Source organism: Diadema antillarum, unplaced genomic scaffold, assembly GCF_040938485.1.
Source record: "Diadema antillarum isolate AM-2024a unplaced genomic scaffold, OU_Dant_1.0 seq00000599_RagTag, whole genome shotgun sequence".
Classification (NCBI taxonomy): Eukaryota; Metazoa; Echinodermata; class Echinoidea; order Diadematoida; family Diadematidae; genus Diadema; species Diadema antillarum.
This window is the reverse complement of record NW_027271529.1, coordinates 412,141-530,047: the sequence shown is the minus strand read 5'-3', so window position 1 is coordinate 530,047 and position 117,907 is coordinate 412,141. Positions and strand designations below refer to the sequence as shown.

Below are 117,907 nucleotides of genomic sequence, written 5' to 3'. Positions count from 1 at the left end.
CAAAGAAGAAGAAAGAAAGAAAAAAAAAAGCATAAATTCTACCCAGGTGGGACTAGCTGCTATTGCATTGCTATTGATACTGGAATTTGTGAGCCGCCTATCATCCTGTGTCATCATCCTTGTTCAGTTTACTTTGTTTTGGGTTTTTAGAGTATGGGTTCATTCTGCTCAGGGACCATCCATACAGTAAATTCTACTAATCTACAAATGGTACTATCGATTTATGTACTCCATATACTGGTAAATCGTCTGGAATAGCTCTGTAAACGCGGTATAAAAGTCTGTAATAGGCTATAACCATTGTACCTCCATCCACTTTCTCTGACTATAAGAGTTACCGGTATCATTATGTATACATACTGCACTGTATACTAAGTTCAAATGGAAAGACTAAGATTCTCTTTGTGTTGATGACAATTGGTTTTGAAATGGCTGAGATATGGCAAAAACAAAAAGGTCCTAATAAAAGGTGTGACCCACCTTTAATTAGGACCACTCTGTTTTACTTTAGTTTTTTTTTTTTTTTCAAAACCGATTTTCATCAAAACTTTGAATACCTCTCAGGATTGTATGTTCTTTAGTATTTGATAAGTGGTTTCTAATTATCTCGCCAAAAGTTAAAATCTGAATCCTTCATCTCAACCAAAACTATGCCATGCCTTTTATGAAGTACTCACGATTATTATTTTCCCCATTTTCAATGAAAAAAAAAATCATATTCCGATTGCAAGATTATAAGTGGTTAAAACATGACTTAAGGCAGATTTCCACATGCGCAAGCGTGGTTCGATATTAAATGACTCTTGCAGTCATTATACTCTTGTGAAAATGATTTTAGCCATATTTTATCATCATTTTTATCTTATATTTTCACTTTTTAATCTCAATTTCCTTTCAGTGTGACATGCTACCTCTATACTGTTGTGGATTCTTAAAATTGACTCAATCAATTGAGTCAACTAAAGCATGGTATAAAGGAGGTGTGTAGCATTGTGTAATTGATTACTCTACCTTTCATTCACTATCCTTCAGGCTATAACTGTCAAACACTTTTCTTGATGATGTCTGCACCCGTTGGTGGTTTGATGTGTCGCAAAGCAGGAATAAATCCATGCACATTCTCCATACAGAGGTTCGTGATTTGCCTTGTAGTCTGTGGTTACTTTCGTTATCTGCGGTCGTCCAGGGCACCTTTTTATGAAAGTAATCGTCAGCCCTGACAAGTTGTCAGTCTCTGACAAGTTCAGTCAAATCCTTCGTTTTGATTGGCTGAGAAGCTCTGGCTACCGACTGTTACTATGGTAATCGTCAGAGACTGAAAACTTGTCAGGGCTGACAACTTTCAATATATGCAGTGTAAATAATTTTTAAGACATATAAGTATGTGTATGAATGAACGAAAGAATACAAAAATGAATATATACATATATATATATATATATATATATATATATATATATATATACATATAGTGAAAACTTTGAGCAAAGAAAATGGGTTTTCATCGGGATGAAAACCCATTTTCTTTGCTCGAAGTTTTAACTATTTATTATTTGTTTCTGGTAAGTTTTCCCTTTCTTGTTTATATATATATATATATATATTATATGAGATATGAGAAAGGGGGAGAAATCAGTGCGTAGCTTTGACATCGTTATTCCTCTTACTGTATATATATATATATATATATATATATATATATTACATATATATATATATATATATATACATATATATTATATTTTATATACATGCATACATTCATAAATCGAGGTTTGACACTAACATTTTCTTTTGGTGGCCAACCAAATGTATTTTTTCTTTTCTTTCTGGGCAGATGCCCGACAATTTTGGTGGCCCGAAAATAGAGCAAAACGAAAGAACTATTTCCATGATATGAAAATAGTAAAATAACACAATGATAATCGTTAAAATTGGCAAGTTCCTGTAAGATAAAGTGTTCAAATACCATGGACTGTGACTATTATGAGAAGTTAAAAAAAGAAAAATCATTAGAATTGAAAGAGAATACAATGTATTACAATAATTATAATTACGGGAACATTGGTCGGTATAGGGCCTATCATCAGACTGCACAGGGCTTCAATTACCAATAATGTGACTCAGTTCTCCTATACTGTATTACATATTCAATACACGTGTATTGAATTGAGGCATTAACATGATTTCCCATGACACTATATTCATGAAAATGATTATTTAACATAATTATAGGAGTGAGTATACTTAGTCTTTTACTGGATTGACATGATTTGGCAGTGGAGTTTGGCCGTGAGAGAAAAAATGATTTGTTCATATTAAGGCTAGCGGCGATATGATGGCATCCCTGGTCGCGGCAGGCAAGACACCGCTGATCTACTGATGACAATTACGAAACACTGAGCGGCGAGTTATTTACCCCTGTAATATTCTGGATGAGAAAAAACATACATTTTACAACACGCACACTACACACTAAAAAATAGTTGAAATTCTAATGTTTTTTCCTTTTTTTTTACTTCTCATGATAGTCAAAATCCATTGCATTTGAAGCACTTTATTTTACAGAAACTTGCCAATTTTAACACGATTTATCATGGTTTTATTTTACTTTTTTTATATCATGGAAATAGTTCTTTCGTTTCGCTCTATTTTCGGGCCACCAAAATTATTTTTCGGGCATCCAAATATAATTTCTAAAAACGTTGTGCCCCCCCCCCCCCTTCACGACTCCCTCTTTCTCCTCCTATTATTCCCCTCCCCCTTCTTCTTCTTCTTCTTCTTCTTCTTCTTCTTGTTAATCTTCTCTCTTCTCTCCCTCTCTCTCCCCATCTCTCTCCCTCTCTCTCTCCCATCGCTCGGGTCCCTCGATCCCCCCCCCCCCCCTAATTTTTAGGCAACGTGTACACCAGCTGGCTACGCTGTGACCAGAGACAAGCTAGCTGAGTGCCGCTGTGCAGTATTCAACGTCAGACGAGCTAGACGTGTACGTACGTACGTACGTGGACGTGTACGAATAGCTGGGACCGGCGCGTTGTTGGCATTAAACTAAAACTGTGTTGCATTGGTCGAACATCAGGTAGCGTATCACTACCTCATTGACGAAGGAAAGAAATATGGAGAAATTGTACCACGAGACAAATTGGTAAGTAAATCCGGCTTTACATAGAACTGCTGCTGCTTTAAGATAAGCAAGATATAATTTGCCGTATGTTTGCAAGCAGGGAGCCGGCAGAATAGTATGCAGTCCCATGCATTTATTTACATGTTTGCTATTTTGTTCTACAGGTCCTAGCATTTATAGGGACAGGGTGTTGATTTGACAATTTTGGCCTTCTCTAGATAATAATGATGATAGTTTTCTGTTCCTCGTTGTTTAAAAAAATAAACACTCGCATGAATGTTTGTCCGCCTGTCAAGGCTGTACCCAGAACCTCAGCCTCAAGTCAGAGGGTCATTAATAACAACGCTAACAGTCACACTTCATTAAAATGCTAGAGACCCTATTCACTAAATCATAAATCAGATAAATGGCACACTGCCACTGTTAAATTAATTGTTTATTTTGATTATGATATACCAGTAATTATTTATATCCTGCACTAAATTGTCACATTCCATTTGCGACTCTGCAAGCTCTCTGTTTTGCCAACAATCATTTAGAACTACATCTAGACTCTACTACTACTAGTACTAGATCTAGTTGCTTTGTGTTATAATAAATTGTAAGAAGATGTCTGCTAAATTTTTCCACCTCTGCCTGTCCGGCAATCCTGGCAGGATTCCTGGGTTTTAACGTTAGTTTAGGGGCTATAAAATGATATTATTTTAGGCTTCTAACTTAGCACAGCCATATGTAAATTTAACCCTTGCTAAAAAAAAAAAAAAAAAAAAAAAATAAGGGATGTGTATCAAAGTAAATTAATAATATGATATGATTAAATTTAGGTGGCTTTAGTGGTTAATAGGGTTAGGTTGCTTGGGTGCTGTGCTGAAGTTAGAAGCCTAAAATAATTTAGCCCCCCAAAACCCAGGATCTGCCTGTCCACCAGTAAAGCAAGCTCAAGCCACCCATAATTCGACCATAACGCTGTCGAAAATGTAAAACCTATGCTTTTGCGCACAGTCGAATTTGGCACGGAAAGTGCTGGTTTTAATTAGGCCTACACTGTACCTCATTCAAATTCATGAAATTCTTCCGTCGAGATGTTTTCATTGCAACTGATTGACAAATTGCCCTACATCGACATAAATATTTAAAGCACTGAATTGATCAGTGTTTTAGTAGTAGCCATGATAAAAGAGTACCCGCTGCATGCTATACTGACTAAGGATTAGAACCAATACTTGCTGTCGGGCAGAAGCTAGGTCACAGTAGGTGGTGTATTGGAGATGACGCCTGTCCGGAGATCAGGAGGTTGTTGGTTTGAATCCTGCTCGAGTATGTACGCCCATGATTTCTTTTATCATGGCTACCACTGAAATAATCAGTGCTTATTTATGTCGATGTAGGGCAAGTTGTCAATCAGTTGCAATAGGCCTACATTTTTTTTTTGTCTTATGGAGTTCAGTGCTTTGATAGAGTGTTTATGGAGGATATCTGTGTATCACGCGTTACCAGTTACCCATTTCTACACCTCTGTCAAGAGGACATTGTCAGCAAAACATCTTGTCCAAGGATACATGCCCCAGGCAGGATTCAAACCCCAAACCTTGAATGTTTACAAATGAAGCACTTCATCCACTATTCCATGGTGCTACCACCACAAACTAACCTTTTGTTTTTCTTGTTGTTTTTTTTTACCCTAGTGCATTTATGAAATCATTGCATATTGAGCAGAATGCTGCAGTAAACCAGTCCAGCTCAGAGTGTATAATGCATCTGTAGAGACTATCTTATGGTATTATGCATTTCTAAGAACTGACTATTATTATTATTATTATTATTATTATTATTATTATTATTATGTGGAACTTACTGTAAACATTCTGCTTCCAGAATACTATGTGAATTACATGTTTCGCCTCTTCTTTCTACAATTTGTGTTATTGGCTTTTGCTTCATGCAGGCTTGTTCTGGATGTTCAAAATGGACTGAGTCGAGTGGAGCAGGCAAAAAGAGAAGATGCACATTGTATGTAAATATTGTACAACTTCCTACGCAGTGTCGATACTTTTGACTCTCTGGTATATTCCGTACCGGTGATACAAATGTAGATCATGCAACATGACTGAAAATCACACTTTATACAAAGTGGCATACATTTTTCCTAAGATGATGATGATGTTGGCAATGAAGGTGTTAATTTTTGCCTCCGTAGTGTTAAAGTCAGGTGACCAAGGTCGCTATTTCAAGATCTCCACAGGATGTCCAAATGACATTGCTAACTATCACTCACATTGCCACAACATTTATAACACATTGTGTTTGCTTTGACTGAAACTTTCATCGAAAGAATGTTGTTGTTTTCTTTTATTCCTTTGATATGAATTGTTCTTTAGTCCCCCTGAAGTTCACTCCTTCAAAGTACATGTGACATTTGGATTATCACAGGGGTGTTAGTGGTACTGATGGAGTTCACAAACCCTACTTTTTCCTGCTTGGTGTGATTTCCCTCAACAGTGGTAGAAAATGAAATCAGGGCCAGACTGGACAAGGTGGCAAGCAATTGTGACACCCTGGACATCATGGTGAACAAGGAGCCCCCTGCCAGACGACAAAATGCAAAGCTGTGAGTGTGACTCGTGTTTGCTGCTTCCCCCATCCCTGCCCCACTGCCCATATATACAATGGTGTAAGGTAATCATAGTTAGGGGTCATCTGCCCCAATTTCTTATGTCCACACATGTTAAGATTTGTCCAATGATACAAATGTGTTTGAAAACATTTTTATTCACATGTGGCTCAGAGGGGTTAAAATAAGATGCAATCATTATAATAATAATAGTAATACATACAATTTCTATAGCGCCGTTCTCCACTTTGATTAAATGCTCAAGGCGCTTACAATTGTACATCAAAGCAAACAGACTGAAGATACAAGTACATCACCGTAATAGAAGAAGATGAAGAAGCGGAAAAAAAAAAGACATGAAAGTCTGTCTTCAAAAGACACTGGTCGTCAAAATGCACTGCTAAACAAATAGGATTTTAAATTACTCCTGAAAGATGTTAGAGAGCTTGAGTCTTTCAGCTCACGAGGAAGTGAATTCCACAGTGTTGGTCCAGCGTGAGCGAAAGCTCGTTCCCCCCAAGATTTCCTAGAAAACGGAATATGGAAGAGACCTGAAGTTGAGGATCGAAGAGTTCGTGAAGGTTGGTATTGACGAAACAAACAAACATTGTAATCAGGAGCTGTTCCCTCAATAACGTGATAAACCAAAAGAAGTATCTTAAACCGAATACGCTCCTGTACAGGCAACCAATGGAGAAGATTCCCCACACAAGGATGTGAAAAATGACTAAAACTGATGAAATGCGAGCACTAAAGCAAAGTATCTATTCTGGTAGTAATTTGATAAGGCTTGTAATGTACAGTGGACTCCCGTTATAACGATGTCCTCGGGACCGGCAGTTTTCTTTCGTTATATCGAAATTTCGTTACAACCGAACAAGTACAGTAAATAATAAAAGATAGAGCCGATAATTTGGGACCTGGTTTTTTATTTCGTTGTAACCAAAGTTTCGTTTTAACCGTGTTTGTTATAACAGGAGTGCACTGTATTGTATAAGGCATTTTAGCAAGTCTAATTTTTTGCAAATCGGGACTTCCTAACAATTTCGCGAAATGCTGCTAAAGAGTCGAGGAACTAAGGTGTCTCGATATTGAGCTTTGATTATGGCACCACTGATCATTATCTTTATCCCGATCTTCATGCGTAAAATGCTATTACTCAGGGCTTGACATTCATCTTTTTCTCAGGTGGCCCATTTGGGCCACTAAAATCTTTGAATACAAAATTTTGGTGTCCTGAAGAAGCCGTGTAGTTGCCCGAAATAAATGGAATATAAAAATTCATTTTGAATTATAGCTGCGCGATTAGGCTACCCAAAGATCTGGTGGCAGGAGATCAATTTATTGTGGCTCTGGGCCAGTCTGCCACTGCTATTATATCAAGCCCTGCTACTTTCCATTCTTTGAGGAAAAAAGATATTTCATGACTCTGCCCAAAGTAGATCAAACATATTTCGTCTCACCCGTCATAGATTACAATATTCCAATACCTACAGAGCATGAAATAAAAAAATAACAATTAGTGTATGAACAGCATGTATCAAACTGTAACAAAAAAACAATAGAGGACACATGTGAAAACCGGGCCAAATTTCATAAGCAAGTTGCTATGATAACAACTCTTTAGTTAATAATGCAGTAGTAAGTGTCATAGTGATGACAAGAATCCTGCTTCATGATTGGCTGTTGCTTCAGGAAGTTGTTATTCTACACAGAGTTGCTTTCCCGACATATTTTATGAAATGTTAATGTTACCCTGGTCCATTCATTGTGTTTGTTTCACTGAAGGGATCAATGAAAATGTTTGTGAATTCACAAAGAAAGAAGATATTGCACCGATTCAGTGTTTTGTTTTGTTTTTCTTTTGACATCCAGAAAGGTAGACCAGCTGAAGTACGACTGCCAGCATCTAAACGCCGCCCTGAGAAACATCCAGCACAGACGGCAGCTGAGAGAGCAGGAGGAGAGAGACAGGGAGGAGCTCCTCACGAGACGATTCACAGCCAACGTGAGCTTTCTTCCAAGCAGGAACCCCCATCCCCTCCTCACCTCTACCTCCACCCACCTCCACTTCTCCCTATCGCATATAGCCGATATCAAGCGATGTCACCTTGCGATACCGACATCTGATCGATCGCTCTTGGGACGTACACTTCTGGTTTTGCGGTTTACCCACGCCACGTCCTTCATCTATAGATATTTTCCATAATTTCGTTGTTTTGCATCATCGGCCCAGCATTCATGGGCCGCTTTGCAGAAGAATCCCATTCATCAAAAAGTTACAGATTAGAAGATAACTCTATTATTCGACAGATTATAAGACAGAATTTAATACAAACTGTGAATACTAGTACTTCGGCGTTCGATGTGCATAAAAGCGTACATTTACACATCGCACGTTCATAACCGGAAGTTTATATCCCAAGAATTAAAGGTTAAAAAATTAGAGCGCCACACGCGTTCAGATTCGGAGAGCTATATGCGATAGGGAGAATTCTCTACTTCGCCAATGCACAAAAAGCTTCTGCGCACGTTGTGCAGAGCCCTGTGTCACAGATGCACTATGAGATTCCTTGGGAGCATTATTGTCGCTTCTGGCTGTCTTGCACGTGTCTCAGATCCCATGTGATTCAATGCAATTTTTATGCCTCCGCCATGAAGTGTCGCCAGAGGAATTATGCTCCATACCTTGAAAATTACTCGATGCATAAACTTATAAAAGGGTCAAAAGTCAAGTAAAAATCCTCAAATCCCCAAATACTTGCACTCGTAGACAGTATAGCCATTCATCCAATTAAATCTAGTTCAAGAAAGTGAACATTTAGCACATTTGTGACAAGCCTGTCACTTTGATATTTTACCAATTATGTTCGACTGTCATCACACATTGTCAAGTCGTATTATAGACTTATTAGGAGAACCATGCATTATGGCGGAGGCATACCAGTCACCATAGCGACATTTCTAGTTGTCTGCTTTTTGTGGTTACTGCTCTTTTCTTCTGTTAGAATTAAGCTAAAAAAGAGTTCAAAACTTCTAAATTTTACTGATTTCTGGTCACTGGAGTCATGGTTCACTACTGCATGGCTTCATGGTGCTGGTTACATGATGGAAAGCAAAGAAGTCTTCAACAAAAATACCCCTGGATTAAAACGAAACATGACCTTAGAACAGTGCATATGCAGCCAAAACCAGTTGCAAGTTTGTCCCCTGAGCTATCCCATAATGCATCTAAAGCGATGCTGGCTGCATGGCACCCAGGTATTGGAGATACCGAGAATTAAAATTAAAATTAATTTGGATAGGGAAGCACTACATGGCCTTCTACGCCTCTGCCCAATGTTCCTCATTTTCTTCAACAAAAAAGAAAAAAAGGTTGCTTTTGTAATTGAGAACACCTGCTTTTTCTGTCTCATGTTGACTACTAATCTACAATAAGAGGGAGAAATGTAGGAAGAAACTGAGATATATCTTTTGTATGCATTTGCAATGTTTTCACTTCTTGTTTTTCAGGATGATAACACCTCAGTAATGATTGACCATGAACTTCAGCACAACACGTCATTGCACAACAGCCATCGAGAAATGGACAACCTGCTTTCATCAGGGGCAGCAACGATAGGAAACCTGAGAGATCAGAGAGGAATCTTGAAGGTGAGCTCTGGAATTTGCCTAAACAAGCTGAAATAATATACTTCAAAACAATAGAAATGTCATAAAAATCAGAGGGGAAAAACATTAGAGATAGATGGATTAGAAGCAGTTCATTAGATTTCATTGAAAAAATTATACACATGCTGTATTAAGATTAATGCATGAGTCAAACATGGACTGATTTCACACACTGTAAAAGTGGAAATTTTTGTGATGTCGAAATTTTTGTGCATTTCACACAACCAGAAACAAGCGCAAGAATAAAGTACACTGATAGTAATGCTTGCTACACTGAATGAGCTGTTATTTTCGTGTACAGATATTTTCGTGAATGAGCAGGTAATGGGCATTTTCGCTAGATGCTGTTTTCGTGAATTGACACCGAGGCTCTATGTAAGTTAAGTAGCAGCTTAGCCCATGGCGATTTCTTCATGTGTTGTTAAATTCGTGGTCAAACAGTGATTCACAAAATTCACGAAAATTAAACCCTCGCGAAAATAACAGCTTACCGGTATACAGTATGCACTACTTATGAATTTCTTTATTATGGGGAATTAAAAACATGTGAAATTCATCTTACCCAGCCCACCACAAAAAAAAAAAATTACTTGTGCAAAACTGACCATATTTACAGTACATTCTTATGTGCTACGGTATGCACACAGTCAGTTGCATGCAATAGTGCAATATATACGAGTTGATCAAGAGCTTAGATAACGGGAGTCAATACATATTGTTGATGTCAGCAGTATGATATCCAAAATTTCTCAACAAAAATTGCATGGCTAAACAAGACAGCATGCAGTAGTTCTTTCACCACATGTTGGGTGATGAGCAATTGACCAATCAGATACCTAGAATCTTTTCAGGTGTTGTATAATTTAATTTGTTGCAAGTAACATTGTCATTGAGTTTCATACAGGCACCTTAACTCATTGAGCCCTGGAGAAATTTTGCTACAGTAATCATTAAAGTGACACCTCAGAATTTCACTGCGTATTTGATGTGGGACACAGATCAGATTAAAATCAGCAGAAATTCATCAAGTCTGCACAAATCAGAAAAAGGAATTTACATTTTGTGAGCTTGTAAAGAGAAATGGGAATTTCAGTCCTCCAAAATTTGTTGTAAAGTTAAGAATCATGTAAAAAGTGAGGAAGCCATAAAGAAAGGCTTTTGAAAGTTCTGCAAGCGAACAGAATAATGAACAAGAATGGGCTCAAATGAAGTAAGCTGTTTACTCTATCTTATTAAACACTGACAGCGAATTGCCAGAAAATGTAAGAAAAAGATAAAGCACTAAACAAAAGGAAGATATCCACACATAGACTGGTTTTGATCACATGTTACTGCAAGACAAGGCATGTTCCTGTCCATTTTAATTGTGCAAATTTAGCGCAAGCCAAGATTTGTGAAATTAAAGTGCACGCAAAAGTTCTTGTCTACATCATATGTGTTGGATGCCCGTGACAATTCACGAAAATTTCATGCCGCGAAAAAAGCTTGCTTTGCAGTATCACGTGTTGCTCTGTTTTACCGTTCAGGGAGCGCAGCGAAAGATGCTGGATGTGACGAACATGCTCGGCCTGAGCAACACCGTGATGCGGCTGATCGAGAAGCGAACATTCCAGGACAAGATCATTCTCTTTGGCGGTATGATTGTGACACTCGTCATCATGTACCTCATCTACAAGTACTTTGGTTGATACCTCACCCGACGCCAGTGAAGTGATCACGGTAAACTCTCTTTGAAAGTGCTCTCCACGCAAAGGCGTCTCTTTCACGTGGTCAACGTTGGTTTCAGCCTTCGAGTGCGTTCGCGTGCCTTCGCGTGCCTTTCATTAACCCCCAGATGCGCTCACTGTAACAGCAGGAAGAATGGTCATCTGCAAGTACAGGCTGCGCTTGAAAAATTCTAAACAAATTATGAATATCTCACTCTAAGTCAACAATTGTATTTCATCTGAGAGGCATGTATTCCAACCATGAGCTTGCTCCATCTGCTGCAGTAAGGTGCAGTTACTCAAGGAGGTTCTAGAGAATGGAGTCACAACCGTCTTAATTCCTTTGCTAGATGTTCGAAGCCGCCACTCAAAAATATTTGAAGCATGTGCCAAACAGGATCTGCCGCGCAGATAGGAAGACAATTGACTTGTGTCTCATTGCATAATCACTAGCCACTTTCAAAGGAAGATATTTCTTTGTGATGGTAATTACTTTTCGCTATCCCTTCTTATAAAGGTAGGTGGTGCAGACACGAGGATGCGAGAATAGAAATTGAGCAAATAATGCTGAAATAAAGATGAAAAATACTCCACTGGTCATACCCGGTCACTAATCTGATATATCTATCAATAAAGAATTGTACTTGAAGATTATTCCATATTAGTTTCATTTGTGGAAACTAAGCAGAAAAGTGATAAAACCGGCTTTCCAGGATGATACAGTTTTAAACATTTTCACATGATACAGCTCTGATTTACACTTTTGCGCAAATTTCTGCACGGGATTGATTTTTGTTTTACATGCTTAATCATTAATTGAAATTTCATTTCATTTGATAAATAGATAAGCAAAATATGGCCAACATTATGATAACGTTCAAAATTAATCTTCAGAATGCTCAGCAAGACGGCGGCAAGGAACATTGATTATCAAAGGCACAAGTGCACCTGTGGAATTCCTTTGAACATCAATAGAAATCGAACAACTGTTTGAATAATTACAGCCAGTTGAAACTCCATGTGTAAAACCTCCTTGAGTTACTGTATGTTGATAGTTCTGTGTATTGTGCCAGGTTAGTGATACCAAATTTGCATCAGCTCTTGTCTAAATCATATCTTATGTCACGAAATGATGCAAATATCATGATTAGATTAACCTGTCACATAAAAAATCATAGTGATGTTAAACACAGATATTTTACCATGTGCCTGTAAATGACAATCAGCTAGCAAGAGTAGTATCATGCTTTGAGGTGACCAAGACACAAATAGTCAGATATAGTAAAAATACATTTTTTAATGCACTTCTACATAGCCACATGCACTCGTACATACACACACAAACACACTAAAAAAGGGTCCACATACATATAATGCTAGTACATTGACATGTACACGTATGTACGTATTTATACATCTCTATTGTATGTAGAGATGTACACTCTGTATACATACATAAGTATAAAAATAATCACAAAAAGAGCAAATGGTTAGGTAAAGGACCTGTGCAAAGATCCAATCTCCTGCACTCTCATCTCTAAATTCATATGAATGGGACCTCTTTAGATTAATGTACAAGCAGCCTGTATTTTACAGTGCAAAAATCTCGGATCAAATATTTCAAATACTGCTCAAAATAGTGAAGGGCCACTCTGATTGGATGTATCTGGTTAACTCTGTTCTTTGAGTGTCAATTTACGTAGAAACCCCCGTAGCATTGTACACAATGTCCAAATTTTGTGGCACAACAGGGATTAAAGGAGAATGTTCTGGAATGTTAAGTGTTTGCCAAACATGTTGGATTCAAGGTATTTTGCATTAACTTAGAATAAATATTACAATTACAGCTGTATTAACATTTTCCAAAAGTTGTAGAAAGTGTATTTTGGGATCAGCCCTGTACTTGAGAATTCCATTAATGCAGTATCATCAAAATGAAAGTTAGAATTGGCAGTGACTGTTGCCTGTTTTATTGTCTAGGGTAGATAGGACATCATGCAATTTATGTGTTGGCTCAACGGAAGAAGTGAAAAAAAAAAAGAATTTATAATATTTGGATTGCTTATAGCTCCCCGTTATTGGACACAGGCACTCGCAAGTTGATTCCACCTCCGTGTGAGAGAGAGAACTTTTGGACCTGCCGCAGCACGAAATGAGTTTGGATGACCAAATTTTTTCCTGGAGTAGACAGATAGATCTTCAAACATTGCCATTCCATTGGAGACAGGAGTGGGGTTGTGATGGCCGGAAGTGAAGATGCCTCCAGCGTGCAATGTTCGTCTTCGTAACCATGATCAAAAGGAGTGTTTGTAGCGGTGTTAAAGTGACGGTATAGTATTGGTGGAGATGAGGATTGGGCTTTTAACTCTTTGTGAGATACCAAGAAACCACTTATGAAATAGTACAGAGCATACCGTTTTAAGAGGAATTCAAAGTTTATTTGATGAAAATCGGTTTTGGAATGGCTGAGACATCCAGAAAGAAAGTAAAACAAAGCTATCGTAATAAAAGCTGGGTCCCGCCTTTTATTAAGATAGCTCTGTTTTGGATATCTCAACCATTGCAAATCCGATTTTCATCGAATAAACATTGAATTCCTCTTTATAGAATTCCATGCTCTTTCATATTTTGTAAGAGGTTTCTCATTACCTGACCCCCCCCCCCCCAAAAAAAAAAAAAAAAAAAAAAAAATGTTACAAACTTTACAAAATTGTATGACTACCACTCCATGCAAAAGACAAGAAGAGCTATTCTGTGTCAATTTAAATCTAACTTTAGGGTATTGCATGTACACAAGGATTCCCTACTCAAATCATGGTATAATGTACTCAAATATACAGTGTGCAGGTAATTCACGTTTAAGATTATTTTTATCAACACATGATTCAAGCTACCATAATTTGTGCAGCAAATGAATATTTTAAATACTGCTATGCTGGCATGCAACCTTGTTATTTGCATGAATGTTTATGAAAATAAACATTATTAAAATAAAAATAAAAAAGTGTATAAGTTATTTTGATTATGGTTTACAATTTGGTAATCTAGGGCCATCTCTCATCATATTATGATGGTAACATCAGGCCCAAAAGACCAAATAAAAAAAAAAACAGAAAAAACAAAGAAAGAGTTTTACTGTCATGTTGAGCTCTTCATTCTGGCAGAAATACATATTCATTTGCGTAATTATGATTTATATTTCACATCGTCCTTACAATTTGATGAGACATACTTTATGAAGTAGCAGTCAGTCACCTTCTTGGGTATGCACAGTAAGTATTAACCCCACAAGGTACTTTGGCAAGAGTGTGGACTGTTTTCAAGGTACCGATTGCAGGTAATTATACTAATGCCCAAACAAAAATAGATGTGTATTATTTGTTTTATAAAATGATGAAGCAGATCCTTGTCATTGAAAGAATTTCAAATGTAGGCATTTTAAATTTCGCGGCAGCCATTTTCACGAGTAGTAAGACGATAGAATCTCACCCGTTCACTATCTCGACTTGAAAGTGCTAATGACCAGTCATTGTACATGTACTTCACGTTGTTATTAACCGGTCATAAGCAAAATTATGTGTAAGGCAAAAGAAATACCTCGTCACATGCACGCTCCCAATTAATCATAAGATAAGTTTCTTCACTTTATAACACTTGGCGAAAAATGGAGTGATCAAAATTATTTGTTGGCTGTACACCTGCATAATAGTATGTATGTGCTATGGTACTGTTAGATGTGCATTTTATTTTCCTCAGTCCATATAAAGTAATTACGGTGTGAAATGAAAGGTATGAATTTTCTCGTCATTCTACTCACCATGATCTGTTCCTGGCATTTCCTCAGTTTTGAAACAAGTTTGGGGTATTTCTTTGCCATCAGAATATTTTTTTTTTTCTGTCAGTCTGTGTGCACCAGTATACATGTTTGGATTTATTGTTTTCTGCAGACGTACATAACCTTACCACGAATGTAGGATGAATGCAGGATGACAATTCCATTTTGTTTGCTGGATTCCATCATATTAAGTCTTGAGGAGTTCATTGACATCATTTTAAGTCTTGAGGGGTTCATTGATTAAGACTCTTTGACCTTTAAAAATTGAGATTTTGATCATAGCTGAATATGAAAGCTTTACTGTTCTCACCCAGTTATCATGCTTTACTTTTTGAAACTACACTTTGGACTCAGTACTATCATCACATTCAAAATTCCACATTACTCCGTATATATTTCAAAATCATACCTTCGAACTGATTGCTGACGCAGGTTACACTTTCTGCAATTCAACTCTTTTTTTTTCCATCTTGGAAGTTCAATAGGCCATTGATATATAAAATATGCGTCATGTTCAAACATGTATTTCTTGTAAGCTTCTGCTATTTTCTTTTTATTTTCCCTTCCAAAACTCTTTTATATACAATTTATACAATTATACAATTGTATGTGTGTGCTCCGAGTCTAAATAATTGTGCATATATCAAATATGTTTTAAATCGGAAAGCAAACACACGTCTCCGTTTTAAATAAATGTGTTGTTGGTGGGGTGCTGTTAACATTGGTTGTTAGTGTGAAGGTAATACGTGTATCAGAGTAAAGACTACATGTATTAGTACATGAATGAATGAAGGTGACACGACGAGAGAATACATTTGTATGAATTAAATCGCATATAAGTATGTAAATACATGGACAGATGGATGAATAAAATGAATGAATGAATGGATGAATACATTATCGAAAATGTCATACATGTTTTGTTCTTAGACGACAGTCCCAGTTATTGACGAAGGGACGAATGATGTAGACGCATTTCCACAGTTAAGAGTGCAGAATGCAACGACGCACCGCACGACGGCACAGTGGAGATGACTACTTTCATTGTATCACTTTGGGTACCCTGTTAGATTTTTCGATCGTTTGTACCTTTGCAAAAGTAACAAAGATGCAGTGTCTCAGGTAATGACAAGTTATGTATGTGAGTGATCAAAATAAAATGTAATTGATTCATGGAATACCAGGGAATATTGCACTCGTTAGGGTCAATATTGCACTCATCTTCGATTCGTGCAATATTGGCCCTAACTCGTGCAATATTCCCTGGTATCCCATTCATAGCCATCCAATATAATATAAATATTCTTAGCTCCTCCTTCCTCTTCTCTTTCTCTTCCTCCTCCCTCTTCTGCTTTTTTCTTTTTTCCTTCCTCCTCGTCTTCTTCTTCTTCATCGTCGTCGTCCTCCCTGCCTCCATCTTCTCTCCCTCATCAATCATATCTCGATCGTTGACAACTCTCCTCATCATTTCTCATCTTTCATCGGTTTTGTATTTCGTCGATGTCATCAACCTGTATTATGAGAATAATAAGTGTGTGTAAAGTGACCGGGAGACGGACAGAGCACAAATAATCTTGTCTATCGTATTCCCCATGCCTCCACGGCACTTTGGACAAACTGCAAAGTGTTTTTGTTTTGTTTTGTTTTTTCCTTTCCACAGCTATTGTTACATGTTTCGAAAGACTTGCCTACAACACGAGCCAACTTGTTAAGGGCTGACTGGACGATTAGTGAGGAACGTAGTAACTCGGGTGAGCGTTGAACCAACTCGGTAATAAAAGGGCGTGTACCGGCCAAATTTCCGGGTGACGCCGCCCTCTTTCGATGCCGAACGGAAACGCGGTTTAACCATCGGAGGTTGTCCGCACAGTAAAACTGCCGGTTACTCGGCAGAAAATGCCCCGAGAGAGGAGCCGGACAAAGAATAGACCACGATGATTGGAATCAGACGTTGAGGAAGTTCACTAGAAGAGTACATCGTGTAACCTGGGAGTTTCCAGTCAGATTTCACTGGCCTATATTTAAAGCGGAATCATCTAAAGGCTCAGATATATGCCTTGGTTTAAAAAAGAACAAAAAAACAAAACAGATTGGGGGGAAATGATCTCACCAGTGATGAGTTCACGTTACCGGTGTCTTCGGTCGACTTCTCGGAAAAAAGAAATACACACCACAAAATGCCGAAAGAAATCCTTTAAACTACAAGATGTTCTGACTCAAAACTATGGCTCGTCCTACACATGTGCTGTAGTAGACATATTTAGACGATTTATGTGTAATGCGTGCAGGCCCTATACTGCATTTACCAATGTGAGTGTGAGAAGAAAATGGAATGGTGTTTTATGGGGGTATTCGGGGGTGCTTCGTCACCCCTTTATGTTAGATGCTAGTACTATGATGTTCTTGCAAACTCCAATCGTCAGAGGAAATGAGATTTCGATTGTACACTGCAAAAAGTCCGGTGTTAGATATGAAACACCGAGCTGGTGTTAATTTTCGGTGCTCATTTATGGATGTTAGATTAACCCCTCCGGGTGTCATTTCAAAATACAAAATTGTTTTTTGAAGAGTAACTGCACTCCTTGTTGATTTTGAACTTCAACAAGACGATCAAGAATTTTCCGATAAAGTACTTGATTTCTGAAAAAATATGTAAACACATTTACACCACAGTAACACCAGTTGGTGTGGTCTCCTATTGAAGCTGGACGGGTGTTACACCATTGACATTAACACCAGCAATATCAAATCAACACCATGCGGTGTTATTATTGAATTAACACCAGCACAGTGTCAAATTAACACCACGAAGTGCCAGGTGAACATTTCTCAACACCATCACAATGCATTTTCTACACCCGTGGGTGTGGTCCTCTATTAACACTCGATCGGTGTTAGATTTAACACCCATGGTGTTAAATCTAACACCGATGTTTTTACAGTGTATGTTGTAGACTATATAAAACATCTAGGAATAACCTATCAGAATCTCTCGTCATTGCACCGAAATTCAGCTCCAGGGTACGAGTACGATGTATCACACTCTTCTCGAGTCATTGCACAACAACAACAACAACAACAACAACAGCAACAACGATAACGACAACAACAACAACAACAACAACAACAACACTCGTATTATGACAGTAACCTTTGACGGTTAACTTCATGAATTGGAAAAGGAACCTGAAACAGATTTTGATATTGTATCTCATATCATGTTGATATCTTCCGGAACACCACGAAGTTATAATTTTATCTAGACGCATTGTCGTCTTATAAACATGAGATAAGCGACTTTAAAACAAAACAAAACAAAACAAAACCAATTTAACCTTTGCTCCATTCGAAGACTCCCAGACGTGATCGTCTGCAACTTCTTTTGAAATGAATCTTGAGCTGAAAACTCAATACGGAAATGAGATTGAAGGAAACGAAAATGCCAACCAAAGTCTGACGAGGGATTGAGCCTGTACGTAGCAGTAAATTCTGACATATTCCCGTCGCGTCTTTTGTCTGCTGCAAATTACCATGTATATCGCAGGATATTTCGTCCCAACAAATAAACACAGCTCTCTGAGCTTCAGCTCCATAATCACTAAATCAAAACGCTGATATAAAAATGTCTTGCGGCGTAATTTACGGGCGGATGCAATTTATATATTTTCGTTTCTGTGCAGAGCGCGGAGATTAGAAGTAAGAACATCGTCATTAAACAGTTTTCCTCCGATCCCCAAGAGGTTAGTATATTTGGCACAGTGGATTGCCTTGCACTATTGGTTTACCAAGCTGCACCGGAACAAAAGTTGAATGTAAGAGATGTATACATATATAGGTCTAAATTATAAGTACGCTGTAATATCCTTCCAGCTGGATACTGCCTTACATGCCTTAGATATGCTCAGAAGGTAAGCCATAGGCCTATACAGTGTACATGTATTACAATCGCTCTTTTTTTTTTAACACGATGGCCATCGAGACGCTGGAAATATATGTATTTCGCAAGTTACGGAAATGAATAGTACAGTCAGACCTCTCCTATCCGGACATGTCGGGACCGGCGCTCATCCGGATATAAGGGATTTGGCCGGATATGGGAGACTCAATGTTGCAGACACGCAGCTGCAAATGTACATGTAACCTAATGCAGGTAGCGTGCACTGAAACTCTTTCCTTGCTATCAGCGCAAAATTTGGCTGTATTCCATGTCTGAATGCATGCTATTTTAGATGACATTTTGATGTGAATGTATATATGTGAATTATGTTGGAAATATTATGTAATTCATGTGACTTTGTACAGAAATTTTGTTTGAGTTTGAAATCCCCTTTCCACCGTAATTATTAGATTTAAAAAAAAAAAAATCACAGCGAGATTGCGTCCGGATAATAGAGAGATCCGGATAAAGGGAGGCTGGATAGGAGAGGTCGGACTGTAAATGGATAGATGACTGATAGTAATATAGATAGGTAGATCGATACCTATATAGTTATATGAAGAGATATAATGTAAACTGATGGATGGCTGTCTGTGTATAGATCGAAAAATGAATAGATGATTTTTTTCATTTTTTTTTAACAATTTGATGGAATTCTTGCGTCGAGTTATTTTCATTGCAACTGATTGACAAACTGCCCTAGCAGTATTTTGTTGAGATATGTTTCGCAGTCTAAAGCCTGAATTTCACAAGAAATCGCAGTATATAGATCCATAACGGGCGGCATGAATGCGCAAAACTATATTTTGTTTTGTATACTAATCCAGAGTTTCCGGTAAATCACATCTTTGAACTCCACTCTGGCTTGATTAACTGAAAAAATATATATATACACATTGTGTATAGTATATTTATGATACAGAAAAACTTCCTCATGATTTTTTTTTTTTTTTTTTTTGGGGGGGGGGGGGGAGGAAAAGCGTATCCTCGGCTCAAATTAAGTGTCCATAGGCAGATTTTTAGCACCTCGATCATGCCAAAGCAAGTGACAGTGACCCCAATCTCCACTGGAAAACAACCAAAAAAAAGTTTTTAAATGAGAAAATTATTTTTCTGCCGCGGTCAGTTTTGTCTCTGTACTCGACCACAGCTATAGTCTCAAATATCATCACATGATTTAGAACCGTAATAACCGCATGTCTCATAAAAGCGAGCCTGATTTAAGGACCACACGGCCCGAGCAGTTCTCCCCGTCGACAGGCAGGCGACATTTAGCCCAGTATACGGGAATTATCACTTCGTTGTCGTCTACTTCGTGTAACTCCGTATAAACCCTTGGAACATGAACAGTTTGTGCTTCCTTTGTTTTCAAGTCTCTTCTTGGGACCTTGTTCTGGATTTCCGGTCTTTCCTATTTTGCGTTCTCCGCTGCCAATATCAACAGTGTCGGTAGGATTTTGTTGCGCAGTGAGATGTTCATAGCCTATCTAGTAAAAAGTTTTGATGACTAAACAATAAGGACTTTTAGGAGATGGTTGTAAGTTAATAAATCGACACAAGCTTTTTGGTTATAGGAGGGCGTTTCTACTGGGGTCATCCCCCGAGCCATACGGCCCATGAGTTTGACATTGGAAAAGGTTCATGAGTCAAACAGCCCAGGAGTCATACTGCCCACCTGTCGTACAGCTTATGAGCTCGACACTAGGCAAATAAGCCCATGAGTCCGGCAGTAGGCAAACAAGGCCCACGAGTCCGACACTCTAGACAAAAAATGCCTACGAGACCAACATTATATCACAGGGGTTAATGTGTCGGTCTCGTGGGCCTTTTTTTTTTTTTTTTTTTTGCCTAGTTTCGAACTCGTGGGCCCTGTTTGCCTAGTATCGAGCTCATGGGCTGTATGACTCGTGGGTTTCGAACTCTTGATGCTCCCACTTTCCAGCGTCCCTCAGAACGGAAAAGAATAGGCCTTTGTGTTTGATTTTAATAATAGCAAGTTAAGGTCAAACATGAATATCACCTGCTATCAGAGATGCATTTTGAAGGGCGAAAGACATGACGAACATTGCTTCTCCTACAACAAAGTCATCGCAATGTTAAAGGTGGAATGCGGATGGAATTATCAGTGTGGAATTTATGAAACATCAGCATGTGACTTTTTTATTTGACCGTAGTTTGCTTGATCTTTGAATGTAAACCTGATGTGTTGGTTTCAGTTTTTTATATCATTTTACATCCAATCTTACGGAAATTATTTGCTAACTTATATCATGATGGTCTATATAAACTAGCGAGGATTTTTTTTATCGTTTACGTTGACTCTATTTTTCTAATGACTTGTCCATTACCGAAAGCCGGAGTAACGCTCACTAATTTCATGTTTGCAGTACAAAAACACATCTAAGGCATTTATACGTGACCATAGATTTGTACCGCATTTGATACGAAACTAAGTAGGCCTATATTTATAATGAAATAAACTCTCAGATGTTTCAAGTGCGTGATCAAACTTTCCTTTGTGCGTACAACATGTTATCTTCACGTTTTGGCATGCTTTCAGCATGCTCTGTCATTATTCATGCACCGAAAATCTTGAGCTCACTGCGTTTACGACAGGAAACATTAATGTCACATTATAGACATATCGTTAACAATTTTTTTTCCACATGAGCTTGTTTTATCATTTTCGCTGTTTATACTGTCAGGAAGTATCAAATTTGATGCCTTTATTTGTGAGACTGAAATCGAAGTTACCAAAATATTGTGTCGCTGTAAATAGGTAACGACAGATTTTGCTATGCATCTAATTCACATTGGTTGATATGGATTGTGTGTATGATATTGTTTAACAGCGTTACCACACGTGAACCACCTTGTCTCCATGTCGTCTTCCGCACAACGATTATGTCTCCGCAATGTTTCATTTTTCTTGGCACGGACGCAACCTCAATTCCAGGGGGACGCTACGGTATACCCGAGTCGCGTTTCCAGAATTCGGCGGAAACCGAATCTTCGATGAATTCTTGGCATTTGCCGCGCTGCCGCGACTGAGTGACGAAAAATAAGGATGTTGCTGTTGAAATGTCGAGGGTGGCTGATTTTTACGAGTCAAGGAGGATTCAAATGCATTCGGGTCGAGCCACATAACGACAGTGTTGTTGCAGACCACGACAGTGAAACGGATGTTTGTTACGATTCGACCGTCTCAGACTGCATCGCCTCAAGTTTTTTCCCGCCCTTTCCGCTGTCTTCCTCTTCTTTTTCCCCCATCATCGTCTTCTTCTCGGTTAGGGTCTGTAGCTCTTTTGAACGCTGGTATCAAGTGCAACAATTGGGGAATTTAAATATTCGCTTACCAAGTCGGCCACATTCCCCATTCCGTGTTTCGTTCATTCATTGTATTCTCTGAGTTTACAGAAAGTTTAGCAATTATTGGCGAGAGCGCACGTGCACAGAGAAACTGGAGAAGGAGAAAGAACAGAAGAAAAAGGAAAGATGACGGAGCTTGAGTACAGTGCCTTGTCACTCCATTATTAAGCTAACTTTGATGATAATAAAGGCAGAAATTTTACCATCATCGAGCGGGAAGGCTATGGGATTTTAAACTTTCACATGTTTTCACAGAACGTTGGTTAGTTTTTACATATAACATCAGTTGCAATAACGTATATAATGATGTAATAATGTCCTCACCATGACTACGATCAATAAAAAAAATCATTAAACTATACTAACTCTTCAACTACAGCCCCTAACTACTTCAAGATATCCCTGCTGGGTATTGTAATACAAATGTACCACATTCACCTAACACACAAGAATATAGGAAACCACTATTGACTGAATTGACCTGAGATTTACTGGATAAATTTTACTGGATAGATTTACTGGATTTACTGGATACCAGCTTCAAAAAATACGCAAAAATGAAAACGATTGATCGCCAAACGTTAAAGTTTGGCCATAATAAGTGTCATTTGTTAACATTTCAAAGTAGGTCCATCATCAGACAGGGCAAAATATAACATTTCCAGTGATACTTCACTTGTTATACACAAGAAATAGTCTTGAAGCTGTGATTAAAAATATCCCATATCTTCCTATTATTTTCTTTGATTTTTAAGCAGCTTTAATCGCAAATATCTCAAATTCGTACGAGTGTACTTAATTCGTTTTGCCATTGAAGTCTTTACATACACACATACATGAAATTTGATTTTTTTTTTTTTTTTTTGAAGCTGGTATCTTATCCAGTAAATCTCAGGTCAATTCAGTCAATGGTAGTTTCCTATATTCTTGTGTGTTAGGTGAATGTGGTATTACAATGCGTGTTAGGTGAATGTGGTATTACAATACCCAGCAGCGATATCTTGAAGTAGGGAGGGACTATAGTTGGAAAGTTAGTATAGTTTGATAATTTTGATTGCTCGTAGTCATGGTGAGGACATTATAACATCATCACATACGTGGTTGCAACTGATATTACTGTATATATATATATAAAAAGAACTAACCAACGTACTGTGAAAACACGTGAAAGTTTAAAATCCCATAGTCTTCCCGCTCGATGATGGTAAAATTTCTGCCTTTATTATCATCAAAGTTAGCTTAATAATGGAGTGACAAGGCACTGTACTCGAGCTCCATCATCTTTCCTTTTTCTTCTGTTCTTCCTCCTTCTCCGGTTTCTCTGCACGTACGCTCTCGCCAAATTGCTAAACTTTCTGTAAACTCAGAGAATACTATGAATGATCAACTTTCTGCAGGAGTAGGAATTTCCGTTATGTGTGGGGATGGGGTTGGGTGTGTTAGTATATGAAAAAGTATGTGAGATTACACAGATTATTAGAATTAAGTAAAGATGTTGGTACCCCCTTTATATTACACTTATTAGATAAAGTTGAGTGAGTGTTTTTAAAAGTTACTTTCTGAACGAAATACGAATATTCTAATCTTATCGTGTACGAAGAAGAACATTTTTACGGGAAAAGAAAACAAGACACCTTACAAAGAGTAGTACCTTTGACATAAACTGAAGATCATTTCAAAATGGTAGCTTTTGATGACGATAATAAGATTATGCGTGAAGATTATTTCTAGATGGTAACTTATTTTGATGGCGAATATATTATGCAAAGCGTCGAAGGAAGGGGAGGGGAAGGGGAGAGAAAAAGTTAACTGTATCAGGATAGCTAAAAACTGACGCACATTCCACAATGCAATTCTTCGCCATGATGAAATACCTACTACATTGTACTTTCAATTAATGGATAATAATCGATACGCATGCGCAGCAGAGCTGTGGTTAAACGTGAGCAACGAAGGCAGATGGAAGTATAGTTAAAGGACAAGTTCACCTTCATAAACATAAGGATTGAGAGAATGTAGCAATATTAGTAGAACACATCATTGAAAGTTTGAGGAAAATCAGACAATCCGTTCAAAAGTTATGAATTTTTGAAGTTTTTGTGCAGTACCCGCTGGATAAGAAGACTACTGCAGTGTATGAATAACTTAGATGTCACATGCGTACAACAATATAAGGAAAATATAAAGAGAATTTCACAAAATTCCATCTTTTGAAAAAAGTACACATTCCCCTGACTCGTTACCGATAAATGTTATGGGTAATATTATTCCCCCTGCCTTTAGAAAGAGGCAAGTCAATTGCTCTTATATTATGCGAAAAAAGTGAAAATATGTTGAATTTTCTTTTATATTTTCTTTATACTTTTGTACGCATATGACTCACAAGCTGTAGTAGTCTCCTCATCCAGCGGTTCCAACACAAAAATTTAAAAAATTCATAACTTTTGCATCGATTGTCCAATTTTCCTCAAACTTTCACTGATGTGTTCTACTAATATTGCTACATTTTCTCAATCCTTATGTTTATGAAGGTGAACTTGTCCTTTAAAGTCATGGCAGGTTGTGTATAATTATGCTCACATCTTTCTTACTTTTCTACCTACAACGGACATTCAGAGTAGAAGGTATTAGAATGTGTGAAGACTTGAACATGATTGATGCAGGTTTTCTTTCTTGTTCATAATTCTTCTTTTTATGCTACCCTTGCTGACGTTTACAACTTTACCATTTTTTGACCGCAGCGTCTTTCAAAGAATCATGTATTTACAACCGTTTTTTCCACCGGGCTGTTAACTGTTTGTTGGCTTGATTTTTTTTTTCGCCTTCTTGCGACTTGGCTAAACTGTTACTCATCCTTACCTTTACCAGAATATTTTTATCATTTTTGCTATCACTGTTAGATTTATCATTATCATCAGTACTGTTTTCATCGTTGTTAATGTTTTTTTTTTTCTGTTTCTTTTTTTCACCTCTCCTTATAGGCCGATAAGTTCATGGGTCGATTATATGAGTTGTCCACGGTATATAAGTTTTGCTTTTTAGTGGACTTTTCTTTCTTTTTTCATTTTTGCTCAGAGCATGGAAAATGGGACATATTACAGAACATAAATGGTGGGAAACTATTAATATATGTTTTTAGTTCGTTAATACATCTCATTTTCATCGTACAATCAACTATTGTGTATTTAAGATCATTTGTAATGTTGTAATCTATTGTAAATTATGTTACGTCTGTGGACTTAGAAAAAGGAAATACACCAAATTGAAAGTATTCAGGATTACGTAATTATTATTACTATCATTATTACCATCTTTCCCCCAGCAGCAGTATTGATAGTAGCATTGTCATGAATGTCATTATCATTTCTATGACTTGAAAAGTGACAGCAGGGATATGCAACCTTCTTTAAAACATGACAATATCGAGATAAGATTGGAGGAAAAAGGTACTGTCCCTCCTCTTTTTTTTTCTTCTGTCAGCAACGCTTGATTTGTCTTTAATCCTCTGAGTGCCAGAGTAACTTTCTGTCCATCAGAATGTGTGCAAAATTTGTGCACATTTAACTCATTGGCATAGGAAGGGTTAATTCAGGCCCGGGATGAGGGGGCTGAGCAGTTGTTGTGTCATGCTCGTCTATATAACTGTTTGGCAACATTCCACTTGCTCGTCGCTCTTTCCATGGTAACCATGTGGCGCGTCAGGTGGATGGCAGTTGACTCGATCGGTACATTCTGCTTGCTCAACATTTTGCAAATGTTTCTGTTCTGTTTCCTCGGGTTACTGTTTTTTTTTTTCTTAGAAAGGTAGAAAGAAGCACAGAAAAAAAAGATAAAGAGATAGATAGATAGATAGATAGATAGATAGATAGATAGATAGATATAAAGATAGATATAAGAAATAGATTCAATCGCATTCAGCCTAATTCAGTAAATGCATTAGACCACAGACTTGAAATTCTCATCTGATTTGTTTTGTCACTTGATGTGTATGAATTCATCATTTTTTCGACATAAATTTATTTGCGATAAGTTTCATCAGCCTCAAGACTTGCGTGATATTTTATGGAAATATCCTGCGAATGCTACGCCAACGTCGTGAGGGTTTTTTTTTTAAATGTATTTTAGGAGAGAATCCGATGAATAGCACTGGTTGCATGACGTCACAAACATAGTAAAAAAAAAACAAACAAACGACGCTTCCTGAATGCCCTTACCTTCCAATCTCTGTCTAGGTGATAGTAATATGCTCGAAATGGCAGACGGTTGTAACTTTCTTTTCATTTCATTTTTCCATATCTGATAACTCTAGCAGTATTCTTTCATTCAATCGTTTGTTGCATGGAAAAGAATATCCGATTGCTCTAGTCAAGCAAGGTCGATTTGACATTACAACCTGGTTAGTCACACTACTATAGTATCGCACTTGATATTCTTCATCGGTTGTCATTGTTGTTTTGATGGAGGATGTCGTTATGTTTCTCTGGTAACAACGGTATGTATTAGGCCACCTGAATCAGTTTTGATTACCGTCAAAACACGTCTATTTGAGGTTCTGCTTTCTTAGAACTTATAACCGCTCTCCGATACATGGTGGTCGTTGTCATATTATCTTCTGGGATGGACTAAATGGGCAATTTCGTTATGCTGAAAATTATTATGATCGTGAAATTTTACGATAAATACCCATCTTTTTAAAGACTGCGGCTCGATGTACCTACCCTCTCATTGGCGAATGATTTTTAAAGGAAGAGTTTGCGCGAGTTGCGATTACGCGAGAGAAAGTACCCCCAAATGCGGACTGTTGTTGTCAAGCTAATCACGGATTTCAGCGTCTTTCGTTTACTACTTTCTTCTGCTTCTTCTTCTTCCTCTACTACTACTACTACTACTAATGTATACTACTACTACTACTACTACTACCACTATCACTTTAACTTTGACTTCAACTACCACTTCTATACTAATATACCACCGTGCACTGCTATTACTCCAGTCACTATACCATTGATAATTGTGATTGACTTTATGATAATTTTGTGTATTACATACAATAAACATGGAAATGATAAGTATTACAGGGTTAGGATGTATATATAGGGGCTTCCTTGAAGCTTATCAATGTAACAATGAATAGGCCGTGTCATTGTCACCCCTCCAAATATCATGTGACAGCGGCAACAAGATTATCGAAATTATATGCAAATATGAGTTCTTTTCAAAACTTTTAAGGTATATATTTCCTTAACTGATTATTTGAGTCACGTTGCAAATAAACCATCATGCACGTTGATGTCTTGACAGCGATTTATATACTTTGTGCGTCCATGCACATATTGGTATGTATTATTAAGAAATTGATTAAGAATTGTGCTCCTAATTTTATGTCCTTTTCTTTCATTCTGCGCATGCGAGTCTGTTTTGTTTCCTCGCATATGTTTGCAAATCCATAAATGATAACACAGTTTCTCGTTTACGCGAAATCTTGTTTCCCCCAAGTTTGAAGATAATAATAAGAGTCGAGCAACGCATGGCGCATACGACAGTAGACCATTGTAACATAAGTTGCATGAAATTCGTTACATTCCTACACATACAATCTTGGCAGGTGCGTACACTGAGTAATCCACTGGTGTCCCGTAGAGAACCAGACGTGGGTTATAAAGACGCGAAATTTTTCTTTAAATCGATTAAGTCGTGGATACATTAAACAGTTGCGAATAGCACCCTGTAGATTTAAGAGACATTGAACGTGCGAGACAGTTACGACGAAGAAGCCATAATCAAGTTACATGTTATTACGGCGAGTCATTTTAGACGTTAACACAAAGGAATTTCAATGACAATTTAATAGAAGGATCGTCTAGGTATAACCCACTGAGATGACAGACGAGAGATGATGAAAATGTTCATCCTTAAGGTATCATTGGAAATTTAAAAAAATATCTTAGAGTCCATTATGACATAGTTTGTATGTTTTCTTGGGTCTTTTTTTTTACCCATTCACATTCACATATTCCAATGCACCTGAATTTGAACATTGTCTGAAGTGGGATATTGTATCTTCTTTATGCTCTCGCATGCTTTCGCTTTATCCTTTTGTTAAATATTATATTTTTCTGCCGGAAAAGGGGATAAAAAATATGAATAAATGATGATGAGTGAATGCTCTGTACTGATACTTTTTTCTCCATGTATAATCTCTCCTTTTTCTTTCTCAGTGATTATTTCTTCAATGTTCTTATGTCTTACCCCTCCGTCCTCTCTCTCTCTCTCTCTCTCTCTCTCTCTCTCTATATATATATATATATATATATATATATATATATATATATATATATACGTGTATGCATTAAGTAGATTGTAGTCCACGTGATGGCACAATAATATCGAAAATAGAACAGAACTCAAGCCCACGCTGTCAATACCAACAGTTTATTTTCCCTTATGTTTTATTTCATATATATTATGTGTATATATATATATATATATATATGCATGTATATGTACACACATGTATGACAATCATCTTGTACGTCCTTTGCAGCAACAGTTTGTGGTGAGGAGATTGTGATAAATGAGTAAAGGATGAGAATACTTTGAATACACGGCCGTTTTCTTATTGCTCAAGATGAAAATGTTAACTTCATCAGGTACATGTCAATTTGACATCATGCACCGAATGTTGAGGTAAGTTATAGACGTTAGCGTCCAATTGAGCTTCAATTAACCCCCTCCCCGGTTTGTCCGAAGGAAAATGTACGTTGACTTCGTAAACCTGCACCCTACGTAGCAAGCAGTTAATCTAAACCACCCTTTGGACTCTATTTCTATTAATGAGCCGCATACATAATCTTAATCGAGAATCGTTGCCAATCGGTACCTTAGTTTGTACCCTTCAATAACTATATGAATACAAACATGATCTGTTAAACTTTCTGGACACTTTTAGGACTTATTAATTCAAATCCCAAACATGATTGATGAAACCTAAATGAGGAACAGTTCATTATTGGCTAATCGAGAAAGTACAAAGGAAACATTGATGGTGATGCAAGCAGAATGATAAGTTTATGGTAATAATGTCGAAAGAAATGATTATTGACTTTGTTATGGTTGAAATAATCGATTAATAAAGGTATGAATATTCATAAGTCAGTGAAGTACACGCTTTTCGATGACATCCTTGTCAATTTGATAAGCTCCGCCCACAGCCGAACTATCGACCAATGCAGGTCACTGCAGCTGTCGGCGTTGAATGACGTCACCTTGAGCTAGTGTACCCACATGTGGAGTTACCTGCCCTAGTGCCGTCGGCTTGAATTGCGTCGCGTCACCGTGCGCGCCAACAGCTGGAGCAGACGACACTGAGACGAAAAGTGTGTAACTTTCCCTGTCATGCCGCCATGATTTAAATCTTCCTCCGTGCGTAAATTATATCATACCATTGGATTCTTACGTTGAAATTCCCGTAAATCAACGAATGGAATACTGACATGATGGTATAAAAACTCCTCCCCAGTTCTGCTTTCGCCTCGATTTTGCGTGTCGTCTGAGGGATTGCCTTGCTCAGTAATTAGTCATTTGTTTGGATTTTTACGCTCTGCCTTTTCTGTGGGCTGAGAATGCCCCGCGTTCGGGGGCTACCATGCCACGGAGTTACCGCTGGTTGCTCGCAGTTTCAGCTGTTTCGAGCCTGCTACACACGATTGTTTTCTTGTTGCTGATTAATGCCCCAGTAACACACGGATACTTCGGGTAAGTTTTTGTTATTTTTTCTTTGAAGCAGTTTTGTTTTTGTTTTATCCGCGTATGAATTGATAATCATCTTGCTCATGGTCATAGATATTTTATGTTGTGATCACAGAGTAAAATAGATGATTGTCATTTTGATGGACCATTTTATATTCACCAAGACATGAAACTGTTAAGTGCGAAACCAGAGCAGTTGGTCGGTCACCAACTCAGTTGTATTACTGTTCTATTACTGTACTGTATAATCTGTCTGTTTTCTTTTTTCACTGTGTGCACAATCACTGCATGGGAAAAATGTTATACTGAGAGTTATGCGGAGGCAAAAACAGATGTTTGTAGGGTCTTGTATAATAAATAAATATTCCTGATCCGAATCCGCCGCTTTTTAATGTAGCATACATTGCTAGCAATTTAGTTTATTCTTCAGGATGCCTGAAGTGAGACTGACTGTAAATATACAGCTATATTCATAAATTCACTTTTAAGAGCGACATGTATGGTCTTGATGGACACAACTCCGTGTATCTTGCCACACTAGTCTTATCAAACACTGTATGCATGGTATGGCAGCGATCGTGAAGACATGTGTGTGAACTTGTGTGTGTGTGTGTTTGTTAGTTTGATTGTTTGTTTGTTTGTTCTTGTGTGTGCGCTAGCGTGTGTGTGCGTGTTGTAGATTAGAGTGATACCCAAACCAAATCGTCGGTTTCTCTTGTGATCGAATCGTATAGACAGTTGAAAACAGTCACCTGCCAAGGTAGTCGTATGTCACGTCGGGTCAAGTGCTTTTATGATACAAATTGCCCAACAGATGGAACTTGTTTGACGATTTTTTTTTTTTTTACTGTTTTGGTGACTACCGATCAAAATTTTATGTTCCTATTAGGTCTACTCGCATATAACAGCGTCACTGAGCTCCTTGTCTTGTAGTTCATTGCAATGGTCTCTGGTTATTTATAGGCCTATAGGCCTACAATTTACGTACTCGCCCCCCCCCCCCATTTCTCTCTATCCACACAGCTTAAGAAATGTGAACAAATATGCAACAAAACAGCGTACAAGGTGTCAGTTTACACGAGTAATAATTATATTACTTTTATATGTCAATATTGCCGTAACTGACATGAATGCAAAACATAAAACGCTATCCAGGACGTCTGGTACAAGCGATTTCAGACACATTATTGCAGAACAATATCTGACAAACAGTCGTTCGGGGTTAATGGAATACCAGATTCATGAGGGTGATTTGATGATCACCCCCATCGAAGCTTTCCGTCTCGACTTTCAAATGACACGACATTTTTAGAGGTGAACTTCATGCATCATGCGACTTCTCTCCTTTTTTTATTGTTGCATGAAACAATGGCCACCCATAAATCCTGCCTGTCAGAACTACTTATAAACTGTGAACTAGATCGACCCGTGCATGCCGGCACTTTATATTTACATGATTCATACTGCCAACCTGCAGGAGACTGGACTTAAAGACCGTATAGATTTGCACGTCTGACAGTATGCACAGCACCGTGGAGGCTAAAATAAAAACCAGCTTCCATTATTTTGCAAGGACCAATGTGATTTTTTTTTTCGCGTCTTCTCACCTCGTAAAACAAAACAAAACTTTCTTTTGTGATCTGAACGTTTTATTACGCTATTGTTATTGTCGTGAATACCATAGTGACAAGGAGTAAATTACGACGGAAGTGTAATTCGTTTATTTTCACCCAAATACATAAAATAGGGAGGAAATAAAGCCAGGACTGCAGCCCACTCTCACGTCTCATTTTTCTTCTATATCAAAGAATAAAAAATAATTCTCCTTGGCAGAAAGGGCCTGTCTTGACTTGTTTTTTTTTTTCGATTGCATCATCGATTTTATCGATTTTCCTGATAGGGAAACCAATCGCTTGTCATTTCACAGGAATATTACTTCATGGTTATTACTCATGATGATCCTCAATATCTAGGACATCTCCAGTTTTGTCTTCTTGCGTTCTCTCGATTTCTTCTCTATCACCTTAATTTGACACTCAAATAGAATATAAAAGAGAATCAGACTCTAATATGAAAAGAATAAAGTGTAATGTATCTACCGCTCTTCCCCCTAACATAAACATATATAATTATGTACGGACACAGGTGTTCATTACACAGAAACTACGGGAGGTATTATGACGTCATGGGTGCACCTATTGTCATTAAACATGTTGTCTGAAAAGATAGTGAGAGCCAGAGAGTTATAGAGAATGTGTAGACATGCAAGCATTATTCATGGCACTCATAGAAGCCATCATGAGCGGGTTTGGCTGATTAACCACCGAAATCATAGCTAAAGAGAATCCCAAAACTGCAATCGTTCACACTTCACGTCAGCGAGAGTACTATCTCAGTCCACTTGAAATACACAGTCGGCATAGCGTTGATAATTATGTTTGCATATCACTCATTCAATAGGGCTAACCATCTGGTATAAACTTAATCCAGCAAGATTACTTTACCCTTGTGCCTCCTATTCCCCCCCCCCCCTTCGCCATGTTTGTTTCATTTGAAGTCTTTCATCTTTTACTGTAGACGACACATCACTCTCGCATTTTCCCCTGTTGTTGTTTTATGTTGCTGTTCCTTTGTCACTATAATCATGTGCAAGGTAATAATATGGGAGTGAAATAAAGAGACCTCGTCGATTTCCACGGTTTATGACTTAATCACGTCCCATGGTCGCGCGCGGACCGACCGGCCTTCCTGCGATGTTGGTCAAAGTGCACAGGTGGTGACAAAATTCGTTAGGGGGATACCGAACAAGAAGATGACTGTGGACATGATGGTGGACGTGGTGGATATCGCTTATTTTGATCCTGGCGCCCTCAATAAGAAATAGAATAGAATGCGAATAATGGTGAAATGAGAGCAGACGCCGGATGCAAATTCGCGCGAATCCAGACAGCACGATTGATTTGTTAAAGAGCCCTGACCTTCCATGTATACAATATGTGTCTAACGTCAACTACTATTGGTTTCCATGTGCTTCTCAAGATAGCTATGAAATAATTGTATTTTGATACACACATGCATCTTCCCGCGAAAGACGCCCTTTTGTGAATTAATCCTAGTCACCGTCTTAACCGTGTTTTCGTTTTATGATATTCCGATAATTGTCTTTCGAAGAGTTCATTTAACAATCCCAACAATTTTCCCCAATTATTGACACTCCGAAAACACGAAACGAAGACATCCATTTTCACACAGTGTTTAAGACGTCATGTTCGCTGACATTCTAACCGTTTTTCTTCAAAATTTCTTTTCACTGTGAATCACTGAGATTGCTTTCATGTACAGCGTCATGTACAAATTTGAAGACAACTTCATAAATGTATTTACATTTAAGCAAGCCATTTTTTTTTTAGGGTGCACGTCACGAGACCGACACCCACGAGTCATACAGCCTATGAGCTATGAATCATACAGCCCATGAGTTCGACATTAAGCAAACAAGGCCCACGAGACCGACACATTAAACCCCGTGTTGTATCTGTCGAACTCATTGGTCACATGGGCTTTATTTGCCTAGTGTCGAACTCGTGGGCTGTAGGACTCGTGGGCTGTAGGACTCATGGGTGTCGGTCTTGTGGGATGACCCCCGTTTTTCCCCTGAAGGTCCAATGTGTCATCCAAAACAGAAATGGAATTGCTCAAACCTCTATGGACCAAGAAATATTTATTTCTAGTGAATTTTGCATTTACATGTCAGGAGAGGTATAGATGATGAGTTAACATGTATAAATAGTAGGTGAAATGAGAGGCAAGCTGAAGTGATGCTTCATTACTTGCAGCAGTTTTTTCACTGTTTTAGCATTTTATTTTAAAAGTGTTCTGAATTTTGTCGAGATACATAAAAAAGCGATATCCACCAATATGCAGACACCACTGATACCAATGAAGAAAGAATAACATTAAAGGCACCAGATGATTCTAGAGTGTTATTCAAATAATCTTTTTCTTCTTATCTTCTTCTGTTATTATGAAACTACTTCTACTATACTGCTGCTACAACAACTACTACTACTACTACTACTACTACTACTACTACTACGATACTACTACTACTACTACTATACTACTACTACTACTACTATAATAATAATAATAATACTAGTATGTTACTTCTACAATTTAGTGTACTCCCTCGTAATGCATTTTACAGTCTGCCTGGTTGATACCGTTTGCTGAGTATTTGATTGCTAGTCACCTAGTTATAAGGTGAACCACGAAGGGTTGGTATCATTCGCCCGTTTCTCTTGTGTAGGTTTATGATGGGTGGACCTCTTTATCGGTTTAGCACCCTACTCTTTGCGACGGATGGATGAATGAAATGGGATCTCTTACAAGTACGTGACTCTTGGCTTCCTCATACAAGGGACCTCCACCATTTAATGTCTTATCCAAGGGACAGGTGCAAGTAATCGTTTACGTATAGTTATCCCCTGTTTCCTTCAAACTATTCGAAATAATAGAAAAGACTGCCCTTTAAAAGTTCAGGTGTCTTATCTAAATCTGGAATTTCACACATACCACAACATCCTGGCTTTATTAATTTCTTCTCACCTCCTCAGGGTGGGGAGGGCAAATGGCGTGAATCATGTCCAATGTCATTGTGCACCTGTTTCCCTTAAAAACAGAAACTATCTTCATAGATAAGAAAATAATCCCAAAGTCAGAACAAATGCCTTGCAAGTTTTCCTTTGTCCTACTTTAATATCTTTCAGATATTTTTGTGTTTCTTTCAATCTCTTTTTCAAAATACCGTCATGCTTATCACAAAGACTTTCACCATTCTATGCAGCACATAACCATATTAACTACACGAAGATTAAACAATTACTATAGTGATAGCAATGATGATGATAATGATGATCATGATAATAGTGATAATAATAATAATAGTAATAGTAATAATAATAATAATAATAATAGTAATAGTAATAATAATAATAATAATAACAATAATAATAATAGCACTTTTAATGCGAAGGTATGCATCATGAATAGATGCTATGAGAATATGAAGAAATAAGAAAACGGAAGAAGAAAAGATTTGCACAAATTCTTGTCTAAAGCATTGGGACCTACAGTTTTACAAACTAGCTTTTATAATTATTTCTCTTACTTCTTTGAGACCCCTTTATACCATTATGACCATTAACATTAAAGTGTTCAGTATGTTCTTTGTTTGCTGCAATGAAAAGACATGGTTGTATGCATTTTATATTCTTATTTGATGTATCAATGTCAATAAAGTTGTTATTTCTTTGAGAAGAAAAAAAAATGAAAATATGAAAATTTGAAAAAATATCAAAAACTGGACTAGATTTGAGGGAAATCTTAAAGTGTTTACTGTCAAGAAAGGACAAATTACAAATGTCTTGTGTACCATTCATTCATTCATTTATTCATTCACTCATTTATTCATTCATTCATTCATTCATTCATTCATTCATTTTATTTCCACACGAGCACTTGCTTCAGCCAAAGGCTGTTCTTTCACAACTCCGTGCATTAAAAAAAACAAAAAGTTACCTAACATGGCACAGGAACAAACATGAACATCATATATATCATACAAAAACACTGAAATATATGATGGAAAAAACAACATTGAAAAGACAACATCGACATTTGAGTTTACAGGCTACAAAGTACAATCCCTACCCATCCTCCTTCCCCCCCCCCCCCCCAAAAAAAAAAACACCACACACAAAAAAAAAACAAAAAACACAATCATGACGTTTGATGTAGACTCTAGAACCTCCTATAATTATGATCAACCGATTATATTATTATAATCATTGAATATGTCCTCGTGAGTGTTAGCTGTTCCCTGGATATGGTGTGACCCTCATCGAAAAAAACAAAAACAAAAACAAAAACTCGCCTTTGGGATTTAGGGGAATTTAAATTGTATAGAAGCACTACGCTTTTGCAGAAGATTTGCGGAAGATTTGCAGAAGATTTGCAGAAGATTTGCGGAATTTGCAGAAGAACAGCTTTGCTGAAGCAAATTGCCGTGATTAGATAAAATAAACTGAACGCTGAAAGTTTCTTAGTCCGTTCAGAGATGCAATTAATTGATATCTGGCAACTCTAGCAAATACCTGTGTACAGATGCAATATTTCCAAAATGATACTACATTCTTACAAAGTAATCGTTAAAAAAAGAGTCTCAGAGGATTAAAGGCATGGAATGTAAGGAAAATGGTGCGTATGTTCTTGGACAAGATGTTTCACTCACAATTAAAGGGGATGGCTAGTAACCGATCAGTGGGAATGCTGAGGGATGATTGTTCCAATCCTTGTTGGATTCATTTAAGAGTACATTATATATCTACTGTTGTTTGAAAATTATTTGCTTCAGAACGGTCTCATATTCAAGTAATGTGCAGATTAATGCCGCGTCACTGACCAGGCACGCTAACCTGGAAACGTTAAACTGCACATTACTTGAATATGAGACCATTCTGAAGCAAATAATTTTCACACAACAATAGATATATAATGTACTCTTAAATGAATCCCACAAGGATTGGAGGAATCATCCTCCAGCATTCCCACTGATTCCCACTGATCAGTATAGCCACTCCCTTTAAACCCTCCTGACCAAGGTGTAATCATGGAAGGATCCATCGTGTAATACCGGCAGTATAACGGGGCCCTCCGGAAGGGCGATGTGGATAATGGCGAGACTACCCTGGGGGAAATTGGAGCCTTCTATTCATCCTAATGGTCAATCACCAGTACTGAAGACAAATGACTCGAGAAGTTACAAATCGATCACGGCATAGCCGCTAACATTTTTTTTTCCTCAACAGCCCGAGGCAAAGTGAAAAAGAGCGCTAGCAATGAGAAACAAAAATGTGACATTTCCGAATAAAATAGAGAGTCATAAAAGTTAAGGGTGATTTGAAATTTAGTTAAAATGGATAAACTACAGATAAATGTACATATTTATGAAATATTCATAAATATGGGCTATCCAGCCATTGTCTTTTATACGGAAAATAAGATCAATAAATCAATCAATCATACACATTTGTACATAGCACATATACATTGGCTATACATATACATTATACATATACATATACATATACATATATATCTAAAGTATGCATAAGAGAGGGTGAACTGTGTTAATACGAAGCTGAATTTCTGGCGGTGTATGGTTGTTTTGGCGTTGTTTACCGAGTCACGCGAGTATATGAAATACGAAGAGGTAACGTCCTCGATCGTCAGACATCGAACGATATTTCCAGCGGTCAAAGTCAAGTGGGTGAAGAGGACCCCGCTGTATATCTTCCCCTTTGTCGCATGTTGTGCTTCTTGAGTGGTTGAAGTGGAAACTGGGAGATTTATGCAGCCGTTTGCTCAGCTTTTTTGGTTCTCGTATCACCCCGTCACCACGACCCCCACCCGTGGCGACCAATTCACTTGACACTAGCCGCGTGCTTGACACAGTTACCAAGCCTGATGGAAACATTTTCGTCGAAACGAAGGATTCGGCATGGTAACCAAGGAAGCTCTCCGCGTGCCCAGGAATAGATCATCCCTTGATGATAATAGTGGTATGACAACATCGCTATGAGCACGATGAGCAAATGGAATCGCCAATCTGCGAAAGAAACCTGGTTTCTACGCATTTACTTCTCCTGCATTTCCTGGAGAGCATTCCATAGTCGTGCAGGATGACTCGTGGCATAAAAACACTCTTTACATTACGATGCCATATCCTTCATTGTTAACAGAAAAAGAATAAAATAAATGCCACATCATGGATTTGTAACATACGTGCAATTCCCACTGGCTAAGTGAACTTGTCCATCTAAAAATATAAAAAACACATAGGTCTATCTTGTAAGGTAGTGAAGAAGCTACGTGCGCACTCAGAGTTTGGATGTTCCTGTGTCGTTGGTCAAGCGTACATCGCAGATGTTAGACTACAATATAAATTCATCAACTGGAAAAAAACGGCACTAGAATTACACCGTACTTAACAACAACAACAAGAGATTATATCAACACTGTCAGTCCTCAATGTTACTGTCGCATTATTCGCTTTGCCATTTTACATTAGCCCGGCCCTTGCCCCTTAATAGGTGGTCTTCATGCATCGTCAACAGCGATGACGAACCTGGGCCCTATTAGCCCCCCAATAGTCCAAGTTTACGAACTTGACCCGGCACTCCTGCGTCTTTCCGTTGCTGAGGTTTAAAACAGCAGAAGTTTATATCCCCTCGGGGAGTGAATGAGGTAAACCCGGGTGTGGCAGTTTCTTCCTAGTATGGATCACAGGTCAAGCGCCGACTTTACCGGGACGTGGCACACACATCATGTAAGCTCGACTTCCAGTCCGCCACCATTGTATTTTGGCGAATGTTTCACAAGAAGAGCTGTAAAGCGGTCAAAACATGCTGAACCGTCAACGACTTACATAGTATCGCTTCACTGAGGATTCATCTCCGGTTGACCTTGAAGACACGACTGAAAATTGAAAGACGATACCGTTCACTCCTTATACAAGAAGCCTAACCGGAATTCATATCATTTTCATGAGTTTGACACTAGACTACGGGAAATTCCGAAATGAAGCTTAAACTTCATGGAATTACATTCACTCTGACGAATATACCTCAGTTCCAAAATTTCCATCGGAGAGGTGGAAGTGTGATCTATAGAATTAATCACTCTCGCTTAACATTAAAGCAGTCAATATCTTAAGTCAAAACAATTTTTTTTAAACGGAATACCAAATAGACCCATTTTAATTTGATTCAACTTTTCCATCTTTGAACAATGAAAACTGACAACAAAACTTCACAGGAGGTGGTCCTCGCTTTGGCGAATCAAGGAGGTCGGAGTTTCATTCAGAATAAGCTCGCAGCAGCTTGATATGGCAGCTCAAGTGGGAAACATGACATCTCGTTGTTAAATTCATATTAGCCAAGGTTACAATTCAGCGTTCTCCATCCGTTTCGTTTAAAGGCGACCGGAAGAAGCTTTCAGCAATCTAAGTACAAGAGAGTATACATTCAGGCAATTCTTTCAATTCTTACACGCGCGGGTGGTTTTTGAGATGCAATCTTAGGCTTGCTCTTCTCGTGAAAGGTGCCATTTTCGTAGGACTCTAAAGGAAATAAAACATTTTCTCTGAAGGGCAACCACCTTTAAACGACGTAATATCTAATATAATAGTCGTTAAATGTGGGTAAAAGTCACCAAAATGTAATCTTCCGAGCACGAGGTTTGATAGACTTCCATAATGAATGTGGTATTGGACTTGGAGTGACATTTACTGATGAAGCATGGTGCCCATTGTCGACATTTGGTCTTATTGCATTGTCTAGTTACAGAAGTATTTAGTGGTTGAAGCCCAGAGGAATATCTTGCCCGTTTCATTCAGGATTGTTTCAACAATTACCGCTGTTTTCGTTCTGACAGTGATAGTCCTGAACAATCAACAAGCTTCGGAGGTTTATTTTTTTCTTCTTTGTGAAATTGAAAGCAGGATTTAACAAAATTAAAAGGAAAACGACAGCAAATTGCAGATTATGAATTGGATGTCAAACAAAATCAAAATAATGAAAAAGAAACCTACTGAAAGGGAATGACTTCTGTAAAGAGATCGATGAATTCGAAGCGACAGATGAGTGTATGTGAAAACGGAACTTTGATTAAGGAGACTTCCGGATGATTTTCGGACTTTAGCATCTAACATATAAAACTGATTACACTGGGTACAAAGTTTCAGAATTTAGGAATAAGAATGTTTTCAAAATTCATTAAACAATCACAATGAACGAGGATGATGACATAGCAGCCTCACATAAGAATGTGAAAGGTGCTCAAGGAAGCAGAACAAGAGAAGAAAGCATGCATGAATAACCTACACAGGTGAAGTTGTGAAGCAAGTGGTAAGGTAATAGAATTGCATTGCTTCTTTACTGGAATGTATGAGCCTCTATGTCATCATCCTTGTTCAGTGTTATTTGTTTTGGGGTTTTCAAAGTATTGATTTATCTGCTTAAGGACCACAATAAATAAAAAAAAAATCTATACATGGCACTATTGATTTATGTACTATCCCGTATACATGATGTGACACTTTACAAATCAAAGTGGGATTTCATCCTTGTATAAAGGGCACCTCGAAATAAACAGCCTTCGTGATGTGACCCGGACGTCAAGATGAAGCCCCCACTTGTTTCATTTATTTGTTTTCTGTTTGTTTGTTTGTTTGTTGTTGTTGGTTGTTGTGTGTTTTTTGTTGCTCTTTTTTTTTGGGGGGGGGGGGGGTTAACGTAAAGCCTTCTACTAAATTTGAATTTTATTGCATGATTTTCGTGGAATTCCAAAACCTCTATCAAAGAAAATGTATGGCAATAAGATGTCCTTCATATGTCTTTAGTAAAGTTATGATGAAGACCTAAGTGCATATTGTCATAAAATGTGCTGTTTAAGTGCATTCCAGGAAATACGAAAATAGACGTCAGGTTTTCCCAGCAAAGGACACTACAGCCGCCTGCTATGGACTGATACCTAAAGCTGAAGGTATAATGATATACCGATATTATCAGAATATGTCATACAGACACTTTACAGGGTCATATATTTGATTTGACTTGATTCATATCAGCATTTTTCACTAAGTTTATATAACGCTACAATAAATCTTCCAAAAGTAAATATACATTTGAAAGAAAGTATTGTCGGTGGAGTGATAAGACCTGCATGTATCTCAAATTTTGGTGAAAATGACCTTTATGGATTAATGGTCAGATAATCGGTTAAGTGATGTCCTATCCAAATCCTAGCAATCTTACCCCCAAAATGAAGCCACTATGGCATGTCAAAGTGTGTGTGTTTTTTTTTCTTTTGTTTTGTTTTTGCTCTCCTGAGCATTTGACATTTTTGAGATAGTATTACGAGGTCTTCTCGCCCAGCAACGATATATATACCAATCATACAGTATGCGCAAATTGTGGTAATACACGAACAGTTGAAAAATCTTAAATTAGTCAGTCCAATTATTGTTATCATTTTTATTATTATTATCATTATTATTATCATTGTTATTATTATTATTATTATTATTATTATCATTATTATTATAGTGTTTTGCATTATGACACTCGGATGTCCCTGCTTCACAGATAGCTTTCGATAATGGTGTAGCTCGGGCAAATTCTTCTCAGAGTATGAAACCTTGCCAGCAACGTCAAGATAATCAATTAGTAACTGTTAATAAATTTCATGTATTCATCTTGCCTTTATGGTTTCCTTTAAAGAAGAAAAAGGATATGTCAGAGTTGACGGTGCTTACAGGAGTATAAGCGAGTTTCGACAAGGTTTCAAATAGAGGAAAAACACACGATGACACACCAAACGCCAGACAAACGTTAAGGAAAGCAAACATATTTTCGTGGTAAGTCGGTCCAATTATCCTTATTATTTGGCGGGAACCAAACAATCCATTATCCTCTTTCTTGTCGTCCACTTGCTCTCGGCTTCAACACGACCTTCGGAAAACGCAGATGACATGAATGAATTGCCTGTTAGAATTGCAAGCGACTGCAATTTGTTAACTCCTATTCGTCGCTTGTCATTTTCGACGTTGAGTTTGATTCTTTATAGGTTCCTGAAAGCAAAGAATACCACTCCGAGTATGTTCCGCGAAATACGGAGGCCCCCAGAACCTGGAACGTTTAACGAATGCAAGCAGATTGTATGTGCGTGCGCACACGGTGTGTGTATAGCAGCTCAAGGTCACAGATTCAATTCAATTCGTTCAATTCAATTCAATTCGTTTATTCATCTCATTTTCGCATAAAACAATACAACAGTATTGTATTTTACAATACACAAAAGGATAATCAATCATTTACATATAACAGTGAAAATGAAAAAAGAGAACTTGAGAAAAGCCAAAAGGCCTTGTGAAGTAAGTTCCCTTACGATTATGCACAAAATAATTGATTTTTAAGGTACAAAGTGTAGACATGGACAGAAAACCAACAAATACAACAAAACATAACATAACAAAACAAAACAAAAACATAAGACAATTAATGATATGATAAATTGACTATGACTATGTGTGATTTGCTAGAAGGTACATTTTCAAAAATTTCTTAAATGAGGACAGGCTATTGCGTGAACAAATATCTCTAGGAATTGAATACCAGATTAACGGAAATTGGTGACGTACGGAGTTTGAAACCAGATTTGTTTTTACTACCCACATATGAAATCTATTGCAATTTCGTGTATTGTATTTATGAATTTCATTATTAGTTGAAAACATACATGAAATATTATGAGGTAACATATCTTTAAAATAATAAAATCCCAAAACAGCGGTATTATAAGTATACAAATCAAATATATTCAAAGTATTAAATTTACGAAAAAGAGGAGCCGAATGAGCAAGATAATCACTACCAGAGCATATTCGTAATGCTTTTTTCTGCAATTTATGTAAAACTTCTATCTTGGTTTTATCATATTTGCCCCATACAGATACACAATAATTAAGATACGGAAGCATAAATGTATTATACAGCAAAAAAAGTGCAAACTCTGGAAGAATATTTTTCAATCTATATAATATATATTTCAATCTATATAATATACCTATATAATATACCTATATATTTAGATACCTGCATCAGTGTTATAGAGTACAACGAGTTTTACGTGCCATTATTCATCATTCTTCATTTACCATTAATAAAGTTGTGCCCTTGGAGGTACAATAACACGTAGTGAATGTTCGAGTTTATGTGCCCCCGACTGTTAATAAAACTGAACATGAAAACAATTCCTGTTCGTTTCAGTCGATCCCTTAATTCATGAAGATCTTGAACTTTGTCAGCTGGTACAAGATAACCCAACGTTGATCGATTGTCGGGAAAGATGGAACACAGTGGATCATTTATACTGGTGGCTAAAATCATTACGGTTTGATATAATGATCGAACAACAATGATGTGCCTATCCATATTGATATTGATGAACAAGTGCTTTGTTTTGTTTTGGGGTTTTGTTTTGGGGTTTTTGGTCAAAGAAGACACGAGTTTTTGCGTTTATCATCAATGTTTGAGTGCGAGATCAGGATGGAGATGTAACCACTCAATTCTAAATTAAACGAGAAAGCGGTAACAACGATTGCCTACAAACAATCCAACGACTAACTGAAAAACTGCACTGGCGGATGTTAGTACAGTGAATAAATGAATGAATGATTGAATGAAAGTTTACCTGTAATTCAGATGATGATCTTATGGTAATTAATTGAGAATTAGTGCTAAAATGAAATTGCTGATTTTGAAAAAACAAAACAAAACAAAATAAAATGTACTAACAAACAATGTATGTTAACCACATTAGCGGGAAAACAGCAAAACAGATGAACCAATGTAATTATAACAGAAACGCGCATAAGAATAGTTTAAAGATCGACAATGGACTCTAGATCATAGATTCTTGCGGGTTGTGCTTGCCGTTCAAAAAGAAAAAAAAAATGAATCACTATTGAGCAAGGTTATAACAAAATCCTAGAAGATTATATCCATCATGATTTAATTTCATTAGCCCAAAACAAACAAACAAATGCTACGAGGGGTCCATGTACTAGATGAGAAACATCCTTCCAGTGACCGCTGAAATGTATTGCTCGCTTTTCTTTGTTAGATATATCCAGGCAAACTGCAGATCGGGCCCGCCCTGCAAGTGACAGTTTATTGACTAGGCGGAAAACACCACTAATATCCGTGGCGGGTGACATGATACCGTAGGCCATACCGCTGAGGCGCTGTGACCCAAAACGACCCTCGAGAGCTCGCCATGTCCGCTCCGGTGCTCAGTCGTGTCCCGGTCCGTTGAAAATGTCGCTGGCTAAAACACTGTTAAAAAGAGGGAATTCAATTGGGAGGAACTATCAAATTAGAAACATACACTCGGGCAAATTATTCTACTCATTTCATAATGAAGGCACAAGATGCTGAGAAGACAAGAATAATTTTGCAAAATCCTACCGAGACCGTGAAGAAAGTTGTCAATATTTGTTTTTCTTTCTCGATTATATTGAGGTGCGCACGTGAAGTTCAAGTGAGAAAATCAGTTACCAAGCATGAATTTTCCTTTCAAACGTTTCAAAATAGAAAAAAATGTCTACACAAATTAAAAACTACTCTCATATCTTAACAATGAGTTTCATTGAGGGTGATGCCGAAGGTTCGTTAATCCGAAAGTGAAATATGAATCGTTATTTCGAAGTTTCTATGATCGTAAAATGAAATTATAAGTTTCGTTATTTTGAAGGTTCTTTAATCAGAAATTGAAATAAGGTTCGTTACCCGGAAATGAAACCAAGGTGTTTAAAAACGAACCTTCGAAATTACGAACCTTATCGCTTTCGGATTAACGAACTGCAACCGGCCATATGACTCATGGGCTGTATGACTGGTTACAGCTCGTAATTCCGAAGGTTTGTTATTCTGAATTTCATTTTCGGATTAACGAATCTTCGGAATAACGAACCTTCGGAATAACGCTACAAATGTTCGGATTAACGAACCCTTTTTCATTTTCGAGCCTTTAGGTATAGGGAATTTGTGTGTTTCGGATTAACGAACCTTCGGAATAACGAACCTTAGGAATAGCGAACCTTCGGAATAACGAACAGCACCCGTATGACTCGTGGGTGTGTAGCTCGTGACGTGCAGCCGTGTCATTGACACCTTGGAGTAATCAGACACTTGAGGAAATGATTTCATTTCTCTGAAGATATGGAATCGTGATTCTGTCATTCACTGTCAATATTGCGTCTATATATGCCACGTCAAAAATGGTTGCAGTTCGTTATTCCGAAAGTTCGTTAATTCGAGTTATACAGCCCATGAACTTTAAACACTAACAGGGCCCACGAACTGTAAGGACCATGAGCTGGACACCAGACCTTATTTGCCTATCGTGTCCAGCTGGTGGGCCTATTTTACTTACTCTCTAGCTCGTGGGATTGTTTCACTTGGTGTCCAGATCACGGGCTGTATGACTCGTGGTTTGTATGACACGTGGGTGTATGGCTAATGGATCCCTTTTCCGTGCCGAGCTCGTAGACCGTATGACTCGTGGGGTCTATCTCGTGGGATTATTCCGACAATACTCGTTGGTATACTCCTGTGCATTAAACATGAAGAAATGCATCTCAGGCATAACAGTGGACGACGCAAATGTATGTTTCCCTTTTTATAAAATGAAATGAGTTGTCACAATAATGTATTTTATAATGTACCGAGGAAATCACCCAACGATACTGCGAAGATGATCGAGGTCAAAGGAACTACTCTGTAACAATCCTTTGTTACAATTATATTGATAAAATTAAGTCAAATGTATCAATGAATTATCCATGCAAACAAAATACAATAATATTCCCAGATTACAACCAACAGTGTCAAAATGCTTTCTAGAATTAGCATTCCTGTATTTTCCAATTGTGTTCCAGGTTTTAGGCGTTTCCATTCCCTTTCTTAATGTTTCTTACTGTAAGATGATTCATGTTCTTGCTGGAATGTCTTGATTTTCTCCAACATAATGTCATGAAATTCTTTGTGACGTGCACGTGCGATGAGTCGACACGCATTGTTCTGTTCAAAGAAAGAGGTGGGGCATATCCTTTCAAGTAAAAGAAACAAGTTGTGCCCATGGTAACAGCATTCGAAAGTTGTTAATTTCAAAGAGGATATAGTAGACGAACACTCTGTCTCTGGACAAGTTTTCAATTTTTCCTAATACGTTACAACTGCAAGTAATAATTACGTATTCCTGCTGTGTTCCGTTTGAACTTCTATCACACGGATTACAACCAGATAATATGGTCACAGGCAACGCAAACATGCTGACAACTACTCGTTTATCATGCATCGTATTCCATGAAGTCTAATGTGTTCATTTCATGACAATGATGACCAAAAGTCCGTTTTTACGAATATCAAGAATGGAGGGTTCATAGGGATTATCATGGATTCAATAAAGAATGATATAGAATGCACAGAATAAACAAACATTGGAACGAACCATTAGAAGAAAAGTCATTGTTAAGTTCCGGTAGTTTAAAGGGAAGATCTTTATTTGCTAGGATACTTACCAGATTGTGACGTCATAATCTTATCTAATTTGCTAATCTTAATCGAATACATGTGACAGTGTGTTTAACTTGCTTTTTGTCAGACTTTGATAAACATTCTATGTAGGCCTATGTTTTTAAAAAAGTCGTTTCTTAGAGTTTACACTATATATTTAATTTGAGGACACTTGCAATGGATGTCCCCTCTGTATCAGTTAACAGTTGCTTTTAGAATGATAGGACCAGTAGGTGAGTAGCGCCCTTAGAAATAATGACTGGTGTAATATCTTCTTTTTTAAAAAAAAAAATAAAAATTATGCACCTCTACGATGAAACGCGTATTTACGTTGTGCGTTATTCGAGCTATTACGTATACTTTTCTTTCTTCTGTACGCTTATTTTTGATATTTTTACCATGGCTTACATAAAATGTATGAAATATTTCAATAAGCTGTTTTATGGTGAAAAACAAAACAAAACAAAGCAAAAGGGTATCGAATTGCTGCCTTTTAATGAACTGGGCGGAAACTTAAGGCAGTTTAGATTAAAGCGCAAACCGCAGGGAGTATAGGGTCATACGAGGGTGGCGTTCTTTGCTGGGGTCAAGTTGGAAGATTTTAAACTACGACGTTCTCGAGACGCGTCACGTTCAGAGCAAGAATTAGTAATAATATTAATAGAGAATTATACTTGTAATTCTATTACGGTCATCGGCTTCTTCCCTGGATCATGCATGGTCACATTAAAGTTTCAGATATTACACTATAACCTCTGATAAAATCAAATGCCTTGAAGGTTTTCATTAAACTGAGTGGCGAGTTAATCATGACTAGGAGTTCACTTCGTCTTCTTTTTTTCGGATTATCCCTATTGAAATTCAAGATACCGGGTAGATCCCTCTTATCAGTCTACTTGAAACATCACTGAACGACAGAATACGTTGAACTCATTCGATTGTGGTTATTGTTCTCATGCATGTGCATCCATTTGATATTTCGGTCTTCGAATACGGGCTATTACCCACCCTCTGCAATCAGGGTTAAATGGGTATTTCTCTCATTATACGTTGAGGGTGAAACCAGGCGGGTGAAGGACCATTGAGGAGATGTATATCGTGAGGATATAGGAAGGCAGGCAAACAGATGCATTAGACTCTCGGAGCAATTCGAAGTGTGAGTGCTGAGAGGAGCTTTCAAGTCTTGTAAGAAGAATGAATTTGATTCGTGGCGGAGTTTATGTAGAACACATCCAAAATAGTAACATCAGGTGATTTTTTTTTTTTTTTTTGCGCAGTCTTAACCTATCGTTTGGAAAGTTGTGGTAATGTAATACTTGGCGAGTCATCTCAAGCAACTTCCAGCGGCCCCTACTGGAGACTGTTCATCTTGGTCTCGTAAATGTTACATCATTTGAATGACATGCCACTTATTTCTTAATTTCTCCAAAGAAGTTTGTCTTTAAGCTCCTGCAAGCGACATATTAATAATTTTATATCATTTCATACCATGGACAAACAAAGGCAACGAATTTGTTCATGCACACTATAGATAAAGAAAAAAACATTATGAGTATTCTAAACGAGACTTTGTTGGCGTTTTTTTTTTCATCTCGAGCCAAACCAGCTGATGAGTCTCTTTAATGTCAAAGTACTTTCGATTCAAAACGAACTCGCCGTCTATACCGCACATACTGTAGATAAAATATTCAATATCATGTCAAGCCGGAAAGTAATTGGAGTATTGTTGATTCCGATATGCATTTCAGCTCACTTTGTGGCTTCGCCGCTCGAAATTGAAAATGTCATTTTCCTTCGGCGCGAGTGTGTCATCAGCCTAAGCTACCAGCACTCACGTAACCCGCATACGGACAACCACCCAAATGGCCTGCTTGTTCAATAATGGTTACAGTATGATACAGCGTGCTTCCCAACATATTCATTGCCTTTGTTATCCCAGTCTCCTGCGTTGAAGACCATTTCAACGCAGCGAATTCATATTTGACTGTGCTATCACGTATGTGCCTAACTTGATTATAGACTGGTGAAACAGGTTCGGAGGCAGTTCACTTGAAAAAAAAAAATGTTTCAATTGCGTTCAAGCCATTGACGACTTTTCTCGATGACGAGAGGCCATTATGTTCCCCACAAAAATACGGTGGCATAATCGCCGTTTTAATAGGGCGACAGAACCTCGAATTTCAAAAATATAAAATATTCAGGAGAATAAAAAGGCATGGCAGCCAAAGCGCTGTAACAAATGGCATCGCCTTTCCTTTGACATGCCATGATGGCTTCATTTTTTTTTTGGGGGGGGGAGGGAGGTAGGACAGCTAGGATTTGGACAGGACATCTCTTTAAGTTAATTCATATGACTTATCAAAAGAGAATGATTTTCACCAAAATTTTAGATACAGTGTTTTGTAATCCTAGCAGCGATATGTTACTCATGGACATGATTTATCTTTCAGTACAAGCTTCGAAACAGGAATGATGATACTTTGTGTTAACTATTTTGTAAGTTCATTTCCAGCAAACTAAGAATTAGAAAAAAAAAGTCTTTCTGATTGCTCAGATGAAACAAAATGTCCATGCCTAATCTAGACGGTGGCTCAGCTTGGACCGTCAAACTGTGTAGTAGACGGGTCTTTTGATCTTCAGCCTAATAGGCATCTGCTCTGACGTGGAATGCTGTGTTCTTCAGCGTCATACTAACGCGTTATAAATTTGGAAGAAATGCATAACTGCAGTACATGACGCATTTTAACATTTTTGTTTTGTTTATGTCACTAGGATCAATAAAATGAAATGGGGGTCTAGGAGAATGGGGAACATGTCCCCCCCCCCCCCCGCCCCTTCCCCCACATACACACATACTTTTGAAAGCGTATGATAGCAGGTACGTCACTGTTCATTTATCCCTCGTTCTTCTTTGTTATGGCCGATATTTTTTTTATTTTTTTTGGTGGGGGGGGGTGAGGTTGGGGTTTTGGTATTATTGCTTAAGATTGTGTCTCTGTTGGAGGGGGTAAAAATTGACAAAGTGGCTGAAAACTGTAGTGTTTATTTGGGCAGGAGAAAACAGATTGTCGTAAACTGTGCGTTCTGATGTTGTTAGGGAAAATGTAGTTTCAACGATAATCTAAAAGATAGAAATTGTCTCTGATTATCAATCATTAACACAGTTCGTCTGCATAGTGAAATGACGGATCCGCTGTTGGGGCTTAATGCAATTAAGTCATGTAAGTGCTGGTCAAACCGGTAACCCTCTGACTTCGAGAAGCTGTTTACTCATTAACATGCAGGGTTGATAAACGAGTATACATGTATATCATTTTTGCTTTTTTCTTTCTTTCTTCTGTTGTAATGCCTTTGAACCCGTACGTTGCTTTAATTTTTTCTTCTTTTTTTCTTTTTCTTTTTGTGCGTGTATTTGTGTGTGTTTGTACATAATATTTGTATCAATTGTATTCAAACTGTTTTATTGTATAAGGGCATTCCAACATACGTTGCCTGTTAGTGTAACTTCTCGGGACATGTCCTCATCAGATCTCTGTATATAGCTATCGTATTCCATATAAATGTATCCTTGCAATTGATATGATCTGAAAGAATATTTAATGTATTTTTGAACCATTTGAACCATTTGAACGATTTGAACAGGCATGAAAATAGTAGCTAGGGCAGATCACACATTAAGTTGCTATATCCAGCAAACCGAAGAAATTCCCCGCTGCTCCATCGACTTTGAACGAATCATGGACGAGGTCAAAGGTCACATCAGCGAGGAAGTACTTTGCCCGGGGCGCTGTTTTGCCGCAACTGTTGCAAAAGAGGGTTAGGGTCATTTCGCAGGAGGTTAAAGAGAAAACGAGTGTTTGGCGACCAAGTCTGATGTCAAGATTTTTAGGAAGTGGTGAAGTAGTGATATGCAGACATGTTTGCCCTTGTTAGGTAAGAGAGGAAATGGAAAAGGAAGTTCGTGTCCAAGCCAGCAAGATGAGATTTTTTTTAATCAAAGGTATTATTTACCATTTGAAAATGAAACATAAACCGAGCTTTAGTGCTTCAAAATGGTTCTAAAATGTGACTTAGGATAGAAACAACCAATGTAGAAATTTTAATTAGTACAATCAATGTGAAGTATTGTTAAATATAAAAACAATGTGAGCAGTAGTTATAATAAAATAGTTTCTCGAATAAACCGTCTACAAATATGGTTTATTGAGTTAATAGTTATATCTCCTTATATTTAAGGCTTTATTGCGATTTTTGTATGTATGATAGGATGTTTTTTGATACAACTGATCTACCCATATGAATCAAATGTAATAACTCGAACATTCTTTAAATCACAGCTCCCAATGGTAACAATACCTTTAACCCTTTCTGTGCTAGGGGACTTTCGAAAGTGTGTACAATGCTATGGGGTTTTGTGTGCCAAGCGGCACTCAAAGCCCACAAATGGTTAAACCCTGCCTGGAGCGACTTGCACTTCCCTACGTGTCCTCTTCCCCGGAGGTCTCAGCTTGGCATGGCAGGGGAGATTCGCAGACACACTGCTACAGTGTATCTGTAACAACTTAAATTTTATTATATTGCACAGATGGGTGGAGAAATTTGGGACAGACAGTCAGTGGAAATTGACAATACATGTACGCATCGACGTCGAACAGCGCGTGGTCTCACTCTCGTTCATATTGATATTAGAATGTTGCTGTTTTGTCGTGAAATTCGTGGACACAAAAGAGAAAAGAAATGTATTGTCTATGAAATTTATTGGCGGGAGATGTGAGAGGTGTCGAACATTTTTTCAATGTAATCCTAGCGAGCTCAGTAGACAGTGACTCAGCTTGTTAGCAATAGCAATTAAAGGGATAGGACAGTTTTGGTTGAGATGGGGCTTCAGGTTTCCATTGTTATGCTTTTTAATGATGATTTTTTTTTAAGATAATGAAATACCTCTTATTAAATATGACAGAACATAATTCTAAAAGAAATTCATAATTTATTTGATGAAAATTTGTTTTGGATTAGCTGACATATCCAAAACAAAGCCGTCCTAAGAAAAGGTGGGACCCTCCTTCTATTAGGATCACTTTGTTTTATTTTGCTTTTTATATCTAAGCCATTTCAAAACTGATTTTCATCAAATAAACTTTGAATTCCTCTTAGAATTGTATGCTTTTTAACATTTCATTAAGATATTTCTAAGTATCTCACAAAAAGTTAAAAGCTGAATCCTCACCTCAGCAAATACTATACTATCCCTTTAAGTCTTAGCAGTATGATGGTCTTAGCAGTATGATAATGCCACCTCACCCCCCCCCCCATTTTTCTGTCTGATTTACACAAGTGGAAGGGTTTTTCATTAGAGATCTTACACAATATTATTTCTAATCCCATTCCGGTAGAAAGGTCGTGTGTGTAGGGACCGGGAATAAACTGCAGCTGCCTTTAGGAAACAAAACTTTGATCTTATCAGCCGAAGTCGAATGGATAAAGTGCCGCCAGAAGAAAGCAAGATTTGTGTAGATTATTATTGGGCTCAATGGTAAAGTAAATGTCGTATGTGAGTGTGTGTGTGTGTGTGTGTGTGTGTGTGTGTTTGCGTGTTTTTTTTTTGTTAGTTTGTGTGTTTGTTTGTGAGTTAGTTAGTTAGTAAGTTAGTAAGTTAGTTAGTTAGTTAGTAATTAGTTGGTTAGTTAGTTTCTTTCTTTCTTTCTTTCTTTCTTTCTTTCTTTCTTTCTTTCTTTCTTTCTTTCTTTCTTTCTCTCTTTCTTTCTTTCTTTCTTTCTTTTTCATACTTGCAATTGTTCCTGATGTTCCTGATCTAAGTTCTTAGGAGAAGGGGAAGTCTTCGTCTGGATTCAGATCAGAGACATAGGAATGGATGAGATGAAGGGAGGAGGAGGGGAGGAGGTGAGGTGAAAAGGGAGTGAGGGGAGGGGGGAAGAGAGTGGATGAGAGGGGAACGGAGGGGAGCGGAATGGATCGGGGAGCGGAGTGGTGTGAAGGAGGTGCGAGGAACAGAAAAAGGGGAAGCGGAGAGGGAGGGGGAGGGGGAAGGGAGGGGGAGGGGGAAGGAAGGGGGAATACGTGGGGGGTCTCATATAGAAATATGTTGTTGAAACTCCTTTGGAGGAGAAGTCTATTTCTTTCTGTGTAGTTGCACATTTTGGTATTTAGGGAATTTTCAACGAAAGTGGTATATTCATCTCAAGTGACCGAGATGGGTTCTTTGACAGGTGTTTGAGCGTGATCATTTTCACCATGCCATAGATGATTATTTAACTGTCTATTCATAATGACTTTCTTTAATCTTTCTATTTTGATATTAATGACATATCCTGTCTTCAAATTGTCACTAGTAGCTCGTCACTTCAATTCTTTTTGATTTATTCAAATTATTGACTTCTGGGTAGATTATTCTTAAAAATCTGGGATATATTAAACAATGAAAGGAGATATTGATTTGGACTGGAAACAAATTAGATTCAGGCAACTGATTCTCATCTGATATGAGATGATAGGTGATAGTATGCAATAAGCATGATAAGTGATCAAGGAGAGAGGGGAAAAGAAAAAGTTAACATTTTGGAGGAATAACGTTGGCTTTTTTCAATGAAATAACGGGTGCAACGAATAAGGTTAAGAGTGTTTGTATATCGTGATGTGGATTTGACTTGGGGTTCAGATTTCTAAAGGGAATAAAGAACGAAAGAGTAGATGTGGAGATTAACTATAGTGATCTGAAGAGTAACGGACTATAATTGATCAAGTGAAGGCGTACTGAGGAAGCAAGATTGAAGACTGCATATTTATTCCTGTCATATTATATTCAGATCACATGGAAAGCTAGGCATTCGCTTTGAATGAAGTATAGTTCATGCTCGTTGTAGTAGTTATTACTTACACAGAGCCGAACACTCTGTCCAAGCTGTCTACCTCTTTCCACGCCCCCCCCCCCTCATTCTTGTCCAAAACTAAACCGACTTCGCCTCTATATGGATGAATTACAATTTTGATCCGTTCCTGCGGCTCACCCCTGTATTCTGTGGTCGATCCCAGCCGACGCTCGCGGGGCTTAGCTCAGCACCAAGCCGTCTTGTGCACGTCGTTTCTTAAGGGCCACACACAGTATAAAGCGTCGGCACTGTTCAAAGGAATATAATTTCGCCACGGGACCTGAATTTTTTTGTTATATTCTCTTTAGCACAGAGTAGGGGGAAATAATTTCAGGCGAGGCGGAACCCGAGTGCGTTACCATTTAGACTTAATGTTATGCGCAAACAGTCTTTATCGGCAAGTGATACAATTTTGTTAGCCTCGCAAACACGTCAGCCGTGGCACCGAGGGTGGTTTTTGGCGGGAATGTAATACTTTAATAAGTTTGCGTTTAGCAATCATATCAGTGAAATGCACGGGTTTTTTTCTATAAGGAAACAAAGAGATGCTAGAGAAAAGCCTACGTTGTCTCATCTGACAGGTGAATAGATTCGACATCATTCGGCTTCCAGGTGCGATGTGGAACGTAACACCACGGAGAGAAACATATCATGGCGTATATGGCGAGAATTATCTCTTTTTTTTGTCACGTTGGTTGGAAAGCCTCTGGCAAAATGCTGAAATAAACGCTGAGATTGAATATTACCCACCCCCCCCCCCTCCCAGAAAGAGAGAGAGAGGGGGGGGGGGGGGGGTAGCCACAGAGAGGCTGAGGGAGACGGAATAGGGAGATATAATATAGAAACCCCAGGTCATAGCATAACCGCAGAATATATACCTATATCTTACCACAGACATGATAGAGCAGATCATATGACATTATGGTTTCTATTTCTGATCACGTATAAATTGATAGCATGCAGACGTGAACTGAAGTGCAAAGGGGAGTTGTCTCCCAAACAACAAGGGATTAAAACGACCATTTATGTTCTATGCTTCATTAAATCAAATATACACTCAAAGCGACTTGCAGTAAAGGAGCAAAAAAAAAAAGCAATACAGAACAATGATATCGGACACTACCACATTATGCAAATTAGATTTAAAAACACAAACACAGATGGCGTTATTGTTACGCAAGTCTTCACAGTCACTTGCCCACAAATCGTCACCAAAAAAAAAATCCTCTTTGTACAGAAACGCAGAAGAAACGATACTCTGCTAATCATGATGATGATGCATCATGATGATGATGATGATGCATCATCATACATCATCATCATCATCATCATCATATTTCACGTTACCCTTATTCGTACCTATGCGCTATACATATATAAAAAACATAATGTATTTACAGTGTTTTATATTTTGTAGTATTTCTCCATTCCGCAAACAATATAATTTTTTGTGTATTATGCAGATAGGTCCCTGGGCTGCCACGTGCTCAAGCTTTTGCTTATAGTGACAGTCCTTCTTCCACATAATTTCTCAGATAATTATTTGGAAAATTGGTAATACGATTTATAATTTGTTAATGAAATTAATTTACACATCGATTTTCCTTCTTTGAATCATGTACTTGTAATCTGCTTACTGATATTCCATGTGATATTACTGAAAATAATTTTGATTTATGTATGAAATTGTGTTGGAAGAAAAATAAATCAAACAAACAAACAAACAAATGATATTCTGCTAATCATATTGCTCTAGATTTCCAATGCTTTATCGTCGACAAATTCAAATGCTGGAATTTAAAGGAGACCTCCGGATGATTTTCAGACTCTTACATTTGAACAAATTTAAATTAGTTATACCGAGTACAGAGTTTCAGAATTTATAGTGAATTGGTTGAGGAATAAGACCGTTTTCAAAATTTACAGCAAATTGCAATGAACAAGCATGATGACATGGCAGCGTCACCAGAAGAATGCATGAGTTGGGGCTCAAGGAAGCAGAACAAAAGAAGATGGCATGCATACATTCTACACAGGTGGACTTGTTAAACAAGTGGTATTGTAATGGAATTACACTGCTACATTTCTGAAATATTTGAGGCTCCTATGTCATCAACACTGTTCAGTATAATTTGTTTAAGATTTTTCAGTCTTGTTTCTCTGCTCAAGGACCACAATAAATTCCACAAATCTATATAGAGCTGTCGATTTATGTACTACATGACTGTGAAATTATAAAAATCATCTGGAATGCCCCTTTAACACTGACAGAGAGGAATAAAATTTTTAACAGTCTTGATCCACAAACCTGCAGAAGAGTTGGATGGATATGATAATTATCATCACCTTATGCAAATAGGTATGCATATCAATTTGATATTGAACGATTTTCGGGTAAATCCTTTACGCCAAAGAAGACCACAAACAAACGACCAAACAAACAAAACCCCGAAAATGATATGATATAAACCAATAAACAGATAAATGAATCATGTTCTCATTATTAGCTGCCCTTGAAACCCTATTCTATATTTTTTTTCAACGAGATTAAAACAAGAACTCAAAGCTTGCACATGATTGAGTGTGTCTGCGTCTGTGTGTGTTGTTGTTGTTGTTGTTGTTGTTGTTGTTACAACCCAGCAGTGCTGACTTCTAGGGAAAAGGGGATATGGAATTTATCAGTTGTCAAATTGAATTAGAAATACACACTAAGTATGATTTTATAACACTTGTGTGTACAAAGAAATGAAAGTGGTATGGTGTGATGACAATAACTATTAACAAATTGCCCATATCAGGTCCCTCATCCCTTTCACTTGATAAATCCATGAAATTTTCCAGCGAAATTGGAGACGTTGGGGTGAGGTGCAGCTTTGAGAAAGTGGACGCACTGGAGAACTTTTGGATGTTACAGCGGTCTGATGGATAGACTACTCGTAGATTACTACGACCTATGCCACGTATGCTATGATGCAGTTCTGGCTGGATCTTAATAAACACGGTCATGTATGATAATCATCATGAGCGACCTTGCAAAGAGAAACAGTGGATGGCGTATTTTTGCACCTCCGCGAGTTTTCGTCGTATCGCATAGCAACCTTATTCTTAGTCATTTTGTTTCCTATCAACATGCAGTTTATAGCTCGGTGTTGTGATATGGATCATCCAGCTTTTGCCAAAACCGTCATCCAAAAGTGTGCAAATGAAGTTTGAACTCTCTCCAAAAGTGCGCACACCATCCCACCGGAAGCTGCGATATCCGGAATACGTCTGTCCATACTCGTTTACTGGAGCCCGCCGATTATACGGACTATGCAGCCTGAAAGTGGTTTGACCAGCGTACAGGGATTAAAAGTGTGAAAGCAAGGAGCTCCAAACAACAAGCTCCTTGGTGAAAGCAAACAATATGGGGTAAATGGTGTGTAGGTGAAAAATGTTGGGTGAACGCTGTGGGAGTAACCAGTGTACACGGGTGAACAATGTATAGATGAACAGTGGATATAGGATGAACAGGGTAGGGATGAACAGTGGGTACGTGTAAACAGGGTGTAAGGATGAACGATATAAGGGTGAACAGTGCAGGGATGAACAGAGTATAGGATGAACAGTGGATAAGTGTGAACAGGGTACGGATGAACAGTGGATTAGTGTGAACAGGGTATAAGGATGAACGGTAGGTAGGTAGGTATTTATTTCCGTTAAAACATATACAAAATATATACAGTTTGAAACGGCTGGAAAGCCCATATTCAGCCGTGCCGCCATGGCACCACTGTATAAGGGTGAACAGTGGATACGTGTGAACAGGGTACGGATGAACAGTGGATAAGTGTGAACAGGGTATAGGGCTGAACAGTAAAAGGGTGAACAGTGTAGGGATGAACAGTGTAAAGGGTGAACAGAGGTTAAGGGTGAACAGTGGATAAGTGTTAACAGGTTACAGGGATGAACGGTGGATGAGAGTGAACTGAGTGCACAGGCTGAACAGGGTACGGGTGAACAGTGTAAGTGTGAGCGTGGGGTGAACAGTGTAATGATGCACAGTGTATGGGGTGAGTATTTGATGAACACAGGGTGGCAATGCAGGGGTGACCAGGGTAGGAATGGACAAGGCATAGATGAACAGTTTAGGGGTGAGTGTTGGAAGCGTAAACAGTGGATAAAGGAGAACAGGGCATATAGGGATGAACAGTGTATACGGGAGAACAGTGGCTTAGGGCGACCAAGGTAGGGATGAATTACAGTATTCGGGGTGAGCATGCATTGGAGGGGTGAACAATGTTGCGGTGAAAAGTGTGAACAGTGTAATGGGTGAACAGTGGCTGATGGCGAACAGGATAGGGATGAACAGTAGGGTTACAAGAGTGAGCATTGAAGGGGTGAACAATAGGGGTGAATAGTGTGAACAGTGTGGTGGTGAACAGTGTATAGGGGTGAAATAAAGAGGATAAGGGTGAACAAGGTAGGGATGATCAGGGATGCACAGTGTAGGGGTGAACAGTGGATAAGAGTGAACAGGGTATAAAGGGATGATCAGTGTAGGGGTGACAATAGGAAGGGTGAACAATGTATAGGGATGATCCAAGCAGAGATTAACAGTGAGTGTATATAATATGTAGAGGTAAACAGTGAAGAGGTACACGGTGTACGGTAACGGTGCTCATATAGGGGTGACCAGCATACATGTGACCAGTGATTGGGTGAACAGAGATGTAAACAGTGTGGATGAATAGTGCGTGGAGGGTGACCATAATATAGGGATGGATAGGAGATGCACATCAGTGTAGGGGCGGTTGACTGTTGAAGGAAATAAGAAGGGATGAGGGGAGGGGAAAACAAGGGAAGCCGGAGGGTGCAAAGGGGAGTTAGCTAAATAGGAAGGAATTTAAGGGATAACGAAACTAGTTACTAGCATTGTCCACTAATACTGCACGAAGAGAAAGATGGATAGCGTGGGCTGTGGAAGTACGGGGTGACACTTTGAAATTTGCTGGGGGCGTGCACCTCATCATTTATAATCAGCGGGTGAACATCAATCGAGTGAGATGAATGATTGTCTCATTGCTAAATATAGACGCAGCAGAGAAGATTTAAATGTATCAAGCAATTAATGTCTGTATTGTGGTTGAAGTGCCGCATGAAATGAACGATGGCTCAATAAAGGTGTCAAAGGATGATACGAAATACGGTCTGAGCAAAATGCTAAGATGGCACAATTCTCCTTAAAAACAATTTAGTAACCGCTCGAGTGTCCCGGTGTTCACCAGAGCTTAGGCCTATATATCAATGGAATACTGCCAAATCGAGTGAACGAAGTGGCAGGGTTATTCGGGACCCCTAGATATCTACAGCTATTTGGAGTTGCGGTGTATTAAGATTGCAACGTCTCTGATATAGCGTGACATCACTCTGAATTAAAGTGACCGAGTTAATTCCACGGAAGGGTGTGCGTAAGTGGAATTGCCACAAGAGACGATCTAAGCTCCGTATCCTGGATAAAGGGTTGAGAGGAATCACGTGACCCCTTATAAATCTAAACTTGTCATAATACATTCAATATCAAGATAGCTATTTAGATATATGTACATAAATAGTTGAAGGTGGGTGAATGACCTTGGGTATTAAGATAAATACTAATTATATCTAAAGGTTACAAAATAGATATCAGCGAGCAAATTATTACTAGAATGAATTCATTATACAGACACCTAAATCAATAACTTGGTCTTATACTCAATACGCCACTAATGTAAGATCCTGCATTACTCTCAAAAATGAAAACCCAAATGATGAATTTGGCAGTTGGAATGAAACAGTCGGAGGAGTTCGTGCCACACTCATTGCTACTCCCGACACCTGTTTCACCAGGGCAGGTTGTTATTTCAGGATAAACACACAGGGTGAACGACAGTGAGTATATCGAACACCGCAGGTGACAAAGAGGTTGTACATGTCTATCAAAGCTTGTGTGCAAAAGCCATGTCACAAGAAAAAAATTGAGGAAGTTTAATAAATTGCTACGTGCCAACTATAATGTCACACTTTCGTCCTTACAATCAAGAACTATTCACCTGCATGATTCCCTTGTATGATTTTAAAGATATCCTACCAACGCCTGAAATCATTCTTGCAAGACCGAAGTTCTTTCGATTATGGTTTGGTATAGTTGTTAATGTAGGACCTATAATCTTGTTTAGATGATGCTGGATTTGTAGATATTTCATACAATGTTCAGTAAAAACACATACTTTCGAAAGGCAAGAATTTCTTGTAAAGAACTCGATTGATTCAATATCTAAATATTACTTATTACACATTAAATACTTATCCAACTACACAAATGAGTGACGTGTTTGTTTGTTTGTTTGTTTGTTTGCTTGTTTTTGGATTAGTTTTTTTGTTTGCTTGTTTTTTCTTGGGGGGGGGGGGGTGGTTGGTTGCTTTAGTTTATCTAATTGAGGGGTAAAAATGCCCCGGATGAGGAAGGTAACTATTTCATGAGAGGCCTTGAATACAATATGAAAACAAAAAGAACCCCCCAAAACAAAACAAAATACGACACATTGTTTTGTGCTGAAATGAGGGGCTTAGTGTCTTCTAATGTGAAATGACCTAGCAACATTAGACGTCTGGAAAAAGTGCACTCCAGACAGATGGTCTAGCCAAGAAGGGGGAAGGCAGGGGCCAGAGATACAAGTGAGATAGAGATATATCAACAAAAGGAGAGAGAGAGAGAGAGAGAGAGAGAGAGAGAGATGCCATGGAGAGTTAAAGGTTCTGTTACCTTTGGGAGCAGTGATTTAAAAAAAAATAAATGTTCCACATATCACATTTGATGCATATGTGTAGGTCAGTTGTATCACAAAACATCCTACCATATGAAAAATTCGCAATAAAGCCTAAAATACAAGGAGATATCACTGTTTTTCTCAATAAACCATAACTGTAGACAGTTTAGTCTGGAAACATTTTTATTATGACTATTGTTCACATTTTGTATATTTAACAATACTTAATATCAATTATAATGATTCAAATTTTTACATTGGTTGTTTATATCCCTAACTCACATGTTAGAACTATTTTGAAGCACTAATGCTGGGTTTTTGTTTCATGTGCAAGATAAATTATGCCTTTAAGTATACAGAGAGAAGAATTTGAACAATGACGCAGTCATATAGCTTAGTAATTTTGCATCAGTTGACTGTAAATGGCAGAAATTTACCTAAAAGTGAGCATCGACAGTAACACAAAATAAATAAACATTAATTTTCAAAGAAGATCATCTCAAATTAGCAGCTAATCAGAAGAAAAGGATGAACGCACAAAATAATGCAATCGCTGAAATTCTGGGAAAATGGGCAATTAAAGGGACACTTTAGATAACCTCGCTGAATAGTTTTCATGCATTCGTTCGTGCGTTCGTTCGTTCGTATATATTCGTATTCGTTAGTATACTTCTTTTGATTTGCACCAAGAACTAAAGTTCTTGTTTTTTTTTTTGCTGGAATGCACACATTTCTTCCGATCTGTGGTCTCTCTGAAGTGGTCATCAAGAAATGGTTTCTTCTCTTGAGAGAGAGATAGAGAGAAAAAAAAATAATCTCAGATTAGTTTTTCATGCCCGACACAATCTAGTAGGCACATACGATTTGAGTGACGTCACAGTGCATGTAAGACGAAGAAACCATTGTACATATTAGATGACTTACTGTGCTGGTCTCACACTCCGGGAAGTTATTGTCTACAGACACTCGTGTTGAAAACAAAAAATTCCATAAGAAACACGGAAGATTTTATGTCTTTCTTGTTTCAATTTTTTTTAAAAAATCAACTTGCTCACTTTAATCATACTACATGTATTCGCAAGGGGGTCCAGCCCGATCAGAAGTCCTTGAGAAAAGACTAGGCCTGTATGGTTTCTGTACTCTAGATTTCCAGTACATTTTGAATGTGTAACATAAAGTCCATCTAACTTTAAAGGCGCATTTTTAAGAGGATCCCCCGCTCATTAACCGCAACTGACAGTGTTTATTAAACTACTTTTGTTGTTTTTCCATCAATTTTCCGGATAAAGTATAATCCACATTATACACAAATACATTGTCTTAGACGTAATATTTAGAATACTCCATTTGTAAGGGAAAAGACTACGAGATTATTTCAAAATGTGTATTGGATTGCCTGTTATTGTGGAAATGGGGCCAAGAAAAGGACACACACACACAAAAAACGCCACAATAATGCACAAATAAGTAGGCCTACATCATAAACCCGACTTGTAAATGCGCTAAGAAATAAGCGAACGAGGCTGCTTCCAGGAATCGCTGACAAGGCTGAGAGGGGATCGATGAGTGTAAGGAGGGAGGGAATTTGAAGCACGGCTTGCATATCAATCCGAAACGCGAGGAACAACTGGTCGGAAGTGGGTCTGGACAACCACGAAGGTGATGCATTTCCGGGACCTCGTTTGTACTTAACTATCATTTAAGGAGTGGATTATACCTATATGCATGCATGAGAGATAGATTCTTCTCACTTGCATTGCTCTGATCGTCACATAATACCATAGTCTGTGGTTTTGAAGACATTGTATACTGTTCTTGGTTTGTACAATTTCAATTCAATTTCAATTCCAAATTTCAAATTGATTCATTTCTCCTCCAACATAGCACAAATAAAACCAGTTGCGCGAATGAGATGACGATATACAGTGAAATCATTTCAATGATTATGACTCTTCAAAACAAATGCTTGCCATAAAACGATGAAAGGTCAGTTTGAAACATGTTTATCAAAAGAAATGGAGGGACTCACTTCAAAACGGTGATTGTAATGTACAGGTCCTTTAAAGAAATTAAAGTGAATGGATAAGGAATAAACTTCCGTAATGAATATAGCCCACAACGCAAGATGACAAATTCAGAGCAGATGGGACAATATGATGACATATTGTGACATAAACAGTGACAAGGAAGTACAAAGACACGACAAAGAGATAGAGGGAGAGATTAAGACAATTCCTAGATAAAATATATATAAAAAAGATAAAAGATATGTAAAAAGGTTGGGGAAAGGAATCACACATATATGAAACATGTAGTGGTACAGCTTCTTCAAGTGGCATAAATACACTTGTGAGATGTACATCTGTACATGCACGAAATACTTGTACTTATGAAATGACGTACAGGTAATCAATTTGTGAGGGATTTATGGCAATTGCAGTACAAAGGCCTATCTCACAGAGGAGATGCGTACATACCTAGATGATAGATACTGTCTTTTGAAAATCAAAATAGTGATGTGAAAGTTATAAACGCAAACAATTAAGAGATGGACAAATAGATATCGTATAGGTATCGCTGGATAGATGTTCAGATGCACAGATGGAAGAACATAGAATATTATTCTAAACTGAAATGAACAAAATGAAACCTTTTCTTAATATCTTAGTTTGATATGTTGTGGACACAAAGGACACCAATTCACAAAGGTGGTATAATTTTTGTCCATGGTTTAAACCATGGACACACGTATATGGGGCGCCAAGTGTTGCATATTTCGTTACGAAATCAGTCATTTCGTAAATTACGAAATGACTGATTTCGTAACGAAATAGGCCATGCAACACTTGGCGCCCCATACAAAACTACGGTCTTTGTCCATGGTTTAAACCATGGACAAAGATTGTACCATCTTCGTGAATTCGGGCCTGTAAGGGGCACCAATTCGTCACTCGATCTCTACCTCAGTCTCCTTGTTAATGATAGAAAGAAGTCTCAGAAAGACAAACTTCTCCCTTCACTATTGCTAATTCCTCTAGCGTGTTCGAAATCTTCAGCGTCCCGCCTTGGATATAATGGCTCTCTCAGTAATGTTGACGAACCTTACACCATCATCTCCTTTTTTTACTTTTCATTGTGTCATATATGCATTCAAACATAGTTTTAATGTTTTTCTTGCTTTTAATTTGAAAATAACTGGTTCATTTCAGGCGATCTTATGCCATTTTGTTTTCTCTGCTACCTGCGCTCGACTGACGAACCAATTTCTGGCTGTCATTCGCAGGGATCTTCAAAGAACTGGCGTGCGGGGTGCGCCGAAACTCAATGCCACCAGCAGCAAAGCCACCGACCCTAATACACGCGCTATTGAAAACACGTCAAATTGCAAGAATTACCGTGATGTGATTGTGTCCGTAAGAATGCCTACCCCTCGAGCAGGTCAAAATCCACTCTTGCCAAAGTCCCCGTAATAACATTACAGGTGTCGGTATCGGTCCACCACCAATGGAAAGTGACTTAGGAGTTGTATATGAAATGGTATCTGAAATTGCGACTGAAAAGGAGATACGTAATGAATCCGTATATGACTGCGTCTACCTCTTTTGATACCAGGGGGGCTCCGATTGTTTGGCCGTGTTGCGTTCGTGTATTCTGTTACGCTCTACTTCTCCACTTTCTACCACTTTCTCTAGCTCCTTAAAATAGTCTCACTTCCCGAGACCGTCAACGACTATTTTACATGCACACAAACGTCAAAACTATTGACATTAAAAACAGAAATCTTCAAATTCATAAAATTACAACAAAATCCAAAACGATATATTATCATTACTGGCAGTGCGTGTAGCTCATGCTAGCGTTGTGCTCTTAATTACCGAGGAAAAAGATATTACAACAGGGAATAACAAAAACTTGAACTGAAACGGCAGCCATGACTTCACCAAGAGTCCTATACTAGAACATCAAATTATTAAACATTGTTAGAAGGGAAATAATCAATCAAGGACCCGGTAAATTCTCTGTTCATGATATTATTTCAGCAACAGGGCAACAGTTTGATCTCGGCTTTGGCAGACCCTAAAGTGGTAATGATTCACGAAATAATGTTCTTTCCGTCATGAAAATCACATCACGTCTGTGAAACTTCAAGTGGACTTGCTGATGTTACTGAATTGAAGTCTGAAATTCAAGACTGGCATATATATCCCTGTCAGTCGGTCTCTGAACTTGAAATTGATCTCCCGCTCAAATTTCCTTGCGCTATTTTCCCATCAAGCAAATTGACGGTCGTAAACCACGCCGGCTATAAAAGCTCCCTACAAGGGGGTATCCAATAAACCTCGTAAATCTCGGGGCCCCATCAGAAACATAGTTGACTGCGTGATTAAAATATTCCCCCAATATTGATATAAAGGTCCAATAACGCACGAATGTCCATGCGAACGATTGTTTTGAACACGGCAGCATGTAGTTTAGACATCCCTTGACTATGACAGTGGGGAAATGAGCCATTTACTTGTATCTCGCGATGGACCTTTTGTTAGTCTCAATGTTTTGAAATGAGATGCGATGTAGATTCTTAGCCATTGCTTTCAAGCATTCATTACTCACAGAATGATAATAAAAATATCATATGCATTTGATGCACCTATTCTCCGTCTAAATGAACACATCAAGAATGTACAAAATAAAATGCAATATCACATCTTTATGTTTCGCATGTATACATAGCACAATGATTTCGTTAAAAACCACTTTTCCTTTTTTCTAACCCCTCGTCAGGTCAGTTTTGTTCTGCTAATACAGTTGAGTAGAATGACATCCATAAGCAGTATCCACTATTATTTTCTTACCAGCTTACTATATTTTCAGCTGGCTGCATATTACATGACGTAGGCCTATATTTTTGAATCTTTACTGCACATAATCAGTCGTGTTTCGATTTTTGTTGCATCATAAAAAGAAAAAAAAATCCGTAAGGATATCAAAAGTGTTGACATATTCAATGACTTCGTATAATGCTAAATCATGTAGTGATCAAATGTCTTTCATTTTGTTCAACACTCCATGTATATATTTAACATATCATATACGTGTAAATTGTATGTAATGAGACATTTGCCATTGCTTGCATCAAATGGTAAATAAGTAATAAGTCAATAGAGTACGCTTATCTATCACTTACTGTCTTTCAAGAAAATTAGCTGTGTTTGTTTGTCGCATTGTGCCACTCTCATTTTGTAACTTTGTTGCTGTTCTTATTCCCTCCGTATTTGGATGCCGGTCGCTGCAGATTAGCAAGTTCGAATCGGATTTCGCTGGACAGAATGGGCAGAGATTGCAAGAGTTTATTCCTGACTAAGAGACAGCAGAAACTGTGCAATAGGGACAGCGAAATGGCGGCGGTGCTTCTGGACGCTTTCCGTCTCAGCCTGTCCGAGTGTCGGTCGCAGTTCAAGCACGAGCGGTGGAACTGCAGTATGTCGAGTGACGCACACAGATACAACATACTCAAGGAAGGTGAGTAATTGATTAACTCTTTGAATACCAGGGTAAAACATTGTGAGCTTTTAGTGGTGTGAACTCGCATCTTTGAGAAACCAAAGACTTAATTGAGGTTGATCCCTAATTGCATTCAAATTTATTTACCATTTTCAAGCATATATTGAAAGAGCACTTCACTTCCCTCTTTCAGAAAGTAGGGGGAATAATATTACCTTTAACATAATCAGGACAGTAACAAGTAATGGGAATTTTTTACTTTTCAGTTAAAAAAAAAGAAATGTTGTTGCATATTCTTATATTCTCTATATTTTGTTCTTAGTCTTCTCATCCAGCAATGGCTGCACCAAATATTAAGTATATTTATTGCTGCATTCATTCTATCCACGTGAATGTTTTGGGTTTTTATTCTCCTGTAAGATATACGTTTGTCAGTGTGACAGATAACAAATCGAACGAAACTATTAGAATTATCTCTGAGATGTTACTTTAAATTCGTTTCTTTTTCTTACATTTCCTTTTTTTCCCCTCTGCTTTCGTTTCCAGTCTAAAATGAATTTTTTGGGTCCTCATGTTGCCAAACAATTCTACATCTAACAAAGATATTAGACATCATGTACATATTTCGCTAACGCCGAACTGGCGACCATTTACAACATTGTGTATGATTTTTAATGGGTTGTGAAACAGTGATCAATACTCTTGTGACATTTTTATGTGCATGGATTTGCAAAAGGGTAGAATGACCGAGGAGTAAGAATTGGGGGGGGGGGAGGTAAGAAAATTGAGGTATATAGGCCTACACTTGTACCAATTTTACCTAGCTGGCGTCTCGAGTGTAAAGTTGCATGTACTTAATTGTCTGTGGGCCAATGTGTGAATGTTTGGGGGTTTACTTTTGAAAAGCACGAGGTATGGGCCTACCTGTCTGATGTAAGTAAACGCGACTGCAAAAGTTATGCTTTTCCTTACTAAATTCTGTTAATTTCATTCTTCATAATTATTGTGTTAATGGTTGCAGTTTACAGGTGTTATAAAATAGGTGATATACCTAAGGTATGTATAACCTAGTTCATTGCATAACTTTCCTGTAAGGTGTAAGTAGGCCACATATTTGTTCTAATGCCTAAATGAGATCACGGTTAACCCATCACGTATTTGTAGGAGACCAACCACTGGTGACTGTGCTATTTGTTTTGGATATAATAATAATTGTTTTGGATATAAACTCCAAATTTTATTGTCCGAGAATGGAAATTCTTTTTGCCCAATTGATCGTGGGCCCGGCAGCCACTGAGCAGCGCCAGATCGACGTTGCTCTAACCTTTTCAACTGTTGAACGGCAAACAGGTAGCAGCAACTCCCATCTTTTAACGTCTTTTGGTATGACGCGGCCGGGGTTTGAACCCACGACCTCCCGATTGTGAGGGTAGCCGCTCTACTCACTGAGCCAACACATCGGTTGTTGGTCCCAGTTATCAAATAGCAATGTAATAACGATACTGCATGACTCATTACTTTAATTTAATGCAAGGAGAGTGAATTCAGACTGGTATGAATAGTACCCTTCATTCAGAGAGTTGGTATTTTTTTCATTCAGTTGCTCGGATATGTATAGACCTAGAATGAAAGAGTCTGAGCTTCGCACACTATGTGATACTATCTGATTCCCCCCCCCCCCCTTACAGGTCCCCTGGCGTTAATTATGTGGTCACTTCCTCTAATGTGAAGAGGGATCTACCCATCGCATATTCTGGAACTGTTTCACCAAAATGTTTACCAGATTTATATATATATATATATATATAATTATATACATATATAATATATATATAATATATATATATATATATATATATATATATATATATATATTCAATTCTCGGCTGATGTTGTTGGGCGTTTTTTTTTTATACCCTCTAAGCTCCACCCTTGATACCAAACTCTCTTGCCTATTGTGACGTCAACAAGAAGAAATTCAGCCGTAATAAGCATCGCAATGCTTAATGGTATGCACCTTACCTTGACTGATGCACAAATTTACAATAGCAGGTGTCATAGGACATATTATATCTCAGATGATTATAGTCGTATATCATGTGGGATATGTTCCAGGAGTTTGAGTATGGCAAGAAAAGATAAGGAATTGTATTATACAAAACCGTCTTGCATTGTGAGCTGACGCACCTGGTTTTTCAAGGTGCATAATATTATTGGGTATAGAGACTGCTATGTTGATTTCAGCTGACTTTACTGATGATGTCATCTCTGATGAAAGCCAATTAATATTTATGAGGGGTGGAGCTCAGTAGTTGCAAAATAATGAAAAAAATAAATGGTGAAAAACATTTGATACATATTTCAAACAAACAGTTACTACATTTGTTACTTGAAGACCCATTCACATCAGCCACCGAAATTGGATGTCAGGGGGCCTTTAAAGCGGAATTTGTTCTCGTTGACAGCATCCTCTATAACTGTTTCCTCGCCAACATACCGGTTACATACTTCCCTCACGTTCTTCTTGGCTGTCCTTGGAAGTTCACCTTGATAAACAGTCAAGCCCAAAAGCCTGAAAGTTTTGTCATCCCACTTCAAATTTCAGCAAAAAAGTTGAGGAGTAAAAAAAAAAAAGAAAGAAAACGCACTCCGAGAAAAAGTAGAACAGCCACGCACGCACCCGCGTACATTCCGTTCTCTACCAGCTGTCCCGCACGCATTCTCGGAGTTCCATTTGTTGAATGTCACTGCCCTAAAAATGGCAGATGGATTAAGGGCTTTACCAAGGATGATCTTGTAGAACTGCCTAATCTCCACCCACAATTTAAGGATTTGGTTTTTTGAAGGCAGGCCTGGTGCTCGGGTTCCCCCCCCCCCCCCCCCGTCTAGTTCTGTCATGTGCCAACTGTGCTGTCTGTAACAAAGATGAGTTATTAAAGGTTTGATGTTCGCCTTTACAGCGCCTTCCCGCCCTATGGCGAAACTAGCAGGACCTACCCGTCATAATCAGAAGCTATCACATGATTATTGTTTGTCATGCGATGTGAATATATGTATTAGTTTGTTCTTCTTTATACTAGTGTATGCTACCTTCTGCAACAGACACAATTCAAGGTTAACAAGTGTCATCATAAGACGTCTTGATGAACCAAAACTTTGCATTTCATCAATTCAATTCAATTCAATTCAATTCAATTCAATTTATTTATTTATTTTCATTCTTCTTCTTCCAACAAAACATAATATGGAATAAATCAGGAATTAAATCATAGGCATACATTCAACTCTGCAAATGATAAATGATAGTTTACAGATAAAGATATACATGCAAACCGACAAAATACAATGTCATGTCTAGTGAAGAAAAGAATTGAAAGGTCCACTAAAAAGCAAGTTTTTATACTGTGAACCACTCAAAGGATTCTTATGAAATACTTGATTACGTAACAGATTACGTAACTAAATTGTCACCATGATCAACACAATCATTGTCGTTACTATTACAATCGACGTGAACGTCGTTGCCTCAGCATCGCAGTAGAAAGAGTACAATCATTAATGGTAGTAGGGATATCCTTGGCATGATGAAAATCACTTCAGTATTTTCCATTTCTATTCGTCTTTTCATTGGAGGTTTTGACTAGTGATGGTAAGAAAAACCGTGACTGGCAATCTCTTCCTGCTCTGTAAGAAAACGTGGATTAGAAACGATTCGCATTTAAACGTCAATCCTGTATCTCCGGCTACTTTCTTTTATTGAAATATTTATTTACCTTCAATCATTTTCTGAATTATGAAATGTCAAAATAACGAACCTTGAGATAAAACACCACAAAGTATTATGATTAAAGGGGCATTCCAGACGATTTTCATAATTTCACATTATGACAATGTAGTACATAAATCGACAGATCCATGTGTAGATTTGTGGAATTTATGTGGTCCTTGAGTAGAGAGAAAAATACTTTGAAAAACCTTAAGCCAATTACACTGAACAAGGATGATGACATAGGAGTCTCACATATTTCAGAAATGTAGCAGTGTAATTCCCATTGCAGGTTCACCTGTGTCTTTTGTTCTGCTCTCTTGAGCCCAACTCGTGCATTCTTATGGTGAGGCTGACATGTCATCATCCTTGTTCATCGCATTTTTTTACACATTTTGAAAACATTCTTATTCTTCCTCCTAATCATTATAAATCCTGAAACTCTGCAGCACTCAGTATAATTGATTTATAGTTGTTCAAATGTGAAAATCATAAAATCATCCGGAGGTCTCCTTTAATGAACATTTTTTCTTTTGGATTAACAAATATCAAGGTATACGGAATTTATGTGTTTCGAAATAACGAACCTTGGGAATAACGAACCTTATTTCATTTTCGGATAAACGAACTTTTGAAATAACGCACATCGCCCGTCTCCTTCTACTGCGTCCCTATGAAGAAAAAGCTAGTATATCACAACTTCCTCTTCTTTCCGTTCTGAAGTTGATCTGAAGTTGTCCAGGTAGGAGTGGCAGAACCATATCGACTTGATACCTCATTGACAGCTTTTGGGAATACTGACACTTCCGAACAGTTCCGAATCTGAAATCTAGATATTAGTTTCTAAAGAAGAAATCCACCCCAACATTTTATTAATCTCATAAGAAAAAAAGAAAAAAATCCCTGCAGAACAGTGCAAAAGTGATGAAAATCGCGTAGGAAATGAAGAAGTTATGACATTGTGAAATTTCACAGATTTTCGGAAGACACCTAATTTTTGACCAGTCGTCACGAATATTCAAATCAGCAAGTAGACGATGTAATGCTCTCACAATTTCTTCACAGTAAGACTAAAATCCCGTATTTCAACTGTATGAATATAAATCATGCCTTTAAACCACCCAAAACAAAAAATAAAGGTTACCTCTGATATAATGATTATCTCGGTATGGGAACATTCTTTTACTTGTATGAGCTAAAAAAATATATTTTTTCCGAATTTCACTTATAACATACATAACATACATGAAAATTGTGAGGAAACGACATCATCAACTCGCTCATTTGAATATTCATAAGGACTGGTCAAGAAATGTTTTCCAAAAAATGTGAAATTTCAAAATGTCATCTTATTTCTTCTCCGATCTTGTCATTTTTGTATCATTCTGTAGGGAATAGTTTTCTCTTTCTTTTGAAGTTTATTTCATTCGGGGGTGGATTTCCTCTTTAATTGTTGTAGGGACTCTCTACTTTATTTCAGGGTTGAAATAAGGGGCTGTGATCAAAAGAGCTGTAATCGAACAGAACAGTCAGACTGGACATTGTTGGACTCGACAGATCTGAGTATTAATAGTATAGTAAAACGGGTTAAACACCATTTTTATGTTAAACGTTTTCAAGTGAGCCCATAATCAGATTTATAAAGCAAATAAAATCTTTCCAGTGATACCTCGCCTGTTACTGTCGCTTAACAAGAAATATTCTTTAAAATCGCGAATGAAAATATCCCATGTCTTCATGTCTGATTTATTTGTGAATATCTTTTTACAAGAATGAAGTTAAAGGACAAGTTCACCTTCAAAGACATGTGGGTTGAGTGAATGCACCAATATTGGTAGAACACATCAGTGAGAGTTTGAGCAAAATCGGACAATCCGTTAAAAAGTTATGAATTTTTGAAGTTTCTGCTCAGTCACGGCTGGATGAAAAGACTATTATAGCTTGTGATGTCACATGAGTATAACGATATAAAGAAAGAATAAAGAAAATTCAACATAATATTATTTCCATTTTTCTCGCATAACAAAAGAACACTCGACTTCTCTCTTTCAGAAGGCAGGGGGAATAGTATTACCCTTAACATACGTCAAGTCGAAGAAATGTGCATTTTATTCAAAAAGTAAAGTTTTGTGAAATTCTCTTTTTATTTTCCTCATATAGTTGCACGCATGTGACATCATACACTGTAGTAGTCTTCTCTTCCAGCAGTGACTGTGCAGATACTTAAAATATTCGTAACTTTTGAACGGATTGTCCAATTTTCCTCAAACTTTCACTGATGTGTTCTACTAATATTGCTGCATTCTCTCAATCCTTATGTATATGAAGGTGGACTTGTCCTTTAAGTCGTTTTGCGACCAGACTCTTCATATTTTCAGAGATAGAGAGATATGGTGCGGGAGAGTGGATGAGAGCAATATTAGTGGTGATTAAGGGCAATCGAATTGTTCACCATACTACTCCTGTCTATTAGACCCCACCCACTTTAAGGTCGTCCCTTTAATGATGCGTGGGATCGGTAACAATTCTGCCTATTTCACTCGGATCCCGGGGTAATTGACGTAAGTATCGGGCTTAAGGGGGGATTCCCGTTCCACTTAGGCGCAGGTTCCCTGATCAGATCCCCCGCCAATGGCAGACGGAATCTGCCACAAGATGCCGGCTTGTCTTCATCTATGCTCGCACCCCTGCTCGAAGGAGGATGGGAATTATGGGAGACCGCTCCTCTTCATTTCACGTCCAAGCTCTCGGCGGTCCCTCTGTGCCGACGTCTCGGGAGTAGTCAAAATATTTACCAAAATTTAAAGGTTGTAACCTTCATTTTGAGCACACTCCCTGTTTCACATTTTTAGTCTTTATACTTGGATTATTGGTAGATGGTATTTTTGGGTTCGAACGTGGCTTTTTTTAATAATTTTGTCTGTTATTGAAGACCTAAGACCAGCTAAATATAAATAGAGACCAGGGACGTGTTAATTTGGATGTGAAAGATTAGATAATCTTTTGGTGATTTTCTCTCTCTCTCTCTTTTCCCTTTCTTTTTCAATTTTTGTGGGCTGCAGGAACGAGCTAACTATAACCTCCTGCAAAAAAAAAAATAGATAAATAGATAAGTGAATAAATGAATATTGGCTCATAATTACGAAGAACATAGCAATAGTGTATGTTTGTTTGGGATTTTTTTTCTTTTATTCCAGCAGTGATCTAAATTTCTGGTATCCAAAGTTACTCATAACGAATATATGTTTACAGTGCACTCCCGTTACAATAAACCCAGTTATGATGTATAAAAAAAAAACGCGGTTATAGCGAAATTCCGTTTACAACGAAGAAATTAAAGCTCAAACGTTATCCGCATTATTTTTTTTCTGTTTATTTGTTATAACGAAATAAAATTACTGGTTCCGAGGACTTCGTTATAACGTGAGTCGGCTGTAATACCCAAATATTCAGGAGACAGAACTAAAACGACAAAATGCAGCGTAATACAACAATCTACCTATTTTCTCCGGTTCAGGAGCAAGTAAAGAGGAACGGGATATTGTGCCTCTGGTGATATTTTTTGATATCGATGGGACGTCGTGGATTGTCTTCGAGTTGAATCCGTTACTTTGGTACCTTTATGCGAGTGATAATATCAAAATGTCCAGTCGTAAGTTCAATGACTATTCCAATATTAACGAAAACTTTGCAAACTGCATCATTTACTATTGTTACGTTTTATGTGATTTCAACGGATACCCCGCGATAAAGAAGAAGAGGCTGTAAAAGTAAATGTCGTACATGGCATGTACGTGATCTTGAGCCGGGCCAGGAGCCACATATTATTATAGGAGCTGTAAGACCCACAAAAGCGGAAAGCATCCATCAGGTCGTACCAGCGAAACACTTCAAACTTGGGTTCAAGAACCCACTTGCCGGATCAACCTTGAACGAAGACTTCTGTCGTTGACATGTGGCCAAACCATATACCTTCTCTCTTTTCCCGACGGGACGTCAGCTGCAAAAGAGAAATGTACTTTTCGATGACACACACGTCGCTCAACGCTCCTCAAAGTTACGGGGCTGGGTCATTGCAAAGCGCATTTCCGTTTGATGGTAGCCTAGGTTAGATGGACCATGTAGCTATGTGGCTCCTTGGTTAGATTCTGCATTGGTCCCAGACACATCAGGTTGAGTTCAACGTAAAGCTGTATGACTATCATTCTAATTTCTCGTATTTGCGCGCATTCCGCGGAGATAGGTCATCACTCTATTTTTACTTTTTATTGAATGATAAAAAAACGCATGCACAAAATGGTTATGTATAAACTTAAAACAAAACAAGGCAAAGCAGATAGAAAATCGGTAGAACATTTGGGTCCTTTATGAAGAGTTAATGATTTCTATCATAAGTCTATGGCAGCCTGTGTGGTAGGGAAAATTTATAATCGATTATATCTTTTGATAAAACGGGGCACAGATTTTTCCCTCGCGTGGTCTGAATATCATATTCAACTTAACACTCAGTGCCCACTCTTGGAGATTTCCCTTCGTTTATCTGGTGGTCAAGCGAAGTGGTCACTAAAGATCCACAGGAACTGGTATATGGGCAAACATGACATTTTAACGAATGGACAAGGTTCATCCTTATAGTGACAGAAAGTGTTCCCTTTTAGATAATAGCACTGCCAAAACAGTCACTTTATATTCTTCTCGTCGAAAATTTCTTAGATGCTCGAGTAAATATGGATAAATTGTACGAAGATTTTCTTGACTAATCCCCCCCCCCCCTTTGTCCTCCGTAACTTTTGATCTTCCTTCTTTGCTCATGTAGTTGAGTCAGTGAGGGGTTTCGGCTGTCCCGTCCATCAGCTTCAAATCTATGGAAACCCATAAAACGCTGAGCAACCAATTACAGGGTCCCCTCATAATGTCTTCATCAATTTCCCTTTGATGTATGCCTGTCTTCACATGAAAGAATCTCAAAAATAATCCCTTCTCACTGAATGTTCTCTATTACTCCTTGGTGTCCTGAAATTCTCAGGAAATCATCGCACGACCAAGAAGTGCAAATATACAGTGCGTAATGTTCGTGACAAAGACAAACAAAAAATAACTAAGGAAAGCTGCGGTATCCGTGGTTTTATTTATCGTTTTCCTTTCATCATTAGAGGCTTGCGCATTTGCAGGAGGGAAATTGGACAAAATTTCTGCTGGCTTTGGATGTTCATGCAACAACATTATTCCCATCACGGGCAAATCGTAGGCCTACTCACCCGAACCCGCAAAACACCACGGGTAAACAGTTCCAATCCGTTGGTTTGGTATTTTGTTTATTAGCGGTCCTCAAAGCTGGCTATAGCTGAAACACATGCTTTCACAACTGGGGTATTTTAGGGCTATCAAAATCGTAGGATCTTAGACTCACTGACATTTTCCCGAGAGAATTAAATGACGCGTTTCATCAATGGACACTTCAAGATGATTTTCAGATTATGGAATTGAACATCCATACATTGGTTATACTGGGTACAGAGTTTCAGCATTCGTTGTGTTTGGGATAAGGAATAAGAAAGTTTTCAAAATTGTTAATAAAGCAGAATACTAAAGGAAACGCATATTTTGTTGGATTATTCCCCCATTTCAAGCATAGAGCATGTTAAACACAGCGGCCTTTAATTCATCCATTTAGAAAATTGCGTTTTGGAGAACGGCTGCTTAGAAAAATTGTATCCTGAATCATGCTCAATCGGAAGATCCGTGGTTATTTTGGGGGCGTGTCCATGACGTCATGGGATGAAAGGTAAACCCGGAAGTATCATACAACAGCCTAAGCTTACCTATGTATGCTCTCGATGAGAGCGTGATGTCGAGGCTCATACCCCGAAATCCCAAGACATTTTTTATCAGAATGTCACAAAAAATGAAATAAAATTGTTTTCTACTTCAAGTCTCCTCTATGGAACGCCATTAAGGAAACAATACAAAATTCATTTCACTCCAGCCAATATTCATTTCACTTTTAACAAATACATTTCACTCACAAACATTGATTTTACTTTTTATAAAAATACATTTCACTTTTCACAATAATACATTTCACTTTTGAATTAAAATTCATTTCACTTTTCACAAAAATACATTTCACTTTTGAATTAAACTTCATCTCACTTTTCACAAAAATACATTTCACTTTTGAATTAAAATTCATTTCACTTTTCACAAAAATACATTTCACTTTTACATAAAGATTCATTTCACTTTTCACAAAAATACATTTCACTTTTACATAAAGATTCATTTCACTTTTCACAAAAATACATTTCACTTTTAAATACAAATTCATTTCACTCTTCACAAAAATACATTTCACTTTGGCGTACCATATCACTCAGACGAAACCATTTCACTGCGCTAAAACCATTTCACTCTGATAAAACCATTTCACTCTGATAAAACCATTTCACTCTGATACAAAAAAAAAATACGTTCCTCTTTTTTCCCGGCCAAAAGGTGGCGCCAGTCTGAGAGGAGTCACAGTGCCATGGCACTTTGTTAGCACTGAGCTGAGGTGAGTAGCCGGCCAGCTGGCCGGCTTGCTATGCATGCAGTACCTAGATTTGCTGAGTAGCCAGTCAGTCGGCAAGCCCGAAAAAACCCGTCTAGAATATCCAAGTCCTCGCACGCGAGTTGACCCCGCAAGTCATAGAGAGCGCGATTGGAGAATCGTTTCGAAATGCTCATATCTTGGTCACTGAATTACGTTTTCACATGATTTTTCTTTTATTTGATAGGTAAAGGTTAAAACTTGGATGCTATCTTGTTGATTTTTCCAAGAACGACATGAAAGATTATCAACTTCGTGGCTAACTAATTGCAGATGTTCCGGAAATAATGGATACAGATATTCTTCTAAAATTCTCCTAAAAGTCTTCTTTTTCATCGTAAGGCACCAACAAAAGTTATATCATGTAAAAGGAAATTTATTCAGCTTTCAGATGATACCTAAAAGTGTAATGTGATGATTTGTAGATGGGTCAGCAGCCAGCTGATATCATAGGGATGTCATTCCTTTTTTTCTCGGCACGAAATCGCGAAGTACTGTACTGTCCCACATATAGAAATTGACGTGTGCCCTCGATGCCTTTGTACGTGTGTGTTACTGTATGAGCGACCCCAGCGTAAATACACGTGGTCAGTTTCGAGCGTCTAGCTGTGATATACTGTACTTGTGTCTGTCATTAGACATTACGTACCAATAGTCTACAGCCTCTTGCTGGGCCTCCCTCTCTCTCTCTCTCTCTTTGATTATCAATGTCTTGTTCTTGTTATTCATAATACAATGTATGCTTGTTTTGTTTGCTTTTGTCCACCCTTCTGATTTCGTCAACAGGAAGTGTCTGATTCTCAGTTTCATTCTGCCATCAATCATTCACATCACTCTCTCTCAATTCAAAGTATCCAAAGCATCCACTCAAATACATTATAACCACTACTTATACCGTTCACTCCGCTAAAGTGAACACAGTTACATTATATCGAAATTCCGCTTACATTATCCACTTTTTTTTTACATGCTTGGTTATAACAACATTTTGATATAACAAAAGAAAGCTGTTGATCCCAAGGACTTCACTACATTACTTCACTCTATTACTATAGGCCTACCCAACTAGGCAGAGAAATTTACATACATTATTGCACGTGCCATTCTCATCAATTAATAAAATACCTTTTTTTTTCATTAATAACAACAGAGAAAGGAGCACAATCCACAAGTTTTTTTTTCTTTATAAATGTATATACATCTCCATATATATATATATATATATATATATATATTACATGTAAGTGTTGAAAGAACTACATTGCAGTTAAGTTTCAAGGTATCCACCAATCTTCATGACAATGTATCACACACATAACAACAAAAAAAAATAATACCTAAAGTAAGAGCTGCATAAGCAGTCTACAGTTTTATCTACTTTTTAGCAGTATAGTCAAATGCAGTTTTAGATCATTTTATTTTTTTATTTATAACTCTCATTTATTTATTCATCCATTTATTAATTATTTTTAATTTATTTTTTGGTGGTGGTATATTGGACTCAGTCTCCAGCCAAGTGGCATGTAAGAGACCTGCGAAAGGTACAACTGTCAGCGGTCTTGTGAGTACATGTAGGAACGCAAGTAGGATCAGTCTGTCTTGACTACAACAGTGATGTACAGTGAACATTTCAAAAAAAAAAAAATTCTTCTGGTGAAGCTCAGTAATAAGACAAGAGCAAATGAATGTACCAGGTAGTTTGAACAATTGCAGAGCTACATTGTATGGAGCAGATCTGTACAAATAAAATGCCGGCAAATTTTGACACTGGCAATAAACAAACTATACTGATACCGATGTTGCACAAACATGAAACAGTTGTGAATATGGCTTGAATGTTATGTAAGTGAATGAAATCAAGCAAGAATACCACAAATGTTTTGAGGCAATACTCTGTAAATTACATGCCATCTACACTTTTGGCAAGGTTTCACTCAAATGATACATGTACAGAGATAACTTCATTAATAGTTCAAACTGCATGAATGTTTGAGGGTGTACAAATGCCCTTGAGTACTCTGAAGGCAGGTACACATACGTGTATCTACTATAGTATTCACATCGCCAAGGTTTCACACACATGAATAGAGGGTGACAGTAAACTGGCAGCTTCAAGAGCAATTTGAAGGTGTACATGTATACATATGAAGTGTACTTACTGGAAACAAAATGAAACATGTACAAAATATATAAACTTCATCGACAGTCCAAACAGCAGAGAATGTTTTGAAGGTGTACATATGCCCTTAAATACTTTGAAGGCAAGTACAATGTATCTATTGGTCACACTGCCAATGTTTCAAACACATGAACTGGCAGCTGCATCAACAATTCAGAAGTGTACATACTACATGAAGCAGGGGCGGATCCAGGAATTCCGTAAAGAGGGGACGCGTTTACAAAATTAAAGGGGGGCGCATGCACCCCTCCCCCCCCCATTTTTTTCTTTTAATTTCTTTTGTTTAAACAAAAAATAAAGGGGGGCATGCGCCAGTTGCGGTCCTAACTGGATCCGCCAATGTATGAAGTACACTTACTGGAAACTAAACAGATAAAAAATTTAAAGTAACTTTAAAACATCAATATTACTGGAAATCGAAGCAGACAGATTAGATTTGGCCTTATAGCATCTTGCAAAACATCTATGTGAAGAAATCTTTCATTCCCAACTTTAGCATTGACTGTATATAATCTTATCTGAAATGTCAAAAGGCAAACTAATCATCCCAACATCTCTGTCAACTGAATACACATGTACAGGCTAGTACATGTACACAAGCAGTATCATACACATTTAAAATATCTATGTGTCACTCTCTTCATGGTTATGACTGAGTGAATGATACAAATGTGTATTCGAACCCCTTACCAGTAACAACACTCGACAACCCTGGGGTAGACTACAGGCCAACATGAAACCCCCCAGGTGTTATAAAAATCTGCTCATCTTACCTTTCACAAGGTCCACAATTTTTCTTTATAGGTATCTAATAAGAGCATGCCTGTTCAATGCGAACATGTTCAAAATTTTGGTTGATTTGGGGGAAGTACTAATGTAATGTATCATCTATCTAACTGTTGTGTCAAAATCTTCATCTTCCTTATCCCTTCTTGACTGTTCAATTCCTTTTGGTGACATACCTTGTGTATCTTCCTGATCGAACAGAATTCTTACATCTTTGAAACCTCTTCTGAAATGGGTCACAACCAAAATATTAGCAATAAAACATGCATACATGTACTAACTAAACCTCTTATAGTGCTTCAGTGATGATGTACAAATTAAATTCATACCTTCAGCAACAAGACATGCCCCTGTCGAGTAATGGCTGTACGTCCAGATACTACTTCATACTGTACAATGTACTTGCTTCCATAACATTTATCAAGAATATCATGAAGGATAATATTTAGTTTAATCAGGGCTCATAATTCTGCCATCTGTACAAACTCCAAAGTAATTTAAATGCACATAATTTAACATATACTATCTTGCATAGTTCCACACATTGATGTATCTGTAATGGTCGAACTTCACATTTACTACAACAACTGTGCTTTTCAAAGAATATACATGTACATCCTCTTTACTAAAAATGTTACCGTAAAGATGAATGAAGTTGATATACGGTAACATACAGTAATATGTTACAATTGTATATCAACTTCATTCTTCCTATTGTATCATATCACATATTTAGCACCTTTCTGAGGTAGGTTATCATGATCACATACTGCTTTAGGTTTTTCAATGAAATGAAAAAGTTGACAGGTGTATTAATCAGTTGTTTCTATTCTTGTGAGGAAGTCACTCAGCGCTTGCAAAACAGCAGTGCTCTCCTTGATAAAAATCTGTCAGAGATTGAATGGTACGTGTGCATCCAAGAAAACAAAATACACTATAGAACTGACAGTGTAGATCTTCTCGTTTATGTCATGCAGATTTTCCTGGAGGCCACAGAGAAGAGAATCACCTTAAATATGCATGTTCCATCGGTGTGATGTCAGGTACTGGGGATACCTACATATACAATGTGACACAAATAGAGAAAATTAATCATAGATGATATTATAAACCATTATTCACAATAACATGTCCGAAAACATTATGTTGGAGTAAACCCCAATTCAAGCAGAGAGAAACTACAGACATGCACTGTACTATGGTAAACATATGAAGAGTCTGTTCGCAAAAACCGATAAGTCCATTTTTGAAGATTTTCAAGTACGGTCTCTGTCATAAAGTACAAAATAACACCTTTTAAATGAGATATTGGTCACTACATATGAAAGGGCATTTTTGAAGTTATGGTCAAAAGAAGCTAAAATTTTCTTCGTATCTCTTTATTTTTCCTGACCTTTAATCGCAAATATCTCCATTTGGCAAATATGGACTTATCGGTTTTTGCGAACAAACTCTTCATATTATTCTGAGAATAATTGCATTCATTCAGACATCCTCATAAACTTTATTGTTACAAATTGTAGATGCGGAAGACTAATAATACATCTCTATATTTACTGACAACCTGTATACCAACTTGAAAAATTCAAATAGCCTGGTACTCTATTAGTGTTAACATTGCAGCCGGGTCAACTCTTAAACATGTCATGAAAATTATGTTTACATCAAATACTACAATCGCTCTTGTGCCTTCTTTCTCCATGCGAAAGAAAAAAACTAATAATAATAATAATATTGAATCTATACTGTTCTTGTTTGTATTAAGTGATGAGTAGGTGCCTAAATTATATAATAATTAACTACTAAGAGATGAAGACTAAGACCCTGTTTATTATAGACAGCATACACATTGTACACTGTACAATTTTTGTGAATAAGTTGTAAATTCAAATTTACAAATTGCCATCGCCACATACAATTGTAGGCCTACCGCCACCGGCCTACACTGACTCATTGTACACAACACACGATATCACGAAGTTCCAATTGAGCGAATGAACAACGCTAATTTCAATATATGGGACTGACCCTGCACCTCCGCAGAGATCGTTAACAACGGTGCATTTACGGTCCGAAAAAGTCCCCTTCCGCACTAGATGCGATCACGTGACCTTCCGGAGGACTAGAATACATTATTTGGCCTCTAAAAATGCAATCTTCAGGCCTAATTTTTAACAAGTTATGCTTCTAGGGCACCGTCGATCTGATCTGCGTAAAGCACGAAGTATTGCCGACCTGATGAACAAAAAGTCACATCAATCCCCTTTTTAGATGGGTCAGCAGCCAGCTATAAACACGGGAATGTTTTGAAAGAGGAAAAATACTATGTCAACTTCGAGATACTACTTAAACGGAAAAAAAAATACTCATTTTGAACCGGAAAAAATAGCATGTCGATCACAAGAAGTCTCAGACATCAAACTTACCCCACAACATCGCTGTTGAAAAGCGTTGTAAAACACACGTTAATTATTCAGCAAGTCAGGCGTAGATTCAATTCTCGATGTAGAACATTTGTATGCATGTAACGGCACGAGCGTGCATATTAGTGAGTGAGGCCGAGGCGAGGACCGTCGACTGCTAGCTCGCCTCGCGTCGCTTCTAAATCTAGAGTCTAGGTACTGACATAGCCAGCCGGCCAGCTGGCCGGCCACTCACCTCAGCTCAGTGCTAAGTGCCATGGCACTGTGACTCCTCTCAGACTGGCGCCACCTTTTGGCCGGGAAAAAAGAGGAACGTATTTTTTTTTTTTTTTTTGTATCAGAGTGAAATGGTTTTATCAGAGTGAAATGGTTTTATCAGAGTGAAATGGTTTTAGCGCAGTGAAATGGTTTCGTCTGAGTGATATGGTACGCCAAAGTGAAATGTATTTTTGTGAAGAGTGAAATGAATTTGTATTTAAAAGTGAAATGTATTTTTGTGAAAAGTGAAATGAATCTTTATGTAAAAGTGAAATGTATTTTTGTGAAAAGTGAAATGAATCTTTATGTAAAAGTGAAATGTATTTTTGTGAAAAGTGAAATGAATTTTAATTCAAAAGTGAAATGTATTTTTATGAAAAGTGAGATGAAGTTTAATTCAAAAGTGAAATGTATTTTTGTGAAAAGTGAAATGAATTTTAATTCAAAAGTGAAATCTATTATTGTGAAAAGTGAAATGTATTTTTATAAAAAGTAAAATCAATGTTTGTGAGTGAAATGTATTTGTTAAAAGTGAAATGAATATTGGCTGGAGTGAAATGAATTTTGTATTGTTTCCTTAATGGCGTTCCATACTCCTCGTTTAAATAGAGTCTGTTACGTGTTATTTAGGCCATGAATACAGAAGCTGTCAGGCCTAGTGCCTGTACGATGGTGCTTCGTAGTCGATCAGTCACATGCATGCGCCCATCACCGGCCGCGTATGTCGCAGTGCAGTAGCCTCCGTGTATCAAAGAGCGGAGAAGCCTGAGCTTCGTACCTCTTTGATACGTACAATGTATTATATCGGCAGTTCCTCGGTAGTACTACAACTGTGTACGCCATATACATATTGTACATTTATATATTTAGCGAGTCTATTTTGTCGCGAATCGGGACTTGCCAATAATTTCGCGAGTGCTTAAATTCGTGGTTGTGGAGTACACCACGGAAGAAGGAAATATATACGGAAAGAGAGTTGATATTTTCTCGTGTTTTTAAATTCGCAAAAAGCACCAGGTTCGCGAAATAGGCGAAAATAATAATAAAAAAAAAAACTCGCGAAACATTCGGCGTACGTGGATCGCTAATGCTAGATACCACGCAATCAATGCGCGGGCATCGGCTAAGTCGAAGTCTTGACTAGGCCGGCCGGGCTATCTGGTGATAGAATAAACGATACAGAGCTCTGCGATTTTCATCGATAGTGATAAAACTTTGATGGACTCGGTGAAGCAATGAATGGATCGTGCAGTACCTAGCTCTTGCTAGATAGAATGCTGATGAGCTGTGAACGGGAGTACGGAGTGAGTTAGTCCGACCAGACGCTGGAAGTACGCTGTGCGAATACCTGTCGCGACGTACCTACGTACAGCGACTGGGCTGTATTATTAGAAGTGAGTGTGATGTGATTGATAATACGTAGCCCGACCAGACGCTACGCTACTTACAGCGACTGGGCTGTGTTCAGTTAGGCCTACTGCTGCTCTGAAGTACGAGATCAAGTCAGCACTAAGCTCGGTTCATTTTCAGTTCAGGATTAAAAAAAAAACTCTTACCCATCTAAATTTTGAAGTCTACCTGGTGTTGGTCCTGCGTCACCAACATTGTCCCCTGGCCTGCCGTGTGGCAAGGGCTCGTACTGCCAATCTCCACTAAGTCCGTCCGCTTCAACCGAACCGCCCTGGGCCTTCCCCACTAGCTCGCCCGTAGCGTCTCCCTCCTGCGCCCGCCGTGCGGCTCGTCAGCAACATCTATCTCTCCAACTTAACCAGGGTCATCATCACTAGTTTCATCATCGCTATCATCACTAGTGTGTACTCAGTTCATCATCGCTCCCACATTCAAATTCCACCAAGAAATCATCCTGATCATCACTGCATGGCCTTAACGTACGATGTCGTGCATTATCGAAAAACAAACTTTTAAACTTTGTATGCAAATACTATCTACAACAACTTGTATGATACAATGCATGCATTATGCGCGCGGGGGCCTGCGGCGCTCGAGACCTTGCGCGATTCCTTTCATCCCATGACGTCATCGGCAAAGCCTCGAAATTTACGCTGTGACCTAGATTTCATGGGGGTGACAGGTGTAAATTTTCAAAATCCTCTAACTCCACTTCAAAAAGGCCATTTTGAACGATGTAAACGACAAATTGTTCTATGTGTCCCACTCTTTCACTTCATATATAATTCTATTTCTTTAGTATTCCTCTTTAAATCACAATGAACGAGGATGATGACATAGCAGCTTCACATAAGAGTGCACAATTGGGTGCTCAGGGAAGCAGAACAAACGAAGAAAGCATGAATGAACTCTACGAAAAAGGACTTGTTGAGGAAGTGGTATTGTAATGGAATTAAATTTCTAAATGACTGGAATATGTCAGTCTCATTAGTTACGTTCAGATGGTCATCCTTAAAGGACAAGTCCACCTTCATAAATAAGGTTTGAGAGAATGCAGCAATATTAGCAGAACACATTGGGGGAAATTTGAGGAAAATCGGACAATCCGTTCAAAAGTTATGAATTTTTAAAGTGTCTGCGCAATCACTGCTGGATGAGAAGAATACTACGGTGTATGATGTCACATGCGTACAACGATATAAAGAAAATAAAAAGAGAATTTCACAAAACTTTACTTTTTGAATAAAGTGCACATTTCTTCGACTTGTTACTGACGTATGTTAGGGGTAATATTATTCCCCCTGCCTGTCGAAAGAGAGAAGTTGAGTGTTCTTTTGTTATGCGAGAAAAATGGAAATATGTTGAATTTTCTTTATTCTTTCTTTACAGAGTTGTATACACTTGACATCACAAGCTACAGTAGTCTTTTCATCCAGTCGTGACTGAGCAGAAATTTCAAAAATTCATAACTTTTGAACGGATTGTCCAATTTTCCTCAAACTCTCACTGATGTGTCTTACTAATATTGCTACATTCTCTCAACCCGCATGTCTATGAAGGTGAACTTGTACTTTAACTTCGAGGATAAGCTCACTTCAAGGATGAGCTCGTAGGTACGTATGGGGCGCCAAGTGTCGCATGGTCTCTTTCGTCACGAAATGACTGATTTTGTGACTATGCGACACTTTTGGAGTCCCATACATAACTATGAACTTATCCTCAAAAGATCACGGTCTGAACGTAACTTATATGTCATCATCCTTATTTGTTGAGTGTATTATGTATTGGGATTTTAGAGTATTGCTTTATCTGCTCAAGGACCACAATAAATTCCACAAATATATACATTGCACTATCTATATGCGCTACATGGTGCGAAATTGTGTATATCGTCTGGAATGCCGCGTCAATAATGACTTTTCAATTATTTACTTTTTATGTACGTTTCTGGACAAGGAGAAGTGTGCCAAACGACGCAAGGAATAGCCCAACTCTACCAGTGTTAGCACGTATCAGTATACTACTGTATTTATCAAGATAAATAGATTTATACAGTAAATATACACTACCAGAAGAAAGAACAATATTCCTGAAACATAAAAACACGTTGCAAAAAAAAAAACACAAGAAAACAACTCTGTTACAGCATTGCTGTAAAATATGCAGTTTTCATATTTTCAAATTATATAAGACTTCGTTGATTTCACATCTTATTATGTGACTAGAATTATCAGATCAGTAGAAACTCGGTGGCGAAACACCGTACATTGTACAGTGCGAAATTGCTTTTAATTGGTCAGGAATGAAAACGGTAAAACTTTTTATCATTTATACAATGATTTGTGAAAACCATATTTTTTTTTATTCTGGAGTAAGCATAACAGGTGGTATAAACTCGGTATCGAAGAGGAGAGATCGCCTTTTCTTCGTCACACCCCAAGTCGCTACACCCAAATGGCCATGAACTCACATTATATGGCAGATCATCAAGAAACCAACAGTAGGGAAGAATGCTGTTTAGTCACCACTTAAAGTTGCACTTCCTCGTAGAAAGGGTGGAAATGAAGTGATTCGTCGTGCGTCGAACTCTCGTGACATCTTGAAGAAATTAACAGGGTAGTTTAGGCCTAATAGTTATGTATCCATGCAGTTATTATTCGCTGGCCATACATACCATGACAGAGTATGCAAAAACAAAAGAAGTAGTTCTATTGTGAGCGAGTTATACTGTTAGTGGGAATTACTTGTTTATGGAGGAAGACCGGTTTTCTTTTTTCTGCTTTCAGCTCAATCTTAACATTAAGTACTGATTTCATTTCATTAATAAAATGAAAGGGAAATCATATAAAGCATGAACGAAAGTTTTGTATGTACTCCGAAAGTATTTTTTCTTCGTATTAAGAAGAATTGAAGAACAATGAATCATTAAAAATACAGGTGCAATCGTACATCCACACAATACGTCACGAGAAGCCAAGAAAAAGTGGATTGCAACGCAGCTCAAATACCTCCCCCACAAGCTTTCAGTGAACGTGGGCGTTTCGAGCATACTTTGCGCGATTGCGCACCTTAAATGGGCAATTAAGACCGCTGAGTTAATCCCCTACGACAAGCTTTGGGTGCCAAAATGTTTTCACCGCTCAGCTCCGTCACTTGGAGGACGCGGAAAAGGCAAAGCACTTTTTTTCGCCGCCACGTGTTCTCAAGGACGCGCGTGTTAGAATGTTGACAATTAGCACATTCGGTCTGTTTCGCCGTGTCACTCTGCACACTTCATTGTTTGCAACACGTGTCATTCTCTAGAAAGCACGGGCAGGGTATGTTTCATTCTGGATCAAAGACACGCCATTACTCTTTCCCGATGCTGTCAAATGCTTCTTGTTAAATTCCAATGCCAGCAAAACGCCTGCTCGTAGATATATTCACTACTTTCTTCGAAAGGTGTTTTCAGGGCAATGGAAGCTAAAACCACAAGCCAGCGTTGAAATAATAATGATGAAAAAAAAAAAGAACAGCATGCGAAGGACAAAACAAGCGAAACATGAAACATGAAACGCAAAGAATAAAAACAAAATTTGCCTAGTTTTAACTTTCAAGTACATGAATGGTATTTACAGTATATCAGCCCATAATATCACCATAGAGCAAGTTGACAATTTAAGACTATACAGCATTCGAGATAACGGAATATGTTCTTCGGGAACAGCAAATGAATCAAGCTTGCGACTACATTAAAGCTGAACATTCAAAGATATCAAATATGAATAACATTTCACGAAATTGCAAATACAGGTTAAGCTGTCCCCAGTTATTACAATTCTCGACCTCGCGCAAAATATCTGTGCAACTATTATGAAACTCGAGCAATACCATTCTCCTTTCTATTTCGAAAACCTACCGGAAATTCGGCGAACATGCCTGATATTTGTGACGTCACTGAATGGATTCACCAGGCAAATAAAGCAGACTATGTCCTACAGACAATGCACAGATTCAAAGGTGTAACTGTTTTCCTAGGTGAGCGTTGTATTGATATTTAGCCGGGATAAATGCCAAACCAATGCAAAGTGAATTTAACGCTTTTCCTTGTCATTCGAATGACCTGATCTAAAAGAATACATCAACAGTAACGAGCTATCAAATAAAAGGAAAGATTCCATGTCTCTCGCGCACCTGCAATATGATTTTCTCTGAATGTCCACTTTAATGAGCAGGAGCGCTATCGCACCTACTCATAGGGCGGAACAGGTCACATGACCTCTCTTCTTCGCGGTTAGCCTTGCTCGATGCCAAGAATTGTTCAAATTGTCGAACTTTTCTGCAGACGATGTCATCCTGTAACCGAAGATGTGAGAGAATGATTCGCGTAACTTTTGCTGGAATAGCAACTTCCCACATAGTAACAACCAATCAAGAAGCTGGGTTTTTGCCGTTACCATGACAATCGACATTCTAGCAAGACTTGCTATATCAAGTTTTTATGAAATCGGGCCCTTGTAAAACAAACCAACAAACAAAGATTGTGGTTCACCAGGGATAAAACATTTTCGTCTTTCTTTCAAATAAGACATTTACACACACACACACACACACACACACACACACTTTTTATGACAATTTTTTCGTCAAATTTCGTTCGATGTGGAGATTCTATGCAGATTCGTACACACAAACAACAAAGGACTTGTAGAAAAAAAATGTATGCAACAATCTTACAATACAAAATTCACCTTGATCAACTTGATCAAACTCATTAACTTGAACACACACGTACGAACATAGGTACACCTTTTCCAATGTTATTTACTCATTACCATTCAAATTCAAGAGCAATATTATAAATTGTTAAAACATTCGTTATGCTATAAAAAGTAACACAATGATCAAATATTTTTGACACATTAGTAGGAACGTGCTATTTTCTTTTCAAGAACCCGAAAAAAGGATCACAAAAAGTACGATTTAACTCTTTATGTGCCAGGGATTCTGGGATGTGTGTGTGTACAACGCTAAAGGGTTTTCTGTGCCAAACGGCACTCAGGTCACACAGAGAGTTAATACTGCATGATGTGTTCTTTTAGAGCTAGACAATAAAGCTCAACTATTGTACAATACTTTTACTTATGTTTATCTACTTGTGTAATATTTTGTTATGATATTGATCATTGCATTTGTCATTCATTGTATCTTAAGAATTTGTGCAGAATTTGTATTTGTTTGAATGCAGAATCAAACCAAACAAAACAAGCACATACTACAGTGAAAATTTCATCAAAATCCTAATAAGATTAAGGAAGTTATGAAATTTAATGCTTTGCTAATCTTTTCAAAACTGATAAAGATACAAATGAGTGAGTTGCTGATGTCATCATGTCACAATTTTCCATTGATCGTGTACCAAAATAAACATGATGGAAATTCAATTCTTCTGCTATAAAAGTGTAAATCATAATGTTATTTCTGGCTGAATAACTTCGAACTAATGATCAGTCAGATATATAATTGTGTTATGCCCCAAAAATGGAATTTTCATATTTTTGTTTGACAATGTATATGGCAAGTTGTCTACTAATCACATCACCAGCTCACCATTTGCATATTCATATATATATTGACTGTTCAAAAAATTAGCAGAACTTCACAATTTCATAACTGAATTCCCTAGTATCATTCCGATTTTGATCAATTTTTTGCTGTTGTACTTTTAAATCTTAATCTTTCTCTTCAAATTAATTTGTGATTAGAAATGATAAATTTCGTTAGTCGAAAATCAACAAGACTTCATCGCATCCTTCACGTCACATTCTTGTATAGTCGTGTAAAGACCAAACAACGCAGATGTATAGAGGAAAGGGCACCAGGAGATCATAAGCATTATTGGCCAAAATACTATTTTACTCTTTTATTTTGTGTACAAATAAGTAGGAAGGGGTAACGTCATCTCCTCTTTTTATATGAAAAAAATGTATACCGGTAAGTAAGGTTTTGACCAATATCATTATTTGGTGGAATCATTTACAGCTTTAAATAATGTCGACAATTCCACGGCGTCTTTTTATTGAAAGTCGCCTGATATTTCCTTGTTCATCGAAGCCAGCTCTGAGCAGAGTATGGGATTGGATTATGAAACGGTAGATGATCACAGACAAGATTGAAGTTCGTCGTTGTAGTTTTACTTGACAGAAAATATATATTCTCAGAATTTAGCAAGGAAATCGGTAGAAAAGAGCCAAGAATAGGAGAGGTGGAAAATTGTTGAAGAAAAATATGAAAAAGGCGAAGTGAGAACAAAGTTGTAAACTCACAGATCGGACAGAACAATGCATAAAAACAATACAAGCGTATACCAAGTACAAGCCAGCGGGATAAGACCGAAAAAAAGTAGACAGCAATACTATTTTGAAAGAGTATGTAAGGGACTGAAACTTTGTGGGTGGGAAATCTCTATCAACATTTTATTCCAGGATGTAATCGGCATGCTGTTGCTTCTGGTTTCACGCGCCATGAATTCGTACCATTCCTATTCAAATGCCGGATCTCTCTACATGTCCCATGGTTCGCATCGCTCCTAATTTATGTCCACGTTCAGACGCCGCTGTCACGATTAAAAAAAAAAAGCGAACAATGAGAACGTCCCGAGGAATTTGACACTTTCCGCAAAAGCTATTCGGGATCCCTAAGTATTTTTCGATGGATTAGGGGGTCAAAAGTGCCGAGACTTGACAATGTACTTGGAAAGTGAGTCCCTTGTCTTCACCGGAGCCAGGGATGGAGTTGGGCGTCTTCTGAGGAGCCTTTTCACGGAGAGAGGGGGACAAAATATCAATACTGTACCTAGCCCGGGGCTTCATGCTTGCCCCTTAAACCCACCACGTCCAACTTTTACCCCGTATCATCAACACGCAGTGGCAACCGTTTACCGAAAAAAAAAGAAGACATGTAGCATGTCGCATGCCCCCAAAGGATTTAACTAAAGTTGAAACTCTGATTTCTTACCTTCTTTTTCTCACTCCCTTCCCCCTCCCCCACTTTCCCTCCTTCTTTCTGTTGAGCAAATGTGAGGCTCAAATGTTCTCACAACTATAGCTGAATCCATATTTGGATATTGAATGTATCGATAATAACTAATGTATCACATAATGTGGTAAAAAAAAGGAATGAATTTGAAAACAAACGGCGGGATGGATTCGCAGCTTAAATAGGTCTATGGATCAAATTCGTGCCATCAATAATCACTACATCGATATCTTCAAGAACTTTGCTTGAGAAGTAAGTATTAGTTATAGTCCTGAAGTCAGCATTCCGCTGACTTCATGACGCTTCGCTTGAATGAGGTTGAAGTCAGTGAGAAAAGAAATTAAATCATGTAAGGGGTTTGATGTCCTTGTGATTATTTTTTCCCCATATGTTAGACACAATTTTACATTACACCATCATCATGCCGTTTAATTTGGCTCGGCGTTTGTCTTTACCTTCTATTTGGTCAAAAATGTTGAACAATGGTTTGCCCAAATGAAATGAAAATTAGTGAGATAAAGATACACATAAAATGCATTTATACAAAGATATTATGATTTGGATTGACAAATTGAATGAGACAAATAATTTGTCGTCATTGAGTAGATTTGTGTAGTTGTAGGAACCAATTAAGGGTGAAATTATTACCAAATATGGCGAGAAATCATAAGCATTTTGATATGGAGTTAACCAGAAAGTGTCGCTTTAAAAAATGGAATTAATGAAGAAGTGTTCGAAGAACAATAACATTTGTGATACACGTTTTTATTTACTTAAATTTTTTAAGAGTTCACTAAAATGCTTGTAGCTAATTTGATTGCCGACAACAGCATGTGCATCTCTGTTGATACTCTCCTAATAAAAAGAAGGTACAAGTATAATATCATCAGCGTTCAATAGTATGGTGAGTGCAGAGCAAATAGTCACGTCCCTAATTATGGCCGTCTTTGTCGCATTTTACACGATTACAGTACATGCTCCCTTTTAGTTTAATGACCCGATCGCACAAAGCAGTACAACAGGTCACCTTGGGAAACATACCAACTCTTCACACTCAGTGTGTCGTCAGTAAAGTAAGGTACGGCGCCTCACTGTAGCGAAGGATACTGGACAGGTTTTCGGCGGGCCTTAAACCCGTAACCTTCGGCGTCCTAACCACTGGTCTACCGCCTGACAGACATTCTCTTTCATTAGCAGACGAAGAACACGTGCAAACCCTACGCCAAATCCGTCACCATGTTTTCGCCTGTCCGCGGGAAGTGACCCTAATTAAAACTTTACGACACATTGGGATTTACCTTCCTAATTTCATCCCTCCACCTGGTACTTTGGCATTTCCTCTAATCTATGCACACACACACACACATACACTCTCTCTCTCTCTCTCTCTCTCTCTCCCTCTCTTTCTCACATTCTTACCCTCTCTCCCGCCAAACATATATATATGTCTTTCCTCTGCTACCTGCTAACAAAGGTCATTGACCCTTTTAGATAATGAGTCTCCATTAGTAAAATTTAGCCAGACCTTCAGACGTATGTCTCCCGAGTGCCCAGCAGCTGACGGAACAGCGCGCACACACACACACAACACACACACACACACACACACACACACACCATATCTAATAAATCATATCAAAACGCACACACACAACATATCTAATAAATTATATCCAAACGCACTCACACACCCACAAAGTGTTTAACGAAAATTAGCCTGCACTCGCACATTCAACAAGTTCAATTCAAACGAACAATAAAGTTTGCACCGCGAGATTTCATCGCGCGAGGTTATGCTTGACGACATGCAACAAAAATCTTTTGCACACCGAGGACATTGGCCTTCCGAGGACATGACAACAAACATCCGGGATTTTCTGGCCGCATATCGTTATACAGTGGCAAATCTGATAGGCAGACTGATCTACACGTGCATTTATAGGCGCGCGCACGCACATACGCACACAAGTTCGGTTTATCTATTTGAGTCATATGTGGTCAGTGAATGACTGACTTTTGGCAAACCTCGCACGCTTCAGACGAGCAGGAATATCAGTGTAGTTAGTCACTTGCGCTAGCGACAGGTGCGTATCCTGTCTGGCGGAGGCTTGACCTCTCGCTGCCAGGCAACTGTAGTCTCTTTCGCGGCCGAAGCTCTTTGGAAGTGATGTGCATGGGTAGCATTGTGTAAGATATTTTCCTTTCTGTAAATGATATGAATATCAATAAACACAGTGATGCTTCTGATACAAATGTTGGATCAGTCATTCTGATATTTTCTCAACTGAAACATAACCTTGTATTGTTTTGCAAGTATACATGCATATGTATGTAACTTTATTATTGTATCATTTGCAAGTTGTATGTATACGATTGACATATGATTCCTAATTCATACTGTGTTATGTTCTGTTGGAAAAAGGAGAAGAATGAAATAAAATGAAATGAAATGAACTCTTATACTTCTTTCAACAATTAATTTTAGTTAATTTGTACAATGATAGTGATGATAATTATGATTATGACAACAATAATAATGATAATGATAACAATAATGATTACAATAACAATAAAAATAATAGTATTTATAAAGATTATAATATTAAGTGATGAGAATAAAAATAATATGAATATTAATTACATGAATTGTTATTATCATTATAGCAATAATGATAACCATGATTATAACATTGAAAGTGATCATAAAAATATGATAATATCGTATCACAGTAACTACACTCGTGATCGTCATCATCTTGATTATCACTCTGATAATGATTCATGATCTAACATGGCACATCTCGGAGTTCAGCGGTATTGATGATAATTTAGGAAACATTTAAAAAGTGAGGTTGGCTTATATAATCGTATAATGTCATGATATAAGGAGGAATATTTGGGTTTCAATTCTGACTTCTCTGGATTTTAACCAGGAGTACTTCTGATGAGTAGTTGTCATGGCAACGATAATATAGGCTGATATTATGATACCAAGAGTCACATTTTACCTGCAATTTTATTCAGAGAAGAATGTAAATAAACAAAAAGTGTACATCATTCACAAACGGAATGCGTAACATTTGGTCAAACTTTTTACCGAGCACTCACATCTGCAGGAGTGCTCCGTGTGTAGTTTTAAGCCACCCGAACCCCAAGAAAGTTCCCGAATGTCTCGATATCTGTCAGCAGACCGTCTAACTAGGCCTTCGCGCGCAATTTAACGCAAAAGTTCAAGGAGGTTTAGTAGATGCACGTCTGCGGGGGTATAGCTTGAACCTTCCGGTAGCCAATCGTGCGTCGATTGACTCCATTCGGAATGATGGCGCAGTCCCGTGAATCATCGCCAGAAAATCTCTCATGCTGAAAATATCTCGCTCGACAAGTATGAAGAGTAGTAGAAGTAACGTCTCCATTTTTAAATGTCACTAAAAAACTTTAGCATTCAATTCAATTCGACTTAATGCAATTCAAGTTAGGTCAAATCACTCAAGCCAAGGAAACGCGAACCCTCGGCAATACGTTTTCCTGGATGTCTGACTGTATTTGGAACAGGATTTTGGTAACACTTGCCTCTTCTCTTAAGATTAATAAGACAAAGTCATGACAGTCTGGAAGTACATCGGCATTCTTGCATGCTACATTTATAAAACACCTCTCAATTCCTGTATTTGACTGATCAAAACAACGCTTAACATCGTTATTGCCATGAAAGAAACATACTTTTCTATAATAGCCATTGAGAGCAGTATAGTACATAATCCGCCGAGGGACGTGGTACTAACACATTCTAAATGCGGGTTGACGAATTATGTCATCGCCTCATTCAACTGTCCCGTCCAATTTCGTTCATTTTGAAGTTGCGAGCTCATTACTCTCAAACGCCGTGTGTGTTGCATTCGTCATAGCTCTCGCGCTACCTCGGGTCTAAACTCGGCTCAACTCTCGGTCGTTCTTGCCTCGACTCGGTTCTCGAATCGGTTCGGTTTTCGACTCTCTGCGCTGCTCGGCTCTATTCGGCTCTGTTCGGCTTCGCTCGACTTACCTTCGACCAGTTTTATGCTGCTTTTCCACATCGTAGTGTTGGCTTGCTTCACCGAAATTGTCCTGAATTTCTTTATCGGTTTTTAGTGTGGAGTGATGGTTGTGTTATTTTTCTAAACACTACCTGTCATTCAGGGTGAATAGCAAAACGTGGTAAAAATAAACAAATGTTCAGCCATATTTTAAACTCTATGTCAATCACAGCTTACATGCAGTGTAACTCAAAAACCAGGTAATTATACGTGACTCATGGTAGAATTTTCGCTTACAGGATTACGGGATATTGCTGAATTATCACTTCTATCACAATCTCTTAAGTTTCTATTTTTTTTCTGATGAGTATGATAATTATATTAGAATTTTTGCCAACTAAGCCTTTTCGTTATGACTTGCAATGCATTTAGTAATGTGAGTAGAGTCATTTTACCAGAGTTTAAGCATTTATGGGCTAAATAATACATAGAAAAACCTTTCATAACCACCGCTAATGAGGGAGACCTATCAATATCAAAATTGCGATTTCCCTTTTATGTCAAAACCCTTGTCGTCATTTATACCATAATTCTTATTGCAAAATTAATGATATGTCTAAAAGATTTGACAGAAAATGATAATAAACAAGCATTATACAATATAACTTTAAGTTAGGATTCAGTGTTTCCAAGGTTATCTGTTCGTAGACTTACAAAGTGTGTGTTCTCCGTCGAATCACAAGTCATGACACAATCTGTATGCAAAGCTTCAACTTCCAATCTGCCTGACCTTATAATATCTGAAGGGGAGCGTCATATTACGAAAGGACGACCGTTTCGTGTTCTAGCATCTGATCAGACGCTTAACTCTCCATTCATGCGCCTAGCGGCTGACAGGGTAATTATTTTCAGTGCATATCAGCTGGTAAATAGTCACACGAGTCCCCCGCCCCCCTACAGTCACGTGACAGCACTTTTCAACCACTGGGGGCGGGCTTGCGACCTATTAACCGCATTTTCACACCAGATAAAAAGGTGTTGATTGCCATCATTTAAAAACTCGTCTCAGTCCATGATATTCGTCATTGGCTGATGATAACTAACGGTAACACATTCTACATGACACTGCGCTGAGAAATAGGTTATTGAGTTAAGAAGTCTCCGTCGCACTTGTGGTCCCGCCTCTACCAAAAATAACATCCGAGTGGGTGTTCAAATCATCTGCTTATAGACATTGTTCGTATAGTAACGCAGATAAGAGATCATTTCCAGGTGGAATCTCAAAAGCGTCTTGGTTCCCCCCACCCCTCCCCCCCCCCCCGGAAAAAAAACTGAATTGAACTGAATTGAACTGAACACCCCAAAAATTATCAATATGATTATCTTTGTCCCAAAATGTTATGAAACGGTGAAAGGAGAAAAAGACAAAAAGGTTAAAGAAGAAAAGAAAATGAGATGATACAGCTTTTTTATGGGGCCTTCAATATTTGATATATTTTCACTTTGATGGATTTTTCGCATAGCGAATGGATAATCATAATGCTCAACTCATATCAGATATCAAAAGTCGACCAACGACACTTACAAAATAATTAACTCGTCATCTGCCAGGAACTCGGGAGCCATGTGTCGAATCCTTCGAGGGAACTGAATCAGCTTGGAGGCAAAGGCTTAACATGACTGTGATGGAAATGCAGTAGGCGTGATAAACAATCTTTGACAATCGGCAACATTTCCACAACACACCTCAGCAATATAATCGCTGGTGTCTACCACTTCAACCATTATACTGCCACCTTAAAGTGGTCATGGGCGTTATTCATCTAAATGTCAAATTAATCGCTTTTATCTCTTTTCTTAACTATAAATGCGGAGTCTACCCCTACATTTATCAAGCCACGTTATCTCATGATTTCACGGTGACAGCAAACTGTATCCTGACTTCATTGTCGTTTGATCCGATCAAGTAAAATGAAACCACAGCAACGCCTCCATCATTTACCATGCAAATGAGGCGCCATCTTCAGCACGTACCACATCCCGTAGTCTTCTTTATCGATTAAGTGCTCAATGCTAAGTATCTCTTCGTGTCGGATTAAAAATCAAAGATTTTTGAATCAAGGACTCAAACCGTTCATTTTCTTTAGCTTTAACGTCTTCGATAAGTCCATACTAGCAGGTCGGCATTCTTGGATTTAAAACTCATTAATTTGTACTCAGACAAGAATGAGGAATTTAGGTTTACAGTTTTGTGAGTAACCTCCAGCGCAGGATCGGCTCGAATACCAGCAAGGTTCGTCCAAGGAGGTACCCGTCCCTGATTCTTCGAAGGCTGATAATTTAAAGGAAACCAAAGCGCATATATTATGTGAATTTAGTGAAAGCAGCAGTAGTAGTCGAACACATCAGTGAAAGTATGAAGGAAATCAGGCAATCGATTCAAAAGTTCTAAATCTAGAACTTCATGACGTCATTATGGACAAGAATATAAAGAAAATATGAAGAAAATTCAACACACTTTCACTTTTCTAGCATAATGAAAAAACACATGACTTACCTCTTTCGAAAGTAGGGGGAATGGTATTACTCTTTATAATGTCGGTAAACAGTCAATGGAAAGTGTACTGTTCATGACAACCGACATTTTGTGCAATTTATCCTTTCTTTATATTGTTGTCCAAAATGACGCCATAGACCGTTGTAGACTGCAGTAGTCATCTTATCCAGCAATGACAGCGCTAAACCTAGAGGGTTTCAACATGTGAACAATGGTTTTATCAAAATCGTTTCTATAATAAACCGTGTAGACTTAGGTTTATTGAGAAAATTAGCGATGTCTCCTTCTATTTTAGGCTTTATTGCAAAATTTTCATATGTGATAAAACTGAACAATACATATGCATCAAATGTGATAACTCGAACATTTTTTCAATCAATGCTCCCAATGGTAAACGGTGGCTTTAAAATCTGTATTTGTCGGGTTTTACGAAGCTGGGGGGGGGGGGGGGGAGGAGGAGGAGGGAGGGCGGCACTGGTGACAAAACTAGACCCCGACATGTCAACACTTGGAAGTGCTAAAAACTGTTTCCTCCCGGTCGCTCGACACAGTTTTACGGGAATAAATCTGTCATTCGATGAATGAAGGTGACTTAAACTGTCGCCAGAGAGTCCGACCAAGTTTAGGTCTCAATACGTGCCCCCGTAAGCGTTCTTCTGCACCCTTGCACGGTCACTACCAAGTGTTTGCAACGTCTCCTTTCTTCTACCCTTGGGCTGAGAGATAGACAGTGAGAGGAAAAAAATCTCTTGCAGAGCTTTTCAGTGTCTTTGTCTCTTAGTTTATAGCTTGTCTTCATTTCACGTGGAAACAAAGATCGAATGCTTCTTTTTTTCCAGCATCGGAAATCCACAACTTGAAATGAAATCTAGACAGCTCTAAACAGTCATTTGTTATCTTCAGGACATGATGTTGACATAGTAAGTTTTAACCGCCATCTCCGATCTTCTGCATCGATTCTATTTGATTTTGCTGATCAGGGGCAAACTATGTTCAGGTATAATGTAAGAGTACACGAAAATGTATGCATCTTGGTCTCACGGACGTGTGTAAACTTGCCTTGTCTCAATGCTACCTTGCTTCTGTCTTTTTATCTTTTGCAAAAGGAAATTTATACTAATGTTGCAAAGCGGAGAACCTTTTTCACCTGTCATGTTTTACTCGTAATTTGCTTTGGCTGTTTTCTTCTTTGTAATCCCACAATATTGCTGAAGTTTGCTGTCTACATGTGATTAAAATGACAAAAAGTACCCAAGAGTGGGCACCGAAGATTCGTATAGAGAGTGCCGTAAGAATGAGCCTAAGAATATCATGATATACTTTTCTCTGTCCCCGTTGTTGTTTTATAGGGATGAAGGAGACGGCGTTCCTCTCCGCCATCAGTTCGGCGGGACTCGTCCACGCCATCGCGCAGGGCTGCAGTCGCGGTTCGCTGGAGCGCTGCTCCTGCGACGAGGTCAGCTTCAGCGACGAGGCGAACCGCGAGGCGTGGAAGTGGGGCGGGTGCGGCGACAACCTCAGCTACAGCCAGCGATTCCTTAAGGATTTCCTCAAGGGCAAGTCCACGGGGAGCAGGGACCTACGGAGCAAGATGGACAGGCACAATAGCAACCTCGGTCTCCGGGTAAGTCTTCCTTCACGAGATAATGATGATATGAGTAACTCGCTCATCGCCTAGCTTTATCCGCGAGGATGTTTCCGGTTCATGTACGTGACTCTGAATTTTCGATGCAAGATGGTCTCTCCCGCCCCCGTTCTGTGGTTATCATTCGATTATCCGTTTCTATCCCATGTCATTCAGCATCATGTTCCTGTTTCTGTTTTCATGTTCCCCTCCCCCCCCCCTCATCTTCTCTTTCTCTCTAACCCTCTCTATCCCTTTCATTCTACTCTCTTCTTGTATATTTATTATGTTTATCTCCTCCTTAAAGGGATGATATAGTTTTGGTTGAGATGGGACTTCAGGTTTCCAGCCTTTTTGTGAGATGTAATGAGAAACTCCCAATAAAACCTCTAATGAAATATGAAAGAGCATTAATTCTAAGAGGAATTAAAGGTTTGAAATGGCTCAGATATCCAAAAACGAAAAGGTCCTAATAAAAGGTGGGATCCAACTTTTCATTGAGACCATATTGTTTTATCTTGTATTTTCATATCTCAGCCATTTAAAAAACAATTTCATCAAATAAACTTTGAATTCCTCTAAGAATTGTATGCTCTTTAATATTTCATGTTTGGTTTCTAATCATCTCGCAAAAGGTTAAAATCTGAATACCCCATCTCAACCAAAACTATACGATCCCTTTAACCCAAATTTCTCTCTGTATTACTCACCTCTTCTTCATACTCAGTCTTTCTAGTCATGTCCTCTTTATATATCAAATTATTTCCTTTCATTTCGTTATTCATTTTCAATAAATATGAATATATATATATATATATATATATATATATATATATATATATATATATAATTGCAAAACTTACATAAAATTGCTTGAAAAAAGTAGAAAATTAGACAGAAAAGGAGTACACATATACAGACACATAAACAAACACGAGGCAGCTCTCTTGTAAAAGGAGAAAGAGGAAATGTAAGGGAAAAGAAAGTAAGAGGAAAGGAGAACCTATCTACATAAGTTGACAGGAAAGGGTGCTGTTCGTTATTTCGAAGGTTCGCTATTCCGAAGGTTCGTTATTCCAAAGGGTCGTTAATCCGAAACACACAAATTCCCTATACCTAGAGGTTCGTTAATCCGAAAATGAAAAAGGGTTCGTTAATCCGAACATTTGTGGCGTTATTCCGAAGGTTCGTTATTCCGAAGATTCGTTAATCCGAAAATGAAATTCGGAACAATGAACCTTCGGGATAACGAATCTTCGGACTAAAGAGCCTTCGGAATAACGAACCTTCGGAATAACGAGCTGTAACCGACTGGAAAAAAAAAGGAGAAGGAAGAGAGATGTTGGGTCAAAACCAGGGCACGTGATGCACGAGATATGATTATAGACTCGCCAAAGTGTAAAGAGTTATAGAGAGGAGTTGTAGAAGGCAATAAATAATTGTCATGAAAAGGGACTTGAAATGAAGGCACAAATATGAAGTGAAGGCTTAAGGCTTATTTCATCCTTCTTCCACGCTTGGATTGATCTCAGCGAGGCTTTTAGGTGCATGCAATTCGCAAACAAAGCGTTACTGTGGTCTCAACTCCTAGCACTACATCCAAAGTTCGGCTACAGATAGATATGTATCTGGCCTTGCAATATCATGCACGTACCTTGCGCAAGTGGCACATGGGGTACTACGCGCAACTGGTATTTTTACATGCCTTTATTAACAACGGGGCATTAAAAATTAGCAAGCATAATCGATCATTCATGTCGTTTCCGCAGCAATTCAACAAGTGAAACTATCATTGAATCTCAGATCTTGCACTGATCTCCAAACGAATTTAAATTTAAATATGTACAATACAGTTGTATATCAATTTGAATGGTGCCTTATAAAAAACAAAAAAAAACAAACAAAAAACAAACAAATAAACAGTGGTGACTTCCAATGTGTAAGTCTATAGTTGTAGTGGCCAAGGTCAGTTAAACATCTTACAGTCTGCTCGCATGATTATTTTTACTCAATGAATTGTGTAACCTTAATAATATGTATTGCTTTTACTTCATTTATTATGACTCAATAGCAATCAACTCATCAGTATCGTGGTATGAATTATGTTCGCAACAATTTTAGTGATAGATACAGCATGCAATATATATGTCATGGAGTTTTTCGTCCGCGGAGGGATATATATATATATATATATATATATATATATATATATATATTTGTATATGCAAGTACTTTGGTGGCACATTACGAGTCAGCATAAATTAGAACAAATCGATTCGTTCTGCACTTATCTCTTGAACTCTCCACCAACCCCACGTGCTGTCAGGACAGAAATTTGAACTCTGACCCACTGCAGATAACCACGTCTTCTCCTTTTCGGAAGACGAAGATAGATGATAATAACTGGTCTTACGCCTTCTTGTTCACTTTGAGCACGCGTATACAACACTGCCGCTGCCAATATCCTATACAATTTGCCTTCACGCCAGTCAGATGTTTACACCCAAACAAAGACATCTTTACCGTAAAGAAGGAAACGTAAGCAGAGTTAGTTGATCTAAAAATAAAAAATGAAAATAGTTTGTAGCCCGGGATCGTAACATAATTTCCATGTACATACGGATACCTTGGTGACATAACCATGTCTCTGTAAGCTGTTGAATTTGTCATCGTACTTTCAAAGACGGCATTACTTGAATTTTTTTTCTACCAAATGAGGTAGTACCTCAATTTGCTTTTTTTTTCGTTGTTTTAGGTGATATAGAAGTTTGTTCTTCTTCTTTTTTACCTTTTTTGTTCAGTTCAGTTCAGTTCTATAATAGAACTGAACTGAACTGAACAAAAAAGGAAAGTTTGTTCTTCTTTTTTTCCTTTTTTGTTCAGTTCAGTTCAGTTCTATAATAGAACTGAACTGAACTGAACAAAAAAGGAAAAAAAGAAGAAGAACAAACTTCTATATCACCTAAAACAACGAAAGGAAAAAATTGCTGCATCCATTCTTAATACAATATAACAAAATAAAATAAATTGTCCACGTAATTATATGAATTATTTTCGTAATTGCATTTCAATATACATTATGCATGCATAAGATACATTTGCAGGAAAAACACTTAAAGAGAAAAAAAAATATATAGTACATGTACAGAAATTACTAGACACCAAGCGATTTGATTCATCAATGGAGGGATATTTGGGTAGAATACTTGGGGGACATCCCAGAGAACAGCCTGAAAATAAGGCTACGTGTGACTGACAAAAACAGTTCAGAGAGCAATGCGCGGAGCGATATCAGTTCGGACAACATTATGTCGCAGTATAGTTGGTGAATATGAAGATCAAACTGTTTCAAGAGAGATTATTTCAGGTCATTTGCTGGTCACATGGAATATGACATTACGTTGGCAGCTCAGTTCTTCAAAACGTTATCTGATGTTTTCTCATGCTCTAGAACTTTCTTCGTCTTTCCATGTGACTAACATCCGTTTACACGACTGTCCTGTGGACGTGGGTGTCACGACATTTTTGCTCCCTCGACAATTGCTCCGGTCTTATTTTCTCCAGGTCTTAGGGTTAGGGTTTTGATAGGATTTTAAGGTTTAGCTTGATGCGAGGATTAGGATTACGTTACTGTTCTGTTTGTGGGTAGGTTTTATGTTTGGCTTTAATAGCGTGCAGAGATTTCATGGTAGCAATTGTTGCAGGAGCAATGTCATAGAACCGTGGACGTGATGGTTATCGTAACGGATTTTAATTTTCTTGGGTTCGCGAATCACTTCAGTGAAAACAAAAATATAAAATCAATCTTACAAATATATATATATATATATATATATATATATATCCACATATGTGCGTGTGTGTGTGTGTGTGTGTGTGACAGACTTTGATATTGCTGTTTTATCCCCCCCCCCCCCCCCCGAGAAAAACGCCGAAAAAGCCCGCTTTAGCTATTATGCCTACTATTTCATCGCTTGATTATTCTGGAGTTCTCAGGTAAACATTTAGTGTGTACAATAGTTTGCATAAGATATTTGATGCAAATTATGAATGAAGTATACATACAGAGGTGTATTTTACAGTAAAAAAAAAAGTTATTCTGTAGATCCATAGGTTTGACTAGTTAGTATACGAATAATTTATGAGTTGTGAGTGCATAGGGCACGAATATCGCACGAGGCGCGAGATGAGCCACTGGTCTATTCAACAAGGCGCGTAGCGCCGCGTTGAATAGACCAGTGGCGAATCTCGCGCCGAGTGCGGTATTACGTGCCCCAATGCACGAACAAAATCATAAATTATTCGTTTTATACAACACCTTGTCCACAATCACAATATTAGTGACTGCCAACTCAGGAAGGCCCAAAAATAAATGTAACAATTAGGCAGAGAATTGTAAACCACCCTGTGTACTGCTTTCAAACACTCGTCATGATTCGACCACACAGTCACAGGAATCACAAACTCCGCAGGGTCTATACCCATTCTACGCTAACGTTAGATCGAGATAGGCCTGACTGTTAGGCCGATCTGAGATGTCGGTAGATCTAGTAGTAGGTCTAGACTTTGTCTATTTTAGAAAATGATTTTGTATAAAAACACGGAAAAATAATCAAATTACGGTTTCTCAACTTGAAATGAAGTCTTGATTTTGGGATCACTGTGGTCCACGTAGCAGATCAGAGTCAAAAGTAAAAACACAGCAGTAGGTATAAAGGCCGCGATACATGCAACTAGCTAGGTAAAGTAACTGCGCGTACACGTACACGTTAACGTTGCAGTACTCCGCCGCGCCTGGTCTGTGAGACTTACCGGCAGCGCAGCGCAGCCGGCCAGCACATACACAGTACAATGTACTAGTAGTTTGCTGGCGCTTTGCTACTATACGGGTGTGTGGTGTGAGCCACAGAACTCTGTGAGCGGCCATGCATTAGTAGCCCCCCGCGAAGCCGTGCTATAGTACCTTCGAGCCGTGCAATAGGCCCATGCCAGGGGCCTATTGTATGGCTGTCACTCTCAATGAGTTTGATAGGTATTTTCTATTGAATGTCATGTGACATGTTCTTGGCCAATCACAATTCGACATCATTCTGAGTTGTTGTATAATACACGATATTGTAAACCCTCTGAATAAAATGCTAAGCACAGCTAATGAATGCAATGAGTCATAGTAATCAAAATATTAAAACTGCTTTAACCTATTAGAGTATGATATCAGAAGTTGAAGTTTCATCCGAGTTAGATTTGAAAAGGTGACAGCCATCTAAACGTCATGTGTTTTTACTAAATTGCGGTATTGGTATCATACCATGATATACAAATTGATTGACTTATTACTATGTTCATCTTTTTCTCTTTGTTTCTGGTCCAGGCCGTGAGAAGACGGGTACAGAAGGTCTGTAAGTGTCACGGCATCTCGGGAGCATGTACAACGCAGACGTGTTGGAAACAACTTGGTCTCTTCCACGATGTCGGCGGCGACATAAAGCAACGTTACGAGCGCGCCGTCCAAGTTATTCTGGCTAACCGTGCTGACGGTGAAAACGAACTCGTCCGTCGTCGAGCGGCGCGGCGAGGAGACGCCGGTCGCGAAGCCACGGCTTCGCCGGGCAAAGGCGACCTGGTCTACGAGCGAGCCTCACCGGATTTCTGCTCGCCGAGCATCTATTCCGAAGGCACGGGAGGACGCGAGTGTGACAAGGTCAGGACTTGTGATAGTTTGTGCTGTGGGCGTGGTTACAACATCCGGAGCGTCATGGTAACGCGAGCTTGCCAGTGCAGATTCCATTGGTGTTGCGATGTCATCTGTCAACGTTGTACGACGCGGGAGGAGATTCACCTGTGTAGAGTCTAGGCGCGTCAGATCGAGACAAACTGACGCTTCATGTTGCAGTGCACAAATTGAAGGCCCTTGAGATTCTTCCAGCTCAATAGCGAAACAAAGCTATGAAATAGATATCCTTATCTGATATTGTCCGTATAGGAAAAATCGAAGATGATCAAAGCTAACATTGAGAACCACGCGTAAAATGAGAATCCTGTACGACGTGACGTTCCAGACGCCGTTGGACATATCTGAGAGGACGGTAATCTGAAACAATCGTGATACGTGCTCGAGGAATAGAGGACAGTGGAGCAGAGAAACTGAACTGCTTTTTCGTCGAGCACAAATAGAGATGGACTAACTTGAAGCAAGTTTGATAGCGTGTTCATTTATTTGTAACATAACGTCTTGACATGTTTCAGATCAAAAGACACTTCCAAGCGCATCGAAAGGATGTCTTCCGTCGTCTGCTAGTGTTTGATATCACGTGCTTTTTCCTTCTGTTTGCATGGCGTATGTTATAGATATTGATAAATAAATGGAGAGGGCCAATAAGGGACAATGAGATCTTTTCGAGGAAAAATGCTTGCAAAAGTACAACTGAATTATCTAACATTAATTTTGTCCAACATCTCTCAATATGTGTGAGCAAACGCACGATCGAGGAATTATATCGTTCACATTTGACACCAAAATGATATTTTTATCTGACTTGAAGTGCTCTACTGGTAAAAATGAAACCAGTAACTAAAGCGAATTTCAAGCGAATTTGAACGGACAGAACTCGTAGTGATATTCCTTTTTTCTACTCATCGATGGAAAGTATATAATTTATATATCATGATACGTACGTGTAAAGAATGTATATTATCTTCTTCGATTCTATGCATTGGACGCATTCAATGTGAATGATGTCTCCTTTCTTTTCATTTCGTAACACGCTCACCATTAACACGAGCTCTGTGCATATTGTGCATGTATCCGCGACGGAGAAATCTTGCGAAGAATGAAGAATAATGAATTTAGAACTCTTCACATGTTGTTATCACCCTAAGTTAAATTATGGCTTTCCTTTTGTAGTTGCCTTACCCGACGTTGTTGTCAGAGGTAGTCTTCGCACAATACGCCCTCGTTATGCAAGCGTCACACTCTCCCGACATTGAGCAAAGATGTACACAAAAGCAAAATGTAAATGTTCAAATTTAGCTGTGATTGTATACACATTCGGTTATTGATGAGGGCATCTTTAGCTATCGTTTGACCGCCGGTTAAAGTTTCTCAGGCTCCAACAGCAACTTCTTGAGCGGCGGCAAAATCTTCGTCATTCGTGTAGCCATTATGTTTTCTTCGTGTGACCTTCGGGTAAAATTCTCAATAAAGATTCACATCTTCGTGTATAGCCTTCGTGTGTGGTTCGGGGGCCATCGTTTGATCTTCTGTAGACATCGCACGTGCTTCGGCTTTTAATCGGCTTTAGACCATGTTCGGGGCCAACATCGAAAAGTGCCACTTGAAAATTCCATATATTCGTATGGCCATCTTGTGTCAATTTCAGGACAGTGTGAGGCCACCTTTAATGTTAACAAACATGATTATTTACATTGTTGTACAAAGCACAGAGGATGTGTGATTCATTGTTGCCAGACGCTTCTACCAGTGACATTTCACGAAAATGACAGTTTATGAGCCAAAAATAAAGGTGTTGTATTGTTGCTGTTACCAGGCTCCACGGTTACGGGAGAGAAAAATCCAATTAAATAGCGTCATCAGCGCGTTTGCTGTTTTCCCACAGTGCGTTCATCCTCTCGTAAATTCTTCGAGAGTAATTATTTCTGGCAGTTTAAAACAAGGGGAGACAAGACAAAAAAGGGGGCATAACTCACAAAGCCAGTTATGCCTGCCTTGTGTGCCAAGTGTACTTTTGATGGCCTTATACAGGGTTATCGGATTATTGAAAAAAAAATCGAGTGGATCGCACATCATCCGTCATGAAATAATCTTGTCTGACTCGTCTGATTCCAGAGTCTTTAAACCTTTCTGGTTGTTGTAATTACTAAAAGTAGCTTTAAGTCATAAAATCACCTTGATATAAGACATTATAAAAATAGAATTCATATGTCCATTGATGACAAAGATAAAGATAGCTTTAAATCCACTTGAATACCCTAAGGCGCAAGTTTAAAGTGGGCCTTTGATTTATAAGTGCCGTCCATGTTCATGTCGAGTAAAACTGAGTAACGTCAAATCATATAGAATCAAGTTAAAATCCGGTTTGAGAAAATAAAGTCATTCTATATGTCTGTAAAGTTTTCAAGTTCATATGTGACAATGATGTATAGGTATCCCCATAATATGCAGATTATGACGTCATACCTCAAGGGTCGCTAATTAGACCTATAAGCCATAATTTTTCCCAGATTCTTTGCGTGTGTATGTGTGTATGTGTGTGTGAAATTGAATAACTAAGTATATCTTGCATCATTTGCATCCAATTATTGTAGCATTGTGGTAATCTTGGCAACCATGAATTTTAAGGGTTGCAGTTGCTTGGCGTTTATCAATGATATGATTTTCCAATATTGTTTAAATGGGTAATATGGCCGTACGGTGGGAGGGGGTAGGGACGTGGATACTACATTTCCATATGGTGTGTAGATGAGCAAATTACACTACACACTACATGGCCGTATACGCTGGGAGGGGGTAGGGTCGTGGATACTACATTTCCATATGGTAATATATGTAAATGAGCAAATTACACTACAATTTAAGATATTTTTTCTTGTGTTTGATGATAACATTTCTAGCTATTCTAACCGGGAAATACTCATGGGTTTCCTGTGCGAAACCTTTTGGTTTTGATGAAACAGGCGACTATGATGTATCGAATCAAAATCAGACCGACAAATACAGTAGAGTTAGGCGTTTGCATGTAGCTGTGCAAGTGTTTGAAAATTTGGTAAATTCTGGTTTACAGTCCATGTGGATTTTTTATTTGCCTGTTTCAAGATAAGTCAAAAACTCATTTCTTTAATGTGATACGTGGTTTATTGTTGATTCAATCACTTGAAAGAAAAAGAAAAGGATATGAAATTCCATACTGAAAATATTTTGTATTGCAGGAGGACACTTCAAAGACTACATGTTGGGCATACGTGTGTCAAAGATCAAAAGTGAACAGCTTCGGACATAGACATTTTATGATTTAATTTTCGTCATTCATTCCATGCATATCAAATGCGACAGAGTAGTTCTACAGTCAACTTTGACTTACTGGAACAAAGGATTTACAGTATATGATGAAAAAATGAATTCATTGTTGTTTTCTAGATCAATTTGACACCTACCGTGGTTGTAATTTTCTCCAGGAAATGGAAAGGAACCTAGATTAACATTTAACATCAAAATATTACATGATATTTTAGATCAAATTTTAGTTGCTTTAATGAGCTGCGTTTATGACAAAAATATATAATTTCCTTCCAGGTATAAGATTTAGATTATGTGCTTAAGAACCGAATGTTTTTCGTAAACAAAAAGGGGATAGAATTATAATAGAAATCAGACGTCACCTGCCTACTCGTACGGGGTTACGCCTTCCCGACAACGTGAAAATTGAAGACCCTTCCATTGACACCATGTATTCAATGATATATTCAATGATATTTTCAAACGGCTGAATCTTACTATTCTTGCCATAAACTTGAAGAACGTTTGAAGTGATCTCATGATAGCTATTACAGCGCTGTAGATTGACAGAACAACCGATTATGATGACATTTTGCCGAAATTTTGTGGAGTTTACTATACGATTTGCGACCAAAACTATGAAAATTAGTTACATTCAGTGAGATAAGGAAATACTGCATTCTGTGAATTTTTAACAGCTCGTGTGTTTTATCCGAAATTGTGACTTTTTGGTATGGTGAAATGTAATGCTTTATCCGAATTTTTCCTTCAAGGCAGTTTGTATTTTGTGTACAGAGTTGAAAAAAAAAACATTTTTTTTTCATCATCATATATTTATGCAATAATCGAGTATAACTCTCTTCATGAACTTCTTTAATAGTTCATCCGGTGTTAAGTTATACTGCGTGAATGCGTGAGCGTAGAATCATTTGGTAAACTAGCAATACTCACTGTCCTAACATGGATTAGAGTGTTGCATTGTCTTTCTTTTTTTCTCTCCTTTGGGTAATCACAAACATTAGTCCTAGTTCGCATGCTCTCCCCGTTTTTAGTTGTTGTTGTTGTTGTTGTTTTTAAACGATGCTACTTACAAATGTTTCTCGAAAGATTACAAATGCACATTTTCAGAAGAGACATGCCATACCCATGATACCAGCTGCCACGGACGAATAAAAGATTTAGAGTTTTATTTTCTTCCTTTGAGGTGCTACTGCTTTCTTCCGCTTACCCAATATTAGCTCATGTTATGATACAATAGCCAACAATAAAGGAAGAAACTTGTGCTGGTACGTCAGTCCATGCATGCGTAGGTATGCTAACTTCATTACGGTTAAAGTTTATGTGTGATAATTTTTGGACCCTGAGAATCTAACTCTAACAGCCAAATTTGAATATAACAAGCAGCAAGAATTAAAGCATTCAGCAATTGGATCCAGTGCCGCTGTTCTATATAGTCCAGTTCTGTTGTACCCGTACTATAATCGTACCGATTGTTCCGCTGGGTAACGTCATTTATTCCATGAACAGCCAACCACTTTGAATCGGCTAGCGACAATCTTCAGTAAAAGAAATTCAAAGAGATTACTCCTATGTAACCGTTGCACTGAATGATATTACATGTTGATAACTACCGCCAGCATGGGTAAAACTTTATTTTCCACCCGAGATAACTACGAGTATTATCAGAATATAACTGTTTCGGCGTAGAATACGGCTTCCCGAGAAATGGTGGGATAATCTGTACGTATCACACGCGCAATTATAGCGACACGTCTAGATAAATTTACTTAATTTCATAGTACATAAGCATGGGATGGGAGAGGTTTTTGGTTTGTTATGGGCGCCATATTTCATCTATGCAGATCATGAAAGTCACCGTAAGCTGTATTCAGTAAATAAGTGTTTGTATATTGAATTGATTATGTTCATGTGAGGACGTATCTGTTTTATAAAAAAAAAAATGACGTCAGTTCCTTGTCTGCAAGAGACACTCGTCGTAATTGTACATATATTTATGACCATGGTCCTTATAAAGCTGTCTATGTTGTCAAGTTATTCATTTCTGTCGTATTCAAATATCGAGCAATGTGCTACTTGAATGCAAATACTTATAAAGCCTATGGCTGCGTTTGTTTAATAAAAAAAATGAGAGAGATTGAATATTTCTTACAAATGCTCGAGTGGCTTTATTATTTCAACATGTGCGCGGATACATTTTAATCAATCTAAATGACATCTACAACAGTTAACTTAAGATTTCGGTTGGAATCCAACTTGAAAAAAAAAACTCACTATTTTGCATTTTGTAAAATACACACACACACACACATTCAATAGAAACACAAATCAATTCTAAATTCAATTACTTATATTTGATGATGATGATGATGATAATATATATATATATATATATATATATATATATATATGAGTGTGAAAAGTGTGTTTTCAGTTGTTAGACCCCTGGGCCGTCGCATCTTAGTAGTGTGTAGGTGAGAGAGAGGATGAGACGATAGACGTAGCTTGAATCCTCATAGTATGTAATATATGTATTTATGTATATATATATGTGTATATATATATATATATGTGTGTGTGTGTGTGTGTGTGTGTGTGTCTGTCTGTCTGTCTGTGTCTGTCTGTGCGTGTGTGTGTCTGTGTGTCTGTGTGTCTGTGTGTCTGTGTGTCTGTGTCTGTGTGTGTGTCTCTGTGTGTGTGTGGTATAGCTCATATTCATTTCACGTAATCGCCAATAACCTCAAATAACCTTTTGCTTGCATGCGTAAACACAAACAGATAAACACATGAGAGGAAACAACAGGTAAAAGCGAATAGGCTGTATGCCAGAGTAATTAAAAACATCTGTTTAGCACACGCTTGGACAATTATCTCTACGTATAAAGCAGGCGCTACATTCAAAGTATCCGGGGATTCCCCCCCCCCCCCTTCTCTCTGGACAGAAGTGATTTCAAATATTGCTCTTCTGGAGCAGCTCTTCATTCTTTGTGGAAACGCTGTTTGTATATCACGCTACGACATCGCCAAACATTGAATTAACCTTGAATAGCAATGCATACTTTACAAAGTTGATAAAAGAAGTAAGTTTAACAATGGAAAAGAGTGGTCAACTGAACAGCAAAGTTTGTATAGTACAGTAACGTGGATCAAGAAACAAGTAATATGTGACTAAATAATAATCTAGAATTGATTCGTGTACAGCAGGTAATAAGGACATTATCATTATAAAAAGCAATCACTTTCAAGTACAAGAAAAATATAATAATACAAATTAAGGCAATACTTGCAGTGCAATGCACAAAGCAACCTTCTGTCACATTGGAGTTCGAGTTTTCTTTGACCACTCTTGAATCAAGTATACACGCTTGTAAGCATGAAACCATGAAATCCGCGGCTTACATCTTCTCCGAAGGACTGTAAAATGAAAATATAACTATACTTTCCCTTTGGGCGTTTCCACTACTGACAGTGGACTCAAACCGAGGACGTCAGAACTGTGAGTCCCTTGACCCATCCATTGGGCCATAACATCTCTTTGATTCGGTATAGAACGTGCTGAACGAAAAAGAAAAATATGAACCGATAACCTATGTACTTTAAAGCAGCAGAAAGCTTATTTCTTCAGTATTGCAATGATGAGCGTAGCAAGCGTAAATCAAGTCACTGTTTAAACAAAAACTGTTTTGAAGGCAGATATTATTAGTTCCACGATGAAATAACAATTTCCGAACGATGTCTTAATTCCCCTGCGTGCAACAAAAAGGCTTAGAGATAGACTAGACATTCCTAATTAGGAGAGGAAGTGCGTAAAAAGAATCAAAGAAAAACAACAGGTGAATTCGAACCCGAGTGAGATCATTACCAATTTAGATGATGACAGTCGTATCGCATATATTCATAAGGATTCATGACCGATCAGTTGCTATAACGTCACAAGTTCTCTTCAAAAACAATTATCACTTGATCACTCTTTCCTGCACTTATTTGTTTATTTATTTATTCATTCATTTATTTTGTCTGTAGATTAACAACACGGGCTCAAAAATTCTTAAATTAAAGAGAAGAGGTCAAACGCTGTTGATTCTGTTTTTGAAGTGGAGGAACAGTAGTAGTCTTCCTTTAAAGCCTCTAAGCAGAGTTTGTCAGAACCCCCCCCCCCCCCGCCCGTAATCTTTAGAACTGACGTAATGAAACAATTCAAATTAATGAATTCTTGTGTCGAGTTGATGAAGGACAATTTGCAAATATAGTGATACAAGACTTGATTAACTTCGCTTTCAAGCACAGACTTCATGAGTCTTATGCGTACTTTACATCATGTTTAATCTTTAACACGTGTGTCTGTGGGGAATTATTCAAATGCATGAAAGTTGGAAGCAATCTACAAGGTACAATATTTGCCACGTGGGGGCGCCAGCCTTGTATAGTATTGTTTCCAGATGAAGTGTCTGCGCCTTTGAAACAAAGGGGGCGGTGTGGAGCAAAGGCGGTGAAGTTGTGAAAGGACATGTCAGAGACACAAACTTTATAATTTCAGACGAAACAATCACAAATTCGCTGAAACAGTGCATATCTCATTGCTACAGTACGACTGTACTGACAAAAATAATGAGATACCACCATACTTACACCCACATTATATAACACAAGAACGTCACTGTACTGTTACCTTCTCTTCTTGTTCTTCTTCCTTTATTTCTTCTTCTAAAGTTAGTACAGTCGTCTGCACGTGATCGACAGTATTGCTGTGAGGTTCCTCGGTGAAGCTTGCACTCAGCCACAAATGAGAATCATTACACCTTGTTACGGACTGCCATTAGGATTGTAAGGTAAAATATGATCAGATTTTCTGAGGTTATTGCAGTCATAAAAAGACGAATGAGTAGTGGAATAACGCAAAGGTAATAACTGAAAAAAGTGTGCATGCTTGACGTGCTATTTGAATATTTTAGGATGAACTATGCATAATGTCAAGTGTTCTTGTGTTGTAGAGACGAAGGCAACAACGATGAAAGCAAAAACACGGTGCTAATTTCCAAGCTTGACTAGCACAAGCAGAATAATCAGAATATTGTTATGCCCTTCTGCCTCCAATGACAAAGTTTTCAGCCTTCGTATCTGTATATCTGTCTGTCTGCCGAATAACTCGAAGATCCTTATTTTCAGGCCATCACTTGAATTTGTTTGTTTCGTTTTGTTCTTGTTCTTGCATGGGCTTCAAACCTCTTCTTTTTTTTCAGTAATGAAATAAAATTGTTAACCACTCGTGTTACAAACTGTAAGATAATTTTCGTGATTCGGACTTTGGCTGAGATCTTTATCATCTTAAACTTAATTTATTCCCCCACCCCACCACCTACCCCTCTTTAAAAAGGAGGAAATGGAAAAATCAGGTGACATTTTTTGGGTCAAAGCGATCGAGCAGTGGAAGCACATTGAGATACAATGTCCCTAGAAACTTTTAAAATTCTGAGTGAGAATCCTAGGACAAGTTGTATGATTATGTCTCTAACACGCACAGTGCATTGAACAGTTGAATAGCTGGTGATGAAGTGATAAACTCAAGGGCAGGATTTTCAGCGATATCACTTTCTAACACTAAAGAGGTTGCTCTAAGTCATTAAAAACTATATAATCTAGTACTTTGTGTATGTACAAACGATTAAAACGACCCCATCAACGGGACCTACACTCTGAAATATTAATAAACTGAGGTAGAGACAATGGACACTACTTTATCACAACTTATAATCAATTTTCAAGTTTTGATTAAAAAAAAGAAAAGATAAAAGGCACTGGTCTTGCAGAGCCGCTCTTTAAAGGGTGAACAGCGCCAGCTATCAGCAGATTTTCCTTGCGCACCTGGCAAACGGAGCGTTCCACGGGGATTTGTGTCATTTTATACTAGTAGGTGAAATGCGTGCATTTGACATTCTCCTTCTCCTTCTTCTTTTTAAGGAAAAAGAAATGAAATAGGGGTTCTCTCCAAGGCATTTTTACTTAAAGTTTTGATAAAGCAATAGCCATAACTTTCTATTCAAATAACCTACTACAGTAAGTAAAATTCAATACATCTGCTTCATTAAGTTAGGAGCGATGTGAAAACCAGAATGTATTTGTCGTTCATCATAAACCCAGTGAGCATCTGCGACTGGGGTCATCTTGGTGAATTTATATTAGACACATTTTTTTTTAATCTAATTAAGCTTTTTTTTTTGACGACCGGAATAGTAACACGCATGAAACGTGCAAAAGAAAGTATCGAATCACGATTTATGCTGATGAAAACCAGCACTCTTCATCTCATACTTGTCATAGATTAAAATTAATTTTCTGAAAGAAAGACGTAAGTGACTGGCCACCATACATCTGTCGACTGAACCGCAAGGAACATAATCCCCTATTAAACTGACTGGACAACTTCCCAAGTTGTTCAACTCGTCATCCAATTAGCAATAGGCACGAGGGTGCACTTTGGGGGTCAAGTTCTAGACTTTTGCCAGGGCGTCTTAATGTTCTTTTCTCTTTCTTTTAATTGCACGACCCCTCTATTCCCCGCCAGCTATTATTTTCTTAGTGTCTGCGTCTTAGTGCCGCCTCCTTAACTCTCTCGCGGTGAGTCACCGGAGCGCTGCCCGATTGGCGTCGGGCCAGGTCCGGGGTGCGAAGGGCCGCAGAAGACTGCAAAGAGAGATAAGAGCTGTAGGCCAAGACGATGAATGTCGCTAGAATCCTTTTGGTGATCAGGGAGTTAAGTCTTTGGCACTTCAGGTATGCACTTGGATGAGGTACTTTAAAAAATCCACATCCAGAGAGCGGGTATTAATTGCCATGTTGAAAGATGCTCTTCACTATAACACAGAGGTTGCAGATGGACGAATAAAAAAACAATCATCTTTCGTATAAATTTCCTTCCACTTTCATGTCATAATTGCACAATAGTTTTTTGCAATGCCTTTATCTATTCCTCTTGATTCTAAAATAAAAGTAGAAGATGCATGAAGCTGTCAGGAAATTATTGTATTAAAAGTGCTAAAAAGTTTGCAGTGTTAAAAATTTGTATCTTCATGGGACAAAGTCCCCTGAAGATATTCAAAGTTCAATTTTGATATGAAGTTGTCACGAGTTACTAGTGACTTGTTGCATGTATATTATTTGCTGGAAATAAATGTCATTGAACCTGGACATGAACCCGAATCACGTTTAGGGTTATGCAAAACCTTTAGAACTATCATTTTGTCTTGAACCTAGGAGGGATGACGAATGGTCTTACCAACTAGATATTACCATATACGTATCCATTCTTTCTATATACTGTCCCTAATTTACCATTTGCAGATGACACAAAAACCCAGCATTAGTGCTTCAAAATAGTTCTAAAGTGTGAGTTAGGGATAGAAACGACCAATGTAAAAAAATTGAACCGGTATAATCGATGTTAAGTATTGTTAAATATACAAAATGTGAACAACAGTTATAATAAAAAAAGTTTCCAGACTAAACCGTCTACAGTTATGGCTTAATGAGAAAGTAGTGATATCTCCCTATATTTTAGGCTCTATTGCAACAATTTCATATGGTAGGATGCTTTGTGATACAACTGACCTACACATAAATGCATCAAAAGTGATGTATTGAACATTTTTTTAAATCACTGCTCCCAAAGGTAAGCAGGACCTTTAATACTGGTTACCATCCTAAGCCTATAAGTCCCCCCCCCCTTTTTTTTTTCTTTTAGAACAAAATAACGAGAAGAACTCTTTTTCGTCTGCAATTTATATCTGATCGTTCCCTCTATCTCAATCAGTATTAGAATCATTTTCTTCATCACCATTGTCATCAGATATACCATCTTCCCCATCATTAGTCTCAAACAAACAAATCAAACATCTTGTGAGTCAAAGGAATTACGTATCCAATATGATTTTAATGCTTCACAACCAGGCAAGGTATTTTTTTTCATACAAATATTTACAGCTTTGTCAGCACTTAAATTTCACATGATTCATTAAACTTGCACGAGTACGATAATTCTGTCTTCCCTTTTAATAATCAGTACACTAAATCTGCCACAGAAAAAGGGAGGAAAATCGCCATATCTGACAAATATAAAACTCTTTACGAAAATATACATTCCACAAACAGTCAGCCTCATAGTAAACTATATTACATCGATGGATCTGCAAAAACAAAAAATATTAACATAGTGATTTAAAAAGAAAATAATTTCAACTGGACTAATAAAAACAAGGCAATCCTAGCAGCCTTCTGTTATCATCTCAGTGGGTAATATTTCTTATAAAGCTTGCAACGTAAGGAAAAAGAAGAAAACAATGCCGCAAGAATTTCTGTTTATCTGATGTATAACTGCACATTGACAAAAATATCAATCATCTTTACAGTAATCCCTTGGTGGAGTATGCTATGAATAATACGAGGAGTGAGAGAGACAGAACAAATTTTGAAATCTGACTTAAACTTAAGTAATTTAAATTTTGTACTATCAAACTGCATACAAGTATAGTTCACCCACCACTAAATTACGCATTACTTGGCACTTGTTTGGGGGGTTATATCAGTCACATTTTTTCAAGCTCAACATCAAGAGATTCAAGTTGAATAAAGCCATAAGTACGATATAGTAAATTAGGACGCCAATAACAGAACGACAATTACACAAACAGAAAATAGCACTACATACTAACAGTATGCTTGGTGGTGATCATGGAAATGACAACAACAAAAAAAAAACAAATAGTGGAGGAAGTATTTTTTCATGAAGAATGAAGTCGAGAGAAAAGTTTTGGACAGTTGTAGTCAAGAACTGATATGATATAATAATATGTAGATTTTGTTCAAAATGACAATGTTGGTTTATCTATTTATCAATATGTCTCTCTATCTATTGATAGATTGATTTCTTCCTAACTTTATATGGCAAAATGAGAGACATATTTCACAAAATGTTCAAGGATCGATGGGCATACCAACAAATAGTTAACACATTCAAACCTGTCTACAGCGACCAACGTCTACAGAGGCCAGCTGCCGCATGCGACCATCGAGCACAATTCCCCCGAAAGAGAGAAGCCATGTTAACAACCCTGTCTACAGCGGCCACCTGTCTACAACGGTCACTTTTTTCGTCTTCCTTGGGTGGCCGCTATAGACAAGTTTGATTGTATTACTAAATCGGAATGACCGTCGCTGCATGGATTAAGACTCTCGATTGGAACACTGTCATCGTTGACTTATGACTCTCTGCCACTCACATGGGGACAATATTCATCAAGTTAGTCTTTAAGCTGAATACACACTCACTTATCTGCTAAGGAATAAAAGAATATTCCTTTGTGACTACAGGTGTACTACGTATAGATACCGTCTGTATGCCTCATGTAGGAATGTAAGATTACAAACGTATACTAGTAGTGTCATGCGACAAGTCTACTGGAAATGCTGTAGTTAGATTTGGGAAATTTGAATAATTATAACAAAGCTGACATTTTTACGGTACCATTACCGATTCAGCATGAAGTCACAACCCGGAGTTTAAAAAATATATATATATATATTCCTGACTTTCATTCTTTTCCGGAGATCTTGAAATCTTTCGAATTTTAAAATGTCAGAAGACTCTAATCTTAATCTCTTCATCTTGCATATTGACGAAAAGCAAAGCAAACATTTTGTTTGATGATAGGCCTACTGCGTTGTGAACGCGATGAATTAAAGAAAATAAAAGCAATATCTTCACATTCTCTTGTCGTCGTTCTCTCTTGCACTATCATTGATAATGCAGCTATAAAGTTTGACAACAATTTGTCAAAAGCAAATAAAGTCGTATAATGCCCAACATATCGGTTATTTCTCTATAACATTTTAATACTGAATGAAGATGGCATGAAAACAAAAGTATAAAGTTGTTTGATAACAATGAATACATCTTGAATGAATACTTCCACTCAAGGCAAATTTATCAGTGGCATCATAGTCGCTTTCAAGATCAAATCAGTATCATACGCATGCTTTTGAAGATGTGCGAACACTTTGTTTCCTTTTGAAACCCGAATACAGTTGAAAATGTGTTTCAGCCTTCAGTTAACTATTGGTGTTAACATTTGAAGGTATCACTAACAACTTAGATGGCTTATTTTGGAGGTTTTTGCTCGTTCTAATGAATTATAAATCAGAAACAACTGGTGAGGAACAGGTCTATGGATGCCGTGTGAATAGGGCCTTCTATCCTCAAGTATGAACAGGTCTTCTGCGAGCAGTGATCGCCGCAGATCAAATTAGATCAAATAGACTTTAAATTAGCAATTCACAATCGCAATGATAATGATAGCAGTTTACGTATTATACCACAGAGTTTCAATCTGTCGTGTCTATTATACTTTTAAATTAGTTAGAACTAAAATCTTAGCCTTTCTGCGATCATAGAAAAATGACATCACTCATATTAGTACTGTGGTACTCACAAACATATATCAACGTGTTACAAGCACTACGTTTTCTGTAATATTTAGCGTCTTTTTTCAATACTTTTGCTTTCTACGGACGTCACTAGCATGAACATGGAAGCATTTCAAATCACTTATCAATAATTTCATAAATAATAGCGATTTAAATACATTGCCATGCAAAAAACCTCTTTACGCAAAATGTGCAAAGATTTCTTGATTCAGCAAAAACTGCAAACTATGGTGTAAAATGAATTTAGTCCTAGCGCAGGCGACGATTCGACCGATCTTTTTGGGAGCTCCTTCTTCGTTCAACGCGGAAGCCTTCTGTTAGCTAGCACATAGAACACAAGGATGCAACTGCACGAACGCAACGTGTGGAGTATGACAAGCCAAGCGGCTCTCCTTCATA

At 38.0% G+C, this 117,907-nt stretch overlaps 2 protein-coding genes across 2 annotated transcripts; both read left to right on the top strand.

Moving 5' to 3' along the window:
- The first annotated feature begins 3,013 nt into the window (after positions 1-3,013).
- Positions 3,014-11,147, top strand: LOC139735816 (Golgi SNAP receptor complex member 2-like). The gene is made up of 6 exons (XM_071646565.1): positions 3,014-3,145; positions 5,070-5,134; positions 5,624-5,732; positions 7,611-7,743; positions 9,249-9,389; positions 10,934-11,147. The coding sequence occupies exons 1-6, from the start codon at positions 3,117-3,119 to the stop codon at positions 11,093-11,095; spliced, it is 639 nt and encodes a 212-aa protein (XP_071502666.1). The 5' UTR covers positions 3,014-3,116; the 3' UTR covers positions 11,096-11,147.
- An 18,752-nt stretch (positions 11,148-29,899) lies between these two features.
- LOC139735811 (protein Wnt-9a-like) lies at positions 29,900-103,855 on the top strand. The gene is made up of 4 exons (XM_071646559.1): positions 29,900-30,009; positions 65,171-65,397; positions 97,727-98,001; positions 103,373-103,855. The coding sequence occupies exons 1-4, from the start codon at positions 29,900-29,902 to the stop codon at positions 103,853-103,855; spliced, it is 1,095 nt and encodes a 364-aa protein (XP_071502660.1).
- Positions 103,856-117,907: the final 14,052 nt, after the last annotated feature.

Bases quoted from the DNA above. Each gene is read 5' to 3' on its own strand.
- LOC139735811 (XM_071646559.1), top strand. From the start codon at position 29,900: ATGCCACGGAGTTACCGCTGGTTGCTCGCAGTTTCAGCTGTTTCGAGC. The intron at 30,010-65,170 runs GTAAGTTTTTGT...CGGTCGCTGCAG, and splicing joins GTAACACACGGATACTTCGG to ATTAGCAAGTTCGAATCGGA. The intron at 98,002-103,372 runs GTAAGTCTTCCT...TTTCTGGTCCAG, and splicing joins ATAGCAACCTCGGTCTCCGG to GCCGTGAGAAGACGGGTACA.
- LOC139735816 (XM_071646565.1), top strand. From the start codon at position 3,117: ATGGAGAAATTGTACCACGAGACAAATTG. The intron at 5,135-5,623 runs GTATGTAAATAT...TTCCCTCAACAG, and splicing joins AAAAAGAGAAGATGCACATT to TGGTAGAAAATGAAATCAGG. The intron at 5,733-7,610 runs GTGAGTGTGACT...TTTGACATCCAG, and splicing joins AGACGACAAAATGCAAAGCT to AAAGGTAGACCAGCTGAAGT.